This window comes from Panicum virgatum, chromosome 3K, assembly GCF_016808335.1.
Source record: "Panicum virgatum strain AP13 chromosome 3K, P.virgatum_v5, whole genome shotgun sequence".
NCBI lineage: Eukaryota > Viridiplantae > Streptophyta > Magnoliopsida > Poales > Poaceae > Panicum > Panicum virgatum.
Window position 1 is genome coordinate 12,943,676 of NC_053138.1, and position 121,703 is coordinate 13,065,378.

Consider the following 121,703-nt stretch of genomic DNA (forward strand, 5'->3'; position numbering starts at 1 on the left):
CAGGAACTGTATCATGTTTTATCAGTCAAGAAACGAAACGAAGGAAAAGAAGCCTAATTTTAACAATTGTAAGGAGTTGTGCTCCTACTTCTCTTTGGGCCTAAATCTAAACGAAACGGACTTGGGGTGGGGAAAAAACTTGAGTTTGTTCCTAATGCCAAAATAGACTAGGACGCTCCTCTATGGCGACCTCTATCACTCGTCTCTGCCTGTCTGTGCAACACATGTACAGGAGATGAGGGTGCCGCTTGCTAGAGCTTCAAGCCTAGAGGAACTGGAACCCCACGACCCCGGGCTCCTCGGCGGCGGCGCTACAGTCTCCGCGGCTGCAGCCGAAGTCCACGGGCGGCGTCGGCGGGCACGCGGCGGCGGGCACGGGCGTGAACAGTCCGAACCCGAGCGTGAGGTCGAGGCCCGGCTGCTGCTGCTGCTCTTGCTGGAGGTGGTCCTCCTCCTCTTCCGCCGCGGCGGGGGTCTGCTCGGCCTGGCTGACGTGGGAGGCGGCCTCGGCGTCCGTGTCGAGCGATGCCGCCGACGCCTCCTGGTGGTGGTGGTGGGTGTCGTCGTCGGACGACGCGTGGTCCGCCATCACCAGCTGGACGTGCTGTTCCTCGTCGTGATGGCTGCGGTCCGCCATCACCAGGTCGTCGTCGTCGTCGTCCGTGCCGGAAGGCTTGCTCCTCTTGGCGGTGTGCTTCTTCGACGACGGGGACGACGACGACGATGCGCGCTTGAAGCGCGTGCGGCCGGGCTTGGCGACCTTGTGGAGGGCGCTGCCGCCTTTGCTGCTCTGGGCGTCGTCGGCCGGAGCCGACGAGGCGGCCGGTGCGGCCGCAGCCGCGTCAGAAGCAGCAGCAGCAGCAGCAGGCGGCTTGGACGACTTGGGGGCGACGTGGCGGATGTCGTAGCACGAGGCGGCGGCGGCCTTGTGCAGGTGCGCGGGGCTGGCGGCGGCGGCGTCCTCGTCGGAGATCTGGACGATGGGCGCGCCCCTGAGGACGGCCTCGACGGCGGCCTGGCAGAGGTGCCACTTGCCCGACCAGAGCAGCCCGACGGAGCCGTAGACCGGGTTGACGATGCGGCCGCAGGCCTCGTAGAGCAGGGAGCGGAAGACGGCCGGGCGGAGCGCGGCGTCGGGCGCGGCGTCGATGAGGTTGAGCAGCCCCGCCCGGCCGTAGAACTTGGCGAGGAAGACGGTGGCGTTGGCCTGCGCGTCGGGGGCCTTGATCCACTGCAGGCACGGCCGGATGGTGCACGCGTCCGTGCACCCCTTGCGGAGCACGCGGCACCCGTTGCAGCTCAGCCTCATCTCTTCTTGTTGTTGCTGCTGCTGGCCTGCTGCCTGGAACAAACGAGGGAGTAGTAATCGAGTGCTGGAGGGTTCTTGTTGGTGCTGCTGCTGGCCTGCTGCCTGGAACAAACGAGGGAGTAGTAATCGAGTGCTGGAGGGTGCGTGGCGAACTGGCGATCGATGGGGGTGGGCAATGGAGGAGGGAGAGGGCGCTGGCTATGTATACGGTATACCCCCCTCCCTGGCGCTGGCAGCAGGAGGGGTGGTGGGTGCGCAGCGGGTTGGGTGGAGTGGGACGGCGCCACTGGTTTTGGGCGGGCTTCTCTCTCTCGCTGGTTTTCCTCGTGGGCCGGATGTACTATGGGCACATGCCGTTGGCGAGCTGGTTGTCTTTGTTTAATCCCATCCGCCGGGAGGGGAGGGTGCATGCACCTAGGGCTGGACGAAAAACTCGTAACTCGCTAGCTCGCTCGACTCGCTCGTTAATGGCTCGGCTCGAGCTCGACTCGTTTTATAATGAGCCAGCTCGTTTTATAACAAGCCAGCTCGTTTTATAACGAGCCAGCTCGAGCTGGCTCGCGAGCCATAACGAGCCAGTTAATTATGAAGCCAGCAAATTTAAATGGGTGCATTGTTAAAGACAAAAAATTCTAATGACTCATATTTGAAGAAAATGAGTGCTGCAATGTTAAACAAATTTGATAAATATTTGGAAGAGAAGAACAATGTCATGGTTATTGCTACAATCCTTGACCCTAAGTTCAAAATGATATATATTCAGTTCTATTTTAGTCAGCTTTATGACTCCTCAAGGTATGAACAAGAGGTTGCTTATATAAAAAATGAGTTAGAATAGTTGTATAAGAAGCAAGAATTGGAACAATACTAGAAAATGGGTAAGAAGAGCAGCATAAGAAGCAAGAATTGGAACGAGCCAAACGAGCTATAACGAGCCAAACGAGCCATACTCTGTGATGATATGTGTTCATATTGTCTCTCTACATTGGCTCGCGAGCCAAACGAGCTAGCTCGAGCTCGCTAACGAGCCGAGCCAAGCTAGCCTGCTGGCTCGTTAGTATAACGAGCCGAGCCGAGCCAATATGTTAACGAGCCGAGCTATAACGAGCCGAGCCATAACAAGCCGAGCTGGCTTGATATCCAGCCCTACATGCACCTCGCCAATACGGTGGGCGCCCGGCCCCCGCGGTTTTGGATCCCGCCACCCCGGTTTTCAACTGCTGGCGTGGTGTGTGGCCCAAGTAATGCCGGCCGCGTCACACGTTTAGGCATGATTAGTTCCAGAGAAAAATGTTTTCGTTGGAATCTTACTAGTTTGAAGTATTATATGAAGTCTATTTATAATTTTTTTTACAAAGATAGGTTGTAAATCGCGAGACGAATCTAATAATGCTAATTAATCCATAATTAATCAATAACTAGCAGATAGTTACTGTAGTATTACTGTTGCAAATCATAGATTGAGTAGGCTCATTAGATTCGTCTCGCGATTTACAGTCCATCTATACAAAAAATTTTATAAATAGATTTTATTTAGTACTCCATACATGTGTCAAAACATTTGATATGACAGTTTTTTTTCATTTACGGAATTTAGGATTTATGGGGTGATAATAAACAGGCCCTTACCCGCCGCCCGGGTTAGATTGGATACCGACGGCTAGCTGCTTGTTTGTTTATAATAGTCTCAGGGGGGGAATACCGACGGCTGTCTGTTGGTTTTCCTTGGCTGTGTTTAGATGAGATGAAAAGAGGGAGAAAAAATCACATCGGTCATTGTAGCACACTGTAACACTTTTTGTTTGTTTGTGGTAAATATTGTCCTGCCATGACCTAACTAGGCTCAAAAGATTCGTCTCGCAACGTACATCAAAACTATGCAATTAGTTTTTTTATTTAACTACATTTAGTACTCCATATATGGGTTATTTGTTATATTTAATGTTTCGATGTGATAAGAGATGTGATGGATGTGATAGAAAGTTTGGAAATTTGGTGGGAACTAAACACACCCCTTACCTTTAATTTTCTGCAAAATTGATTTAATTAACCCAGGGTGTCATCACCCGCTCGACTGCTGTTAGCCGCGATGTCTATCTACAGCTGTAACCAGGAGACTCGCAGCACCGTTTTCATTTTTTTTGGCAACCTTGTACGAGTTCGATCCGGTACGAAGTTCATGAGACCATTCGCTTGCTTTCCACAGAGGCATGCAACAAGCAGGACATCATTTTGTTGGGTTTTTTTATGAGACGTCATTTTGTTGGGTTTTTTTATGAGACGTCATTTTGTTGGTCTGGTTCAAAGACCATCGAGACACAAGAGTTGCGCAACTTTTTTTTCCAAAGAAAAAGAGAGACAACAGTAGTACTATGTGTACGTCAGCCGCAGTGAACTTAGTACCACGAGCCAGCAAGCATCCGGGGGCAGGCGGCAGATCGCCACGGAACTTGTTGGGAGCCCGGCCGGCCGGCCGACCGCGGCCGGAGGAATCCTCCTCCGCGTCCACCAATCCCAGCAGTGGGCGTGCCGGCTTTTCCAGCCCAGAACCCAGGAATCCCACCACCCATCAGCATGGATGATGGTTTCTTTCTTCTGGTTGGCTCCGCTCCCGGTTTTGCGGAAACCAGAAGCCCGGAGGCCTTTCTGGAGGCCTTTCTGGGTAGTGGTAGTGGTAGTGGTAGCAGTGTCCAATCATCCACCCTGGTATGCCCTGCCCCGGTTTCTGGGGAAACCAGACAAGGACCAACCAGTGCCTCTGTGGGCGGGGCTGCCAAAACCACGGCCGGTTTTGGCGTTGCTGACTCTGCCGTTGGTTTGGTCTTTCTCCACTCTTCTTCTGATCCCATCAGCAGCGGGCGCGGGCCCCCATTGCCCCCCAACCACCACGTTTCGCGTCCTCGCTTCTTGGACTCGGAACTCCTCCGATCCCTTCGCTTTCCTCCCTCTACCTGATCCAAGTATTTCTCTATCGTCCGTACCATCATGGATATGCCTGCCATGCCATCTCTCTCTCTGCTTCGTATTTGCTCCCAGGTCAGGTACTCAGGTCAATTGAAGGCCGCTCCTGGTCTCTTGCGTACTCACTAACGAGGTCAGCAATTGTTTGCGACACCGTGACAGTCGACTGCAACTGCATGGAGAATCCTATTTGAGCAGCTCCAGCGTTGATTATTTGAGTGTGCTCCGATGGAGGAAGAGTAACATAGTGTTTGGTTGGAGAGCGAAGTAAGAGAGAATAGCTCAGTTTCAAATTTTAGAGATGAGATTGTTCGATGCTATATGTTTGGTTGGAGACTTGATTGGAGATACGAGCTTATTACTCTATTAGCCACCGTTATGTTATGCGGACCCCATCTGTCAGTCACCCAATCCTTTTCTCCTTCTCTCTCCGCGGTTCCCTCTTCTTCCTCTCTCTCCCTGATTCCCTACACCGCCGGCCTCCATCTCTCGCGACGCCCAGCCTCGCCTTCCACGCGCCGAGTGGGGCGCTTGGCTCCGGGCCCAGTGTCGTCAGAGCATGAGATGCCTCGCCCGCGCTCTGCCTGAGCTCCGTCGACGACCGCGCTCCGCCTGAGAATTACGGGGAGAGGGACAGCACAAGGATGAAGTGCAGCAAAAAGTGACGGAGTTGAATGGGAGCGAACTCGTTCGGTGTTTTTTTGCGAAACGAGCTCATCCTGCATATTAAACGAATATTTGCTCACAGGGTTGGTCGCGTTCACACGTCAGCAAACCAAACGAAAGACGGAGAGGCTCCATCCCATTCGGCTCCCCATCCAAACACACCTTAAGATTCTCAGGATGATTCACGCTCGATCCAATGGTGCCGCGAAGCAACTCCCTAACAGTGGTGTTTGATTTTGCAGCGGGTGCTGCAAGTAAATTATTTTTCTGAACTTGTTTGTTGTATGTATAATGTATGCGGCCGCTTGGACAGGTGGGAGAGTGTGAGGGAAAAGTTGGATGATGATTTTTTTTATTTGGCTGGGTACCAGGCAAGAGGAAGCTTCACACTGGATAAAAAATGACCTCCGTGACACGGCAAGCTACTAATGGTTTGGATCAAAATCAGTCTTTGTAGTTTGTTTTTTTTCATTTGGATTGACATGGTTTGGTGGTAACTGGGTTGAGATGTGTAGCGGCCTGGTTCGGTTGAGATTCTAGAGTAGGTCCATCTGGTCTTGTCTGATTTGCTTGTGGCATCTCATGATATGCCACAAGCATGAGACGGCTCCGTTTTCTCTCTTCTTTCTCTCTGATCCAGCTCAGCTAAAATGATGGTGTACGCGGCATCAAATAGATGGCTCGTTAATTACTGTTGTACGTGCGCTAATGGTTCTGAAGAACGGTCTGACTTGATTTGGTTTTCGAGGAATTAGTAATTGGGTGGTGTGGGTGGCCGGACGTCTAATTGCAGGCCTAATTGCAAAATGGTATGGTTTGGATGCAGCTGCAGTTTCCGAACCATTAGCAGCTAGTGACGTGTCTGGACTCTGGCTGCTGCTGCTCTTCATGCGGTTAAGAACAACATTGTCACCGTTCTATTAGTCGCTTCATGTGATCTTCCGTCTCCTTATTGGCGGCGACCGTTGGTTGGATGTGGCTTTGCGAAGGGCTTTAATCAGGGTCGACAGCTCTCATGCCGGTGAATCATTGGGTTATCTTTTGCTTTGAATTTCATTCGACAAAACCGTGCGGCCCTCTAGCTAGGCCTAGGACACAGGAAGGAGGGAGGTGTTGTGGGGCTGTGACGGTTGGACCGTTGGAAGGCTAGCTAAAAGGAAACACCATGGAGACAACTAGGATGGCAGGCGCGCTGCCGCCGCGCCAGTAGAGCGGTCGCGCATACCAGTAGAGCGGTTGCACTTATCTTGTTATATGTCTGCAAGTACAAACCTGTAGTTAACCAACAACACCATCTTTGTGGACTACAAAATACAGAAATAAACTTAAAGTTTCCACCGACAATACGGGGTTGGAAGAATGGAGGATCAACATTATGCAAGTGTAACACATATACTTTTGTCTGTCTTAACAAAGAATACGAATTGATTACAATAATCTTATCTACCTGAATGTCCGAAGCAAGGATAGTTAAAGATTATACATGTAGTATACTGTTGATCCTAATATCCCAATTTCAGAGCCTACTTTGGATGGCAAACAGCTCCAACTCATGACCAAAGTTCATCAGCACAAAAGCACCTCAAAAACGATTCAACCATACTGATGACCTTCCATGTGCTTCCATTTGTCTTGTACACAATCACATACATTTTAAACAAATGAAAATATGCTATGAACATATTAGTTTTGACAAAGAGGTGCACATTCTAAACGCATAAATTTGGCAGCTAAAAAGCAGATGGAAATGGATATCTGAACTTATGTCTGTTGTCCACTTGTCCTTGATGTGGCCACATAATTCGAAGAGGCGGGTGTCTTGCTCCAAGTTCCTACAATTGCATCACTCCACCCATCAGGGATCATATTGTGCTTTCAAGCACAATATAAGTTCCCCACAAATAAAAATCTTTTTAAGATGAACAAAACTGATATTGTACTTTCAAGATTCGGTAATTTATACAGAAAATATAACCGATTCTTCTATTAAAAAATGCCACTCAAGGCAAGGCTTCTGTACCTTTTACAACCTAGAATCCAAATTCGACCAAAAAAAATATTACCAAAGGAGGTAGTGTCGGTACCTTGTAGCAGAGATACTCACTCCTACTGCAGCAATGCAGGACTCGCGTAGTCATCCGTAACTACGCCATAAGGGGTGGAGCAGCCGGGCCCCACGAGTCAGGCTCTTACCTCACTGGGCCAACGGCCCCAGACCCGCTCCCGCTCTGGGACGGGTCCGGTGACGCCACGTGTCCCTGAGGAGGGAAAGCTCCGTGCCAACAGCCGAGGGCTCGGACCCCCCATAGGGGTCCGAGACCTCCCCGCGCCCGTCCGGACCTCCCACGCGTGTAGAACCAATACACCGCTGGAAGACTCGCCCACCCATCGCATTCAATGCGGGTGGTTGAGGCGTGCTCTGCCGCCGCAACACGCGGGGCAGCCTTTGTCAGGCCCCACTGTAGACCGCATATTACCGAGGTACACAGTGCAGCCGCATGCGCCGCATCCGCACAGAGCCCGTCTGCCGCATTAAATGGATATGACGGCACGACACCTTTTCATCATACCACCTACGCCGCAAGCTACACGGCCCGTTCAGCTACGCTGCAGGCAACGCCGCAAGCTACACCCTGGCGCCGTTTCGACAAGACAGGGCATGGCTATGCCGGACGAAGGACTCCCACGGGCAGAGCAACGAAATCCGGGAATGAGATCTCCGTCGCCTGCAATGCCATAATGTCTGTACAGTATGTCATTTTATACTACATCGTTGGGCCCACCTATCGGGGACTCAACGGCCATGTACGCGCCTCCCTTGAGATATAAAAGGGAGGCGCTCGCTGCACACTAAAGGACAGGCGAAAACTCACACAACACAAACTCGGTTTCACGCCGAACAACCCTGCTCTCAACCTCTTGAGGGCACAAGCAATACAACACACAGTGGACGTAGGGTATTACGCTCCGGCGGCCCGGACCACTCTAAACTGTTGTGTTCATCGTGTTCTTCCAGCGAGATTGAGCTAATCCTAGCTAACCCCCGAGTACTCACCCTCAGGATTTAGGCGGGTGCACTACGCCACCCGGCTGTGGGTTTGCACACCACGACAGGTAGTATGTTAAAAGAGAGAAATTCTAAGTTTTGGTACCGGATACTTTCCTCTCCCCCATTTTGGTAGCAAAGGTCAAACTTATTTTGTGTTGAGTCCCACCTAACCACGTTCATGGACAGAAGCCTTAGATGAAACGAAAAAAAATACAACTTCAGATTGTCAGGGAGTAAACTTGCAAGTGATCTTGTTTACATATGACACTAAAGGTATCACATAGTCCATATGCAATTTGAATTTTGAATAGGCATTCACATTTAGTATCATTGTTTGGCCATGTTTTAAATAGCGGGCTATAGGATTTAGCGGCAGGGTCCTCAAAACGCTATTCGCGCCGCTATAGCCCGCTATAGCGCGCTATTTTGTACTGCAGTGATCATAGCGGCAGCTCCGTGAAAACCGCTATAGCACCACTATAGCACCGCTATAGCCCGCTATTTAAAACAATGCTGTTTGGTGAAGAAATCCAAAGAGTGAGCGCAAGAATATATATCATGTACCTATACCTCTGTTTGCCAAGTTATGCGCAAATCTAGAAGAAAAACTCTACCTCAGTTTGACAACCTTTGAGCTAATCAAGAAAACATAACACAAAGACTGAAAAAATTGAAGACAACCGAGAAGACTATTTGAACAGTAGGTTTATCAAAATGGCTTCCTCTATAACTGAACAGAGCTGAAGGACTAAGCTAATTATTGATATTGAATAATCTAAAAGGTTGCATAAATTCCAAGCTACCTTTTTATAACATGGAGTTTTTTTGCAATGGATCTTTGTTTATTGAATGGTGAGAAACAATATTTCGAAATAGAAAACAAAGCAACTCAGAGCTGAGGCTTCTCTACCTTCTAACAAACTATAATCCCAAATCAGCAAACAATCTTACCAAGAGAATTGATCCAAGCGCAGGTGACCATAGAGGAATCCCGGCGAGAGGAAAGAGGAGGACAACACAGCGGCGCAGAAGGGAGAGACGGGACGTTGAGATGGTAACTGCGAGTTCGTGACGAACCGCCGAAGGAGCGGTGCGGCCGCAGGGATCGATTTGGAGGAATAATGGGCAGGATTCGCTGGAAGAACATGGGTTGTGAAAAATATTCGCGGGGCAAGGACGACGCTTGAGCCGGTTGAGGAAAACGCGACCAACCACCTACGACAGTCAAGGGCAGCTCTACCTGGAGGTGCCTCCTGCTTCCGCGTGGGTTGACGTTGCGTTGAGCCGACGCAATAGTGACCGCGCATATAAGAGCCGGATGCTCAGCCATGACAGCGTGTAAGATACGCGGCGAGCGAGGAAGAAGTTAAACGCAGAGGCGCCACATGTTCTCCCTTTCTTCCAGCGATATGGATTTACATATAGCGATAGCCCCCGGTCCCGGATGGCATCAGCAGTGGTCCATGATGGAATAGAGAGAGCAGGATCATGTGAACCGCGTTTTTTTATTTTTTTTATTTTTCAAAATTATTTTCTACAGAAATATATTTTCGATTTTATAATTTACAGTTTTGTACCCTACCGCCGGGCTGCGGGGCGGCCGGCCCCCTGCCGGGCGGTAGGGACTTCAATGTAAATAAAATTTATATTTAATCGTATTTTAGCTCTTGGGGGAGCCTGCCGCCCCCTGCTGGGGAACAGGTACCTGCTGCCCACTGGCGGGACGCCACGTTGTGATGGTTTGGAGTTTGAACTTGGGCCTAGCCTAGCACGCAGATGAGCGAGATGGGCCACCATTGTTTTAATTTCCTAGGCCAGGCTCTGCAGATCGAGCCGCGGTGGACGTCTTCCTGCCGTAGTGGGCCTCTCTCTCTCTCTCTCTTTGAGAGGCAGACAAACAGGGAGCAGCATGCATGGGACGCACGCAGCGCAACACAGGCAGCTGGCTCGGCATCTGCTACGTTTGTCGTCCACGCGCGCCGTGTCGGAGGGATCTCCCTCCGGCCGGCTGCTGCTTCCTTCCTCTCATCATGTGCTCGCTTGTTCCTAATGATGACTTCACTAATATCTAACCGCCGGCGCACTGCATGGCGAGGAGAGCAGCCGCGGCCAATGCATGCACTCGCAACTGCAAATCGGCACCAGTCTAATATTACCCCCGGCGCCTGCAATGCCTCCCTTCCGTCCTTCCGCCCAACACCAGTATAGGCGATCGAGCAGCGATGGAGTGGCTAGCTGGGAAAGAAGAAGCATCAATGGCGCTAGCGATGCTAGCGCCCTGCAACGCGGTGGAGGCATGGAGCTGCACGCTTCGTAGCTAGCTGACCCTGGGCAGAGGCCAGCAGGAAACCTCGAGCTGCAAGCAGGGATCAGGTGATCTGTGTGATTCAGTACCCTGCTCATTCATTCCCCGTACATATAAGCTGGATCATATCGTCGCGATGCATGCCCTGTTGCATCAGAATTATATTGGGCGAGCTTTATTTTCTGCATAGTTTTCACGGAGAGGTTGTTTTGCATCTGATATGTTCCCTTCTAAATCTGCTGCCAACTACATATGACATCTCCATGCGTGCATGCATTATCTGCTTCTTAACCTGTTTGCCCATGTACGTATACTTCAGCTCCTGAGTCGATCAGTAAGCTAATCAGGGGGGGGGGGGGGGGCAGAATGAACTAACAGCTGAAGATTATACCTGCATGTTATGCAGAGACTGAACAAGGCATCTATATGCAGTGGCTTCTGCTTCATCTGCAGACGGGCTGGGACTGGGAGAGGGGGAGCAACCCTGCTAGCCTCTAATGAAACAATTTCACCTATCTGAAGTTCTTCTCTAGTTCCTGCAAAATTTGAGTTTATTTCCCAGTTTTTATGTCTGCACTAACAACTTGGGTTTGTTCCGAGATCTTGACAAATGCAGGGCAATGCTGATGAGCTCAGTTAAAATCTGGTTCCCCAAGTTAACACTACGTTCAACTGCTAGCAAATTACAGCTGTTTTTACATCTCATTGACCGTGCGTACGTGGTAATATGCAATAAATTCACGCACCTTCCTCTTGTCTGCTGCTGGAGTTACAGGCCACGGTGTGGTGTCGCCGACGCAACTTGCTGTAAACCTGTAACCTTAATGGTATGGTACGTGAGCAGCAGCAGATCGAGCAGAAATATTCGCCGCGGGCAGGTGACCAAGCAGTGCATCTCCTGTGCGATTCGCGGAGCCCTCGTGCCGAAGCCTGATGCGAATGTGGCCGGCAGGGGCCACGCGAGGCTTGGTGTCCCTGCAACGCCGCGACGCGTTGCCACATGCCCCTCTCTGTCAGCAGAGTGATGACTGAAACATGCGAGGAAGGAGGAGCCGCCGGACAGACCTTGATTAAACTACAGCAATCTTCTCATCGGAGTCGGAGGCAGCGACGACGACTGAGCAGCAGCTCGCATGGCATGATCAGCACATGAGAGGTTGGTTGGTTGATGATGAGGACAACGACAAGAGGAATCGTAGCCATGGAGACAGGAAGTAAAGATAATATATATACAAAGAGAAGCGCTAGTTTTCACTGCCATGTCTGATGGTGAAGCGGCAAGCAGGCGTGGGATGCCAGTGATGCCACGATGATCCTGCAAGTGGCTGATGACTGCATCGTGCAGCTAATCTTTTTTTGCTGGGAACCTTATCTCTCCGATCTGCATCTGCTCAAACCAAAGCTAGCTATATAAAGGCCATCGGAAGCAGCAAGCCAGTCGCGCCCCAATTACAAGAAGCGCAACAACACGCGAACACAGCTAGCAGCTGCTGTGTTCTCCAGTTCTTGTAGAGCCCTCCATTGTTGCGACTTACAGCAGAGTCAGCGAGGAAGGAAGCTGAGAATGAAGACGAAGGTTGGGATGCGGCGGCAGAGAGGAGGGCAGGCGGCAGCGGCGCCTGGAGGGTTCAGCAGGTCCCTCAAGGAGCAGAGGTCCAAGGTGTACATCGCCATGCGATGCGTCGTGATGCTTCTCAGGTGGCATGACTGAAGATCCATCGGCTCGGCGGTCGCCATTCAGCACCAACTGACCAAGATTTTGAAAGTTCACTGTTTTTTTTCTTGGGAGGGAGGAGTGTTCTCTCGACTGTCTTTTTTCTTAATTTTTTTTTGTTCCGATTGCCAGAATGGTAGCGGGCAAGGTAGACGATGCATGTACATAGAGAGTTCCATATAGAGAGGTGGATACTAATCAGACACATACAACTTTAACTGTGGTACATCCTGATTGGAAGAAGATTGTTTTCATGTTACTTTCTCCAATAAGCCCAACATTTTCTCCCTCCGCTTGGTTGAGCAGTAAACCACCAAGCGATGAACCGCAACCCCCCCCCCCCTCCCCCCTCTTTCATTCTGTACAGACTTAGCTACTGACATCGTGTACACAATGCACAGAGCCTGTAGCATGTACTATGATTTTTCGGGCACAGCCGACGACAGGCCGTCGGACCCGTCGTACTTGCTCTGTGCGGGCGTTGTCCTCCTGGAATGCCGCTTGGTCGGCACGATCACCTCCTCCTCCATCCACCCATCGTCGTCCGCCACCGAGTACCTGTCATCATCGTGGTCGCCGGCCTTGAACACTGGGTGCAGGTACGAGTTGGCCAGGTACGTCCTCAGGTCGAAGTTGGGCTCCCGGGCGCGTTCCAGGGTGTCCTTCCGCATCGCCTCCTGCGTTCCATTTCAGTTTGAGTTTATTCAGTATTGTTCACTTGATCAGAAACGAGGCACACGCACCCCCGATGCAGTATATGCTGTTATGGGGAGAGGAATACCTGCAGCGGGTTCCTCACGAACGCCGGCTCGTAGCGGTTCCTGCAGTACTTGTGGAACCAAAAGGTCAGCACAGGAAGAACAAGGAGCGCAGGCGTCGACTCCTCGAAATCTTTTGTGCTCAGCAGCCCCAGGAGCAGCAGTTGCGATACGATCAACGCCGTGATTATACGCCCGTGAACACTTGGCCAGAACTGCGCCCCGCTCTCGTATTGCTGATTGTACACATTTATTATCTGACAACAGATTGCAACAAGAGAAGCGGACAAAGAAACAAACAAAATCATTTAAATATCCCTCAGCGGGTTTCGCAATCAATTGTACTCTTTTTATGAGTCTCATACCTGGTGACGGTAGACAACATAAGCGAACCCAAAGAATACCAATATAAAAGGAAGGATGAATGGTGTCACCGCAGCGTAAACAAGGCCAAGCAAGAAGTATAGCTGTATTCTAGGTTCACATGAGTCAAAGCAGATACTGCCAGGATCCATTGCCTCTTCTCTGTCCTTTTCAGTTTTGACCAAGAAGAAGTTCTTCAGATGGTAGAATATTAGTGGTTTCAATCTCAATATTTCACCAGCTACACCAGTCCAACCATCAACCATTACATATGTTATGAAAAAGGTTGCTTTCATTGGAATGGATACACCAACCATCCTTGGTATCCTGCAGAATAAGCAATATTGTCACATTCCTGAAACCATGACCACCATTTACTTTCAGTAAGAGAATGTAAGGACGTTGGAACAAGGTAATGAAAACAAACATAAGTTGACACTTCAACATTAACATGTTGAGAAGTTGGGTTTTGATGCCAAATGTACTGAGTACTCCCTCCATATGTAAGGTGTTTTATATAAACTAGCTTGATCAAAGTTGGACAAAACTAAAACACCTTATATTTTGGAACGGAGGCATCACGCCAGCACCAAACAATCAGCTTGCCTCCTATATCAAGTTTTACTATCACATTGACCGACGAAAGGCCTAACCTTTATTTCTTTTCTTTTACTTATTTCTTTCTCTTTTCTTCCTTTTTTTTTTGCTAGAATGGACAGTGTTTCTATTAGCCTAGACTCATGAATTGCTTCATTCCTTTAGAAGGCACCGCTGCTACTCTGATATTTTTTCCCAACATCAATCAATGGAATATAATTATATCAATGTACAAAATAGCCCGCTAATAGCCCACTATTGTCCGCTATTAGCTTTTTAGTAGACCTACCGCTACGCTATACAACATTTATCCGCTATGTCCGCTAAAAGGGGTTTTACAGGATTTAGCGGTAATAAATGTCCGCTAAAGATTTATTTAAAAGAAATTGATGGAGAGAATAATGGCTTGTATTCCTCCAAACCCTAAAAGGGTGGGATATATAGATCCTATACATGAGCCTCTAGATGCGCCTCTATACATGGGCGCACATATACACCAACAGAAATAAAGAATCAATATAACTAGAGTGGATCATAGACAAAGCAGTAGAGGCATAGTTGGACAGTCAAGATATGTGTTGAGACTATTTTTAGAATGTTAGACCAATGATTCTTCTAAATTTGTATGTAATTATTGATTATTTTATTATTCCGCTAAATGATTTAGCTTTCGCTATAGCTCTTTTAGCTTTTTGGAAGGGTTTTCGCTAAATATCTTAGCCCGCTATTTCTTAACTTAAATTATATTGATCAAAATAATATAGACCATATTCCTAGCAGACAACCAAATCTACCTCTATAAACAAAGGGACAACTCTATTGTGTAATGGGAGTTTGTAGCCATATGACGCAGCTATGTCTAAGCAGTTTGAGTACATAAGTAGATGTGGAGGCACAGGATGGCAGAACACCAGAACATACTCATTTGCTGACATATGAAGGTAGGCTTTAAGCTGCTCCAAAGCAGATCCTGTAATTACGCTCCCTAAAAACACATTGAAGAACAAGAATATATAGTACTTTGATGCAGATCGCCGCTCCAGAGAAGACTGTGATATCAGTCCTTCAAACTTGGACATAAACATCAGTATAGTGGGAAGCACTATAAGGAAGATCTTCAAAGCAATTCCAGGAAGAAACCCTTGGATGAATGATTTAATCATTGGTCTGCATAATAGATCACAAGCAGAAATCAGGGAATGTTATCCAAAGAGCATGCAAAGTATTACCATATAAAATATCAAACTACGGCCATGCTGAAAAGTTAAGAAACTGACACAAGTTTGTTGAATAATCAACCTGTGGAACTTACAATTCAACCAAGGGCTTTAGAAACGGAAGGGCCTTCTCTATTCCTTCAAGGTTTGCAAGAGACTGTACGAATGCTATTGGAATAACATAAAAGAAGTTAAGGAAGAAGAATGCCACAGCAATTATCAACCTCCTGACTGTGAGGGAAACAAATGGGATGGATAGATTATTCCAGTAAACATCACGAGGTTCTGGAGCCCATTCAGTCAACCAGACTGTTGGATTGCTGGTTTGTTGGGTCTGAGCACAAACTGCTGCACCCCAACGGGAGCGAAATGAAACAAATGCTGCTGGCACAACTGAATTTGGATCCTTCATGACCTTTATACGCTCTTCAGCTTCCTGTGTATCAAGAACTATCAAAATCTAATGCACTAAAAAAGAATCCAGAACTAGCACTGATATAAATCCAGTCAAATAAGAAGATCCATTAAGGAGTCTACTGCTAATTAGCTAAAGCATAGGTGGAAGGGCTAATAATCTAGTCAATGAGGTCAGAACATTTAGTGGAATGTGAAATGGTCCAATGATTCTATTAGCATAGACAGTACAACTTAATTCCTTATCTTCTCAACTTTGAAGTCATGTTAACTGTAAACAAAATTTAACACACAGAAGAAATATCCAAAACTTGGAAACACAATATATATTCTACATTTCTACCAAAATAAGAAGGTATGTAAAGTATCTAAAGCATATATACAAGGGCTAATAATCTAGTCAAGGGTCAATTCAACACTTTGACACAGGAGAATGGTACAATGATCATGTTAGGACAGAGGCTACAACTTACTTCCTTCACTATCTTCTCAATCTCTGATTTGTAGTAGTCAATAGCATCGACCTTGGAGCCAAAGCATCCAAGAAAACTAGTCTGCAACAAAGCTCAGGTAAATGGCACTGAGTTAAAACTAAAGATACTAATGCAAGATTCTACTATAAAGATTAAGAAATCAAGATTGACAAGGAAAATAAAGAATAAATGGCCATCTAATTATTCTTGCAGACTAACCTTGGTGGTAGGCCTCTCTGATGGATTTCTTTCATACTTGAGTCGATAATAATCAAGCCAATTTTGCATCTTCTTCTTCTTTTCAACCAGATCAGCAAGCTTATTTGCATTGTAAACCACCTACAGAGAAATATATTAATATTTCCCTAATATAAACCATTATTAATTAAGAGGAGGCTCTACTACTAATTATGGGATGAAAAGAAAATACATAACCTGTGAAGCAGCGAAAGAAAACTGTCTAGTGGATATGACATTCTACATCAGTTCTACTCAATCTCATAAGATGGCATACTTTTCCACATCATATGATCTTTTTTTCATCAGTTCCTTTTCAGATCACTAGTAACTCGCATAAACAAGAATCCTAACAAAAATAGGAGTTATGCTAATAGAAGATTTCTCTTTTCAATCACTTCTTATTTGCACAAACAAGGATTTCTAGGAAAAAAGAGCAACTATATTACAAAGCTACTAAGCATGTTGATAATGGGCTGAAAGAAATTACAAAGAGCAAAGCCGTAGCAATGCATAGGCCAGTAACCATATCAGCAGTTTAGTAAAGGTACCTGGTGTCTTAGATAATGATCAGGATGATTGACAAGGAAGAAATGTTCCACAAGCTCACTAATTGATTCATCAGGGTCTTGTGGTATATTCCGCACAAGGACCTAAAACACATCGACAAATTAGTAACTTACATTAGCAAACTCAAACGCACATCAACTTATCATGACAATTCTCTAAAGATAGCTCTGATCTGAATTTTTTTTATTTTGAGAATGGGATCTAAAGAAATGTGTGGAATTTGCATCCGGTCTCATGCTATATATCTAGAACGCGCAAAGAAACGTTTGTCTTAGACCCATGTAACAAAAGGATCTGAAAACGAATTTGGTTTGTTCGATGATGACGGAGAACTCCAAGTTTGCACGTGCAGAGTTGGCAGAATTATTAACTTGAAATTTATAGAGTGTATCTACTTGTTCAATTATTCAATGTAATATGCAAAAGTAAACATATGGATCCAAACCTACTAAACAGGAAAAGAGCAGCAGAGTTAAAAGATCATACAGTGAACTGATCTGGCCGGCGTTTCTCTGAAGCAAGAAAGCGCAACCTCATGTTGGCGATAATTTGATACTCCCGCCGCAATACATAGCAGGTCCAAAATGTGATCGCATAAGCCATGGCCAAGTGAGCTATAAACCTGTACAAAACATGAAAAATATTAAATTTGCGGCCAGGTCTCTGCCTCTGGAGATATGTGCAAAGCCTTAAAAAAATAAGTAGTGTACGATCTGTTGCTCACCTCTTCGACCCAGTAGGTATATTGGATATCGAGAGTTTATCAATATAACTGTGGACTAAGGTCATGCCTTCTAGGGTATCATTGGTCCAATTCACTGGGACCAGAACAACAAAAGCCAGAACCGTAATTGGAACAAATATCTTGAGCCTGCAGTGATTAGTAAAAATTCTATTAGCGCAGAGACATTGAAAGACAGGAACAATAGTGATGAAGGACATTAAGCATTACTACCTCCATCCCAGGATATAAGGCGTGATCAAACTTGGCATGGTCTTCAATAAATAATATTTGACTCTTAAGATCTCCTATAATATAATGTTTGTAGCAACAAAATTATAGTTATATGAAACTACTTTTAAATATGAATACAATGATATGATTGTTATAAGACAAAGTTTTTATTATATAAGATTAATCGTAGGTCAAAGTTTTTAAAGTTTGAATATTGAATTATGTGCGTGCCTTATATCCTGGGACAAAGGGAGTAAATTATAACCCAGTCCAAGTCACCCAGCTATATGTTTCGCACATAGCGCTAAATGATTAAAAGGGCAGCCAACATACCCTGTTAGGTATATCCGTAGATATACCACAGAATCAAGACCTGCATGGTTAATCAGCTCATCCTGGGGCATCTTGAGAGCAGCTGGCATCCAATTTAAAAATTTCAAGTACGATCTCGCGTCTAAATTGACAAACTTCTGCACAGCTGCACCAGAGGTGATTGGGTTGTCTCTCATGCCCCTGAGGTACCATTTTGGAAAGTAGACCCTGTCGTTGATGGGCTGCAACCGTAAGAATGCAAATGCCAGCAAGAAAGCAATGGCAGTCAGTACGTTGACAGCTGCAGAGAAGCCTATGTCATTGATTGTAGCCATGGTTGCCTTTTAACTCCTGCACACATAAACATTGTACAGTGTAAGGATGGCATGAACCATGTGCCGCGGGTGCAACATAATGCCCCAAACTCCCAAGAGAAAGCATATTTGTGAGAAAAACATTGAATCACAGCCACATGAATTTGTGCTTGCTTAGACACCCACATTCAGTTGAAACATGAACAATTATGCCAAATTATGAGCACGTGGCACGAGAATCTGCTGCCCAAGTCTATGACACTATGCATTAGCTGATTGGCATTTGATAATCAATCAAATGTACTTGATGATGTTGACACGGTGTTGAGTGCAACAGAGGAGAAGGTGACAGCAATCAATGAATGCATGGTGATGGCGATTGCAATCCTACTTATGACTCAACAACAGCACATGGAAAGGAACTGATAACGGAAGTGTGAGTCCAGGCCCCAGGCCGGCCGCGAACAAGGCATGTGAACGGAGGAAAGCTGGTTGCTTTACCCATATTCCGGCCATCCCGAAGCGTCGGAGCCGCGGATCTGACCGAAGGGAAAGATTTGCCGACATACTTGTAATAAGAGATAATAAGTAGTAAAGCTTAAATTATTGAGCTGGATGAAGTTGTGGTGGAATGCAAAAGAAGAGCTTTTCTTTTTGAGCCCATATAGAAAGGGATGTTTTAAAAGGGGAGTAACTTAACAACTAAGTTTTGGCGAACTGCACATGCAAGACAGCGGATTTATGCGAATCGGAGGCCTCCGCATCGGGCTTTTCAGTTGGGAAGAGCGGAGCAGTTAAGGTAAAGTTGAGAGCTGAACAAATCATGAACAAAAATGTTTCCATCTTTGGGTATAAGCAGGAAAGAAGGAAGGGAAAGACGCGCTCATCCGATCCAAAACCAAATGGGGAAATCTCGTGTCAATGGGGGGAGAAACAGGGAAGAAAAGACAGTATGTGCATCCATAGACTCCGCAAGGACGAGACGATTTGCGGGGGCGGAACGGAGCTGGTAGTGAACGGCAGAGCAAGCGGCATGGGGTGGATGGATGCAGCATCGAAGAGAAGGGAGGGGAGGATGGAGGAAGAGAAGTGTACATCACCTGCTCTGTGCTGCGCTGCTGCCCGCGGTGGCGGCGCCGGATCGATTGGGCTGGAGATGATCCTCTTAGTCACGGCGGGGAGAAGGAAACCCCGCCGGCAGCTTGCCTTGCCTTGCAACCTGCTAGCTTGGCCGCTTGGGCTTGGTAGGAAGGAGAAGGAGCCCGCGGCGGAAGGAATCCCGCGCCGCGCCTGATGAGCACGCCTCCGCCGGCCCGCTGCCTTGCTGAGCTGATCTTGACGCCAATTGCCTTGCTCTCTCGGGGATCGACGGGATTATTCGTGGGAGGAATTAAAAAGAGGGGCGGTGAGTCGGGAGGCGCAACGGTCACCTGGACCAGGGGCAACAAGGAAACAAGCGCTGCTCGTGTGGCTTCGCTGCTCCCGGCTCCCGAGCCCTCCTGGCCAGTGGCCACCACCACAAGAAAGCCACAGCGACGCCACGCACTCGCAGCGGCAACGCTAGGCGCACAGGGGTGGAAGCGGAAGGGAGGGAAGGAAGGGGATGGGAGCAGACGGGCACTTGACGGACGGCGGCCGAAGAGTCCACAAGCTTCCAGGTTCCAGGCGCCGCGCCGCGCGAGGGGGGGGGGGGGGGGGGGGGGGGCTGGCTGCCGTGGGCCCGGCCTGTCTCTCTCTCTCTCCGTGTGGGGTCCGCGGTCGGTCGGCACGAGCAAGTCCAGCAGGAGTCCACTAGCGGATGGATGAAAACGACCCGGACCCGGGCATGGGCACGTGGAGGATTTATCTTGTGCTAGATAGCGCACGCGTCCGGCCGCCCGTTCGTCCGCGTCATTTGTGTCAAGAGCAAAGGATCCCGCACTTTCGCTGTGCTGTGGCTGATGACTGGTGCTGATTTATTATGAGAGAAAAATACTACTAACTGGTGCTAGTTTGTGTGTGAGAAAAACACTGTTGGTTGGATGCAACGACGACAGCACCCGCTCTGTTTCCATCAAGGGAAAATAAAACAAAAATAAAAAAGTCCCCGTCAAAGTGGAAATCTTATGGATCAAACAATTCAGGTCATGAACACTCAACTCGGTTTTTGTTAAATAAATAACCTGTTCAAATCTTGTGGTTATAAATTAAACCGTGAACGAGAGTGAGCAGAGGCAGAGCAGGCTTTTGTATGACCGATCGGATCACGATTCAGGCAGAAGAGCACGTGAGTCCGGACAAGTCAAGATCACGGCTCCGAGAAAACTTATTAATAATATGCTAGTTTTTCAAAAAAAAAAGGTGGAAACTTATAATAAATCAATCGATCGCCCATCACCAATCGATGAGGGAAGGGCAGATGATGGATCCATCCAGTGCCCGTTGTCACTAGTCTATTAGTGAATGACGCGCGCTATCGCGCGCGCTCATACATCTAACGTATCAATGCTGTTGTTAAAGATTTGCTGGCGTGGTACTGCCTTGTTTTGACTGTTTTTATATTTCTCTGAGCTTAATGATATTGTATGATAATGAACTGGGAGAGAAAAATATATGCAGAGGACCTAGGCCGGCTAATTTTTAAAAGCAAACCCAACAGGTCTTATACTATGGGCCGTTAAAAGGATGGCCACTGCGCGCGTTCAAACGGGTTTTGTATTGGTTTTTTTTCAACTTTTCTTGCTAATGTTAGCTGCAGGAAGTTGTGTAAACGAGGTTAAGTTGGAAATTCAAAGCTAGTAACAATGAGATGAAGGCGTGATTAGGCATTCCAATAGACAGCGGCATATTTATGTTCTGCATTACAAATGCATTGTCCATACTCCATAGCATTACAGATGTGTAAGGCACAATCATGAAGGTTGAACGAACATAATGCTAAGCTGTTTGATACATAAGCAATGTACTAAGATGCTCCGTTACTAATCCTGATCTATAGAGCATGGTTACTGTTGGTATTGGATGCTTCACAAAATTGGTTCAATTGTATACCATCCCAGCTCAATTCCATTGAGAAAATAGATCACTGACGGTGTCATAAGGTCCACAAGAGGAAAGGTTTTGATCCGGATTTGCATTGTGTCCTTTGTGTTTGGTATGAGACTCCAAAATAGAAGAATCCAAACAAACATCCCTGATGCAATTGTGATGCTCAAGATATTATAAATAGAAGGAAAATAGAAGTGTGTACGAACCTGATGCGATGTGCACCCATATCGGTGCAGCTTGACAGCCTCTTGTCTTTTGTTTCTAGCGTTCAGACAAGATCTGCCAGGGAAAAGAGACAAAGAAGTCAAAAATAGAGGCTGGTAGCGTCAGGTTCTGATGTACAGTGTGTAGTTTCTAACCATAGTAGCGCAGCAGGCTTTTTTGGATCTGCATGCATTCACATGATAGCAGGGTAGTAACAAGGAGCTGCTATGTTTTAATTTATATAGAGGTGTAGTTTGGCTACCTGCGCTGGCAGCTAGCATGTTTGGTTGATCGGGGGGTTGGAAATTATAGTCATTTACTAATAGTCCATTGTTCTGAAAGGTAAAAAGTAACTGAAGATGGATTTAGAAAGTTTCAATATATATATTGAGTAGGTTAGAATAAAAGTGTGCACAAACAGTAGGTATCTGAATAGGATTGTAAGCCAAAAAAACTCATAAAAATTCAGGCAAACAGCATATTAAAGAATGGAATGCAGCTGTTTTTCCTAAGTGTTCTTTCGGTAACCTAATTCTTAAACTTTCATTGACTAATTCGAGACCATGTTACTGTTTTCAATCTTGTTGGCCAGAAAACTAACCTAAATCATTATGGTGAGCATCTCACTTTAAAAGACTTTCAGAACTAATTTTCAATAAAATTCAGTTGAGCTCAGGTGCTTTCTCTCAGAGACAATTTATAAATATTAAGATTGTCAAGGGGTGCATACATGTTGCTTGGTTTGTCCACTGCTTGCAATGGATGCATGCTTGACTTTGCGTAGACCTACAAATATAATCAATTGGTGAACCTTACTTAGGGCGTGTTTGGGACGGCGTTGGCGCTGCGTTTCCGCAGAAAACGCAGAAAAAACCCGCCAAACACCTTGCGTCCGTCGCGCGTTGGGGCATCGCCAGCCACGCGATAATCGAGTGAATGAACGTGGGTGGGGAAAAAAGCGAGAAGCGAGCCGTCGGCCGCTTACCGCTTAAACGCGGCATGCGTTTTGAGGACTCGGTCCCAAACAGGACCTTACTATTCTCTAAAGCTTAAGAGAAACAGAGGAAACTTAATGGCACGAGTCAGGGCCGGTGAATTTGCTTATATATAGTTAAACTATCATTGTATTGCTAGGTATGGTATGCAATTAGCGTTCCTACGGAGCGACCTCCAAATTGGCGTTGATGTGTAAGAACATAGCTGTTGTTGCACCATAACATATGGTTCCTCGTGAACTCTATTAGAATTCAGAAGCAAATTTAGCAAATGTAATGGCCAAAAAAAACCCCATCTTATGCCAGAAGTAAAAGAAAGATGCCCCTTCTGCTTCCTTCAAAAATAGAAGTAAACGAAACGAAAAAGAAAAGGAGGTCATAGGTTTGTTACTGGAAATGATATCTGTAAAAGAAGAATAGGCAAAAGTTACCCAGTCAAGGGGAATTTGTCTTGCAAAAATCGAAATGCAAAGACAAACGGATCTAGATAACACTGAGTAGTACGCAGATCATTCAAACATCTATTCTTATCTTTAATCTATACATTTATTGGTGGATGGGGAAAAAACACCAGGAAGGAGCTTGGGAATCAAATGCAGGGTGTTAATTTCAATAGGTAACCCAAAATGTGAAAAATCGAAAACGCAAATGTAAACAATTCCTTGCAGAGCGAATCGAGATTTAGGGTGGAGCTAGAAAATTAATTTGGACGATGCCATACTACTGCAGATTAATGCTCAGTTGCTTTACCTCTGCTCTGTTCCCCTGAGTGTGCGGTGGCGGAGATGCCAAGCTCAAGGCGGACCGTTAGCCGCCGCGGCGTAGGAGGCGATGCGAGGGCAGGTGACCCGCGGGGCTGCGCGGCGTTCCAGCTCCGCGGGCGACGCAGCAGCGCGGGGTCGGGGCGTCGGGCAGGTCGTTGTGGCCGGGTTCGCCGACGACGAGCAGGTCCCAGACGGCGACGTATGGAAAGGTGATGGGAGAAGGCGCGGTCGGCTTCGTAGCGGAGCCAGTATGCGCGCTCGCAGCCTGGAGCCGGCGGCGGCGTCTGCGCGTCCGCATCCTTTAGGGCTGGCTCGGCGGTGTCCGCGCGCCCGCGGCCGGGGCGGCGGCGGCTGCGCCCCGCGAGCCGGTGGCCGGGCCAGGGGCCGCGCCATTCCGGTGGCCGAGGCCGCGCCGCGGCGTACCGGGGACCGCGTCCGCACCGGCCGCTGAGACGGCAACAGCGGGGCTGCTATGCCCGCAAGCCTGCGGCCAGAGCGGTGGCGCAGGCCGGGATCGATCCGCGCGCTGCCTGCCGGTGGAGGCCGTGCTTCGGCTTCGAGACGGCGGCGGCGGCGGCTGCGCCGCGGCCAAGGCGGCGCTAGGCCTGTGGCCCCGCCGCGCGCCAACGTCTAGCGGCCGGTGACCATGACGGGTCGGGGGACTGCCTGCGCCGCCAACTGGGGGCCAAGCCGCGCTGCACCGCATTGGCGGTCTTCTCGACGGCGGCGATTCGGCTCATGGGTGGAGGAAAGGACGAGCAACGCGGCGAGGCCGGAGAGGAGGAGCAAGCACTGCTGAGGAAAACCATGATGCTTGAGAGGAGATATTTTCCCGTGAGCAATCCATTTTTGACGCGGGGTAGAAAGAAGGAGCTCGGAGCTGTGCGGAACGCGTGCGGCGTGTGAACGCTAGGAATCACGTTGGGTTGCACAAACACTGCTGCATTTGAACACTTTGAAACTTGAGCCAGTCAACCATGGATACATCAACTGTGCAGCATGGAGGAGAGATGAGAAAACTCTAGAGTTTGAGATATTTTTTGCAACAGTAAAAGAGGTTGGAGGAGCATGTACCGTTGATTTTCGATCGGACGGTTGAAATATTTTGAGACGACGTGGATAGGCTAGCTGTCCGCCGCGGGAACGAACTTTCATCTATAGAAATTAGTATCAGTCTGTCTATCCAAAAGAAGAAGCTGCCGAACCCAACGGAACGGAACGGAGATCATGCATGCGCAGCGGTCACGGGGCTTCCGCGCATGTCGACTCGGCCAACTAGAAGGCCTGGCCCATACTTATAGTGGGCCGCATCAGCTGCACGCAACCACCCCGCGTTCCTCCGTAGCAATGGTGGGAACGGCTTCCGGCCGGGGGCTCGGCGGCTCGGCCGCCGAGTTCGTCCTCCCTCCGCCCCCCACTCCGTCGCCGCCCTTCTCTTTCCTCCTCTGTCTCCGGCGCGCTGATGCCCCGCGCGCTGCCGGAGAAGTGGGGCTGTCGAGGAAGGCGCGACCGCCCGGTTAGCCGCCGCCGCCGCCTGAACATGTTTTCTCTTCAACTACCTCCGATTCCAGATCAGTGGTTTGGGACGATACAGCGCCGCGGTAGCTAAGCTACCTAGAGCGCGCACGGACCCATCAGATTTCAAGCGGCCTTGGGGTCGTCCACTACTCCAGGTACAGGATCAGAGATCATCCTGCTTTCATCCATCACAGTCCCTTGTTTAACTCATTGACTATGTATTGACGGAATCGGCTAGGGTACTGTGTATTGACGGGCTCGGCTACTCATCCGTTTACTGAGTGTTGACTGACTCGGCTAGGTCCTGACGAATGCCTTGACTCCGCATCAAGGGCAGCCACTCAGTTTCAGAATTTTAAGGTCTCTTAAGATTTCAGAGTAGGAGGGTTAACTAAGTTAACAGATCCACTTATGCCTTGGCAGCCGTCGAGTTGTCACTGTGCGATCCAGCAACCGATCGAGGCTGTAAACTTGCTGCAAGCGGTTGGCTTGTCTCATTAGCCTGCATTGCCTGATCGTCATTTGACCATTTCAACTTCTTTTCTTATTATGCAGCACTTCATTCTGATTTCGGGCCAAGCTTTGTAGATATTATCGGTGGATGGTCACACAAACGTCAGGCAACAATTTAATCCATGTTTGGTAAGATGGCCAACTCAACTTTCCTTTTCTGCAATAAAGTTTTGAACCATGTGTGAGTTGACTCGGTTTGTGCCCAGCTTCTGCATGACAGTCACATGACTTGGATCTACATGACTTGTTGAGAACATTGTTTTATGATCCTTGATCATTAAGATTGGTCCTACTGTACATAGCAAAATTCCTTGTTCAAAGAGCCTGCTTGTCACCAGATTGTAATTATATCACCTGGAAAATACACAAACCCTGTTCCCTGATAGAGCTGTCACTGTTTTAAAACATCCGAAGTTCACAATGTATTTTGATGGTCACACTTGAGGACTTAAAGTGCTCCATAAAATCGGACCTTTCCTCTTGCTTTCCCTTTTTTTTTCTTTCACTAAATTCATACTTTCGACTAGGACCAGGCCAACCTGTTTCTTTTCATGTGCCGGTCACTATCGTGATTTATAAATCAGCATCATCTTTAGTGCTGCAACTTCTCCTTTGAGCACCAGTCAGTTCATCTTGCAGAGCCCAAGAAACAATACTCCTCTGCCCCCCGAAAATGCCCCCTTCTATTCTTTGTATGTCTCTGGTTCTGTTCGCCATCCATGCTATTCCTGCCAAGGCTGCTCTTCCCGCCAACGAGACTGAAATTTCTTTGGGATCCAAAATCGATGCGGGCGGTGTGCAAAGTTGGGTCTCACCTTCAGGGCGCTTTGCTTTTGGCTTCTATCCTGATGATGAAGGCTTCTCCATCGGAGTCTGGCTTATAATCGGCGAATCCAGAAATATTGTGTGGACTGCCAACCGGGATGATCCCCCGGTTTCTGGTGGCTCAATTCAGTTAACCTATGGTGGTCTTCAATGGATTCCAGCTAATGCTGGCAGCCAAGGGAAGTTCATATTCGCCACCTCTACTCAGCCTGCCTCTGCTGCGATGATGGACACTGGCAACTTTGTGTTGTACGACATCAAAAAACAGGTCCTTTTGTCCACCTTTGCTTCTCCGACGGACACCTTAATACCAGGACAGAACCTAGTTCCTGGTAGCCAGCTGTTCTCAAGTGTATCTGACACTAACCATGCCATGGGGAAATATCGCCTTTCCAACCAGCTAGATGGCAACCTTGTGATGTATCTTGTTGACGCAGCTGACCCTGATAACTCATACTGGAATACTGGCACTTATGGCAATTCCTACCTCTTTACAGTTTTCTTGGATCCCAATGGCACACTATGGATGTTCGACCAAAATACAACATATACGAAAGTGTTGTTCCTCACAAACCAATCTTCTAACACTTCCTCAGACACAGATGTCTACTTTCGTCTGACATTGGACGCGGATGGTATATTGCGACTCTACTCCCATGTGTTCTTTGGGCAGGGGAGAGCACCCATGACAGAAATCATATGGCTGCAGCCTAGCAGTGATCCCTGCGATGTGAAAGGTGTTTGTGGTCCAAATAGCTTCTGTCATATGAGTTCTAATGGGAAAAGTAGCTGCTCTTGCCTCCCTGGTTTTGAATTCTCAAGTCCTAACCAAAGCATGCAAGGTTGCTGGAGGGTGCGGACTGGTGGTTGCACAGGGAATAGCTCTACTGATGATATCAGACTGATAGCTACGATGTTTGAGTTGAAGAACACTAGCTGGTCAGATAAGTCATATGCTGTTCTACCTCCAACGACAAGCATTGAAGCTTGCAAGGATCTTTGTCTCTCTGACTGCGCTTGTGAGATCGCAAGGTTTGATTCCTACTGCTCAAAGCAGATGCTTCCTATGAGGTATGGCAAGATGGTTTCTGGTAGCAACACTACAATATTTGTGAAGGTCTACACCTATGAATCCAGAGGCTTCCTCAGAAAGACAAGGTCTGGCCCAGTCGCCATATTGATATCAGGTGCTGCATTGGCTGTTTTCTCACTTCTTGTGTTCTTTGCATCCATACTACTCTGCAAGCATCAGCTGCCATTGCGGTACATGAGGGCTCCACAACAGCAGCACTCAGAATTTGATGACGAGAGCATAGCTATTCGATCCTATTCTTTCCAGGATCTGGAGTTGTCCACAGATGGATTTGCTGAAGAGCTAGGAAGGGGTGCTTATGGTACGGTGTTCAAAGGTTTCTTCACCAATAGTAACAAGGACATTGCAGTGAAGAGGCTTGAGAGGATGGCGGAAAATGGGGAGAGAGAGTTCCAGCGGGAAGTGCGTGCAATTGCACAAACGCACCACCGTAACCTTGTGCGATTGCTCGGATTCTGCAACGAAGGCATGCACCGCTTGCTTGTGTACGAGTATTTGCCAAATGGGTCCCTTGCAGACCTCCTCTTCAGGTCAGATGCAGTGCCTAGTTGGAGCAACAGGGTTGCAATTGTGCTGGATGTTGCAAGGGGGTTACAATACCTCCATGAAGAGATAGATGGCCCTATAATTCACTGTGATATTAAGCCAGAGAACATACTCATTGACAGCAGGGGGGTGGCGAAGATAGCAGACTTTGGCCTGGCAAAGTTGCTAATAGGGAACCAGACACAGACCTTCACTGGTGTGCGAGGCACACGTGGATATCTTGCACCAGAATGGAGCAAGAACACGGCAATCACTGTGAAGGTGGATGTTTACAGCTATGGTGTCATGCTCCTTGAGACAATAAGCTGCAAGAAGAGCATGGAGCTGAAGCTGGACGGTGACGAATGCAACATTTCTGAGTGGGCCTACGAGTATGTGATATCAGGTGATTTCAAGAATGTGGCAGCTGGGGAATGTGTCGATGAGGTGGAGCTGGAAAGGATGGTGAGGATCGGCATTTGGTGCACGCAGAATCAGCCAGTGACACGGCCTACGATGAAGAGCGTTGTTCAGATGATGGAAGGAAGCGCTGAAGTTCGGCGGCCTCCACCGCCTGCATCATTTTCGCAGTCACTGATGCGATCTGGAAGCAGCTGATACCCCAGGTTGCCATTGCGAAGATAAGCTTGCTGTCTGGCAAACGGCAATTACTCAAGGACGCAGTTACTGGAGGCAGTCCTGATTATGTAGTACGGAGATGGATCATTTGGTAAGTTACATTACAAAGCGGTATGTATCCGAACCACTATCCAGCAGGTGGTTCTTTGGTTATATAATAAGCAGCCTGCTATTTTAGTTTCCTGCTTACACTATATATTACACTGACTAGTACGTTGTGCGTAGCTTAGTTTCTGAGAGGTAAATAGAGAGGGGTGTTTTGGTGCAATAATATACACTGACTAGTGTTTTGGTGCGGGGTAATATACAGTACATATTTTTCTGCTGGGCCTATGTTTGTCTATGATGCCAATCTTTTCTGGTAGTGGCAGTATAAATAATTCTAGCTGCCCACCCCGTGAAGAAATTATTGATGAGTTGCTGAAAAGATGTGGACTGAAAATGTTTAGTGGGACTGGGTGTGGTAGCGATGACCGATGATGACACTTTGTCTCGTGGTGTAGTTAGGGGTGGTACTGGCAGGGTTTTTCTAACCGACTGCAACCAGTCCGGTTACCGCGGTAACTGGTCAAACCGGTCCGGACCGGTTCCGGTACCGGGCGGTTACAAATCGACCCAAATTTAAAATTCAAATTTGAATTCAAAAAAATGAAAAAAAATCCAAAAAAATCCTAAAAATACTTCAAGTTGTGACGAATCTAATGGTATCAAATTTTTTAAATATTCGTTCATTTAGTATATTTTACGGGCATTTGAAGTTAAATAAAAAAAACGTGCATACAAAAGTATACAAATACAATGTAAATCATGTTATACATTGTATTAATGTAAAAGTAGTACAAAAGAGGGTTGGAGGGTTTATTTAGGCTAAAACATGTTATACAAACATTCAAATTTTGAACTAAAGTCGTTTTTTTGTTCAACAGACCGGTTACCGGTCAAACTGGACCGCTTTACCGGTCAAACCGGACCGCTTTACCGAACAAACCGGTCGGTTTACCAGCAGAAACCGTTTGAACTGGCGTCTTGGTTTGAAATTTGAATTTGTCCAGTTTCAATCGGTAACCGGTCAAATCGGTCCGATAAACTGAAACCGGAGGGCGGCGGTTTGGTCGGACTGGTAGGTAAAAAAACCCTGGGTACTGGACCATAGCTCTAGTGGTCACTTCGCAGTCCATTTTGACCTTTAAATTTTTTAGCTCAAAATTATATAAGATTGAAGCCCAATCCTTAGATTATCTAGACCAAATTTGACAACCTGTTACACCTAGGTGTAGTGTGATGGTGGCCGCTCCGATTGCCTCGAAAACCTGGAGGAGCAAGGTTACCCGTTCCAGTCCACATATACACCCCCCCCCCCCCCCCCCCCCCCCCCGCGCGCGCTTACATGAATCCTGTTCGATCGGGGTCAGGCAGTTTTTGGCATTATATTCTGTTTAGATCATCATGTTGGTGCAAGATGCCAGCAGTTTTCGTGTGGCCGTCCAGCATCACGCCACGTGGCTACTCTTTTCTTTTCTTTTCTTTTCTTTTTTGAAATGTAACCATGTGAATACTCTATGGCTGCAGGCCTGCAGCAATAGTGGCAGTAGAAATGTAAATTTTTTTGGCAATATAGCAGTATAAATGTCGGCATTGTTGCATCGATAGAAATAGAATAGGTGAATAGTTGTTGGCACGGCATCAGTGTGAGCGAAGGACATAAAAATGGAGCTGACCTGCAGTGTGGCGGCGGGTTGTGCTCGTGCATGTGCATTCATGTCACTCACTGTCCAGAGCCAGCAACAGGGGAAGCAGGACTGCAGGAACAGCTCAGCTCAGATTTTGATTCCCATTACATTTTATCTTTTTTCAAAAATATATATATGTTTTGCTGAAAGAAGATGCACAGGGCCTACAGGCCCCAGCTAGTGTTCTGGGTACCATTTGGCCTACTGTTTGCTGTGGTGAAAAGTATAGGTGCGATTGACTGGGCAAGTAGCACAAAGCACATGACAGCAGCCGTAACCCAGACTGTACGAATGGCTGTGTGGTCACATACGCTACTCGTCGATGATGCCAGTCTACAACAACCGGTCAGAGTTTCTTTCAACCTGGCCTTGATGACATCAGGCTGCACAAGGGAAGGCAGAAGGGGGTATGCAATGCTATCCTGAAACAATGGCTGAGCAGAGAGCGGATCCCAAGATTTTCGAACTGGGAATGGATCCGCAGCCGCAGCTCAATCATTCGTGTGGGATGCGATCACCACACACACACACACATCGTGGAGATTTGTCCGGGAAATGGTAGCTCCTCCATTCAGGTTGTTCTCTTGCTCTTGTTCGCAAGGGATCTGATGGCCAATCGATGGTGAAAGCAGCAAGGGATCGCAAGGGAGAGCGCGGATGAGAGAAAGCAGCGAGGGGAGACGAAGACGAGAGAGCGCGACGGACCGGTCATAAGGGTTTACAAAAACGGTGGGAACCGGTCCGGTTCCGGTTTGGGCCGGTACCAAACCGGCCCAAATTTAAAATTCAAATTTGAATTCAAAAAAATGAAAAATTCTTAAAAAATTTCTAAAAATACTTCAAGGTGCGACGAATCTAATTGTGTCAAATTTTCTCAAAAATTCGTTCGTTTAACATACTTTTCGGGCATTTAAAGTTAAACCAAAAAAAGAAAAGGAAAAAAATGAGACGGCCCATTAAGGCCCATTTGATAAACCGGTCAAACCGACCGGTATACCGTTCCAAACCGGTTACACATGCGATTTTAAATTTAGATTTGAATTCAAACCGACCGGTATACCGGTACGAACCGGTTGAACTGAGTTTTTTGAATTCAAATTTGAATTTGACCGGTTTCCGACCAAACCGGTCCGGTATACCGGTCCCGGACCCCGCCGGTTTGACCGGTCCGGTCGGTTAATTAAACCCTGCCGGTCATAGGCGCAGCAGCAGAAACGACCAAATTGAGGGGAGCCGAGGGGGACAGTTTGGCTGCTCCAGACCTCCAGTCCTCGTAGGCATCATCGTCATCCCCCCCCCCCCCCGCCCCCCCCCCCCCCCCCCCCCAGTCCGGCGCCGAGGCGAGACCACAGCCAGCCAAGCTCACCACATGCCATTGCCGTCGCCACTCTGCTCCTGCTCCCTCCCCTTGCCCTCTTCTTCCTCCCGCACTTACACTGCCGTTTAACCTTTCACCCGAGCCACCTACCTACCTAACCCACCTGCCTCTTGGACCTCCATTGCTCACTGCTCTGGTGGTTCCTCGGGCCAGGGCGAGCCCAAGCAAGCACGAGCACACATGCGGCGCGCACGGCTGCTCTGCCGCATGGCATTCACTCCGCTGCCCCGGGGTCTGCGTCCTCCCTGCCAGCGCATTCACTCTATCTGCTAGCAGCAAGCGGCACTGTGCTAGCTGCTGCTGCCCTGTGCCCCCCTCACCATCCTGCAGGCTGCAGCACCAGTGCTAGTCCTAGCCCTCTCCTCCGACTAGCCAGCAGCTGGGTGGTGGTACATAACGAGAAGGGGAAGGACAGGCAGATGGTGTGGAAGAGCTGGGGCGGCGGCGCCCTGCTGCTGCTGCTGCCCGCCATTGCGGCCCTCCTCCTCCTCGCCGCGGCGCCGCCGCTCTGCTCCGCGGCCGACGACGACGTCGCCGTCAGCTTCTCCGCCGCCCCGCGCCGCGTCTCCAGGTCGCCGTCCGCCGCCTTCGCCTTCCTGGTCACGCTGGCCGGCGCCGGCGGGGGCGGCGGCCCGTGTGGCGACTGCACCGTCACCTGCCAGGTCAGTCGTCACATGCATGCTCGAATTTGACCTTCTCCAAATGCATATACTTGCATGCCATGACACCACATTTGCAAATTCTACCTTGGCCACGGCCATGGCTGCTGTTCCTCGCAGCAGTGGGACTAGATCGATTGATCGAACCACTGACAACATTGCGCTACGTTTAATCTGCATGCGAGCTTTTGCAGGGCACCGTGATTCATCTTGTCTTTCTGAAACACTATACGCTCAAAAAAGACAAAGTGTAGTCTGATGTGATTTTGAGTCAAGTCTGGTCCCCTGAAAACTGAAAAGACCGATTAATTAGCCAATAATGCATGCATCTTAACTACTCTCGGTGGGAGAAGGATGCTGACTTGCTGAGACATGGGAACATTTCCCGGCCTTGTAAAAATTTATCCCATGTGTCGTACTACCTCGTTCCCGTTCCTCGTTGCTGGATCCTGTCGTTCCGGGAACTCGGCGACCAGCTGAAATTGATGTTTGCGGTTTGCATGGCGTGCAGTTGGACGGCGGAAGGGCGTCGGCCTGCGGGAACGCCGGCGGCAACGGGACGGCGACGGCGAGCTATGCAGGGCTCCATGACGGGAACCACACCTTGGTAGTGTGCGCCAGCAGACGCGGAGGAGGGAAGAGCCCGACCTGCGCCACCTACGCCTGGACTGTTGGTTAAGTAACAGCATCCCCTCCCTCCTCCCCATTGCCAAGTGAAAATCATCCCCACTGATGCTTCTCCTTGTTTAATCAAATCACTACGTTCCTTAAAAAAACAAAAAAATCACTACGTGATCTAGCAACTCTAATCACTTCCTTCTCCACACATTTACTGCTTAACACGACATGCTTGCATCCGAAGCATATTCCAACACCGCCACAAAAAGTACTTTCAGTTCTTGACTCTTCAGACACGTACTACAGAGTAGTTACTAGTAGTAGCAAAGATTTTTTTTTAAAAAAAAGAAATTTGCTCGAGGGAATGGCTGTGGGCATGACATGACTCGATGTGTACCTGCACCGTGCAGACACTGTGCCCCCGACGGCGTCCGTCTCGGCGGGGCCGGCGTTCACGAGCGCGCCCAGCGTGTCGGCGCTCGTCTCCTTCACCGAGCCCTGCCCCGGAGGCGGTGGATTCGTCTGCAACCACACCTACTGCAATGTCCGCCTCCTGCTGCTGATAAGAGATTCTTTTGCCTAGATTAGATTCCTCCCTGAAACTAACCGCACGTGCGTTCCCTGCAGCTCATCGTGTACGGCCCCGGCCGCGTGGAGCCGTCCACCCTCCGGGAGCTCCGCCCCGGCCTGCTCTACTCCGTCGCCGTCGCCATCTCGCCGGCCGCGCAGTACGGCCGGATCATCCTCCTCATGGGCAGGGGCTTCTGCACGGACGCCGCCGGCCACCCGTTCATCAGGACGGCCAACTCCACCTTCACCCTGCGCTTCGGTACGCGGCGCCCATGGGGACTCGTTGTTGTTGGCATGCTATGCTATGGCCTATGCCTATACGTACTGGGAGTTGTAGTGTGAGGGCTCTGATAGCCTGATGGCGTTCTCCTCCGGCTACTCGCTGGAGCATTTCAGATCGAAGGGATGACGCTATGAACATCACCGCCACCGTCCCTGAAAAGAGGCTCGAGATACAGGGCGTCACGAGGCTGGTCCAGGCTACCAACGATGACAAGGACCTGAGGATATACCTCTCCTTCGCTCAACCGGTGCTCAATTCGTCTGAAGAAATTCTGAGTGTTCTTAAGGCAACCGATGCCGTACTGACGCCCACCGACAGAAGCACCCTGGGGAATCACCGGTTCGGCTATGTTGTGAGTTCAGATTCTTCAGCCACACAGCTGCTTCAGTTCTTCATGTGATCCATATTTTTCGACTAGTGACTGAATAAAAATTTATCCAACTCGCTATGATATATCTAGGTGAACAAGATATCAGACACCGCTGTTGTGACTCTTACCTGCGATACAAGTTCTATAATCAGCAGGCAAGGGACCCCGGTTAATTCAGCAGAGCCGTTCACGTTTCTTTATGGTTAGCCACTATCTTTTCGGTTCAATATACTACACAGCTAGGATTCACAGATGCTGTCTAACTGCAAAACGTAGAATGAGATTTGGACCTCAGGGTAAATACTTACATACCAACGTTTTTTTCCCTGCTCGGCGCCCTTGATAGATACACAGAGACCTTCGGTTAAACTCGGCACATCAACTTGGAGGACTAGTTCTCGCAATATTCCGGTGTTGATAAAATTTGCAGAGCCTGTGTTCAACTTCAGTTCCTCAGCAGTGCAAGTTTCTGGGGGCGATGTGTTGAGGCAAGATATCCCGAATCCCAATAGAATCTTAAATGAATGGCTCTCTTATTCGCCTTGAAGATTAATGTCTCGTTGCTCATTTTGCTTTCAGCTTTCATGAAGCTAGTAAGAGCATATACACACTACAGATACAGGCGGTCGATAGGCTGGTGTCCGTTCAGATTGCTGAAAGTGCAGCCCAGGACGTGGCTGGAAACCCCAGCCTAGCATCAGACCGTCTTGAAGTGAGGCACTGTATGAACATTCACTTCACGCCGTAGTTAATTATGATGCATTCAACTATGAATCTTGATTTACAGACTCAATAGCCAGTACAATTGGTACCATGTATCTGCAGATTCTGTGCCCGCATCATCGTCATCGATTGCAGGCATCACCACAATCATCTTTGTATCAACTGCTGTTGTCGCCACGCTCCTCACCGTCTCGACATCATCGCTCCTCGCCTCAGGAGCTATTCCAAGACCCTCCTCCCATTTGATCTCAGAGCCATCAAGAAATCTCTTGGTACGTACGCCATCGGCACGAGCTTTCCATGGTCACAGCAAATGCAGCAGTATGATGGACCATCTGATGTTCTGAAAATTTCAGAGAATGGCGTGCCACATCCAAATCTTTGCTCTGTCTAGATGGCTGTCGGTTAACTTGCCAATTGAGTACTACGAGTTTGCGAAGGGGATAGAATGGAGCATCCCGTACATGCGCCTTCCATGGGAAGGCCCAGGTGCAGACCCATTCCTGGGCTACTCGACAATGCCTGCCATTGCATTGTCAGAGCTGCTCGACAGGAGCACCGTAGGAGCTGCTGACATCTCCTATCCTCGAGCACAAGGTCAGCCGGTGATGGAGACGGCTCAAATCCCGTCAGACCCGATATTACCAACGGAACTCCCGGGAGATGGGACTCCGATAACGCCGATGCAAACTCCGGCAGGCGGGACGCCTGTGATGCCAATGCAAGTCCCGTTGGACGGGAAGCCACTGACTGCAATGGAGTACCGGTCCTTCTTTGAGGTTGGTTGTTCTGGTGTTGTTGCTGTGGTTTCATCACTTCCATTACCTGTAAGCTCTGATGAAGGCTGAATAAAGGAAAACATTGCAGAACCCGGACATGAAGCCTGAAGCACAGATTATCATGAAGCTGCAAGATTTGGATGGGTATGTGATGCTGCATTGCCGACGCTTAGCATGCTCAACGGCGTAAACATCCCCTTGTAATTCTGTGTCTGGGAACACATACGTATATGCAGATGGAAGTACTTCGGCAGGAACATGTTCTGGCTGGCCGTGATCGGAGGCGGCCTCATCCTCCTGCACCTCCTGACCCTCGTCTACTTCAAGCTGAAGTACAGGGGCAGGGAAGTGCGGCATGGCCACGGGGCGCTGGTGCTCCCCAGGCTGGAGATCATGGTCGCCATCCTCGCGACGCCGTGCCTCGCCCAGGCGGCCACGGCGGTCATCAGGGCCGGCACCACGGGCGGCATGGCGGTGGGGATCGCGCTGGCCGGCGCCCTGACGGCGCTCCTGGTGGGCCTGCTGCTGGTCCTGTCGCTGGGCATCGCCATGGGCAAGCTGCTGCTGTACAGGGAGGTGCGCCAGGAGGGGCGGGGAGAGCACCGCTGGTTCCAGGAGCTCGTCCGCCGCACGCTGGGCCCCGGCATGCGCGGGCAGTGGGCGTGGACGGACCCGCGGCGCGCCGCCTGCCTCGTCAAGCTCGGCCCGCTCTTCGAGGACCTGCGCGGCCCGCCCAAGTACATGCTGACGCAGATCGGCACGGGCGGCAAGCGCGGCGCCGCCGCCGGCGCGGGAGGCGGGGAGCGGATCATGGCGTCGGAGGACGAGACCGTGGACGCGGAGGCGCCCTTCGTCCAGAAGGTCCTCGGCGTGCTCCGCGTCTGCTTCACGCTGCTGGAGTGGGCGAAGCGCGTGGCGGTGGGCGTCGCGGCCGGCGCGCACGCGTCGTCGGGGCGGCCGCCGCGCGCGCACGCCGCTGCGGTGCTGTCGATCGCGTCGCTCCAGCTCCTCCTCATGGTTCTCAGCAAGCCCTTCGTCAGGAAGCGCGTGCAGCTGGTGGAGACCCTGTCGGTGGCCGGCGAGGTTTCCGTGTTCGCAGCGTGCCTGGCGCTGGCGCTCGCCGACCGGGGCCGGCCGCCCGATCACGGCGAGGCCCGCGGCGTGGGGCTGGCGATGCTGGGCGCCTTCGCGCTGGGGTTCACGGCGCAGGCGTGCAACGAGTGGAACGCGCTGCTCCGGCAGGTGCGGCTGCTGGGCGCGGGCCGGGGCTCGCTCCTGGACGGCGCCAAGACGGCGTGCCTGGGCCTGCTGCTGCTGGTGCTGCCGTCGTCGGTCCTCGGCGACCGGGTGGCGGCGCCGGCGAGCCACCAGCAGGGCCCGTCGCCCCCCAACGGTGGAGCCGGGGAGAGCGCGGCGGCGGCGTCGACCCCGACCCCGGGCGAGGCGGGCAGGGGCGGGAGCGAGGGTTCCAGGGGCTCCAACGAGCGGTGGTGGCTCGGGCAGCTGCGGGAGATGGCCAAGGCGAGCTTCAGCAAGGAGGGCGGGGAGGAGGCGGCGTCGACGAGCGGCACCACCACCAAGGCGAGGAGTGTGGAGTGGAAGTCCAAGGCGAGGGGCCTCTACAACGAGCTGGAGGCCATCTTCTCCAGCAGCACCAGGTGAGCCTGGCAGTCTGGTTAGGCCAAGCAACTCCAACGTCGCAGCGCTGGCGAGCGCGGGAAGATTCGACATGAATGTTCTCTGTTTACCGCGTTCAGTGGATGCTTTATTAGGAAGAAAGGACGGCGTAATTTGTTTATTTTTTCCCCTGTGACGATATGTGAAGTAAATTCGCGCCTCCTGCATATATCAGTCAGCAGTCAGCACCGCCATTGTTGCCGGCAAGGAAGCTGGAAAGGGTCAGGAGAAGGAGGGTGTTCGTGGTCCTCAGCGACCTTGAACTCGGCTGGAGAGCCGGCGAAAGGCGGTGGCGAGATGCCAATGGCAGCGCCAGGCAATAAATAAAATGGAGCGCGATTGTACTACGACAGGAGCACGAGGGATGGGGTGGCAGTTCAATCTCAGTAGGAGTGTCGTAAGAGTGTTATGGACATTAAATTTGTTAACATGTGAAATGTGAGAGGAGTGTTATCACCATGACACTCCACTGACATAGTTTTTAAGATTTCAGTCTAAATAACTGTGTCGATGACACTCCCACTGAGACTGGTGTGAGAAGACGGAGACTCGGAGTTGGGCGCTGCAATTCTTGGTGACAAAAGAAAGGATAGAGGATGTAGTGCAAGGGGTCGGGTCCTGAAATATCCAAGGATTTTGATCTCCGGAGCCCTCCAACAATGCAGATCATAGAAGAGCAGAAGGGGTAAGCAGCTAACAATCCCCTCTGGTAGATAACAAAGTTGGGCTTCATTTCGAGACGAGAGCGTGTCTGTGCGCGCGCGCCTTCACACAAAGTTGGACCCCGGCCCGTGGCAATAACAAATGAGAACGAGCTGTATCAGATCTTGGCAAAAAAAAAAAAGCCCGGCCGGCCTTCACGCACAGAACGATTTCTGGGCCTTGACGGCACGAATAAAGCAGGCTGCAACTACTGGATCGGATCTTCTTTCGACGAACAAATTTTTTTTGCACGAACAACCGGATCCGATCTTGCGAAGGGTTAGTTACATGAGTCATAGCATGAAGTTCTGCGTTTGACTCCCTATAAAAATAAATATTTTAAAATTTAATAGCGTTGTGCATTCAGTAGTAGGCGACATTTTCGTCGACAGTAAGACGCCTGTAGTGATTTTTGTCAATCTGAATAGAGTTTGCGTACATGTATTTATAGGGTATAAGTATTTATAGGGTATAAGTGTGCGTGCGTTATGAGTATCTTAATTATACTGTGTAATTAAAAAAATCTGAATCCGATCTTAAGGCAAAGCCGACGGGGGGATCATCCATTGCTGCTTGCATCATCCGGCTCTCTCTCAAAAAAAAAAAAGGAAAAAGAGCACGACGCGAACACGACGACCTCCCCTCATGTCATGATCACCTGCTGAAGTGCACCATGTGCATGGCGCTCTCTCTCTCTCTCTCGCGTCCGATCCCTTCATCATCATCATCTTTATCTTGCCACATCGCCATTGCTCTGAGCATCCAATTCCACACCACGACGTTCCGGTCCGACCCGGCGGCTCTCTTTCTACGGCGCGAGGCGTGCCGGTAGGCAATTGCGGTGTGGACGTGTACGAGGAGGAAGGGGGCTCGCTGGCTGACTGACGGGGGAGGCCCACCGTCAGCGCAGCCCCAGCCGCCGAGTCCAGCCAACTGGCCAAGCCAAAGCCAGGCGACGCCCCCAACATGCCCGCTGGAGCGGCGCACACAAACTCCAGCGCCCCCGGCCCCCCGCTGCCTTGCCGTGGCGGAGCCGCCGTCGGGAGGGAGGAGCAGAGGCGGCGCTGGCTTACCGGCATGGACGACCCCGCCGCCACGGCCGCCGCTTCCGCGGGGCTCCTCGAGCCCGGCGCCAAGGAGATCGCCGCCCGCCACCTCGGCCGCACGGCCCACAACATGTCCTCCTCCTCGCTCCGCAAGAAGTCCGACCTCGCCCTCCTCCGCAAGGTCCCCTGCGCGCCGCTGCGGCGGCTCCTCGACAACCTCCAGGAGGTCCTGCTCGGCACCAAGCTCGTCCTCCTCTTCCCCGCCGTCATCCTCGCGCTCGCCGCGCGCATCTTCCACTTCGGACAGGCAAGTTGTACTTGGCTACCGCCTTCTGTTCCCCCTCCTCCTGTGATTGCATTTGGTTTTTGGCTTCAATTTCGCGCTCCTTCCTTCAATCTCAACCATTTCAGAGCATCAGTTCCTCAATTTCGCCGTCTCCTTCGATCCATGCCCTCACCAAGTGACCATCACCCAACAGGAACATAAAGAGAAACCGCGATACGAATAAAAGTTGCGTTTCGATCACGCGAGCCAGCCAGGCCCAGGAGACAAGATTGCGTCACTTCATGTGCCGCCTTCATTGACTGCCAGCTCTCTCTCAATTCTTCCTTTTACTGGAAATCTCTGCTTGCCAGCCACTTCTCAATCACATAGCCTTCATGTCAACAGTAAAAAATTGAAAGCCCAACGCTTTGTTGCATAAAGTACCCATACAACAGGACAACGCGTGAAGGGAGCACAGCACTCCGGTGATGATTAGATTTCTAGTAAGGATTGACATGTGACCATGTGCGCTAGCTTGTTCCTGTTAAATTCTATTCAATCTCAAACAGATGGAATCATGGAAGGGAATAGCACCAACTAGACTAATACGACAATCACATGCATGCTTTCCCCACGTCCTGCACACATCTAACAACCTGCTTACATTCCTCCATCACACAATGTTCTCCTTTGCCATAATTTGAGCTCACTAAATGGCCACTAGTTTCTTTGCGTTGACCATGTAAGTGTTGGCAACACATCACGGAGTCTTACCTCCAGCTCAGCAGATTTAAACTTTCACTAGGTACGGCGATATATAGTTCCTCCAGCGAAAGTAGAATTTTGAGAAGAGGGGGCTTTATTGTCTTTTACCACGGTCCTGTTCGACATGTGTGGTAGCTTTGCATACAATGTTCTTGTCTGTCCTCGTCCAAAAACATGTCATGCAGACAAGATCTTGCACATCAGTGAATGCTTGTTGCGCACGAGGCTCGATTATTTTGTTCCATAGCCATTTGGCGATTATGTCCTTAGTTTTAACATGAGAAGAGGAAACTCCTGGATTACACCTCAGTATTGCATTTCATCAAAATTAAATCTGAAGGAAGGAAGTAATTATTGGCAGCCAATGTATGATTATGCCTTCTCCAATTTCTAAACATATGCTTTGTTCTTGAAATTTAACAGGAGTGGGTATTTGTTCTTAGCTTAATTGGTCTAGTTCCTCTTGCTGAGCGACTAAGCTTCCTGACGGAGTAAGTTTCGTTCAGACTATTGTTTCATCTTTTGTCGTGTTATTATCTGTGTTTTGATAAACATCTCTGTTAATGTGTTGCAGGCAGGTTGCATTTTACACAGGACCTACTGGTAACAAATTTGACATCAGATCTTGTAATCTAGCCCACAGCCTTTATATTTAGTTTAACCTACCTAAGTATATTGCAGTGGGTGGTCTGTTGAATGCAACATTTGGGAATGTAACAGAGGTCATAATCGCAATCTTTGCCCTGTACGAAGGCAAGGTAGTGGTGGTGAAATGCTCCCTGCTTGGTTCCATCTTGTCCAACTTGTTGCTTGTGCTTGGAACCTCCCTTTTCCTCGGTGGTCTGGCTAACCTTGGAACCGAGCAGCCTTACGACAGAGTAACTAACTCAGCTACTTCCCACCTATTAGGCTATTCTTGGAAACACAAAAGTTTTCTGGTATCTTACTAAAAGGAGCGTCTGGTTTTGTTATGTAACAGATGCAGGCAGATGTGAGCACAGGACTTCTGATTCTCGGTGTGCTTTGTCATTCTCTGCCACTGATGCTGAGGTATGCTGAGAGCTCCGGGAAGCATGCAGTGGTCTCTTGGGATGCAGGATTGGAGCTATCCCGAGCATGCAGCGTTGTCATGCTCCTAGCTTATGTTGCCTACCTTTTCTTCCAATTGAAGACCCATCGCCAACTTTTTGAGCCCCAAGAGGTGTGTACTGTACATTGCTAATTAGTAGCAAGCAGGAGCTGCTAGCATAACACCAATTGGTTAACAAAAGTACATGATCCAACCAAATGGATAGGTCGAAGATGATGGTGATGATTCAGTCTCCCAAGATGAGGCCGTCTTGGGATTTCCTAGTGCAATGATCTGGCTTGGAGTCGTGACTCTGATGACAGCGGTATTGTCAGAGTTTGTTGTGAGCACAATTGAGGTATGTACATGTTTGTATTCCCATTTTCAATCAGCACAGATATACTGTTTTAAGTTATAGTACAGCTTGCAATATACTAATAGGTAGTTGTATTAACAGGCGGCATCAAAATCATGGGAACTATCTGTGAGCTTCATTAGCATCATCTTGATTCCAATAGTTGGTAACGCGGCAGAGCATGCTGGTGCAGTCATATTTGCTTTTAAGAACAAGCTGGTAGGCAACTTCAGGAGCCCTTGCTCACTTTTTGCAATTTTGAGGTAGTAACCCAACTAACAGAAAATTGCTGATTGTAACAGGACATCACCCTCGGAGTATCTTTGGGTTCTGCCACGCAGATTTCCATGTTTGTGGTGGGTATTATTTACTAAATCTCTAAATGTAGTTCCGTGTGATGTTTGTACTAACCTTTGAATCTTGGAATCGAAATGTCCTAGGTTCCATTGAGTGTCCTTGTAGGCTGGATCATGGGAGTCCCAATGGATCTTGATTTCAACTTGCTCGAGACTGGTTCTTTGTTTCTTGCTATATTTGTAACCACCTTTACCCTCCAGGTAATGTTTATTTCCTTCTTTTGCACGTCTTTTGACCCTGATAGCATGAATCATGGGCGGTTAGTTATATGCACTTCTTATCTAATTATCCTGGGAAAAATAAGGTACTTTACAAAGTTCCTTTAAGCAGAACACTCATGGCATCATGGGCCATGAGCAGTAGTTGAAATGATTATGCTGTAGGTTTCTTTGTAGGGAAGGGATACAGCAAACCTTTTCCTCCAGCAATCAAGAGTGCTACTATCGGTACCACGGTAACAGCACTAAAAGGCAACATCTTTGTGTTATTTTGCAGGACGGATCATCACATTATCTGAAGGGACTGCTGCTTCTGTTTTGCTACGTTGTCATTGCCATATGCTTTTTTGTTTTGAGACAGTGCGCAAGTATGTATTTCTAGTCTCAGCAATTTCGATCATAATGCACAACTGTTTGATGTTTTGTTAAGTAATTTTCATAATATATCATGATGATAGATGGCGGCAACGACGGTGTCAATCCGGGTGTAGCAAGCAACACGTGGAGGATTTAGGGCGCCTGAGCTGACAAGTCGGACTGCGTTTCCCAGTGAGTTGTTTTGGAGTGAATGGTGTGGCCTTCATTTGCAATTTTGCATGGAGCACTGGAGGGAGCCCTGGGTGGGAGGTCCAACCGAAGTAGGCTACATGTGTATGAAAGGAAGATGATGCTTTCTGATAATTAATGTGACAAAAGAAGAAGAAAAAAGGACACCGCAATAGCAGTTAATCGAATCATTAGGTATATATATTATAGCTTAAGTTCAGATGTACTATATTGTAGATGCGAGTGTACATTGTTGGTGTTCCAACCAAGGTAAATGTGTCGTTCTGTGCATTAATTAACTTATTAGGACTTGAGCAGAGAGGCAATCAAGCAAAACTGGATGTTCGTATCAAGTAGTACTACTAAGTTGTTCGTGAATGAAGGGTGCCATGTGTGTATACTGTCTGAAGAAAAGCATGCAGTTTTAATTAATCAGTTGCAACGCGAGCCCAACTGGATGCTAGCTGCTGCATTTATGGGTGGGCAACGTACAGCACGATCTTGCGTTGACTCGTAACATTCAGTGGCTGACTGCTGAAAGTGCAGAGTGATTGGAGGCGTTGCTCAGTCAGCAATGCGTGCAGGGGCGGCGGCAAATCGGACCAGCCTGCCCTGCTGGGCCCCTTGCACCTAACTGGGCTTTCAACGGTTGGTAAACGGCCCGGCCTAGCCTCTTCTTCTCCCGACGACTGAATTTTGAAGCAAAGCTCTCGCCGATTTTAACCTGATGATGACTTGGGGACGGGTTCCAAGTCAGAAGTCACACAGTACACGTCCGTCCTCGACTTCCTTGTGCCCTAGGGCATGGGCATGGGCTCCAGTCAGTAGCGACGGCTGGCCTTCGCTTCTAGAAAGCCTACGGGATAATAGTAGTAATAGTTGTTGCCGGGCAATGGGCATGCCGAGAGCTCCTTTTCAAAGCTGTGTGGTGTGGGAAAGAAAGATAAACGGAGTGGAGTGCATGTGTGCAGTGACCTGGTGGTGTCTCGGCGTGAAATTGTCAACTTTGCGCCCGTAAGCGTAGCCTGCACGTACTAGCTAGCTTGCTCGGTCAGAGTCATGAACTACCAACCTGAGTCGCAGATATTGTGTTGTCTGTTCGTTCCAAATTATAGGTTTTTTGGCAATAATTCTTTTTACTGTGTATCTAGACATGGTGTTTATCTAGGTGCATAGACAATTTGGAATAGAAGTACTACTTAAGTGCGGTTTTAGGTCTCGACAATCAAAGCAGTTTTTTTTGTTTTTGAAAAAAGATGGCATGTATTTGTGATTAGAGAGAATCAAAAGATAGGGCTAATAATAATCATAAGGACGGCAGAAAACAATAAAAATCGGATCCTTAGGCAAGGTGCCCACGATGTGGAATGTGAAAAAAAAAGATATGGAGACAGATGATCGCTAGTGACCTCTATGGCTCTAATCGCTCTATGAGCCCGTTTAGTTACCAAAAATTTTCACCTCCTCTTTGAACACATGTATGAAGCACTAAATATAATTAAATAATAAAATTAATTACACAGTTTGGATGTACACGACGAGACGAATTTTTTGAGCCTAATTAGTACATGATTAGCCATAAGTGTTACAGTAACCCGCATGTGCTAATGATGCAGTCAAAGGCCTCAAAAGATTCGTCTCGCGGTTTCCAAGTGAGTTCTGAAATTAGTTTTTTAATTAGTGTTCGAAAAACACTCCCGATATCTGGTCAAATATTGACGTCACACCCAAAATTTTTCACTTTTGGGAACTAAACGCCCCCTGTGTGAGATATACTAGTTTTTAGACGTGCCCCCTGGTATACGAACGGTGAGATGGATAGATTCTTTTACTTATTTTTGTATCGTTGCTATTGAGCTGTCAACACATTATGGCGGACCTACACGATGGGCCACGGCATACCCTAAGAAAAGTCAGGTCCATTAAAAAAATCCAAGCTCACTAGCCCATGCGACTCGTCTACTCCTCTGAAAAAAAACGAGAACTCTCTCTCCCTCTCCGACCTCACGGCTCACGCACACTCGCGAAATCCCCCGTCGTCCCCATTGCCGTTCGCTCAATCACCCCCAGCCCCCCCCCCCCCCACCCAAATCCGGCGCCCCCCAGGCCCCAACAGGTGGTGGAGACCGCAGGGCGGCGACCGGCGAGCCGGCGATGCGGCGTCCCTTGCCGGAGTCGCCGCCGCCGAGGCGCCGACTAGCGCCGCATGCCGCTTGCCGGCCGGATGCCCAGACCTGCGGCCTGCACGGCTCCTTCCCCAGTTCCCTGAATCCCCTCGGCTAGAATCCGGCAATCCATCCCTTTCGTCCTCAGCGGCTCATCCTCAGCGCAGCGCAGGGCGACAGCCTCCGTTGATAGCGTATTTTCAGCTCTGAGTTTAGTCAAAACCAAGAAGAGGAATAAAACTGGTGATATTGTTTTGGATTGTCTTGTCGCATTAATTGAGCGGGATATTTTTTTGAAATGCATGAAGATGATATAATGGAGATTTTCATGGCCATTAGACATCGTAGGCCAGATAAGCATAACTAGTATTGTAATCTTCTTTAGACTGCTTTTAACTGTTGAATTCAAGATAATATATTATTTTTAACTTGTATTTCAAAATACTTGGTGAATTTTTACTGTCCTTTGTCGAATTGAAAAAAATAGATCATACCATTTCATATGTGAAAATTTTGGCGTGGCATACCCTATATCAAAAACCTAGGTCCGCCAGAGATGTTCAAATGTATATATATGCTGGATGCTGGGTGGGTGGTGATCTGCCATCCGTCGCAACACATACAACACTACTAATCTTAATTGTATCTTCCCCACTAAGCAAAGCAAAGCATAAAGTAACCTAGCTAGCTCGCTTGCTTGTCTCATCTGCCATGTGCGGATGTCCCTGTCAAGCTAACACTCTTTCCCTGTGCCGATCGACGTGTCACCAGGATAGCTAGTCCGTTCGTTGCTGCTCGATCGATTGGCCGCCGTGGCCATCACGGGTTGAGTTCGCGATTCATGAACACAATAATGCATTGCATGCACATCCACATCAGATGCTGCTGCACAACTTGTATATTGATGAAGCGACCTAGTACCTTTGATTAGCACTAGCAACTAGCAAGATAACAAAAAGTTTTAGTCTACTCCCTTTTGTTGGCTAGGCAACAAGGGGAATAAGCGGCCGGTATGAAGTACCGGCAAGGCAATACAGCTAGCACTGCGTCCACGATTAATTAGGTTGGTTGTCTACGACGACGCCTAGAATACGTGACTGGTGTACAAGAGGACAAGATCACTAAATATATGGAAAGTGTGGGCAGTGTGCGGATAGCCAAAATACTCTACATGAGAGAGAGAGAACAAATACTACGAAGCTACGTAAGGAAGAGAATGAACGAAAGAGGAATCGTAAGGTAAGGGAAAAGGAGTTGTACGTTCGACATGGAGGGTTGACTGAGTCGCTTGTCCGGTGAATCAATCCTCCACCACTCATCACTTGCAGCCCTGCAGTCAAACCAAAACTAAAGAAGCAACTAAGAGGTTGATCGGCTGATCAAATGAATAGTATTCGACTAGTAGAATAAATAATATTATGTAAGAGAAAATAAATCGAGACAAATCGAGATTTTATCAGCCGAACAGCCTTAAAAAAAAAAGCTGAGCCGAGGGATCGAGAAGGGAAATTGGTCGCAGCGCAGGGGTCACAGTCTGCCAGTCTGCTGGTTGTGGGTTGCTTGATCCTTCTAGACGCGGGCCGACGACGCGTTCCGAGCCCAGCCCGGCCCGGCCCGGCCCCGTAGTATCCAAACCTTTCCATCTTCCAGGAAATTTCCTAGAGCCGGGGCCAGTTACTTGGTCACAAAGCACCGAGTAGTGGGCGTGGCCCACCAGCAGCCGCCCAACCACGTCCAACCGCGTGTCCCCGTCCCCGTCCCACCCACCATCCCAGCACCCATCCAAGACGTTCATAATTTCCATATAAAATGCTCCAGCACCCGCTCCCCGATTTCTTCCATTTCCAATTCATCATCGCATCCCCCATCATCATCACCCTCGTCGGCCATCAGATCCGGCCAGCCTCCTCCCCCCTCCCTCGCCGGGGATCCGCTGCCATGGAGGGCTACGACCGCGAGTTCTGGCAGTTCAGCGACCAGCTGCGGCTGCAGAACAACTTCTCCAACCTCTCCATCGCCGACTCCATCTGGTCATCCTCCACCTCCCCCAATAGCCCCTTGCCCGACCAGAGCCTCAACAACGCCTCCTCGTGGAAGCCGGCCACCGCCAACGCCCCCGGCCTCATCGGCTCCGGCAGCAAGCTCGCCTTCGGCAACGCCACCACCACCAACGCCGACCGCTACAACTACTTCCCCGCCGCCGGCGCCCCCGACGCCAAGAGCAACACCAACAACTCCGGCGGCCTCGCCTTCATCAAGGGCGTCAACGGCCCCGCCGCGGGCCTCGGAAACGACTACTACTTCAGCAAGAGTGTCGGCGCTCTGAACGCCAACACCAACGCCGGCGGCGACGTTATCAAGAGCTACTTCAACAAGTCCGTCGGCAGGGCGGCCAGCAACAACAACAGCAATAGCAACAGCGGCTTCGGCGCCGGCAAGAAGAACGCCGCCGCCCACGACAAGAAGAAGAGTGCCGGCAGCGGCAACGGCAACGGCGCCAGCGTCGACAGGAGGTTCAAGAGCCTGCCGGCGTCGGAGGCGCTGCCCAGGGGCGAGGCCATCGGTGGGTACATCTTCGTCTGCAACAACGACACCATGGAGGAGAACCTCAAGAGGCAGCTCTTCGGTACGCCGTCGTCCCACTTGCGTGCACGGATTCGATTGGATTGGATTGATTCCAGCATCCAACGCTCAATTGAACCCAAGAACAAATTCAAGCTTGGGATTTTATTGTTCGATTCTATCGGAATATTGAATTGATGGATTGCTTTGATCGCAGGGCTGCCGTCGAGGTACAGAGACTCGGTGAGGGCCATCAGGCCAGGCTTACCCCTCTTCCTCTACAACTATTCCACCCATCAGCTCCACGGCATCTTTGAGGTTCAATACTTTTTTTCTTAGCAGCATAGCCATCAGGGCATATTTTCACTGCTTCAGGATTACTGAAATTTGATCGCACGCAGGCCGCAAGCTTCGGAGGATCCAACATCGATCCAACAGCTTGGGAGGACAAGAAGTGCCCCGGAGAGTCCCGTTTCCCCGCTCAGGTATCAATCAAAATTCAAAATCATCCTCAATAATTGAAAATAGCAAGATTCAAGGATGTTGTTCATCCTTTTTTTAGCGATAGCCTGTACTAGAAAAGGAGTAACTCTTATTCCTCAGAAACAGATTAGTTCATCCAAAAAAGAGAGATTAGATTGGTTGGTTGAAGTGATCCTGTCAAGCTGGCCTAATTTGTCAAAAGCAAAGAAGAGGGTCACTAGTTTAGCTTAGACGCACAGAAAAGTAATACGCCTAATTGTCAAGGTGGTTGGCCGACCTTATCGATCAATCAAGTTGGATCGGTTGGTTGTTTGAACGTGACCTTGTCAAGCTTTTGCCTTACTGGCCTAGTCTTGTCATGCACACACGCACAAAAGCCAAACAGCATAAAGAAAAAAGCAGTGCCTTGAGCTGTCCGTCATCTGTTTGTCCGTCTCCATCTCGATCTGATTACCATGTGCAATCAGTCTAATACTATAACCTAATCTAATCCGTTTGTGGATCTCAACAGGTGAAGGTCGCAACGAGGAAGATCTGCGACCCGCTGGAGGAGGACGCATTCCGCCCCATCCTCCACCACTACGACGGCCCCAAGTTCAGGCTGGAGCTCAGTGTCCCTGAGGTTAGCTGCTCTCACTTTACCAAATTAAAAAAAAACTTTGCAGGAACAGAAATTACAGTGGGTGAGAAAACAAGGGCTAATTCTTTTTTTTTATGTGGATGCAGGCGCTATCGCTGCTCGATATCTTCGCGGAGAAAGTTTTTGCCTGAGTATGATGAGCTGACCATGTATGGCGAGGCGAGTCCAGCATACATATATGCCCCTTATGTATGCATCTGCTTCTTGTGGATTGCAGAGGGAAATGAATAAGATCTGTGCCAGCCCAAAACAATAATAATTATGTGTATAATGTTAGCACAATGCTGGTTAGCAGCATCTGATTGTCTAGTATAAGTTATACTAGAGCATTGCCCGCTGGACTTGCCTCTTGAGGAGCAATGTGCCCTTGTATTGTATCAGAAAAAAGTATAGAGCGGTGATAACATGCCGCCACTCACTGTAATATACATACAAAAACGAACTAGATCTCTTGTTCGGAAACCATGGCATTTTCCATCCTGCGTATTTCAACTGATACTGTAAAACACACAGCACAACAAAAAGAAACGCATACGAGCAATAAAATCAAGCAGCAAAACAGATCGGAAGAATCTTCAGCAATAAAATCTTCTTTTATTTGCAACTCCTATTCATCCAGAATACATCTGATCAGATCATAGGAACAATCTTCAGCAACATTTAGCGGCTAGCTAAGATAAACAATATATCTGTTATCAAGGGAAGGATGGACAATACATCAGAAAGGAACTATCGCGGGAAAATCCATTCAGCTAAAGCAGAGCAGGAAGTTCAACCTCCTATGATGGAACAACACCCTCGAGACAAATCAACTCAAAACACGATGCAACACAGGAAACAGCTCACTCATACATCAAGGCAATTACTTTAGGCAAAAGCAAAATCCTAACATAACATAACAGCACAAGATAGATCCGCATACAAACACCAAAATGGAAAGTAGTCTTAAGGTACAGATCAGCATCAAGACTGCCGTTTAAAGTACAGGAGGCAACACAAATTCCTCCATAATGCATTAGTCCCAGAAGTGTCACAGCAGTGACAACCTCGAGCCTGCGCACTCCCCTCTCCTGCTAAATTCTCCACCATTGAAGCACGGAGAGAATGCGTGGCAGCAGCAACTTGGCCGCTTATGATGGCACTGGCAATCACAACACAAGATCCATATCAGGACACATTATATAACCCACAGTCAAAGGCACAGGCTATTAGTATCTCAACATCAAGGTAGCACCACTTACTGTATGTGGAGGTGTCAATTTGCTCAGGCAGTTCCTTTATGTCCACCTCGAACCTTTCTTGCACCTATCAAACATAAGAAAACATTGTTAGGACAAACTCAATGATGTGGGCGGCAACCAAACTAATAGCAGGCAGGCACATACTTGGTTAAGAACATCAGAATCCGAGGCCGAGGAAACAAAGGTAATTGCAAGCCCCTTTGTGCCAAAACGACCAGCCCTTCCAACCTGCAACAGGTATCAAGGAATCATCAGCAACAGAATATATTAGGGAACCTAGCATTACACCAATCGAAGGTTACCCTGTGCAAATATGTATCAGCAGAGTCAGGCATGTCATAGTTTATAACGATGTTCACACGCTCAATATCAATGCCCCTGCCAACTAAATCAGTAGCCACCAGAATTCTCTTGTGGCCTTCCTTGAAGTTCTTGTACCGGGTTAATCTGCCAAAAGAAAACATGTTCACAAAGGCCGGAAAGAATGTGTTGTGGCAAGTACCCAACTAGCAATTCATATACTTAATAACAACGAAACAAAGCCTAGTGATTGCAAGCGCTTCTCCGAGATACATAGAATAAACGGTACAAACTAACAAAAAAGAGATGATATAATGAAGCCTACGAGGAAGGAATGTCGTACGGAAGGAAAACAATGCAAAATGAGTTCACTAAAATACAACGATGAACTAGGTGCCTAACAACCAATTGCTCACACCTAAGCAACAAACTAGACCATTCTCGAGACACTAATAACTGTATGGAGGGCAAAGTGAACACACCTTTCTTCCTGGGTCATCCCAGAATGGATGCAGATTGAAGGGAAGTTGCACTCGCAAAGCAACTTATTCAGTTCTGCAGCTCTGCTAACACTCTTCACGAATATCACAACTTGGTTGAAATCAAGAGCATCCAACAGATCGTTCAGTTTCCTGTTCTTCTCTGCCTCGCTAAGTTTTATGTAGTGCTGCAAAAAAATGAATAGAATTATCTAGATATGCCAAATACATAAAAACATGTGCATTCTCACAAAGAGCAAATAATTCTATTCTTACCTGTACAAGCCCATGGAGGGTCAATTTTGCCTCATCATCGACATAAATTTCCATTGGCTGTAAGGGAAGAAATCATAGATAGAAGAAATTAGCATTCCAGCATCAATCTTGCAGTATATACCAAAAGAATGGTATATTAATCCCTCTGTCAGAATATGCAGCCTCCATATAGAAGTTGACTTATGCACTGTTCCTCACTAGAACCTCTTCAAAACTGCTTTACATTTTGCAACAGTGCTTCTCAAAATTCAATCCCAGCAAAAGAAAGCTTCTTTATCCACCAGCCCAAGAGAGATGGAGAACCAGAACCAGCAGTCAAGTCCAATGGAGTAAAACCAAGTGAACATGGAGTGTGCAGCAAATTGGAGAGATGTTGACCAGGAGCATGTGATTGCATCTTCAGAACAGGAGGCAACCTCCTTTATCTGCCCCCAGTTGCCAACACATTGCCAAAAATTCAAAAGTTTGGACTCTCTACCTCTCCACCTTCTACAGCACCGGTGGTTTTCGATTAAAAAGGAAAGGAGAAAACAACTGACTACATACTACACATTGTGACACTAGAAACCGGAATGCCTTCACCTAGAGGCAGCAGATGACACAATGGCAACTCTGATGCCAGTAAATGAGTAGCAGCTACAAGACGACCACTGGAGCAATGGAATTAAATACGATCAACTGTGGAAGGGAGAGCTGGGGAAGGCTGCAGAACATTACATCTTGCATAAACTTCTTGCATACAGGACGTATCTCCTTGCTGAGTGTTGCAGAAAACATCATGACTTGCTTATCATGAGGAGTCATTTTGAAGATCTCCTGGACATCTCTCCGCATATCTGCATATATACATACTTGTAAGGGACATCGTGGGGGGAAAGGGGGGCCAATCATAATTAAATGGGTTGACAACGGTAGATGCAAAATTACCAAGTGACTCGAGCATCTTGTCACATTCATCAAGGATGAAATGCCGCACATTCTTGAGTGAGAGATCCTTCTCTCTGGCAAGAGCAAGTATCCTTCCAGGTGTGCCAACAACAATATGAGGGCACTCATTCTTCAGCAAATCTTTATGCTTCCTGATGTGAACTCCTCCGTAGAAGACAGCAACTTTAACTTCAGGCAGATATTTGCTGAACCTCTCAAACTCATGGCAGATCTGAAGATATGAGCAGAAAATAATTAAGTCGAATGCAGATCTGTGAAGAAAACTAGCAAATACTTAATCTGCAGCTACAAACCTGGTAGGCCAGTTCCCTTGTGTGGCACAACACAAGTGCTGCTACTTGACCCGCAACAGGGTCAATCTGTTGGAGAGATGAAAGGACAAAAACTGCAGTCTTCCCCATCCCAGATTTTGCTTGGCATATGACATCCATCCCAAGAATTGCTTGAGGGATGCACTCGTGTTGCACTGATGTGGAACCAAAAGAAATTGGAGCAGCACCCCAGTGAGTAAAAGTGTCTTGGTCCATGATAATGGAAAGTGTTACCATATGTCCATATTCTGCTCCAACATGGAGTATCAGAAGAAACTGTACCTGCAAACAGACAAGAGAATGTTACAAACTACTCCGTGATAAAGAATGATGCAAATAGACTCCACACAGCAGTGAAGCATGCAACAGCACACGCAACCGAAACCCAAAATCTAGAACTTGTTTACATATATGACCATGGGAGATAGTCAAGGCAGCATGCTTTATTCCAACACCTCCTTAAGAAGTGGATTCATAACATCATGGCATAGGGTAGAAGAGCTAATTTACTGCTATCTTTCACCTCATAGTTGTAAACCACAGCAGAACTAATAGGATATGGCTCTATAAAAAATTCCAATTATTAATCTTCTCAAAATTGAAGTCACTGCCTAACTAACAGTAACAAGCGAATCTGCTAGAAAACCCATGGGCCACACATCAAGTTTCTGCACCCAATTCTGGTTCTCCAGCAGGACAACGAGATATGGCACTAGCAGGTAAGTCAACGGTTAAAACAATAGACGGGACAGTAAAGGAGAAGCTTGCCTTCGGATGGATGCTCAAAACCGCAGTCCTGGATAGCACGAAGCAGCTCTGGCTTGAGAAGGAAGTCTCTGAACCCGGAACTGTGGATGCCGACGTAGCCCCTGGTTGTTCGAACGGAACAACAGGTGTGAGTACAGTTCAGATCAGGCCCCATCTCAAAGCAGCAAAATTAAATGAAAACAGAGTTAAAGCTATTATAGTAGAGGTGTAAGAGAGAGCGTACTTCTTCGCGACCTCTCCGGTGGGCTTGGCGGCGGAGCCATCGACTGTCTTGTCGTCGTCCTCCTCGTAGTCCAGGAGCTCCTCCTCGTAGACGTCGTTCTCCTTTGCCTCTCCCATCCTGAGCACAAGCGAAAACCTTCCATGAATCAGCGCCGAAACCCAAGACTCGCAGATCTCGCGATTCGCACGCACCCAGAAGGTCAAATTCAAACGCCCCGGACACACACACGAAAAGAGAGAGAGAGAGAGAGAATCTACTACTCACATGTATGGATCTAGCGAGCGGAGCTGGGGAAGTAAGGGGGGATTGGAGCGGCGGCGACTGCAAAGAAAGAATCGGATTAGAGGGGGTTCTGGGTTTTTGGGTGGGGGAAGGAGCCGAGGCCTCGACGAGAGGATAGGGTTGAGTACCAGCTGCTGCTGCTGCTGCGGTATGATGAGAGATTTGGGGGCTAGGGTTTCCTCGATTTGGGAGGGGCAAATGGTTTCGACGACGACGCGATGGAATCTCACCCGGACAGCGCGATTTATATATTCCCCTCGGATCGAGGGTTGTAATGGGCCTTGCTTTGCTGGACCCGATCGGCCCAATGTTTGCTGGTGGGCTCTGATGGCCCATATTTGTGCAGCCCATGTCAAGGGGGTTCCGTCCAGTCCGGTCCATTTCCGTCGCACACCTGCCCTGCCTTTCCTTCCTTAGTCACTACTCTTTCTCCCACCTAGCCTCCTCTTCCCCTACCCGACTCCACCCCACTGCTCCACCTCGCCTCTTGCTGCCACCACCGGGGCCGGTGGCATCTGCCTCCGCCCCGCCGCGGCCGCGGCCGCACTTCCGCCGCGGCGCGGCACGGCCTCCCCTGCTCGGCTGTCGGCCGCGGCGCGGGGAGATCAGATTGCCGGAGAGGAGGGCGGATAGGAGCGCGAGCGCAGATGGGGGCGCTGCCCATGGAGGAGGATGCCTCCGAGCCGGAGTTGTCTCCAGCGGTCGATGTCTCCGCGGAGGGGACCCTGGTGTGGCTGCGCCGCCCCAACGGCACCTGGTGGCCCAGCATCGTCATCTCGCCGCAGGACGTTCCCAGCAACTGCGCCACTCTGCCGCGCTGCGCCGCCACCCCCATCATGCTCCTCGGACGCCGCCGCGACGGGCAAACCTACGTGTATGCTCTCCTCTATCCTCTTCCTACTCCCCCCGACCTAGTTAGGGTACTAGTGTGTCAGTCCTCGCCTTGCCACTTCCAGTGAAATTAACAAGGGGATAATTCGTTGCCACAGCGACTGGTGTAACCTCGACCGGTGCAAGCGCGTCAAGCCCTTCCGCTGTGGGGAGCCCGTGTTCGAAGAGCGCATCACCAACGTCCTCGCGGCAACCGGCAACAAGACCAGCTGGAACTCCAACAAGGGCAGGTACGCTCGCATGGAGGACGCCATTCTCCAGGCCCTCGACATTGAGAGGGAGCGCAAACTGGAGCCAACAAGCAAGACCTACCTTCATGGTGGTACCTGCTCGCCCGACCCCAAAATTGAAATCCCCAACGGACAAGTCAAAGATGCTGCAGCAAGTGATCCTTCTACTGACAACCAGCCGCCGCCGCCACTGCCTCCGCCCAAGACCAAGAGGAAGCGCAAGACGCCCTATGACTCCGAGGACGATGTGCCCAAAGGAGGGTCCCGCCGTATGAGGGACCTCAGGGATATTGGATCCAAAACTGTTCCCCCAACGGACTTCCCCCATGCCCGCACAATCTCTGCTCCCAAGTATGATGATCTGCCTAATGTTGACCGGGTGGAAACAAGTATGCTGTCTCCTGCCTCCACAAAGAGGAAGCATGCAGCTGTGCATCAGGACCAGCCCTGTGGAATCCCCAGGAAGAAGGATAGGTCCCGACCTCTATCAGAGCTTTGCAATGGAGACATTTGGGATGGTTCCAGATCAAATGGCCACAATGCCAATGAAAATTTCTTGAGTGTGCCTACTTGTTCAAGCACCTCTTCTGGCACTTCGACCTTGGATTCTTCGTTGGACCTGACCAGCTGCCATCGCCATGCCGCATTCAAAACAGATCAAGCAAAGGGCACTGAGACATCCTGCATGACCAGGTTACTCACTGATGATTTCCATCATGGGGGTGATTTAGTCGAAACTCCACTTGCTGGACGAAGTATCTTGGAACCAGGTAAACCTGCTTTGCTAACAGCAGCAATTGTCTTTTAGGTTGTCCAAGTAGATGTATGACCATAGGTGACCGCTTGTTTAATTTCAATAGTTTCTGGAAGATACACACAGCACTTGTATTAGATAGTTACACTGCTAATTTGATATCCCTGCTGCTGTTACCTCTAGCCTGTGTGTTTTGTTGATGGGTCATGTTTACCATATGGCAATTTTCTTGTGTCCAAAGTCCCACTGAGCTAAGTATAGTAACAGGGACACCATCTGGCCTGCCTGCAGTTGCCCTTTTAAATATTGCTGATCAGAATCATACTACTCTCTGCTGATCATAGTATGTTGACATTGTATAAAACTGATTCAACATTTTTTTTGTGGAATAGATAGATTATTGATTGCTCAGTATACAATATTTGATTTATTGTTATGCCTTATTTGTTCTTACTTAGATGCACTGTGGTATCTTGACACCTAATCTTCTGAATAGCTGGCATGTGCAATTTTTTCTTCCTGTTTCTGAACTTCTAAAGAATGCAATACTTATCAACTGAATTTTCACCAGATCATTTGCAGAAATATCAACTTTGTGGGTCGGCAAAGCACCCTACCTGGAAACATAATAAGCAAGCTGATGACTGCAGCAAAGCTGTGAAATGCGACCGCAAAAATATTAAGATGAGAACCATAAGCTCTGTTGATCAGGAGGTCAACAACAGGACAAGAGACTCTGATAAGCACGAACACCACAAAGCAAAGACAGTAAAACACAAAGCACCAAGAGATGAGGCTGTCCTTTTGGAGAAAAGGCTGGACAAGCATTCTTTGAACAAGACCTCTGGTGCTGATGGTAAACTACATCTTGCTGTGATTCCTACAGATTTAGATTGTATTGGTGCAGTTGAGCAGCAACGTTCTAAAAGCAAGCATGATCCTGAAGAGTCATCAGAAACCATGAGCAATCGTTCGAATTGTGATAGTGGTTCAATAACATCTCTGATGTTTGAGCTGCCGCTACAGGTACTGCCACCCCAAAAGAAAGCATGGGATCTTGAAAGATGCCATGCCGTGAAGCCAATCAAGACACTGCATTTGAATCCCATCCTTTATGATGTGGAGTTGAGTGTCCTGGGGAGCAGCAACATGGGGCGTCGGGTGCCCCTCGTTTCTCTTATGAGTAAATGGAACCGTAAGCCCGTTGTGGGGTATCCAGTCTCTGTGGAGGTCTGCTATGATGTGTTTGACCATCCTTTATCAAGTAGAGATGACCAGCATCCAGTGACAAGCAGTGTGGATGGAATGATACTGAAGAGGGACGAAACGGAGGGCCTGCAGTACCTTGTGCCACCACCGCCACAGGCATGCCGGGCAAAATCCAAAAACCGCAGCAGAAAGACCTCAAAGAAAGAAGTGGACAAGTTATGGCAGCCGCATACGAAAAAGCCAGCATCCTCATCAAGAAAGATGCGGAGGCTTTCCTCTTTTGCTTCGGGTCAAAGAGATGGCGGCGACAGGAAGTCGGCAGTGGGGAATGTCTCGGGAGCAACTGTCGCATGCATCCCTCTCCGAGTTGTTTTCAGTAGGATTAATGAAGCCCTAAGCTTCCCAGTTAAATGAGGATGCCCAGGCTGAGTGGGCTGCCTGGGGGAGTCGAGGGGGCCTCTGGTCCTAGGTGTTGCTGTTGTGGCCTTAGCGTTGGGAAAATGCTAGTATGGCCTAGTATAGTATGGTGATGGATGTATCATGTGGATGTGTTTTGAGCCACATCACATTAGATGTTGTAGATGGGCTTGTGCTGCGGCGCCCTTGCCAGCAACAATATTTGATGATGGGCACATGATCTGACGGTGGAAGCAGATAACTAGTGTAGTGTTTTGAAATCTGCTTTTAGTGTTTTGGTGATGCAACGCTGTGCTGTACTTATTGGAACAGTTGCTCTGACCTCTGAGCCTTCCTGTGCCGTAATGCCGTTGCAGCCAAGCTGCACTGTTTGGGAAATCGTGCTGGTGATCTTTATTTTGTTTATTATTATGTCCTTCCCGATGGAGGTTTTATAAGAGTTTCATGTAGTTAAATAAGGTGCTATGTTACCATTTTAGATAATGTGATATTGGATTAATGAGAAGAGAGATGAAATTATGTATGCAAGGTTACAAACCCTTGTAAAGTCTTAGAATCAAATATGATGAGAGTCTATGAAATAACAAAGTGAAACAATGGATTGTGGAGTGAGAGCCCGTTTGGGAAAGAGCTCCGAGATGCTCTGGATTTAGGCACTGTAGCGCTATTGCAGCACCCTGGAGCCGGTGCCCGGTGGAGCTATATTTTCGAGCTCCATTGGCTCCACCTCTTTCTCATTTCATTTGGGGCCTCGTCTTGTGTTCGGGCTTCTTGCTACGGTGAAAAATAGTGTCACTAAAGTACTCTTTACTGTAGTGTGGAACTGGCGAAGCTCTCTCAAATGGGCTCTAAGTTTCATCTATGGGTGGTTTTTTTTTTAAACATATATGGGTGGTTTTATTTTTGTTGACACGGTACTCTTACAAACAACAAAATAAAATCATCCGTTACGAATAACCTTAGTGCCCGTGTGATGGTATCATTTTGATTTCTCCCGTCCTCTATGTTGGGCTGCACCCAACAGCCCCAAAAAAATTATCAGCCGAGAAGAACGACATGGCAGCCGGCACGAGCACGCTCCGCGACTGTGTGGCATGAAGAGAATCGATCGGTCTGGAAAAAAAAAATCCGGGATTCCTTCCTTCCTTGCGTGCAGACGAGGGAGGCGGCAAAAGTAAAAGCAAAGCCAAGTTAGGAGAGAGCGGCGCTTACTTAAATCCCAATGCAAGTGCAACGAAACGAGCGACTCGTTTACATTTTCCACTGACGCCGACCCTCCAACCGACTGATGCCTGATCGCAGCAGCGCCGTGTGATTAGTCCTGCAGGAGTATTATTCGGTATGCTTAGAGATGAACAGCAGGTAGCTTGCGTCTAAGCATGCACAATGGATCTCGATGTGGGCGGCCATGGCGCTCACTGTCACTAGCTCGGAAAGATCACACTATACTGCACGCCAGGCGATTGAGTTGATTTGGTTTCCACGCTGCACGCAACAGCGACCAGACTGCCTGCCTGCTAAACAAAAACGAAAGATCGTCTGTTTCAGTTGGTCTCCCGCCCCTTCCCTCTTCAGCTCAATAATTTGCTTAGTCATTGTATGTGTATTGTGTACTCCTACTGGCCTTCGGTTGAGATTCGTACTGCCTTCGATTCAAAATGTATGCCGTTTATTTATGACAACGGCAGGTCAGCTTTGACCAATAATTTGCACGGAAATATAATACTACTTCCAATAATGGTAAAGTATTTTTCAACTATGAAACCGATAAACCCGCAAAAAAAAAATGAAACCGATAACATCTAGGAGTAGTATCTTTGTACATTATTATAGTCTGTAAAGAAATGTTATATCAATGGTGAAAGTTTTAAAAAATGATCGGCAAAAATCGTGTAGTAGGTTCTAGTCGTAACTGCGGGTTAACCAAAGACGGTTGCATTGTATTACGGCACGACAAAAGGAAATAGTTGCGTATACAATAACACAGAAGGCACGTACGGTACGATGGTACGTATAAAAGGAGGAAGAGCTCGGGCGTTGTACAAATACAACTCCCGGGCTTGGCTTGGCTTGCGCACATCAAACTCAACCGCCCGCGCGTTGCCTTCCCTGCTCTGCTTCCTTCCTGATTCTCGCAGCAGGCGGCAGCCAGCCATGGCGGCGACGACTCGCCTCCGCTGCCTCCTCTTCCCCTTCCTCGTGCAGCTCCTCCTGCTGCTCTCGGCGGCCGCCGGTACCCGGTGGCAGGACTTCCTCCGCCTGCCGTCGGAGGGCGATGGCGCCGCCGGGACCAGGTGGGCGATCCTCATCGCCGGCTCCAACGGGTACTACAACTACCGCCACCAGGCAAGTTTATCTGCCGGTTCCTGGCTTCCTGCTACTTAGCTGTATATAGGGATATGCAATCATATAGAGGGATTGCTCTGCGATAATCTGTTCCGTATTCAATCTTCACGGTTCGATCCGTTGCACATGCGATCCTTGTGTGGTGGTTAACCGCAAGCGCGGTTGCGTGTGGGCGCAAGCGAATTGAAATTGACCTGCATCCCCGTGCTCGATGACGAACGTGCAGGCGGACGTGTGCCACGCGTACCAGATCATGAAGAAGGGCGGGCTCAAGGACGAGAACATCGTCGTCTTCATGTACGACGACATCGCCGGCAGCCCCGACAACCCCAGGCCGGGCGTCATCATCAACCACCCGGCCGGCGGCGACGTCTACGCCGGGGTGCCCAAGGACTACACGGGCGAGGACGTCACCGTCGGCAATTTCCTCGCCGCGCTGGTCGGGAACAGGTCCGCCGTCACGGGCGGCAGCGGCAAGGTCGTCACCAGCGGACCCGACGACCACGTCTTCGTCTTCTACAGCGACCACGGCGGGCCCGGGGTCCTGGGCATGCCCTCCGACGACTACCTCTACGCCAAGGACCTGGTGCGCGCGCTCAAGCAGAAGCGCGCCGCCGGCGGGTTCAAGAGCCTGGTCTTCTACCTGGAGGCGTGCGAGTCCGGGAGCATCTTCGAGGGCCTCCTGCCCAAGGACATCGGCGTCTACGCCACCACGGCGGCCAACGCCGAGGAGAGCAGCTGGGGCACCTACTGCCCCGGCGACAACCCCGGCCCGCCCCCCGAGTTCGACACCTGCCTGGGCGACCTCTACAGCGTCGCCTGGATGGAGGACAGGTAGTGTTCAATTCGTTCTCAGAACTCTCTGTCGACATTGTCCATGTCCAGCGTACGACCTGCATCTCTGAATTAATCTACTACTGAGCTGCTGCTGGCTTGCTTTGCAGCGATGTGCACAACCTCCGAACCGAGTCCCTGAAGCAGCAGTACGAGGTGGTGAAGGACCGGACGTCGGCGCACGGCACCTACAGCCTGGGCTCCCACGTCATGCAGTACGGCGACCAGCGCCTCGGCACCCAGAGCCTGGCCCAGTTCATCGGCACCAACCCCGCCAACGACAACGCCACGTTCGGCCGGGACAACCCGCTGCGCCGCTTCTCCGGCGCCGTCAACCAGCGCGACGCCGACCTCATCTACTTCTGGCAGAAGGTTCTCTGTGATCGATCAGATGGATGCAGCTCTCTTTCCTTTTGCATGATCTCTTTGAATTCTTCATAGATTTTCTGACGAACTGACACTGTGATTTTCTTTCTGACGAGGCCAGTACAAGAAATCGGCGGAGGGGACGCCGGAGAAGGCGGAGGCCCGGAAGCGGCTGCTGGAGGTGATGTCCCGGCGGTCCCGCGTGGACAGCAGCATGGAGCTCATCGGCGCCCTCCTGTTCGGCTCCGAGGAAGGCTCCAGGGTGCTCGGCGCCGTCCGGCCGGCGGGGCAGCCGCTGGCCGACGACTGGGACTGCCTCAAGGCCATGGTGCGCGCGTACAAGGCGCACTGCGGCCCGCTGGCGCAGTACGGGATGAAGCACATGCGCTCTTTCGCCAACATCTGCAACGCCGGCGTCGGGGAGGAGGCCGTGGCCAAGGTGGCGTCGCAGGCCTGCGCCGTCGCCCGTTGACCACCACGTATATATGTGTTGCATTGCAGACATCTCGATCCGCATGTGCTGCAACAAGATGTGGATATACGGATGTGGTTTGCCAATTTCAATTATGTGCAGTCACTGTAAATAATTCATTCACAATGAACGAAAGGTGTTCAGTGATTCTCAGCTTCAATTTTAGTTTCCTTTCCTTTCTCAGAAAAGAGAGCAGTAATTCTTTGCTCCTCCCTTTCGGGTATACAAACGACTAGTCAAGTCATCAGAACTTTTAGGCGAATTTTGCCCTTTTCTTCCCTTTTTGCCCTTGCTAAATATAAATGCTATGACTGTTACGAATTAAAAAGAATCCGAGAGAGTATTCGATTTACTGCGTTTTGAGAAACGACTGCAAACTCTGCCGAAGCTCCTCGATCGGCCCATACGAGTTGGGCCAAAACATTCAGTGAAGACAGATGGTAGCAGTTCCACAATTTTCCTTCCCCTACAGAAAAAGGATTGGCACAGCGAGTTCATCTCAATCGAAAGATAAACAGCACCAAATAAAGAGCGTGGCAACTCCAAGACCCCAGATAGCGACGATGAGACAATCACGTGGCATGGCAAATAATCCTTACTGTTCTCTCTGCTCCAAATATCTAGGTTTGATTCGATGCATACATGTAAATTGTAATAGATTGGCAGGTCAACATACCATCTCTGTTAAACACAGAACAAAGAGAGGAAGAAATCCTTTTCAAGGATACAAAATTAAAGTTCCCGTCTTAAGCATTGTACCAACATGTATTTAGCTACAGATGTACTATTACAACAAGGCCATCATTCTGACAGACACCTGAGTGCACGTATTTACAATGAACAAAACATCAGGTCAGCCAATTTAGGGCAATTATATATAACTAGAATAACCGGTCAAAAAAATACAGCAGCTAGCACTAATTGTCTAGACTCTCAGCTAAACATGTATATAACTCTACCAATCAAGAAACATACAGCATACAATTGAGTCACGAGTCATTTTGTTGCCTCTCCCTCTGTATCGACTTGAAAATTCGCGCTGCTGATTCTGAAGCAGTACGTGAAGTGTGTGGAACAACCCTAATGACTCGGCCAGGATTCTCCCTGATCCCGGTTGAAGGTTGAGGTTGAACATTTCCAGCTGAAGATGAAGGGAAGGGTGGCGCAGGACCCCTTCCTTCACCTTGCTGTCTATCAAAAGGACTGCTTGCACTGCTCCCTTGCAGCTCACTGCCCTTTGATGCATGGAATCTCCAAATGCCAGCTGACAGTGCTTCGCTTCTCAAGTTAGACATGTTACAAGAGCTCCGTGAATGCTGCTCTACGTGTCCATTAGGCCGTGATGCTGCAACATGACTCACTTGCTGTGAGGCTGACACTGCTGTGTTCATCACCGGCATGCTAAAGGGCGGGAAGTACATCGGCGGCATGGGTGGCGGACCAGGAACACCCATGTGTTGTGGTTGATTAGGCATAGGAATACCATAGGGTGAACTCATGAAATCTCCAGCTGTGGAAGGGAGGCTTACTGGAGCACAGCTGGCATAAAATGGGGCCAAGAAGCTTCCTGCTGGAGGGCAGTGCCCGGTATAAGGTTTGTAGACAAGTCCTTCGGATGGAGACATGACAGGAACTAGCCACTGATTCGGAGGTGGAGGAGGAACGCACCAACTGTTCTGCCTGTTGTCAGGAGTAGGAATCGTGGGAGGATTACTGGTAACAGCACCATTTGCTGCAGCTTGATTGTTATGTTGGACCCCAACCACATCATCTTGAGTTGGTGAAGGCTGGTTTGCTTCGGTGTTATCTTTTGTGTGCTCTAGCTGCTGCAGAGTTGGTTGCACGTCATCCTTGTTTTTAGCAGATTGAAGCTGCTTTTCAGCATCTTCTCCAGGCAGCTTTTTCTTGCTCGTCACCAAGGATTTGCCAAGGCATGGGTCGCCTTCAATAAGTAGATGTGGAGATGCCGCAATCAACTTCTGCACCTGCTTGCAAATCAACACAAGCAATGGTTAAATCAAATTTTAAACTCAAAATTACACGTAAGTTCACCTGCCCATAAGCATGAGCCAGCAGAAGTTCATTTATTTGCCGCGGACTCACTTTGATCAATCTATGCAGCTCGAATACTTGGACAGCAAAAACCCTCTGCTGACTGTATAGAGTTTAAAGAGAAGCGAGTGTAAACATCGAGAAAAAGGAATTTGTAAAGTGATTAAACTTAATATTTGAAGCACACATCTGACAAAGAAGGAAAGGCAGTCATTATACAACATCGCACAAGGACAAGGTGCACCAATTTGCATCTCTTTTCTTGTCTACCTATATATCCGTTAAGTTCCTAATTCATGTGTTGAGAGTGAATTTGAAACGAAACAGTATTTAGAAGAAGGGTATGTTGTTCTAATCCATATAGCTCCATTTGTGGTTAGCAGGAACAAAGCTTGAAAACAGAGATAAATTGTTCGATGGTAAAGTAGAAGAATCCAGATTCAGAGAAGATATGATGGACACAAACTGTTTAGCCCAGTCAGTCAGACACTAACTCATGCAATGGTCACCAACACAGTATGTGCTCACAGACCATTTAATATTACTGAAACAGTAAAAGCATGGTTTTGATTTTTTTTCAATACTTACTTGACAATAGCTCTTCTGGCTTTCCAAAAATGATTTGGGCCAATAGCACCGACGACATCATTTGGAGAAATCTCCATTTCAGGTAGAGATTCCACCGAGGAATCAGACAAATCATCGTTTTGATCCACACCATGAGGTGACCTTTTCCTCTTCTCACCTGTCTCTCTTAAGCCATGCTCCAACATATTAGAATTACCATTCTGTTCCATATCAGCATATGGCTTAGATGATGGTGCCATTTTAGCTTTTGGAGGGTTCTGAGGCTCAACAGCATTCTCCTTCCTGCTCTTACTATGGTAACTCTCGATTTCAGAATTTTTCGTATCAACAACATTATATTTGTTCAGCCTGTCCCTGAATGAAGATACTTTTGGGTCTTGTCTCCCCAACTTCTCTTTTGATTTTTGAAATGATGAAGTCCTCTCTTCGATTTCCAAGTCTATCCTCACTTGTGCTGACTCTTTCTCCTTAATTCCAGGAGACTCCCTTGATTTCGCATCAGAAACTTTCATTCCTTCTAAGTGTCTCTTGTCAGTGTTAGAATATTTTGTAGACGATTTAGATATTGCAGCCACATTATTATATGGACTTGTGGTAGGGAAGGGGGTGACCTTTTCTTGAGTGGAATGTGGAGGCATCACAGAATACAACACCGAAGGAACTGTAAAATCATCATCATTAGTCAATTTCTTCCCCGAAGAAGTCCTATTGATGTTCTCTCTATGTTTTGAACTACAATCTGCAGTTGGTCCTGCAGCATTGGTATCCTTGTTCTTAAAATGTGTTGATTGCCTCCCAGATTCTGCTCTTGTTGCATTGCCATTGGAGTTGGCATTCATATGATCTGATGAACGAACAGGTTCAGTTGAAGCCACACAAAATGATGGGAAGAGTGGTCTATCGCTCCCGCCAGCCTAGAAGAAAAGGTTCAGGTCAGCATGTCATAATTTATAATGGTATGAATATAAATATCAGGTCATATGCCAGATGAACCCCCTCCACACAAACACCAATAATTATCCAAAGAAGCAATTGCGACCAAAAAGGGAAAAAAGAGAACCATAATACTGTTATAGGTAAGGTGTATACTGTATCATATTTCTGCCACCATCTAGTCCTACATACCAAGTGTGGATAAGCACACAGCAAGAAAGACAACAAAGCACCTTTAAAGGAAAGCTCAGGACAGTAACTGGAGTAGTCTTTATTCATTCCATGATCCTCTTTCTATGAATGGAAGTTGGTATTGTTTAAACTCAGCATTAGGGATGAACTAAATTGGGTCATTGGGTCGACCCAAAATTTGCTAACATGAACTAAAATGGCATGCCACATAATTAATTTAGGGGGGGGGGTGAGAAATGAACTAAAATGGCATGAGCATGATACGTAATTAATTACCTGACCCCTACAAACACCACTAGGTATCCACTTACATCCCCATTCAACAAGGAAAGTAACCAAGGAAGTATCTAAAATTACTTTAAATTTATTGATCTTGTAAATTTATGCTTTACACTCTCGCATCCTTAATCACTTAAAGCGTGATCCAATTATAGCCCCTGCCAAATGTTTACTTACTATGCTATACCCTCCGTTCCAAAATGTAAGCTGTTTCAGTTTGTCCTAAGTCAAAACAATTTGACCCAAGTTTATAGAAAAATACACCAATATCTAAAACATCAAATCAATTTCGTTAAATCCACCATGAAATGTCTTGCAGTGCTCTTACTTGGTATTGTATGTGTTAATACATTTTTCTACGAACTTGGTCGAAGTAAGAGATGTTTGGCTTAGAACAAAACTAAAACGACCTACATTATGGAACGGAGGGTGTACTAATCATATCAGAGAAAACAGCTGGTGCCTACGCAGCTCTAGAGCATAAATACATTCTTTTCACTAGTAATAGGCCTTGGTTTTTGGTGTGTAAAGGTAATCCTATCTAAATGATTGAATACTATCCTTTTTCACTTGCCTCAGGTCATCTCTGTCACACCTCACTGGTGGGGTTAACAGTACATAGGCATCAGGCAACATTTCATAGAAATTGATAAAGGGAGACAATCTTGTGAGGATAGGCATAGTATTCAGCCAGAGATTTCATTTGTGAAACGTTTCATGATTCAGTCAGGCGGGGAATATCATCGACCGTTTCAATAAAATAGTTACTAATCCTAAGTGGGTACAACAGGTTCAACATTTGCTGTGACAACTTCCGCATTTCTCATTTCTGACGAGCTGGGATATCCCTGATGGAAACTGTGCAAAGTAATGGTGTATGTATACCAGATAACTCACTTCTCTTCGGGCCAAACTACTCTCCCAAGCATACTGTATACCATACTGTACTGTACTCCCTAATTCATCATGGCATATAGTCGGTGCTACCATCTAACAATCGACCTAACAAGCAAGCTAAAGCTGGACTGGTAGAGACAGGCATGCGACACACGCAGACTGAGATGGAGCCATGTAACGAAACGGGGCTGACCTGGGTGGCCGACGTTGATGGCGCGCCGGAGGTTGCCGCGCCGGCAGCGGGCCGGTGCGCGTGCCACGGCGGCGCGGGCGCGGGTGCTGGCGCGGCGGCGCTCAAGCGGTGGGAGGGGACGCTGAACTGCTCGTAGAGCGCCATCTTGTTCCTGGGCGGCGCGCGGGGCCCGCCCTTGACGGTGTCGTTGACGTGGAGGCGCGGGAAGAGCGGGCCCATGACCTTGTCCGGCGCCTCATCCTTGCCGAGCCCCCGCCTCATGGCAGCTCCGCCGGCGGGCCTAGTAGCAGCGAAGCAGCAGCGCGGCACCGGGCGCCGCGGCCACGGCCATGAGTTTACAAGACGAGGGAGGGAGGGGGAGGCGCTGATGATCCTCCGCGCGCGCGCACGCCTCGCGGGCGAGAAGATCCACCACCAATCCCGATCGAGGCAGAAATCGGCGAGGCTTGCGGGAGGAATCCGATCTCCGCGCGGCAAGCGGGGGGTCCAGGGAGCGGTGGGCGAGACAGGCGGGGGCTGGAATCGGGGACCGGCGCCAAGGAAAGGTGGAGAAATATCTGGGCGCAGCAGCTGCCGCGGGCCGCGGGGGTGGAAGGGGAAGGGGAAAGGAGGCGGACGACGACGACGGGGAGACGACGACGGTGTGGTGTGGAGGATCTTTTTTGTTTTGTTTTGTTTCGGGAGGATATTAATTAATTTTGCTGCTGCGGAGTGTGGAGGGGTGGGGCTGGGGTTGCCACATGGGATCCTCATCCATACGGCTCCATGTCCATGTAAGAAAAATAGAAAAATGGAAGCAAAGCAGGAGGGAGACGCGGGACCGACCGCGACCGCTCTTTTTTCTCCCGACCGCTCCGGCCGCCTCCCGTGTAGTGTACCCAGATTCTGCCTTCGTCTTGGATCGTCTCGTCTAGCACCACATGGCTATTTTTGTTGCTCCATTTTATCCTCTTCTCTACGGGAATATTTCTAGTGCAAACCATAACTTCATTAAAACTCGTGCAAATTACGGCAAAAAGATAATTTAAATTCATAAAAAATCACACATCTAGATGATATGATGGTACACAACTTTGTAAAATATTTTGTCCAAACTCGACTTCGTCTGTGAGATATAAAAAGAACAAATTTCAAGCCAGAAAGTTGTCCAAATGATTTGTTAAAAATTTATTATTTTTATATCTAACAAACGAAGTCGAGTTTGGACAACATATTTTATAAAGTTGTGTAACATCATATCATCTACATGTGTGATTTTTTTGGTGAATTTAGACGACCTTTTTGCCATGGTTCACACGAATTTTCACGAAGTTGTGGTTTGCACTGGATATATTCCCCTTCTCTAGACATCTCTCTCACCAGCCCCTCTTCCCCCCAGATTTTATAATTACTAAACAGAATCGGCCGTGTTTAGATGCCAAAAAAATTTGAAAAAGAAATATCACATCACATATTTGGTCATATGCATGGAGTATTAAATGAAGTCTATTTCAAAACTTTTTACACGAATAGATTGTAAATCGTGAGACGAATCTAATGAGCCTACTTAATCTATAAATCGCAACAGTGATGCTACAGTAACCATCCACTAATCATGGATTAATTAGACTCGTTAGATTCGTCTTGCGATTTACAATCCATCCATGCCAAAAGTTTTATAATAAAAATTCATTTAGTATTCCAAAATAATAAGATTCTCTTTCAAAAATTTTACCCCTAAACATCTCAACACTGACTCATTTTGTTTGGCAGAGCATGAGCTTGATTAAAAAAACTTTTACACAGTTAACTTACCTTAAACTTCGTATATCTGAAATAGGAGGTATGTATGAACACAATCAACTGTAGATAGAAATGGTAGTGGATCCTAGTCCTAATACTCTTTCTACAGTCCAAGTTATTAGCTATTAATCATCCTTAGCTTAGTAAATATAAATTATTAGCACATCTCTTTTTGAATCTACTAGTTCTTAAAATTTCTAGACTATATTTTTAGATCTTATCATCCATAGTTGCGCGCACTAGTAAAATCATACACCATATACTGTAAAAAAAATCACGAGCATCAGTACCTTTATGTGTATCTCAGACCTCATACACTGCTGACTTGCAACTTTTGAGCTTCGAGCCAGTGCTACCCCATCTTTGGAGCATGAAACAAAAAAAAAAACAGTGCTTTGCTAGCTAGGCTGGGGTCTGGGGACGTCTTGCATTTTAGGATGCAAGAAAAGGCTCCTAAATTTAAGCTGGTCCCACATAGTATTCTTTTTGTGAACTTTTTCTTCTCTCTATCTACTAGTATAATAAATAATATTTTTTGTGAACTTTTTCATCTCTTTACTAGTATAATAGTGTTAGGCCGGTTTGTGGCTAAAATAGAAGATATCCGAGGGTCCGAAAGGCCCACGTTGGAAGGAAGCATCTCCATCTGGCCAATCACCATCACCTATGGTTAGCGAGTGGGCTCAAGTGCCCAACACCGCGGTGGTGGAGCCCCCCAACCACACACACGGGCACACAGCATTGAGGCTCTCCGCACTCATCACTCTTCAAATTCACTCTCTAAAAAGAATATTCTTGCCTGGTCATCGAGATTTTCTTCTCTATATTCAGTTTCTCCGCGTTCATTCACTCTCTATATCTACTCTCGATACCAACTACCAGCCGTGGGACCCACACGTCAGATTTTTTTATCTCTTTCTTTTAACCTTTTCACTTCTCTCTCCTCCTCCCATTCTCTCTCTCCCCGCATCTGGACCTCGGCGCCCCCGGCGACCTCGCGGCGGAGCAGGGGCCCCTGCCCCCCCCCCCCCGCGGCGCCCGCCCTGCCCCCCGGCCAGGGCTCTCGCCGCGGGGCGCCCCTCCCCTAGCAAGCAGGCGGGCGGCGCGGCCGGCCGAGCGGGCCCTCCCCTGCGAGCGGCGCCCGCGTCTGCCCCCTCCCCGACGGCATTCCCTTCCTCCCCCTCCCTCGCCAGCTCTTCTCCCTCCTCCCTCGTGGTGGCCATGGCGGCGCGGCGGCAGTGCCCCGCGTGTTGGCCATGGCGGACACGCGACGGGCCGGGGCGGAACGCCTCCTCGCCCGGCGGGCCGGCTCGTGCACGCCACCGCCTCGCGGGTCCCTCGCCTCGACGCGCTTCCTCGCGGGGACCGCGCACACCTCTGCCGTGAGCTCGGCGGCGTCGCGCTCGCTGGCCTCGACCTCCGGCCGCGCCATGGTGGAGCTCCTCGCGCTGCGGCCCTCCTCACAGAGCCCCCTCGCCGCGGCAGCCCTCCTCGCGGTGCTCCTCGAGCTCGCCTCGCCGCGGCCCTGCTGCTCCTCGAGCTCACCGGGGCGGCACCCCGTCGGCGTCCTCTCTCCCTCCCCACTCTCTCTCTCTCTCGTTCTCCTCCCCTGCTCCCCCCGCCGGCGTGTCGCCCCCTCCTGCTCCCTTCTCCTCCCTCCCTCCCACTCGACTCCGCGCCCCTCTCCGCGCGGCAGGAGCCCGCGCCGGCCAGATCCCACGGCGGGGCGGGGCGGCGGCCTCCGGTCTCCCCTGCGCGGCGGCCCGCGCGGCGGGGGCGACACGGCCTGCAGCGTGCGCGCGACACGGCCTGCAGCGCCGCCGCGAGGGAGCAGGGGATCCGCCCGAGCTTCGCCCGCTCGAGCTCCGCGCACGCGGCGGTGAACGGCGCCGGCGCTCCGGGATGCGGGAGCAGAGGGATGGCGGCAGCCATGGCGGCGGCGGCGCGCGGCGAGGCGGGCCGCGGCGGCACGCAGCGGAGGTGGCGGGTCCATGGCGCACGCGGCCGGATCCCGCCGGCCTTCCTCCCTCGCCGCTTGGGTCCATGGCGGCGGCGGCCCTCCGCCCTCCTCCCTCGCCGCGCGGGTCCATGGCGAGCTGGGGGCGGCCGCTCCCTCGCTGGAGCGAGGCGTCCGCGGATTCTTGGCGGCGGCGGGACCCCGAGCCACTCCCTCGCCGGCGCCCCTTTTCCTCCTCCCTCCCTCCCACTCCCTCTCCCGCGGTGAGCAGGGGTGTGCCGCCGTGCTGCCTAGCAGAGGAGGCCCGGTGCTCGGCCCCATGGCGGAGGAGGCCTCGGCCACGAGCCCCGCGGGGGCGCAGGCGGAGCAGAGCCACGGCGGGGCAGCGGGCCTCGCCAGACCGGAGCTCGGCGGGCCTCGACCGCGCGACACCCCTTCTCCTCTCTCCCTCGCTCGGCGGGCCTCGACTGCGCGAGGCTATTGGGCGGCGCGGGACCCCTTCTCCTCTCTCCCGCGCCTCGACCGCGCGACACCCCTTCTCCTCTCTCCCGCGCCACGGTGGCGGCGTAGCGAGCGGCCGCTACCTGCGCTCGATTTGCCGCGCCGCTCCGCGTCCGCAAGCATAGCGCGAGCGATACAGACCCCCGCTGCATCGTTTTTTTGCGGTAAAACGAACTTCATAAGATGTACCGTTTGGTCTACAGATCCCAGTGCGGGGCAGCCTGAAGCCTCCAGCTATCAGATTTGCTTGCTGTTCTACGCTCCAAGCAAGGGGAATATGCTTTCCCCGTTTTGCCCAAACATTACTAGTTGCTGAAAAAAATTTCTCTCCTTATCTGTGTAACAGATCGAGTAGAGTTGAGCTACCTACGTGACTGGCTTTTTGCAATGGATGTCACCTTGGATTGCAAATAATGCAAGGTCACACTCGTCCCTATTTTAGGGCATGTACTGGTTTGCTTTATTTTTTTTGCGTCTGAAATGACAAGCTCTATCTGTTTTATGCTGTGCTTGGAAAGGGGAAGAAAAGAGGAATCTCTACCAAAGTTGAGCAGAGTAGTTCGGGATAGAGATCCATCTACGGTTTCCTTTTTCTTTCCTTTTTCTATTTGAGTTGTACTTCGCTTGATTCTGGCAGCAGAAGAAAACGAGTCCAAGTCCCAAACACAATGCGCACCAGGCCAGTGCAAGCAGCCAGTGACGCATAAAAAAAACGAACGGAGCTCGAATGCGAGATTATCACTAGCAGAAAACGAGAAAAAGAAGATTCAAACCCCGAACGGACCACAAAGAAAAAAAAGGAAAACATTATAGATTTGACATCTTTTTAGGACAGCGTTACAGATTTGACTTCGTAGAGCAAAGCAAATCGACGGGAACGAGTAGAACATGTACGAGCTGCAGGGCAAAAGGATTTTGTAGGTTTTCTTTTTGTATGGCCACTGAACAAGCCACGTCGTACGTGCTCCTGCACGCTCGATCACTGGGGACCTCTTTGGAGGGCTAGCTCCGGTTTCTGCACTGTTCATCTACTGTTGACTACTATTTACTGGAGCGGGGGAGTCAAACTACAGTGTCTCGAACAGTGCGAAACAGTGCCAAGGAGCCGGAGCCCTCCAAAGGGGGCCTATTACTCACTCCTTGCTCACTGCCTCACTTGCTACTTTTCTTCTTCTAAGTGCAGGTCATGTCCCATCCCATTAAAATTTAGAGGATAATTAAATTCCTAGATTATAAAATTGGTGCTTTTGAATTTAATTATCTATAGAGCAAGATGAGGACACGAGGTGAGAAGCTGGGTATGTGAATGATATATAGCCAAATAGGGATGATGATTTTCACTAAAATACCATGCATGGATATGTCTGTCCTTTTTGGAGTCAACCGCCCGCTAAAAGCTACATAGACTGTGTAATTGATGCAATATAGGTTTGTGGATTGTAAATTCTAGATCAAACTTAATCTAAAAAAATACTAGATCAAACACTAGGTGTGTTTGGTAAGTTGGATTTGATGATCTTGTTAGGGTATATCGTTATGTGCTGTTACTAGGGTATATTGTGTTAAGAAAAGAAAAACTAGATAAGAGGCTAGAGCGGGTATAAGGGACAGATATGGCCATTGAAGAAATAAACAGAACACCAATGGTTGGTATAAGCTACCTAGCAAAGGACAAGCCATGGGATGAATGTGCCTAGAGCGGTTTGATTGTCAAGATCAGGCTACCAGGCCTGTTCATCCCATCTAGCGATCCTCCACTTGTACTTCTCATCAATCCTCCACATGCTGTGCTACTTATGGGCCGTCTGGCATAGCTTATACCAAAACAACTTCATCAGAAACAAAAAACAAAAAAAATTGGCTTCGTCTAGCTTCTAATTTTTTTAGCATGAGCATATAAAATGAATTCACATTATAATGTCTCGATTTACATTAAATAGGTGAAATCGAAGAAAAATAAACCATGCCAAATGGCCAGACAACCATAAATTATACCGGGTCATTGTCAGACCCGAGGCAGCAGGACTGCTCACGGGCGTGAAATATTCTAGAGTCTGCATGGGTACGCCATACTTCTACTGTAACTACTCGTACAGTAGTAGAATTATCCTAAGTACAAGGAAACTACCCGACCCACTCGGAGTAGGGCTCTAAATGTACTCGGCTAGGACTTTCCATATAACTCTGTTCCCTCAGACTATATAAGGGCGGACGGGGACCCCTCCAAAACATCGAACAATATCAGAGGGAATACAAACCACCATACAGGACGTAGGATATTACGCTCCGGCGGCCCGAACCTGTCTAAATCCTTGTGTTCCTTGCACCATTGCGTCCTGATCTTGGCGAGTCCCTACTCATAACCACTCTCCTCGGGATACCCCTCGGAGAACTCGACGGTAAAACTCCGACAGCTGGCGCCCACCGTGGGGCCTCTCGCCAAAGATCATCAGAAGAATTCGATGGCATCCTTCGCCTTCGGCTTTCCGGCGATCGACGCCGGAACCTCCTTCATCTTCGGATCATGGGTCTGCGTTGCCAACGGATCAGGAGGCTTCTCTAGCCATCTTATCAACCCCACAAATACGAGGGCTCCCCAGCAAGAACAATTCGACGGAACCACTTCCGCCGAGATCCTTCTTCCCGGAATCGCCAAGGAAATCAAGAACTTGTCCTTGTCGGACTCGACACCTACTCATTTTCCTTTCGGACTGAAGAATTCGGCCATGTCATATTCAACACTTTCCCGCCAATGGAACTGGACTGGGACTCGGACTCTTCCCCTGTTCGGCTCCTACCCGGACTCAGACGATGACTTCGACTCCAACTCAAATTCGCTCAACTGCCAGAATCTGACCATCCTGGCTACAACACAAAGCCGAGTCGTCTTCTGGAAGAACTCCGAATCCGCCAATGACATCAACAATGCCCGGCTGGTGGCTTGCCTACGGGACTTACCTTACCAGCCAGGCAGACCTCTTTCTCCAGTCAGAGGAGAAGAGATTGGCGACACTGCTCTGGTCGATTACAGCACGACTCACTCGACCCCGGACAGACAGGTGTACGTCTCGCTTCACGGAGAAGAAAGCGCACACGGCTCTCGGGCTGATCGGTACGCCAACGAGACTCTGGACCAAATTTCAGACGACGAGCTGTCAGTCAACGCTCCTCAAGACGAGTCCCAACAAGATAAAGAAAGCCGGCGACAACGCAACCACCGCCGCGCCATTCGCAGAAAGAACGCAACTGCTCGAGCTCAGCGCGCTCCAGCTCCACACGAACCGCGAAACCTGCAGCAAGACCTGGACGAAGCAGCCGACAATGCTTTCGACAGTCCTCTGATCAACCTGGCCGAGGCAGCTATATTGATGCAAGTCCTGCCGGACACTCCTCGAATTTGTGAAATTCAGTGCTTGACCAGAGATGCCTTGCGACAGATTGGGAGGCAGAACCCGGCTCCATTTATTTCCCACAACAGCCGGACCCCTGCTAAACAGAAGGGCCACCGGGAAGCGAATCAAGGCAACCAATCGTGTGGCCAACCCCGGCCTAGGTATCAAGACGAGAGCTACCATGCTGGTCCTTCAAGAAGTTACGGCCGCTATCCTAATGACGCACGGGACTTCATCAACGCCAAACGTCATGGACGGTTTGCGGATGAAACTGACCGATTCCCGGCCTTTAGCCAGAATATAAATTACGCCGAGTACCCGACCGGTTTCAACCCAGTGAACATGCAGAACCTAAAGAAGTACTATGGCAAGCATGATCCTAGACAATGGCTGCGAATCTACTCGACCGCTATCGAAGTAGTAGGAGACACAAACTCTACTAAAGTCATATATTTCCCAATGGCTCTGGAATCCGCTCCCTTAACATGGCTCGAGAGCTTAAGACATGACTCGATCCACTCGTGGGAGGGCTTGAAAAAGATCTTCATCGACAACTTCCAAGGCTCCATTCATCGCCCAGCCACTCGCCATGACTTAAGGTTGTGCAAACAGGAGCGAGGCGAAGCCCTGAGATCATACATAAATAGATTTTTTGACACCCGAGCTACCATTGCCAACATAGCAGATGACGATGTGATCGACTACTGGCCTCGCCGCACATTAACTGTACCGAGACTTCAGAAGAAACAGACCTCGCTCGGTTGTAGCATTGCGGGATATGATGCTCGCATGGGCCGACCATGAAGAACAAGAACGCGACCGCTTCCCCCGCCGCGAGGATAACAATCAGAAACGTAACGGAGACTCGCGATCGGATAAAAGCCAACGCAACTTCGACTAGAAGCGAAAGCCGGAGGCTACAGTGGCCACAATGGAACGGGGACAAAAAGGCAAGAAGGTAAATCAACAGGACGATTTCCAAAAACTACTCAAAAGACCTTGCCCTTTGCACCCTATAGGAAAGCACATGATCCTCGAATGCGCCAACCTTAGCAAGTCTCTCCAACAACGTCAATTGGATGAAGACAAAAAGAAGAAAGATAAACAAGATGATGAAGATGGCGACAAAGAGGAACCATGGGATTCCAGTAACCCGCCAATAGGGTCAACATGATCTACGGAGGAGATTCTTCCTTCAACAAGAGAAACCAAAAACTGGTCTGGCGTGAAATACTGAAGATGGAACCAGTCGTCTAGAAGCCACTAAAGCACAGTAAAACATCCATAACCTTCTCAAGGGAAGATCAATGGACCAGCTTCTCCAAACCTGGAAAATTCCCACTCGTCCTAGACCCAGTAGTAGCAGGTTCCATCCTCACTCGGGTACTAATCGACGGAGGCAGTGGCCTAAACCTCATTTTCATGAGTACAATCACCAAGATGGGACTCGACATATCCGACAAATTGAAACCAAGCAAAGCACCCTTCTACGGCATTGTCCTAGGAAATGCTTCTTCCCCAGTTGGGACTGTGGTGCTCCCAGTCACTTTCGGTACACCAGACAATTACCGAACGGAACTCATCAAGTTTGAAGTAGCAGACTTCGAGTCCTCATATCATGCCATTCTCGGACGGCCAGCCTTGGCCAAATTCATGGCAGTCCCCCACTACGTCTACCTTCTGCTGAAGATGTCAGGAAAAACAGGAGTCCTCACCTTCCGCGGAGATCTTCAAAGGTCCTTTGAATGTGAAAAGGAAGCTATAACCTACGCTTCCACCAATCGACTCTCGGATACCGCAGGAGAAGTACTAGCAGCAGCCCAGCAGTACTTGGCATCGGGATCAGAGATCCCTACAAAAAAGACAAACCGCTCTACTCCAAAGCCACCTGACAACATTAGAGTCAAAGCAATTCAGCTGCAAGAAGATGACCCGTCAAAGACAGCCTTGATCGGGACATGGCTTACTGACAAATAGGAAAGCACGCTCATCAACTTCCTTAGGGCCAACCGCGACGTATTTGCATGGAAACCAGCTGATATGCCCGGTGTCCCAAAGGAGTTGATCGAGCACTCCCTGAATGTCAACCCTACCACCACCCCAAAGAAGCAAAGGCTATGAAGATTCTGAACAGAGAAAAGAGAAGCCATCAAAAAAGAACTCGCCAAACTACTCGCAGCTGGCTTCATCAAAGAAGTTTACCACCCTGAGTGGCTGGCAAACCCAGTACTCATTCTGAAAAAGAACAACAACGAGTGGGGGATGTGCGTCGACTACACAGACCTAAACAAGCACTGCCCGAAGGATCCCTTCGGACTCTCCCGCATCGACCAAGTCATCGACTCGACGGCCGGATGCGTACTACTATCCTTCCTAGACTGCTATTCGGGCTATCATCAAATAGCCCTCAAGGAAGAAGACCAGATCAAAATGGCATTCATCACTCCATTTGGCGCATACGCTTACAAGACCATGTCCTTCGGACTGAAGAACGCTGGGGCGACTTATCAGCGCGCTATACAGTTATGCTTCACCAACCAGCTCCATCGCAATGTGGAAGCCTACGACGACGACGTGGTCGTGAAAACAAAGGAATTCGATTCCTTTATCCCCGATCTAGAAGAAACCTTCAACAGCTTGCGAAGCTTCAGGTGGAAGTTGAACCCAACTAAATGTGTTTTCGGTGTACCGTCCGGAAAACTACTCGGCTTTATCGTCAGCCACAGAGAAATTGAAGCAAATCCAGAAAAGATCAACGCCATCATGAACATGGAAGCTCCGACCTCTATCAAAGACATTCAGAAGCTCACCGGATGCATGGCTGCTTTGAACAGATTTCTATCGAGACTCGGCGAAAGAGGACTCCCTTACTTCAAACTACTGAAGAAACAAGACAAATTCAAATGGTCCCAAGAAGCAGCCGATGCACTCGAAGACCCGAAAGAGCACCTCCAATCACCTCCCATCTTAACGGCTCCAATGCCGGGAGAAGAGATGCTCCTTTACATCGCAGCTACCACACACGTTGTCAGCACAACAATCGTGGTAGAACGAAAAGAAGAAGGCCACGCCTACGACGTCCAAAGACCAGTTTACTTCATAAGTGAAGTACTTTCTGAATCAAAGGTGAGATACCCACCAATTCAGAAACTACTCTATGCAATACTGATCACATCAAGGAAGCTGCGACACTACTTCGACGAGTACAAGATATCAGTCGTCACGGACTTCCCACTGGGAGATATTTTACACAACCGAGACGTGACTGGTCGCATCTCAAAGTGGGCATTCGAACTAGGGGCACTTGAGCTGAAATTCACGCCAAGAACAACAATCAAGTCCCAGGCTCTAGTCGACTTCCTGGCTGAATGGAGAGAAAATCAAGTACCTACCCCACCATCCATATCAAATCACTGGACCATGTACTTCGATGGCTCACTGAAATTGGGTGGAGGAGGAGCAGGTGTACTCTTCATCTCTCCAAAAGGCGAGCAATTCAAGTATGTTTTCCAAATTCTCTTCGAAGTATCGAACAACGAAGCAGAATATGAAGCTCTCCTACACAGCCTCCAAATGGCCATCTCACTCGGCATCAAGCGACTACTCGTCTACAGAGACTCCCTCCTTGGGGTCCAACAAGTAAACAAGGAGTGGGACATCAACAAAGAAACCATGGATGCCTACGTTGCAGAAATCAGAAAACTTGAAAACAAGTTTTCGGGATTGGAAATCCACCACGTCGTCCGCGACAAAAATGTGGCAGCAGACGTCTTCTCAAAACATGGCTCTGACCGAGCAGAAGTCCCTCCAGGAATCTTCGTCCATGAGCTTCATCACACCTCAATCAATATTTCCACCCAAATGGAAGTCGACCCGGTTCCCCAAGAAACCAGTCGAGAGGTAATGATTATCAAAGCTGATTGGCGCACTACGTTTATCGACTACATCAAGGACAAAGTACTCCCCCCGGGAATCAAAAAAGACGACACAAAAGCAATACGCATCTTGCGTCGCAGCAAGAACTATGTCCTCGTCGACAACAAACTTTACAAACGAGGTGCAGGATCCGGAATCCTCATGAAATGCATCAGAACATAAGAAGGAAAAGATATCCTACAAGAAGCTCATGAGGACACATGCGGAAACCACGCAGCTTCACGCACCCTAGTTGGCAAAGTCTTCAGATCAGGATTCTACTGGCCAACAGCATTATCAGACGCAGAACTACTCGTCAAACGATGTCCAGAATGCCAGTACTTTGCTAAACAAAGTCACTTGCCTGCTCACAACCTAATCACCATACCTCCATCTTGGCCTTTCGCTTGTTGGAGCCTTGACATGATAGGACCACTACCAACAGCACCCGGAGGTTTCACACATGCATTGGTGGCAGTCGACAAATGTTGTGGGATTTCTAGGGTACCCACAGCCGGGTGGCGGAACGCACCCGCCTATTCCCAGAGAGGGAGTGCTCGGGGAGGTACGAGGCGATGGGGCTGATCTAGCTCTGAGATAAGCACACAAGAACACACGATCTAGAGTGGTTCGAGCCGCCGGAGCGTAATACCCTACGTCCACTGGGAGAAGTTTTGATCTCTGTTGAATCTATCCTCTGCCGGGCCTTGGCTCTCACCCAGCCTGAGTTTCCTTCTAGCGGGCGCCCCCTTTTATAGACCAAGGGGGCGGATACATAGGGCGTTGGGGCCCCGACAAGTGGGCCCAACGTGACTGCGCAGCATACTACGCAGAGTATTTAGATGGGTACAATGGTTACGAATCTTTCCTCCGATACGCTCCCACGCCCTGCTAGCGCTACAGTGGTCTTCTCTTGTCCCGTCACCAAGGTGTCCGTTGGGGGAGCGTAGCTTACGGCGTAGCCTGTGGAGGCTATTATGTAGGCGTCATAATGGGTGAAGCCAAGCCGTCGTATCCATCTGTTATGGCAGACTTGGCAGGCGCGGCGTGGGCGGCGCCAGCAGCTCCACTACCTTGGTAATACGCGATCAATAGTGTCCCCTGGTCAAAGTATCGCCTCGGCTTCTGCTACATTAATGCGGACGTTCCCCTGTCGTAATGAATGCAGTGGTGGGTGAGGCTTAGTATGGAGACCAAGCAGCCTTGTACATGTGTCCGTGCTTGTAGACACGTGTCGGCTCCGGACCACCCCGAGGCATAGCATCGACTTCTTCCCTTAGCGAGGGGTCCGGTTACCATACTGGGGGTCCGGGACCCCATGAGGGGTCCGGGACTTCCGCGGGGTCCGGACCCCTCGGGAGGTCCGGAGCCCCGGCTGTTCGGGCTGCCCGCCTCTTCCGGGACACGCGTCGTTCCCGGATCTTTCCCAGTCGTGAGGCAGGTCCGGAACCGTTGCCGAGAGATCAGGACTCCGGACCACAGGGGTCCGGCTGTTTGGTCGTAGTCATGGATAACTACAAGGCCCTTGCCTAGACATAGCAAGAAGGGGTACCCCATTCCTGGGGTACCGACAGTGGCCCCCGGGCCCACCTTGGGAGAGGTACGAACCCGCGGGTGGGGCCACTATCGTGATGTGTTTCTACGCAACTTGATTACGTTGGTGTGCTCATACAAAGAGCGGGTGCTCCGGACCCCTGAGGCCGGTACACCGGTTGCCAGGTTCAGGCTCTAGAGTGCTCTCCACAGGGCGACGAAGGTGTAGGCTTAGGGTGCGGAACCAAGCTAAGCGGCTACACTGACCTCGGATCGCTCAGGGAGCAAGCACCACTTCCCGGACCTGGCTCTAGGCGACCGTGGCGAGCGGTCTCCGCCGGAGCGGGCCACCGGAGTGGACTTGAGTCGACCGTGGCGAGCGGTCTCCGCTGGAGCGGGCCACCGGAGTGGACTTGAGTCGACCGTGGCGAGCGGTCTCCGCCGGAGCGGGCCGCCGGAGCGGGCCACCGGAGTGGACTTGAGGCGACCGTGGCGAGCGGTCTCCGCCGGAGCGGGCCACCGGAGTGGACTTGAGGCGACCGTGGCGAGCGGTCTCCGCCGGAGCGGGCCACCGGAGTGGACTTGAGGCGACCGTGGCGAGCGGTCTCCGCCGGAGCGGGCCACCGGAGTGGACTTGAGTCGACCGTGGCGAGCGGTCTCCGCCGGAGCGGGCCACCGGAGTGGACTTGAGTCGTTGCTGACGATCCGATGAAATATACCACCGGATCTGAGTAGTAAGGTGCGAGAAACCAAGCCTTATACTAGAAGGGAGCTCGGGACCTTTAAAGACAGCAGTTCTCGGATACTAGAGTACTTGTAACAGGGTAGTGGAGTACGTAAACTTAGGGTACATTACCAGGCTAAGCTACGCGGAGCTTCTCTACCCCAGGATACGGGTACTACTTCTCCGGACCAGGTCCTTAGGGGTCCGAGTTGCCTTCCAGCTTGAAGGGGTGTCCCCACCTGGCCACAAGCCAGCAACTTATCTTGAATTGTTAGTAATAATAGGAAGGTTCCGTTTCTGTGGAAAGAATAGATAAACCAAGGCGAATAAATGTAATCAATGGTGGTGCCTAGATAAAACTGAGAAAGAAAATCTCCTTTATTATTGTGGTTGTCACGGTATACATCAGAGGTCGGGATTACGAGGTCAGACCTCTACCGCTCCGGACCGTAGCTTGCCTGTTTGTGCGATAGGGCCAGAGGTCGGGTTTACAAGGTCGGACCTTGACCGCTCTGGACTCACACATAGGCGCCACGCTATTACAAAGGAGGAATTTTCTTTCCCTTAGGAGCAACCTACGGCTGCATGCTATACAGCGTGTCCTTCTCCGGTTGGAAGTGGCACGGCCACTCCTAAATTCTTCATAGTCGTCGGAGGCGAAGGCGTTCTAGATGTGCCTGAACTGCATCATCCAGTATCACCTCGGGAGCCCGGGGGGCCACTCCTTGCCTAAGAGATGTCATATGCTTAGGTAGCATGAGACAAATTCTTTGGCTTTGAATGGGAGAGGCCCCCTGCCGCCGCCGTCGTCTGCCGATGGAAGCCAGACGCCCTTGCGCAGCAGAAGGACCGGTGCGAAGCGCGGAGAGGTGCGGTCGTTCGCCGGCTTGTCCTTGGTGCTAGCGCCAGGGCCCCCCGCGCCTGGCGGTGGGGCCTTGTCTGCAGCAGCACCAAGCTACGCTGAGGTGGATCTCCGGTGCTGGCGACGGCAGGACGACACGGCCAACTTCCTCCGGGATGGCCGTCGGCTCCAGGCTCCATGTTGAGAGAAAGCCTTGAACCGATGCCATGCCGCTGGAGAGGAAGCATGGCCGTTGCTTGAGAGAAAACCTTGAGCCGACACTGGGATGGCACGGGGTGGCACGCAACAGGCGTCGCCCCCGCGCACCACCGTGCCGGCTCTGAGGCGTTGCAGTGGCGACGCACAGCAGGCGCCGCTGCCGTGCACCATCGCACCGAGGGCGCTGGTGCCACAGCGTAGTAACATGCGGCGTAGGTGCCACCATGCCACTCTTCATCTTCTTGTTCATCGTTGCAGAGGATGAACACGGCCCCAGGAGCCTGAAGATCCAGCCAGCGCCTGATCCTCCCCACGGACGGCGCCAAATATCGTGGGATTTCTAGGGTACCCACAGCCGGGTGGCGGAACGCACCCGCCTATTCCCAGAGAGGGAGTGCTCGGGGAGGTACGAGGCGATGGGGCTGATCTAGCTCTGAGATAAGCACACAAGAACACACGATCTAGAGTGGTTCGGGCCGCCGGAGCGTAATACCCTACGTCCACTGGGAGAAGTTTTGATCTCTGTTGAATCTATCCTCTGCCGGGCCTTGGCTCTCACCCAGCCTGAGTTTCCTTCTAGCGGGCGCCCCCTTTTATAGACCAAGGGGGCGGATACATAGGGCGTTGGGGCCCCGACAAGTGGGCCCAACGTGACTGCGCAGCATACTACACAGAGTATTTAGATGGGTACAGTGGTTACGAATCTTTCCTCCGATACGCTCCCACGCCCTGCTAGCGCTACAGTGGTCTTCTCTTGTCCCGTCACCAAGGTGTCCGTTGGGGGAGCGTAGCTTGCGGCGTAGCCTGTGGAGGCTATTATGTAGGCGTCATAATGGGTGAAGCCGAGCCGTCGTATCCATCTGTTATGGCAGACTTGGCAGGCGCGGCGTGGGCGGCGCCAGCAGCTCCACTACCTTGGTAATACGCGATCAATAGTGTCCCCTGGTCAAAGTATCGCCTCGGCTTCTGCTACATTAATGCGGACGTTCCCCTGTCGTAATGAATGCAGTGGTGGGTGAGGTTTAGTATGGAGACCAAGCAGCCTTGTACATGTGTCCGTGCTTGTAGACACGTGTCGGCTCCGGACCACCCCGAGGCATAGCGTCGACTTCTTCCCTTAGCGAGGGGTCCGGTTACCATACTGGGGGTCCGGGACCCCATGAGGGGTTCGGGACTTCCGCGGGGTCCGGACCCCTCGGGAGGTCCGGAGCCCCGGCTGTTCGGGCTGCCCGCCTCTTCCGGGACACGCGTCGTTCCCGGATCTTTCCCAGTCGTGAGGCAGGTCTGGAACCGTTGCCGAGAGATCAGGACTCCGGACCACAGGGGTCCGGCTGTTTGGTCGTAGTCATGGATAACTACAAGGCCCTTGCCTAGACATAGCAAGAAGGGGTACCCCATTCCTGGGGTACCGACAGACAAGTTCACTAAATGGATTGAAGTCAAGCCAATCAAGAAATTATCATCAGATCGGGTAGTCGAATTTATAAGTGAAATACTCCACAGATTTGGCTTTTCAAACACGATCATAACCGATCTTGGATCAAACTTCACTTCGCAAGAATTATGGGATTTCTGCGAGAACTCCAGCATTGAGATCAAGTACGTATCTGTTGCACACCCAAGAGCCAACGGCCAAGTGGAACGCATCAACGGACTGATAATTGATGGCTCGAAGAAAAGAATCTTCGATTCTACAAGTAAGAAGGGAGGTAAATGGCTAGCAGAACTACCAATGGTAATCTAGGGGCTACGCACCCAACCTAGCAAGGCCACAGGTCAAACACCTTTCTTCCTGGTATATGGCTTCGAAGCAATACTGCCGGCAGACATCATGTGGAAGTCACCTCGACTAGAGATGTATGACTCAACAGAAGCCGACGGAAGCCGACAGCTCGAACTGGACTCACTCGATGAGATGAGATGCAATGCACTGCTACGATCAACCCGATACCTTCAAAACATGCGAAGATATCACGATCGCAACATCCAGACAATATCTTTCAATGTCGGAGACATGGTCCTCCGCAGAATCCAAGATGAGACAGGCCTTCACAAACTCAACTCAAGATGGGAAGGACCTTTCATCATCACCAAAGTCACGGGACCAGGATCCTATCGACTGATCTACGCGGACGGACTAGAAGTCCCCAACTCTTGGAACATCGAGCATCTTCGGAAGTTCTACCCATAAGCTGTTAAGAGGCAACCTCCCGGATTTCAAACTCCAATAAAGAAACATGGTCCTTCAGAGTTCAATTCAAGCACTCAATACAGCTTCAGGAGTTGTAACTCCATCGGCTACCTCGAATACCAACCTTTCTTTGTTCACTCAAAGTCAAAGGCACGGCGAATCGAGTAGTTGGGGCTAAAGGCCATGAGTCTTGCGGCCCTAGAGACAAGTTATCTACCCTCTTCAGGAGTCATAACTCCATCGACTACTTCGAATACCAACCTTTCTTTATTCACTCAAAGTCAAAGGCATGGCGAATCGAGTAGTCGGGGCTAAGGGCCATGAGCCTTGTGGCCCTAGAGACAAGTTCTCTACCTTCTTCAAGAAGATTGCATCTCCATCAACTTGTCAACTACTCCGGTATTCGACTTTTTGGACGGGGCAAGTTCCCTATCTCCCAAAAGGATTACATTGTCCATGAGACAACAATAATCGACTACCCCGGTACTCGAACTTTGGACGGGACAGGTTCCCTATCTCTCAAGAAGAATTTTTGTGTCCATGATGTGACACCCGATCGACTACTCCGGTACTCGACCATCAGATGGGACAAGCTCCCTATATCTCAAAAGAAAATTATCATCCATGATACAACACCTCGTCCACGAGATGTCAATTAATCGACTACTATGGTACTCGACCTGAAAAGATACAACATCTCAAGACGAGCTACCCATCCACAAGATGGAAGCCAAGAAAGAGACACGATCTCCACATCCACACAAGATAGTCAATCAAGAAAAGTTCTTACAAAAAGAACTCGCCAACTCATTGACCAAAAAAGTCATATCTACATGGCAAAGAGAAGATACAGTACACCCTACTGGTCTATCAACTTTACAATTTGATCGGCCATAGGCTACGCCTCCTCTACAAACTTGACAAACTGGTCATGGTCACAAGTCGAACACATGCCATCGCCAAGGACACCTATCTTGGCCCAAGGCTAGTATTATTTGACAAGACCAAGAGCCTGCGTTACACAATTCCTAGAAGCTTCAGCCAAGTACTCGGCAAACTTCTGAGGAACCTTCTGCAGCCGATCAGCCAAACTGCCATCAGACTCATCGGCGGAATCTACAAACTCGACCACAGTGCGAGCTGTCACCCGAAGTTCCTGCAAGTCCTTCTGGTGCTCCTCAGTACTGCCTGCAGCGACAACAAAAGGGGTGTAAGCACCCGTATGACCAATAAGAAAAACCTCAGAACACAGATCAAGAGGTTACCTCGGTTCTTCTGGATCACATCCTTCAGCATCCTGACCTTCTGCTCGAGCGCGGCTTTGTCCTTCTTCAAAGCAGCATTTTCCGCCTCCAGCAGAGCGACCTTCTGGCGATCCACCTCAGTCGCTTTCAGCTTCTGAGACTTCAAATACGACCGATTGGCCATTCGCTGCAATAACACGGTCAGCCTAAAGAAAAGTTCCCACAAAAGGAAAAAAGTACTCGACAATAATACTCACCATAGAAAACTTGGTGAATTCCCGGACAATAGCCTGGAATTTCTTCATGTTCCCAGCCGTTAGCTGTGGATCATCCTCAAGCTGCTCACCATGATAATACTCAAAAGGAGGAGGAGATGCCGTAATCTCCTCCAAGAGGCTATCACTCGACTCCTCGTCAACTCCTGGCGAAGCACCTGCTATCCTATCCTCGTGAAGCAGTCGAGCAAATGGAAGAGCCTTCGAACCGTTGTAAGGAGGAATGATGGGCTCACCGACAGGGACCTCCTCCGAAGTCTGCGATTCCGCCCCACCAGCCCTCCTCGAAGACTCCGCCATATCAGAAGGAACGACAGCAACTGGAGCCCTCTCCTCAACCACTTGCCTCTTCTTAGGCGCAGGACCAGGACTACAACCAAAGACAAAGATGTCAGAAAGCAAAACTTAGAAATGACATAGAAACCACTTGTCAGGTTACCTGACTTCACTGCTGATTCTCCTCTTCCGCACAGTTGTCCTCAGCTTCTTGGGACAACTTGTGCCGACTTCGGGTCCCGGACTCCCCTCACGAGCCAAAGGTTCGACTCCTCCCGTCTTACCCTTCATCAGGTCTGCAAGGGTAGCATGATCATCAGAGTTAGAACTCGACAGAGTTTTCGAAGCAGTTGGATCCAAATCTGGCCGATAATCACGAGGCTGCAAATGAGCGCTAGGCGTCATATGGCTCGGCCGATGAACCTCTGGCAACGGAGGATCACTCCGGTAGATCAACAAGTCATCCTACAAAAAGACTCAATATCAGCTACAAAAGCATAAGAGCAACCCAGAAAAGTACTCGATAACACATAGTCCTACCAGATTCGGAGAATTATTCACATGGAATAATTGCGGAAGGACAGGAATGGTGCTGACACCCTCAAAGAGGTTATAAAGAAGCACCATAGCCTCATCCCGACTAGTCTTCTCCGATGAAAATCAAGAGGGATCATACAATCCCGTATACTCGAACCCAGAGTGGATACGGCTCTGCAAGGGCTGGACTTGTCTCCTGAGCCAAGACGACACAATTGTAGCACCAGTCACTCCCTCCCTTTGCCTCTTAGCAATCCGCTCGAGAAGCTCTTCCACCTGATCAGCATTACCAGCAGGCACACACCACTCGTGATGCGGCTTTGGAGGTCCAGGAGTCCTCTCCGGAAGAGCAGGACCATGGTTATCGATATAAAACCACTCCGCTTTCCAATCCCCAATCTGACGGCGCAGATAATACGGAATATACTTCTCCGCCATGCCAGGGCGAAACTGAAGATCAGCACCCCCACCCTCGCAATATTCCTAAGATTGGGGTACGAATTCAAGGAAAAGAGACTTTTGAAAAGATCAAAATGAGGGTGAATCCCAAGAAACACCTCACATAGCTGGATAAAAATAGCTATATTCAGGAACGAGTCAGGGGTTAAGTGATGAAGCTAAACACCCCAGAAGAAAAGAAGACCCTGCAAAAAGTCGCAAGCAGGAATGGCAAGGCCACGCTCAACAAAGGCTTTGAAGAGAACAATTTCAGAAGTTTTCTCAAATGGCCTCCCATGACCCTCGGCCGACTGCCACTGAATCAAAGCTCTGGATTGCAAAAGATGGCGACTAACAAGAGATGAGATCGCAGCTTCAGACAACTTACTCTTCTTCCACCCATCAGCTATCGTCGCCTCCTTCTCGGACATTTGGCGCTTAGATTTCTTCGGCGCCATCCAGAAGGTCACGAGCCTCTTCTCACGCATAAGCTCGGGGGCTAATAAATCAAAGGAAGATAGAAGACGAAGCGTAACACAGAACGTTAAAGAAATGGCCGCAGGCAAGAGAAGATGAAAACTCAGATCGGATCTCCGCCATTAAATAAACAGAACAATGGCATTTCTGGGAATACCAAGAAAACCAAAGGTCACAAAGAACGCCTCAGTTTGGGAACCTTAACCCTAAATCGAGGGATTTCAAGTCAAGCCTCGGGGGCTGCGAGACAAGTGTCATAAACGGCGAACTTTTTTCAAAAACAGACCCGAAGACAGAAATGACCCTTAGCCTGATCCATCGGTTCAACCTAAGGCTCGGCGGCTACTCCATATGGAGCACGAGTACATTGCGCACCATATCAGAAGAAGAAATTCGGGGCTTGTCGGTGTTTACCGCCAAGCCTGCTTAGGGATACCCTTAGCAGTAGGGTTTGTAGGTATGGATCGACTACTCTAGAACTCGATGGTACAAGGAACACAAAGATTTAGACAGGTTTGTGCTGCGAGTTTGCGTAATATCCTACATCCTATGTGGTTTGTATTGCCTTAGGTGTTGATGATTGTTTGGAGGGGGTCCCTGCCCGCCCTTATATATCCGGGGAGACAGGGTTACATGGAAAGTCCTAGCTGAGTACAGTTGGAGTCCTACTACAATACAATCGGGTAGTTTTCTTTGTACTGCAGTTAGTTCTACGCCTATTCTAGTAGTTACAAAAGAGGTAAGGTACATCCATGAGCTATTCCTTACTCTAGAACATTCTATGCCTATAAGCAGTCCCGCTGCCCCAGGTCTGACAAGCCCCCGAGCTCTTCGTAGCTGAGTTCTGCAGGCGTCGAGTACTTGGCAGGGCATCTTCGAGTTCTTCAAATAATCAGAACCTCCTCCTGGTTGCTTCTGGTCCTTCCTTCAGATACATCGAGTAGTCCTTCAAGTACTTCCGTTTGCTTCGAGGCTGTGAGGTGCTCAAGCCCCGAAATCTTGATCATATATGGTGCGCGAAGTACTCGTGCTCCATATGGAGTAGCCCCGGAGCCTTAGGTTGAATCGCAGAATCAGGCTGAGGTTCACTTTAGTCTATTTTCCAAAAAAATTGAAAAATAAATCTCTGATGCCTATATCCAGCAGCCCCCGAGCCTTAAATCAAAATCCCTTTTGCTACGAGTAGCCCCCGAGCGTAGATTTGGAATTAAGGATTTAAGTCGTGGCATCAAATTTTATCCTTCAGATTATTTGCAGGATTCATCAGATCCGGAATTCGAAAAGATCTCTTTTTCGGGTAAAGTCTCAGAAAAATGATACAATTGGATCCGCCACACTGATTGCACCCGAAATAACCTCAGGAATAAAACCCGGGATGTACGGGTCTTTATTCAATGCTCACGTTGGACGTTACTGTTTGGAGAATCTGCATTATTGCAACTTTGACTGCGTCCATGAATGCGTCCGTGAAACGTGCACTGTTGGTTCATGGGTTCTCCTCAGTAAGCCCCTTTGTGGCTATAAAAGTCAGGGGAGAGGCCTTTGCCAGAAGCACCAAAGTGTAGCGACTATGACTTTTCCTTGGTGTTCTTGCTCTCGCCCTCCTGAGATTTGTGTACTTCCTTCCAACAAAAGATGCTAGAAGAGAACTTGCGAGTGACAAGAGAAGTTTCCGCTGCCTCCTCCTGCATCCCTAATGCCCTTGTCGGATCCATGCTGGACATCATGTCCTTGCATCTTCTAATGAGGCAGTTTTGGGGTCGATGGGTTGAGTCTTGTTGTGTCACATCCTTGGGGTTGCCTGTTTTTAGGTGCCCAAGAACTGACATCTCTGGCGGGGAAGCTTGATCTTGCCACAAAGTGTTTAGGGAGAAAGAGAAATTTCTCTGCAAGATGCTACAAGAGGACTTGCGAGGTGATTATTGTAATCTGCCTCCATACTCTTGTAGCTTATCTCCCTGAATACGAATATCTTTATTCCCGAAATGGAAATAATAAGTTTATACTTTGACACGGCCTCGGGCTGATCTAGCTGCAGCAGGCATCGACTAGAAGCTCCAAGAGATCCAGGCAATGGGTATGCAGATTCGAGTCATTGTAAAGTTTAGTTAGGAGAAGGTACTCGAATTGTAATGTCGAGTACTTATCCTTGTGTTGGAATGTAATCCCAGTTAAGAAAATGGGTGTCGAGTAGTCGACTAGGGATGTGAGTGTTTTCTTTTCCAGAATGTAATCTCGGAGAAAGAAATGTCTCTTTTAAATCCCGTTATTTTCGTGATTTGCAGCGGACTGTTGGCCTGTTGGGTGTTTTCACTATGTTGCCACCGCCATTATAAAATGAAGCGGTAACTCAAGTTTTACCCCACCGGCCGCCACTTGATTTTATTGCTTTAGATCTATCTTTCTGCTTTCGAGCTCCCAGATCCAAAGTTCTTTCTTCATTGGTTCCCCACTTTCACCCTAGGGTTTTCGCCAGTATATGCGTGTGAAGCTATCCGTAGATTTCCGGATGGCCCCCAAGAAAGTGACCAAAGGAAAGGGTGTGGCTGCAGAGCCAACCCATGATGAGGGTTGGAACACAAGTAAGTGTTCTCAATCTGACTTAGATTCTCTGGTGTCGCAGGGTCTTTTGGTTCCCAGATCTATTATCCAATGGTGTTCTGCCTTGGGTTCAGATCATCCATATGAAAATATAGGAGAAATCGTTGCTTTCACCTCATACTTGGAACGAGGATTGGGGTTTTCTTGCTCTTCTTTCTTTTCTAGACTCCTGCGCTACTACAGGATCCAATTGCATCATCTGACCCCAAATTCCTTTGTCCATATTTCTATCTTCGTGCATTTATGCGAAGCTTTTCTGGGCATCAAGCCCCATTTTGAGCTCTTTCGCTTTCTTTTTCATTTGAAACCGCAGCCCAACAGATTCGTCTTAGATGTAGTAGGGGGCGCGGGTCTCTAACTTAGGCAAAAAAGAGATAGAGTATATATCCCTTATGACCTTAGTAATAAAGTAATCAAATGGAAGCCCAAGTGGTTCTATGTCAAGAACCAGTCGTGAAGTTTTCCAATCATTACTCCCGGACCTCCAATCCAATGGCCTGAGTGGAATAAAAAACCAGTCGATGAGAGTCAAATCTCTGAATTACTCGATCGGATTGCCATTTTGAGACAAAATATGTTGACTGGGGAGACCGTCATGTTTGATTGGATGAAGCGAAGAATCCAGCCATTGCAAGCTCGGGAATCGTTCGGATTCTAGTATCAGGGAACAACTGATCCGTCAAGATTCTCGGAGGAAGAGATCTCGGATGATGTAGTTTTTAGTCGAGTAAAATGACTTCTGAAGGATGTAAAGAAAATCCCAGTTGTTCTTGGTACATTTTCTGCTGCAAATCCGCCGAAGCAGGTACTTGATAAGAGTAGTCGATACGTATAAATCGAGTACTTTATCATAGTGTAAATCTGATAGGATTTGCTTTCTGTAGGAGGACGTGGATCACTTTAAGAGTAGTCCTTTGCTACCAGGCATTTATTGGCCCTTTTGTTCTTCCAATTTCCTCGATCTGTTAATCAAATCTTAGTATGCTCATATGAGATTTCATATAAGCAGTACTGATGTCCAGACTTGATTGTGTAGATGAGGCAGCATCTGGAGAAAGGAGTGATGGGGAGCACAGCCCCACTCCAAGTGCTGATGCCCAGACCGAGCGCCTGAGGAGTAGTCGGTCAGTGGCGAGGAAGCGTAGCAGCTCCTCCAAAACTACTAGCGACAGGTGAGTAACTAGTTATATTTGCAATCGAGTACTTTCTAGTTGTCGATTTGCAAGTTTTGATTTGTGTTTTTGCTTTTCTCAGTCTGGCGGCTAAGATGCCACGGACCTTATCATCTGGGGATGATACTACGGTGGTACAAACTGTCCCCTCCACCACAGTGGACCCGTCAAGTGGGATCGGGGCTACTCCTTCAGCTAGTAGTTCCGATATAAATAAGACCGTCGATGTGGGTAAGCTGGCCGTGATCACGAAGCCTGCCCGCAAATTTAGCGTCAATGGGTTTTCCCTCATAAGAGCTCCTGCGTAAGTTCTTTAGAACTTGTATATGTAGGATCTATTTTGAATTTAGTAGTTTGTAACTACTTTGTCTTTGCAGAGATGCAGTCCTGGGAGAGGACGTGAGGACTGAGAGCCACTCGACTTCTCAGCTGGAGCTGGGGAAGCCCCTGAGTACTCCCGATATGAGTGCTCGTGATGCGGAGGCTATGGTTGACTCCATACTTCTGGATTCTCCTTTACCCCATTCTGAGAGGGTCAACGAGGAGACCCCGGAAGGTGGTGGAAGCGGCAAGCTTCCGGAAGAAGGAGAAGACGAGAAGCTTCCTGAGGGAGGCGATAATAAACAGCCTGCGGAGACCCCTGTAGATAAGCTTGTAGTGCCTTGTAGGAAAAGTATCCTTTTATTTGCCCTTATTGTAATTTAAGTAGCATGTTCTTCCTTTAGATTCCCAAGTCACAGGGAATATTGTAGGAAAAATTGAAGAAGTGCCCAAGTGGGCTGTTACAGAGGTGGTGGCGAGTGCTTCCCAGGTCACATTGGGAAGTAATTTGCCAAGAGAGAATGTGGAGCTAGCTGCCAAGCTGCTAGAAGTAAGTAGTCGAATACGTCGAGTACTTTTGGAGTAGATCGAGCAGTATTCTGATCTTTTTGTTTTACAGGAAGCACTGGGACGAATGAGTGTCCAATCTCCAGATGAGATAGAGCTAAATGCTCTCAAAGAGAGGGTTAAAACACACTCGTCTGAGAAGACTGCTCTTGAGGGGAAGCTGAAGAAGCTTTCCCAATCTAAAAAAGGTTAGTCTTTGGCATTTAATATGCACTCGACTAGTAGATCTGTTTAGTGTTTATAAGATTTTCTTTCTATCAAGTACACAGCTTGTGCCCAATCTTTAGAGATTCAGGAAAGCTTGGTACTGGATTTAAAGATTCTTATGTACCGCAACAGAGATGAAATAGAGAGGCTTAAGAAGATCAAGGAGGACTCTGACCGTGAGGCAGCAACGGTGCTGCAACAACTCAAGACTTTGTCAGAGTCTCGAGAGTCGATGCAGCAAGAACTCGTGGAGCTGAGAGAAGTCAGAGATGCCGCCCTGGAGGTAGTGGAGGCCATGGATATCCCACAGGAGGATGGAGACGGATTGCTCACGCTAGCTGGGAGGCTTCGCAGGGTTCCTGGAGCCTTCGAGAGGTTTGTCTCCGACACCACCCATCAGTACGTAGGTTACATGCTTGGGCTGGTGAAGTCTTATTGGCCAACCACTCGTCTGGACGTCCTTGGACAAGGTGCCAAGGCTGACTGTATGGAAGATCAGTTCCGTGAGTATTTGGCGGAAACCTCCGGGGTGGCTGATCAGATTGTAGAAGCCTTGAGTAGGGCAAAGTCTCCTTAAGCTTGTCTTGTAATTGAATTGGCGTGTGAGGCAGAAGTACTTTAAACAAATATTGAATATTTGTGTAATGTTAAGTACTTGGAGGTAGGATTATGGAGTCCTTTGTTGTGTCGAGTAACTGCACTCGAGGGTTCTGAGTGTAGGCGGCATCGCGCCCATTCGGTTATAACAGTAGATACGATGCATTGTATCCGTAAGTGCCTCGGGAGGCATTCTCGAATAGAATCGAATCTGTATGGTTCTGAGACCATGGTGCTAACCGGTTAGGATTGAATCCCTCGGGATTAATCAAGTGGGAATAGCACTATGGGGGTGTTCAAAGCCGTAGCTGAAGCGTCCCCTCATAAGAGAAGACTTAAATGTGATACAAAACACCAGTCCCAGGAGGCTGATGCCACATTTATTACATCAGATGGTTCAAAACCGTACAAACCTTGGAGGACACTCGATACAGATGATAATAATAATTAACCAGGCTACGACATAACACCAGACCGCGAACCACATAGGGTCTACTACGGGCTCAGAGGACTGCGACAGCGGAGGCATCTCAACAGGGCCGGTTCCACAGGCAAGGTTGGGTGTAGAACGATAACCCTACTCGGCGTCGTCTGGTACGAAGTCCGGGTCTTCTTCTGTAAAAAGTAAGAGTGGGGTGAGTACAAATGTACTCAGCAAGTCCAACCACACCCACGGAGGGGGTTATAACAGAATAATATGCATAGGTAAATCAAGGATAAGGTTATGGTTTAATTTGAAGAAAAACGACATTTTATGCAGGGGTTTATTTTACGAAAAACCTTTTAGAAATCAGTTTTTGCAGTAACACAGAGTTCAGGTTTTAAAACTGCTACCGGACTCCCCGTCCGTCGTAGCACACGGCACAACTGCCGGAACCAATTCCAAAACAACTCACACCAGCCCATCCCAAAGAAACACTAGTTATGTGACCACACCATAACTCGCCCAATACCGTGGGCACGGACTATTCGAATAGATTCTTAACTCTGCAGAGGTGTGCAACTTTACCCACAAGTAGGATACCACAACTCGAACACCGTCGTGTCGGTGTAGATCCCAACATAGCCATTACCCACCATAGCTAAGCCTGACTAGCCATCACGGGATGCACCAAGGGGTCATTGACCATTCACTTAGGTATAACCGGGCATATGCCACTCGGTGCTTATCCCTTTTCCTTAGTTACCCGTTGCTCTCAGCTCTCCTGATGGCTACCACACCAACTAGTGGGATTTATGCTACGCCGTTGCCCATTCAACGGTCGAGTGGTTTGCACGATAGTGGAGTTAGGTGAGATGACACACCAACTCGGTCCTTAGACACGACAAGATGGATATCTCCCTTCTTTGCCCTGCCACACAGGCATAAGCACACCAGTCGGCAATTCACACAGAAATGCCGTCCATCCCGTCCATACTCATCTTTCGAAAATCCACGTTTTATCCCTTCCCACACGCACACATTTTCTTTATCAAATAAATTATGTTATGAGTAAAGTCCTAAGCGTTCTAATATCGATTAACGTCCAAGCAAAATCAGACATTAATCTAGGTGGTCAAGGAATGGTCATCACAAATCAAGGGGTGGCTATCCAACCGTGTTTTCATGCAAGTAAAACATATGCAACTTTTTAAAACAGGCCATTGGGTTGCGTTTATAGAAAACTAGGACAGAAACATGCATCAAAGGATGGGATTGAACTTGCCGTCTTCGTAGCCTTCGGGGAAGTCCTGTCCTTCGGGCTCGGGGTCGCGGAACTGGTCCTCGTTCTCCTGCTCACAGTACGGCTCGTTGACGGGTTCTCCTTCGTTCACTCCGTGGTCTACAGCGCACACAAACAAGCACACAATCAAAATAAAAATTTGTCATCGAGCTCGAAACGGGGACACATGAAATATAGAGTATAGAGTATTATTTTTGAATGGTTTCTGAATGGTATGGCCAAAACTGAGTTAAGAGGGGCGTGGTAAAATTTTAGGTTAATCCGAGGTCGTTTGGCGCATGAGATGATAGGTTAAACAAAGGATTAGGGGTTAAACAAAGGATTAGGGGTTAAACAATGGTCCAGGGACTTAGCTGTAATTAATGAAAAAGCTTATTTAGAATTTCTGGAAAGGTTTGGGTTATTCGGGAAGAGGATAGGGTCTTATTTCTAATCAAAGTTACATAGTGGAGTCATTATTTGTGATTACCATAAAGGACAGGGTTTTATTTGAAAGAAAACAAAGGGTGGGAGGGCTCTTAAATAAATAGAAATGAATGGAGGGGGGTTATGGGCAAAAACGCCCTTTCTTCCTCTTCCTCCCCCGCGCTGGAAACAGGGGAGGGGGCCGGCGGCTCGCCAGCGTTGCCGAATCCGGCGGCCAAGGGCTCGAGGCGGCTCTGGGGTAAGGGGAAAAGGGCCAAGGAAGCTCGCGGGGTTGATTCCCGGCCGCGGCTTGGCCCGAGGCGGCCTGAGGCGGCCTAGCCATGGCGGCCGGCGGCAACGGGCGGCGGTGGCATTCGGCTGGCGGCCCTAGGCCACGATAGCGGACGGGAAGGGGGAGAAAAGGAGCAGGGAGGTGCGGGGGTCCGATCCCCGGCCTCACCTTGAGTTGGGGCGGCGGGCAGGAGCGGGTCGACGGGAGCGGCGGCGGGTGGAGGAGCTATGGCGACGGTGGCGGTGCTGGGGTTCAGGAGGAGGCGGCACGGGGTTGCGAGCTTGCTGAGGAGCTCGGGGGTGCCCCTCGGCCCTATTTATGGGCGGCTAAGGCGGTGGATGGGGTGAGAGCGGGGCGGCGGCCGGCGAGGCGGCCCTGAGCGGCGTTAATGGTGTGGGGGCGGCGAGGCTCTGTGCGGGCGTCAACGGGGGCAGGCGCGTACGGCGATGGGACACGACGCTGCGGCCGCGGCCGGGCGGCGACCAGCGCAGGCGACGCTGTGCCGAAGTCGCCGTCGCTGTGCAGCGTCAACGGCAGTCGCTTCGTGTCGCGGCGTCGCGTCGCGGCGTGCCGTGCGCGCGCACGCGGGAACAAGGGGGGGCAGCAGGCGGCCGGCTGGGCACGCTTGCACGCGTTAGCGTGGGCCGGTGTGGCGGTGGCCGAGCAAAGCGTGCGCGCGTGCGGGGCAGGCGAGCATGCGGAGCAGCGCGGCCGGGAGCAGGGGGAGGTGGCGCGGCCCGGCGCATCGTGTGCGCGTGTGCGCGTGCTGCGAGCACGGGCGGGCCGAGGGTAGCGCGCGCGGCCTGGGCAGGCGAGGTTGTAGCGAGCGGCTTGCACCGTAGGGGAGGGCAGGCGTGGTGGCGAGCTGGGGCAAGCCGGGCCGAGCGGCGTGCGGGAGGAGGGCGGGGTCGGCCCTGGGTGCGCGCGGCAGGGGAAGAGAGAAAGAGGGAAGGGAAAAAGGAAGAAAAGAAAAAGAAAATAGAAAAAGAGAAAGAGAGAGAAAAGAGAGAGGGAGAAAGCGGATTCGCGCCGTGATCGCGGCGCCCGGTCGGCCACGCGCAGCGCCCGGGCGCGCGTGAGCGCGACGCGCGGGTCGAGGGGAAAACAGGGTGCGGGGATACGGGTGTCGGGTCTTTGGGGAATCGGAAGATCTGGCGGAACAGGGGAGTTCCCGAAAAGCTGGGGTTAGGGTTTTAAGGAGGGATCGAGCTCAACGACGAGAAACAATTTAGCGCACGATTTAATTTGGCGAGTTTTCGGGACGTTACAGTAGCTTAGTTTGGGTTCCTTTTCAAAGGAAATGCTTTATTAGCGCGTAGCTATTGTGGACTTTGTTGTCCAAATCGGGGGGAGATCTCATTTAGAGTATCTAGGAGGTATAAGGGGTTTCTTGATAGATAAGAGGACAGGAAGCTCTCGACAAGTACTTAGATTACTAAGGGAGAATAGGAGTTCTTTTTGTATCTCAAGCAAGCGAGTAGTACCCGTCAAGTACTCGAGGTAAAAAGATTCTGTAACGGAGATTCCCATAGTGAACTAAGTAAGCGGGAAACTTGTGTCAACTTATTTTAGAGTATCAAGAACTTATCTGTACTCCTTGAGGGGTTTTCATAGTTGACCATTTAGGATAGACCTTGTTTGGTTACCCAGATAGTATGCAGCTATTTACGAAAATGGCCCAAACTACTCGATCGTATCGAGTAGTATGTCCTATTAATGAACTGTATTGGTTTCTGGAATAAGACTGTTAGGATTGAACTCCATCGAGTTAACCAAGACGTGAATATTCTAGAAACATCCCAAACTTACTCGAGCAGAGCGAGTAAGGTGTCCTACCTGAGGACTGGAGTAACTCTTAGGCAAGTCTGTTAGGTACTAACCCCGTCGAGTTGTCCAAGACGAAGGTGACGAAAGAGTATCCAAAACCTACTCGAGCCAGCGAGTAGGGTGTCCTTTAACCAAGGACTGGAGTAATCCTTCAGACAGAACTGTTAGGTACGAACCCCGTCGGGTTGCCCAAGACGTAAATGTCGAAAGGATATCCAAAACCTACTCGAGCGAGGCAAGTAGGGTGTCCCTTTAACTAGGAACTGGAGTAATCTTTAAGACAGAAATGTTAGGTACGAACCCCGTCGGGTTGCCCAAGACGTAAATGTCATAAAGATATCCAAAACCTACTCGAGTGAGGCAAGTAGGGTGTCCCTTTAACTAGGAACTGGAGCAATCTTTCTGCCAGAACTGTTAGGTACGAACCCCGTCGGGTTGCCCAGGACGTAAATGTCAGAAAGATATCCAAAACCTACTCGAGCGAGGCAAGTAGGGTGTCCTTTTAACCAAGGACTGGAGTAACTCTTAGGGCAAGTCTGTTAGGTACTAACCCCGTGGGGTTGCCCAAGATGAAGGTGCCAAAAGAGTATCCAAAACCTACTCGAGCGGGGCGAATAGGGTGTCCTACCAGAGGACTAGAGTGTCTTTTAGGACAGAACTGTTAGGTACGAACCCCATCGGGTTGCCCAAGACGTAAATGCCCAAAAAGCACTCAAGTATGAACCATAAAAACCGCTCGATAGCTGCTCGAGCCGAGCAAGGCTTTCGAGATGGGGTACTGGTCGTGTGAGCGAGAGCCAAGTAGTCGATATATGAAAAATCAACTTTGTTTAGATTTGTCGAAATTACGATAGTTGTAAAGTGACAGACTCTGACTCTTAAGACCTACCCCTTGCTCGTTAGACATGAGCAATGATTTACATGACTAGATAAAATTTATTCGAAGAAGGAATTTAGTCGATATGATAGTCGACTAAATTCGAGGTAGAACTAGTCGATGCAGAGGTCGACTAGATTTATCGGTGGTGTCTCCTTCAGGAGAGGTGCCCCAAGGGCCTTGCGGAGTGAGTCACACTGGAAGATCGTGTGAGAGCTCTTTGGGTGGATAAAGCACTTGCGTAGTAGTACTTTGTTGATCCTGATTCCGCTCTGAGACGATTCACCTTGATGTTGGGTGCGTGGTTTACCCTGAGGGCGGGTACTGATGGTTGCCGGCTTGTGCTTCTTGAAGGGAGCAGAAGCCTTTGGCGGGATGCGGAAGTTAGAAGAAGAGCTGTATGCCTCGACTTCCTCCCGTTCCTTTCTTCTTGAGATGATGACATTGTGCGCATCGCGCCCAATGTTGATCACACCGCGGAGGTCGCAGTTGGAGTAGTCGTAGTTGTCGCCTTCTTGTTCTTGTAGGGTGTTAGCGAGGCGCTGACACCTGAACGCCCTCTTCTGGTTGAGCAGGCGACGACGTTCATAGAGATCTTCTGCTGGATACTGTTTGTCCAGTTGGACGGTGACGGTCACCGCTGGGGGAGGAGGAGGAGCAGGTAGATCCTCCTTGGTAGTGACTTGGGCTTCTGTGATTGTAGGAGGAGTGGTTTCCATGCTATCGGAAAGGTACTCATTGAAATCATCAGAATTGTAGTCGTCGAGGTTGAGACGCTCCGTGGGGTCACCCTCAGGTTCTTCTGCAATACGAACCATGAGGATTTCACGACAAAGGTCTTGAATTTCTTGATCTTGTTTGCTTGAGGACGGGTCTAAAGGAGTGCTCTGTTGGTATGGCAGATCCGCTAGCTGTGAGGCAGAAGCGTTGGGATCTTATGCCTTCCTAAGGTGCACTGTCCGTTCTTGCGGTGTTGCATATATAATCAGGTTAGGAAGGGAGTCCTGATCGGACTTGAGGTTCTTAGCCGAGTTGGGCTCGACTTGTTTACTATACTGGATTAGGTCGTCCAGTTGTTCCTCCAGGTCGGAGGAGTACTCGGATTCGGAGTCGGTTATCCCACCGATTTTTGCGTATGTATGTTTTGGGTGAGCGAGAAGCGGTATGCCCATCTCTACACTGAGGGCATTCTCGTTCATCCAGTGTACCCATGATTGAGTAGGAGTTAGCCCCTCAGGCTCCTTAATCCAGGGTTTATCATAGATTGAGTCGCTGGATTGTTCTAGGGCCTTGTCTTTTCCTTTTTTAAGCTTGGCCAGTTCCCAAAGAGTGTCAGCATGCTCGGTTGGTTTGGCCATGGCATCCATGAACAGCTCGACATTGTCTAACAACTCTTCAAGATCGTCAAATGGTTCAAAGTTCTCGAGACCGTTCATGAAGCGATCAAAGTCCTAATCGAATTTGGACTCGACTGGTTTCAGAGTCCGAGTGTGAGCAGGTTTCGGTGAAGGGCTCTGAGGTATTCTGGAGATAGACGGTCCCATCCGAACAAGCCGGGGGTTTGTCTCAGCAGCTCCCCCGTAGATTTCTCCTCCTGATTTCTGCACTTTGTCTTGCAGAGTGCTTTCAGCCACCTTAATGCAGTTAGCAAGCTTTGAATTTACCCGATCAATCCCTGAGAGCATGTCGCCCGACCTCTTCTGCGGCGGGTTTAGTGCGTTAGGGTTCTGCTGTAGCACAGATGGGCTGAGAGCGGTTTCTGCAAGTTTGATGCAGCCCTCGATTGATCGTGAAACTCGATCTACTCCAGCGAGTAGTTCTGAGCTTTTAATCTTGGGGCGTTTGATTGTCTTCAGACGAGCCAGGTATTTTCCAAGAGTTTTGGAAAAGTAAGGCTTTTCGGAGTCAGAATTTGTGTCGAACTCGACCAAACCAAGAGTTTGGTTTTGGGTTGTCACGTTTCCTGGGTTGTCCGAGTCGAGCTCGGGTGGAACTCTTTTCTCGTCGAGATCCGCGGACTCGCAGATGCCGGCGAGTTGGGAGCGGGTTTTTGATTTAGGCGAGTTAGACGTGACAAGGTGGCTGGAAAAGCCTCCCGTTCCATCAGCTGTGCAAGTCCAGGAACCAAAAACGAAAGTCGTGCCCTCTGGCACGCTGTTGGCGTTGCTTGATCCGGCCATCGAATTCGTTGGTGAACTCGCCGAATCCCCTACTTGGCGTGCCAGCTGTCGGTGCTTACCGCCAAGCCTGCTCAGGGATACCCTTAGCATTAGGGTTTGTAGGTAGGGATCGACTGCTCTAGAACTCGATGGTACAAGGAACACAAAGATTTAGATAGGTTCGGGCCGCGAGTTTGCGTAATACCCTACGTCTTGTGTGGTTTGTATTGCCTTAGGTGTTGATGATTGTTTAGAGGGGGTCCCTGCCCGCCCTTAATATCCGGTGGGACAAGGTTACATGGAAAGTCCTAGCTGAATACAGTTGGAGTCCGACTACAACACAATCGGGTAGTTTCCTTTGTACTGCAGTTAGTTCTATGCCTATTCGAGTAGTTACAAAAGAGGTAAGGTACATCCATGAGCTATCCCTTACTCTAGAATATTCTATGCCTATAAGCAATCCCGCTGCCCGGGTCTGACAGGGCTAGAGCACCTCATAGCCTCGATGCAGCTAGGGAAGTACTCGGAAGACTACTCGAAGCGCTCGAAAGATTCCAAGCCTGAGCAACGGAATCAAGAGGCATCCGAAAGCACTCGATGATCGTCATCAGAAACACTCGACGCTTGCAGGACTCGACTACGAAGAGCTCGGGGGCTTGTCAGACCCGAGGCAGCAGGACTGCTTATGGGCATGGAATATTTTAGAGTAGGGAGTACTGCATGGGCACGCCCTACCTCTACTGTAACTACTCGTACAACAGTAGAACTAGCCTAAATACAAGGAAACTACCCGACCCACTCGGAGTAGGGCTCTAAACGTACTCGGCTAGGACTTTCCATATAACCTTGTTCTCCTAGACTATATAAGGGCGGACGGGGACCCCTCCAAAACATCGAACAATACCAGAGGGAATACAAACCACCACACATGACGTAGGGTATTACGCTCCGGCGGCCCGAACCTGTCTAAATTCTTGTGTTCCTTGCATCATCGCGTTCTGATCTCGGCGAGTCCCTACTCATAACCACTCTCCTCGGGATACCCCTCAGAGAATCCGACGGTAAAACACCGACAGTCATGGGATGAATTTCGTTACATGTAAATACTACCATCAGTATTGCCAATATATATACTTCAATTGTCAAAAACGTTATATTGATCTTCTAGTCTCTTTATCCCGAAATAAGTCCATTTCTAGCTATACGCATTTATATTGCTATGAAGGGTCTAGGAAATAAAGCGAGCACATAAAACTATTGTAATAAGGAATATTGTTTATATCATCAGGCTTCCCATCACTATTTTATAGTAAAAAAACATATGTGAAATCTAAAGAGAATTTAAAGCTACGGACATTACGAAGCAAGTAGTTGTACTAGGTAGAAGTGGAACGACTGGATGACAAATGTATGTTGCATTTGTTAACTAATTCTACTTGGAGCCTTGTATGTATTAGGTGTCACATGATATCTTGAGTTTTGCAATATGTCATATTTTGATAATTATGATATCATTATTAGAAATAATCTACGTATTCCGCTGGCTACACCCACCAAAAGAGACAACAACGCCATTGACAGCCACCTAGCCAGTTATCTTCCCCCTCTGTCTCTATACCTCTTCATATGGTTTAGTTTCTTGCCCTCCACTATTTTAGCGAGCCATTCTTTCACCATCTTCTCATCTCTTATCCTGACCATTCATGAACTATATTAAGGAGAAACTACTTGCTGAGCTCTGGAATATCATAGTAGTCTTCTTCAGGAAATTTCAATGGATAGTGTATGTACAAATGTACTGTTTCAACACATCTGAATTTTCACTTAATTACTCGAGTTGTCTACCACCAGCAGTAGTTTCCCAATTTAAGTATTGCAAACATAGGTCTGAACGGAACACAAGGGGTCGGTCAGATGCAAGTCAGGCGAGGCGGCTGGCTAGAGGGGAAAGGGGAAGGGGAACGGGAACAGGGAAACTAGGCGCACCAAACAGCAACGCCCATTCCGTTAGTATCTTTACTGTCGGACACCTCGATTTCTCAGTAATTTCTCCTTTTAGCCTAGCAGCCGCGGCCCCCGTGCAGGCCGTGCTCGAGAAAATAAGGACACCAGCAGCACGAAAGAGGAAAAAGGAGAGCGAAAATCCCCAATCCCCTCCACTCCGATCCACTCGAGCCCTAGCCCCGAATCCCCCGGAGCGTCAGACTGAATCCATTCGATTACCGCATGGCAGGCTCCGTCTGCATCTGCTGATTCCCGGGATCGTCTCCATCGACGCGCTTGCCGCAGCCATGGAGCCGCGCATCGGCAACAGGTTCCGCGTCGGCCGCAAGCTGGGGAGCGGCTCTTTCGGGGAGATCTTCCTCGGTTCGTGCACAATTACTCTCAAAGATCTTGTTTTGGTTCCAAAATCCCCGTCTTTACCAGCGGCTGATGAGTCCTTTTTCCCCACCGTCGGCCTGGGTCTCTCCGTGTGGATTTGCAGGTACCAACGTGCAGACCAACGAGGAGGTCGCAATAAAACTGGTGAGTTTCTTAGTATTTTTTTTCCTGATTTTGCAGTCTTGGGTGATTTGCGATTTTATCTTGGCAAATAAGAATAACTGATCTAGTGTAGTGTGCGCATGTTGAATTATATGTTCCATGTAGGAATTTTTTGCTTCGTGCTTGTGGAAATAGTTATTTCGTTTGATTCAACTAGCAGCTATTGCTCGACTAACTCACTTGTTAATGTATTTTGCTAATGCACATGGTTGGTAATACACACACATAACTAATAACCAGCTTGAGAATGTTGGTATGTTGGCCGGAAACTTCTGTTTAGCTGTTCGAGTTAAATTCTTATTGTCTTACTATGAGAATTAGAAACATGGGCCATATCAATGTTGCTGAAGAAAGAATTCATTGCTTAACTATGTAGATTTTGATTGTGGCAGTTATGGACTTTATATGGTGCCATGCTATGAAATATGTGTTAGGCTTTTTTTGGCATCTTTTTATTGTTTCCATCAGTCGGCTTCATGCATGGATGGATGACAACCTTGTTGTTTCTGATGTTTTATCCAGGAAAATGTCAAGACAAAACATCCTCAATTGCTTTACGAGTCAAAATTATACAGAATACTTCAAGGAGGAAGTAATATTAAAACGCACTTTGTTTTATTTTTATCATCACCTTATTCACTGTCTTTCTTTGGACATGGGTGTTGACTCTCATTTTCGATCTATGTGCAGTTGGAATTCCAAATGTTAAGTGGTTTGGTGTTGAGGGTGATTACAATGTTTTGGTTATGGATTTACTGGGACCAAGCCTCGAAGATCTTTTCAGTTTTTGTAACAGGAAGCTGTCCCTCAAAACTGTTTTGATGCTTGCTGATCAAATGGTATGCTTCATCATTAAGACATGACTAATTCTCTATTCTGTTTGCTTGCTTTCTATATTTTATGTTCAAGTTTCCATGAAGCATTAATGCTGTCCAACATAATCTCATCTGCTTTAATTTATTTGCTTGTAGTATTAACATACTCTATTTTCTTAGATCAACCGAGTTGAGTTTGTCCATTCCAAGTCATTCTTACATAGAGATATCAAGCCAGACAATTTTCTCATGGGCCTCGGAAAAAGGGCAAACCAGGTGATTAGTTATATCCCTGCGATCTGCTTTTACCCACGTTTTTAAAAGCAGGTGCATTTAATAAATTGCTTTTAATCTCTGTATAGGTTTACGTTATAGATTTTGGACTTGCAAAGAAGTACAGAGATACATCAACACACCAGCACATCCCATACAGGTAAACAAGCTATGACTTATTTACTCGAAACAGTCATATAAGTTTATATTTCTTTCCATTTTTGAGGTGTACCCACTCTACAATATCCTCAACAATATATTTTACTGCTGTAGTTCTGATTCTGCCACACTGGATCCCTAATTATTCTATCCTCATGTTTGAGATTTGTTCCATGTACCTCTCTAAATTCAAATAAATGAACATAATCTCTTTGATTTCGGAAATCAGCTCCATTTAAAATACATGAACCTTCAACCTTGTCTATTTAAATGCAGAGAGAACAAGAACTTAACTGGAACAGCAAGATATGCAAGTGTGAATACCCACCTTGGAATTGGTAGGTTTTATTTTAATGGTCAATACTGACTCCTTTATCCGGTGGTTCCTATTTCGAGGCATGCAGTTTCTGGATTCCTGGCAAATTTCTCTTGCCTTTCTGCATCCTTTCGTTTTGATACCACTATTGGTGTTTTGCTTCACATAGAACAAAGCCGGAGAGATGACATGGAATCTCTTGGATATGTACTGATGTACTTCTTGAGAGGAAGGTTGTTTAACAAAACCTGGTTCATTGTTTCATTTCTGACTTTGTGATGTATTAACACATGGTTTTATTACTGTCAGCCTTCCTTGGCAGGGTCTGAAAGCTGGGAACAAGAAACAAAAGTATGAAAAGATCAGCGAAAGAAAAATTGCTACTTCAACTGAGGTAAACCATTGTTCTCTAAAAGTAACTGTGTTTACCTTTGGCATATTGGTTTTTATTGTGTTCCCTCAATTGTTGCAGGCCCTCTGTCGTGGATATCCTACCGAATTTGCTTCTTACTTCCATTACTGCCGCTCACTACGCTTCGAAGATGCGCCAGACTATCAATATCTGAAGAGATTGTTCAGAGACCTTTTTATCCGAGAAGGTTGGTTTACTGTTTTAATTTTGTTAATACATTCAATATTTATCAAGGACGAAACAATGTTTAAGAGTTTCAGTGTTGCAAAATCCTAACCTGGAATTATATGTTTCCCATAATGCAGGCTTTCAGTTTGATTACGTTTTTGACTGGACAATCCTAAAGTACCAGCAGGCACAGATGACCAGTGCTCCTCCTCATGCAATTGTCAGTACATCAATTTCTCACCCTGTCACCTTTCTTCAACGCTGCAGTGCTGTACACATGGGTTTTTTGTATGACTATTTGCTCATAACCACTTATTAGGCTCCAGCGGTAGGACAAAGCTCTGGGATGGCTCCTGTGGCAAACAATAATAGGCATTCAGGTTTGATACTCATTAATTCTTATTTAAGCAGTCTATACCAAATACCACTCATACATAGTTGCAGGATCCGCCCCTTCATCTTGGATGTTAGAATTCGGAATTTCTGATGGTATCTTGCTACCTGTTTCTTTTGTGAAAAGATAAATTTCAAGCAACCTGTCATTAATTTACCGATTTTTTTTGGTTAGTAACATCCATGGAGTCAGATTAAATATCACTCTTTGGGAAACTTAGATATAGTTCTAAAAAGGCTTCCAGCTACAAAATTATTACAGTAGTGACATGATGGTAGAAACTAATTATATTGTGTGATCCTAGCTTCTTTAATTTTGTGTTGCATTACTCCAAGATCCTTATGATCTTAAAGCATTCAAGTGGTAATGAAATAATTGTTTTTGCTGGTCAGTGCCTATTCTACTCTATTACCAACCTAAGGAATTCTATGTAGTTTTGATTGTCTGATAACTTTATATAGGCACTGAAGAGGGAAGGAGAAGTGGGTGGTCAGACATGGACGCAACGCGTCGGCAGGTTCCACCACCGGCTATAAATGCTGGCAGCCTAGCCAAGCAGAAGTCCCCTGTTCAACATGAGCAATCGACATCGAAAGATGCTGTGGTGAGTTGTTAGACATTTTCATGTTTTTTGATATTGCTGTATGATGAGAAGCAGCGGAGGACTCTGGAGCGCTCGTGTAAGTTGCTATGTATTATCTGACCCTTAAATGACATGTAGTTCTCCAGTTCGACTTTTTTGGGACGTTCAAGCGGATCGTCAAGGCGGCCTGCTGTCTCTAGTAGCCGAGAACCAAGCACTGAAGCGGAGCAAACGCGTAGTCGTACTACTGACGCAAGCCCAGGGACATTCCAGAGGTCAGGAGCTCCACGGTGGAGCCCGCAGATGCCTGACTCCTCGGATGGCAGGCGCTCGTCATCTGGCAGGCGCCACTCATCTAACCTGAAGAACTACGAGTCCACTATCAGGGGCATGCAGGGCCTGAATTTCGACGGTGATGACAGGGTTCACTATTAGCCTCGTGTCTTGGGACCGGACAGGGTGCATCAACGGTGCGCTGCCCCCCATATGATGCCCCATTTACCACCGGCTGATGAGATGGAAGTACCGAGGGGTGGCTGGCTAATAAGAGGTTTGGGTGAGTGAGCCTAAGCGTGTTGGGTTGATGGCTGTTTGAAACTGTGTCGATGGCTATGCTTAGCCTCCGTTGTACAGTTTGGCATTTGTTTAATTGCGCGGAAGGGCGCTGAGTCCTGTGAACGATGGGGATTATTCTAAGATTTGTGCAGGTTCGCGTTTGATGCAATGTGCTGCTTTGGAATTCAATGTCCGCTTGGGAAAGCTTTGAACATTTTGGGAGAATTTATCACTTTTATGGCGCCGGCTCTGGTGCAATTCCTAGATTTCGGCAACTGCAATGCCTTGCCTCTTGAGATTTTTATGGTGCTTGTGACAGTTCTGAGATTGTTAGTGTGAATGTGTGATTTGGTCGTCGGTTAAAACTTGTGCTTTTTTGGAAGAACGAATGCTCTGAGGAAAATGTACATGTTTGTTTGACGGGATCGTACATCCATGGCTGACATGGTTGCTTTCGGTGTGGCCATTGGTTCTGTTGCTGCACTGCAGTAACCAGGAACTTTCCTGGAGCTTTGGTTGGCAATTTGTTGATTCATGCTGCTGCGTTGGCAATGACCGTGGCCAGCCAACCAAAGCCAAGCGGTGAAAAGGCCTGGGTCGGTCGGTAAGAAGTAGTAGCAGCCATGGAAATTCTGTGCTTGGCTAATGCCTGCGCGCGGCGTTGGCGTCACAGAATGACAACGCGAAGCGATTCTCAATGGTTTCGTACGGAGCCAAAAATCCAAAAGCGTTTGACCGCGGCGGCACGTGCCTTGAGTTTTTGCCTTCACTTTCTATGAAGCTGCATTGCTGGTCAAAAGAAAAGCTCAGTTTTGTTTTTTTTTTTCAAGTCGACTGCGGTCTTTGTCGTTCTCGAACTCACGGTACAGTTCAATTTTTAGTTAGGTTTGACGAGGATCAATCTGAAGTGACCTGCATGTAATGCAGGGGTGGTAAAGAGCTAAGATTTTGAACTAATCTAAAGGTCGGACTTTGGAAGGGTTGAGCTCTAATATAATATAATTTTGAACTAATAAAGTTTTATTGGACTGTGAAGAATCCACTAGGGCCATGATCCATTATCACCGCTACCTGCATGTCTGAGAGAAGGACGACGAACTGCGGTTCATTCCAATTCAGGCCGTGAAAAGCAGCTGAGCCAACTGATTTGGGAGGCGTTCCGTGCTGTCCTTGCTAATCTTGACTATAACCAGAGCAGACAATAGCAGATGACTCTCACTCTATTCGCTGTGCTGTGACTGGTGGCTGGTGTTGATTTGTTGTGAGAGAAAAGTACTGCTGGCTGGCTGGTGGCTGGTGACTGATGGCTGGTGCTGGTTTGGTGTGAGAGAAAAACACTATTGGCTGGTTGCAGCTAACAGAGTGTCTTTCTTCCTTTCAGATCAACAAAGCAATTAAGTCTCTGCAGGTCACAGCGTCTGTACACGCCGGGCGGCTGCATTGTGTGTGCAGCCATTTTCTTAATTACAGTTACAGGTCAGATCAAGAACAAAAGCAACAAAGATTACAAAAAACAAATTAGTGTCAAACTCTAGTTACCTACTGTACACCGCAGGATCCAAAAGAAGCAACGGTTAATCAATTCAGTGATGGATTAACTGTCGAGTTGCTGGCCTTGCTGCTCTTGCTGCTGGGCAGCGTGAGGCGCACCGTCAGCGGCCGGAGGCCCAGGCACTGCTGCTTCAGAGGCCGCGCGCCGGGGCTCGCGGCCATGCCCATGTACTGCACCCGCGGCGACAGCCTGATCCGCGGGCTCGGGCGCGGCGACGGGATCGGCCCCGGCTGCGCCGCCGCCGCTGCCGGCCTGTTGGGCGACAGGTTCACCTGCTCCAGCGCCCGGCTCTGCAGCTCCGCCGGGTAGTCCCGGACGCAGCCGATGCGCGCGCCGGCGCCGCTCGTCCACTTCACCTGCGCGCGGCCGCTGATCTCGCCGCTCACGGCGTCCGCTGCCTCCGCCGGAGCATCAGTTCCTTCCTCTATCACCGCCATCGCGGCCGGACCGGCCGTCTCTTTGGGTTCCTCTTCCTGCTGCGACGACGGCTCGGCGTCCGAGGCCTGCTTCCGCTTCAGCGACGGGTACTCGTCGTCGTCCACCGAGCATCTCTGAACGAAGCATCAGGCGACCATTCGTCGTCAGAACAGTGCAAGCAGAGTGTCCACCAGCAATTCCATCGTTATATTGACCATCAAGAATGATGAACAATAGATGGAGCATATAGATACCTTGACGTTGGTCAGGTCGACGTTGTGCTCCTGCAGGAAGCTGATGAACTCGTTGAAGTTCTCCTCGGTCGGGAGGTAATGGCCGCTGTACGGCCAGATGGCCTTGAGGACGCCGTCCTTGGCGACCAGCCTCCCGGCGGCCGACGTCGCGCCGCCGGCCAGGAAGCTGGAGTGCTGGAACTGGCCCTTCTTCTTCTGGCCCACGTAGAGCGACCGGCTGGTGCTGAGCACGAAGATCCACTTGGACTCGTCGGTGGTGTTGACGAGGAGGCCGCTCTGCAGGTACGTCAGCCTCCCGTCTTCCACGACCACTTCGTAGGCGGCGCGCTCGTTCTGAATTTTCATTGGATCGCGTTCACAATCGCAACAGGCTGGTTCAGTCAGTCAGCCACGAAAACAAACAAACAAACAAACTGACGCGACGACTTTGATGGATGGAACGAGGCAACGACGGCGACGTACGCACCATTCCCAGGTACATGACGAGCTGCGAGTTGAGCTTGGTCCTCGGGCAGCTCGGGTGATGGATCTCCCGTCCGGCTCCAATGTCAAGCCTGATCGGCAGGAATGCCCAATCAGTATTCGGTAATCAGGAGGAGAAGAAACGCATGGCATCAGATGAGCTATGCACACGCACCAGTAGAAGAATGGCTCGGTGCTGGAGGTCTGGAACCAGATGTCGTAGTAGAGATGCAGGTTGTGGCCGTAGCGATGCCGCGGGTCGATCTGTTGGTCGTTGCCATGAACAGGCACGGAGCATGAATCATACTGCTACGTATTGAAGTAGATGAGAGGGGCAATGGGAATTCAGGTTGCGCGTGGTTACCGCTTCGAGCCAATGGCGGAGCGCCAGCTGCTGCGCCTTGTCGTCCTTGCAGAGGCCCTTGCCGACCTTGGCGATGCGCTTGCCGGCCCTGACCCACCGCGACGCCGCCGTCTCCTGCTTGCCGCCGGCGAAGAAGGATACGGACTTGCGGTCCAGCGACGCCTGGTCGTAGAGCTTCCACCACAGCTCCTCCACCACGATGGCGCAGTCGGCGAGGCTCCGGCGCGTGCGGTGGCCCTTGAACATCTTCTGCACCGTGGTGGCGGCGGCCTCGTGCAGCGGCGAGCGCGCGCCCTGCTCCGGCGGCTGCCTCCGGGCGGCGGCGAGGGGGCTCTGGGGGCCGAGGGCCAGCCGCCCCGGCCTCGCGCCGTGGATGCGGCGCACGGGCGACGGCGGCGTCGGCGGCGCGGCATGGTCGTCGGCCGCCGGAGCACGGGCGGCGGCGCAAGCGGCGTCGGGCTCCCAGGTCTTGAAGCTGAGGATGGCCCGCTCCAGGCTGCTTGCCGCCGCTACCTTCTTGGAGGAGTTGCTCCTGAGCAGCTTGGGCGACCTCGCCGGCATGTCGTCCAGGAGCTTGGGCGACGCGGCATTCCGATCGGCTGCCCCCGGCGGCGACCGCAGAGGCATAGGTTCCTTTCCTCGATCGGCGCGCGCGCCTTGGAAGTTGGAACTGAGCTGGATTTGTTGGAGGCTTGGAATGGATGGATGCCTTGCTGTTCCGGCGGCTGGGCTAGCTAGCTGCTCCGTGATCTTGGGGCGATGGATCGGAGATGGAGACAAGACGAATGGTGCGTCTGCATATATAAGTGCGGCCCAGGCCGCTGCCGCGACGAGCCGACGAAGGCGACGGGCGCGGGGGGGGGGGGGGGGGGGGGGGGGGGGGGGGGACGAGTCCACGGAGCACCGCACGCACGCAGACGCAGCCACGCAGCGGCGAGGCGACGTGCGCGGGCGGGTGGTCGCGCGCCGCGGATCCGGTCGCACCCCCCGACCCCGACCGCCAGCCCAGCGCGCTCAGCTCTGCAGGCAGCTCGATCGCCCGGCCGCCGGTAAAACCGCGTCGGCGTCTGCGTGCACACGCACCTGCCCTGCCTCGCTCGTCTCGTCTTGGTTTCCACGGCATGGGTGGGCGGCATCCATCGGCGCATGCCATGGGGGCTCCATCGGTAGGAATAGGATGAAATTAAACCGGCCGCGTCGATGGGTTCTCGTCAAACGCACGCGCATTCCCTCCGGTCCAACCGACGATCGATCGCGCGCCCAGGGGGTCGGGTCCGGACTCTCGTCGCGGTCCAACAGCGACCGCTTGGGTGAATGTCTTCCCGGAAGAATCCACTGACCACTGCGTGTCTCCGGCCGATCCACTGACCGCTGCGTGTCGCGCCCTCGCCGGCACCGGCCGGCACGGCACGGATCGGAGTATACTTGGTGATTGAGGAGACGGAACAGAGATCGCGGGAAAGCTACTGCCTGTATTTTCTCGTCAGTCGTCACCCAACTTTCTCAGTCCGTGACGAGTTTGTAGGGTTCCACGGACGTGGGGGCAAGGAGGTGACGGCGCGGCCAGTTAGGCGAGGGTGTCAGGTGGTCAGGGCGGCTTTGTAGCGACGCTAGTTGAGCTGCTGCTAGGGACAAGGACGGGAGCAGGACGGCACCGGCCGGCGCGACGCGCCAGGGCGCCGTGCAAGATGGTTCTGGATCCTTTCGTAGCCAGAGGCGAGGAAGCGGCCGGGCCGGGGTGGAAGCACGCACCACAGCTCCGCCGAGGCTATATATCAATCGCGCTACAAACTCTTGATCAATCGCCTGAAGAGGTGCCGGTTGCCATTTCAGCCCGTGGCGGCCCAAGTACGGCTGCTCCTTCCTCCTCCGTCTTCCCGCCGTCGTGCTCACGCTGCACTCACCGTTGTTCGTTGCCGTGCTAGGTTAGGGTTTCAAGGTTCGGGCCTCGGGGGGGGGGGGGGGGGAGTCACCACCGCCCATAGAGGGAGGACTCGGGGTGGCGGCGGACCGGCGGTGGGGACGGGTTGTGGGAGGGGCGTAGCTAGTCACGGGTGGCGGAGGACATCCGGTGGAAAGGGCAGGCGGTGGGGGAGCGGCGCTTCTCGACTGAGGTTGTGTCGGACTTGTGACGGTCAGTGGTGGCGGATCCAGCGAAGAGAATGGGCGCGGACGGCGGGAACCGCCGGAGTCGAGGTGGATGGCGGGCGGCGCGGGGGGGAGAAGGACGGAGACACGTGAGGCGGGAACGGCTCCGGCGGCGCGGGACAATGGTGGGCGGCGCGTGAGAGGAGAAAGGGTGAGTGGCTTTTTTTTCATGGGCCGCGCACCGTCATCTTCAGGTGGTGGATTTGGTTTTCATCACCGGAAGCGATATCCAATTGGACCCCAGAGAGATGTAGGGGTGTTTGTGAGAGCTCTGCTCTACCAAAAACAGCTCCACTCCATGAAAAATCCAAACAGGTTAGCCAGCTCCGACCCACTCCACTCCATATTCTTTTTTTGGAGCTCCTCAAGAGGTGCTCCACCAAATAGTGGAGCTGGTTGAGTTGGGTAGAATTACCTACCACGCTACTGGTTATGTGCTTCCCGTACCCCTCCGGAGGAAAAACAAAAGGAAAAAATCAACTTTCTTTCCGCCTCATCCCCCGCCGGCGGCTCCTCCCACCTCTGCCGACACATCCCCCCTCCACCGCCTCCATCTCCCAATGAGGAGCTCGAGGAAGGCCGTGTAACAGCCCAAAAAATTTACCAAAACAAATCACGCGCTAAAAATATTTTCAAATCTCTTTTCATCATTGAGCTCAATCCATCCGAAAATCGTCCCCGCCCGATCTCCCAATCTCCCGAAAAACCTGTCCCGTCATCCGAATCCAATCGTCGTACCATCTCCCTGTTCTTCCTTGTTCCGCGCGTCACGCCCGACCGGCGCGCGTGCTCGTCTAATCGCGGTCGTCGCCGCGATCGGCGCCGGCGCGATCTCCCTCCCTCTTTCTCTCTATTTCTCCTTCCCCGTTTCTTTTTCTTTTTCATTTTCATTTTTCCTTTCTTTTCTCCCTCCTTCTCCCTTCTCCTCCATCCTTCTCTGCCCCCCGGCCACGCGCACGCGCGCGCCTGCCCAGCTTGGCGCCGTCCACGCACGCGCGCGCGTCTGCTCCCGGCCTCCCCTCCCCGGCGCCCTGCTCGCCTGCCCCGCACGCCGTACCCCCTTCCCAGCCCACGCGCGTGCCCCGGCCCACGCGCACCACGTGGCCGCGCCGCTCGCCGCGACGCCCGGCCGCATGCCCACGCGCTGCGCGCGCGCCCTGTGCGCAGCACGCGTTCCACGCGACCCCGGGGCTCGCCGCACCGCCACCGCCTCCCTGTGCCTCGCCTGGCCGCTTCGCTGCTCGCGCCGCCGAGCCGCACTGCAGAACAACAGCGCCGCCGCCTCGCCGCTCGAACCGCTCGGCGACAAGCACAGGGCCCGGGGCCCCTCCACGTGCATGCGCACCGCTAGGACCTGCCCGAGCCGTCGCGTCATCCTGGTGCCGCCGCGAATCGCGCCGCCGTCGTGCCGCGACACCGAGCGCCATTAAGGCTCGCCGCACCGCTCGCCGGCCTCCGCCGCACCCCGCCCGTTCCACCGCCTTATCCCGCCTATAAGTAGGCCTCCGCGTCGCTCCCGAGCTCCACAATGCCGACCGCCACCTCCAGCCCTCCTCCCTAGCTCTGCATCGCCGCCGCCGCAAGCTCCTCTGTCCACCGCCGTCGGCCCCCGTGGGCCGACCTCCTCGCTCCATCCCAGCCCTAGGTGAGAAGAGCAGCGGGGTACCCTCGCTCCCCTCGCCGTTTCCCCCTAGCCCTAGCCGCCACCGGGTCCCACAGCGCCTTCGCCACGCATGCCGGCCGCCCGCCGCCGTGGCGCCGCCACCCCTCAAATCGAGGAGGGGAGTCAATTCCCCGCGCTGCCCTGCCCCTTTTCCCCTCCTACCCGGCCGCCGCCGAGCCCCCAGGCTGCCGTACGCCGTCCCTCCCCCTCCCCTGTTTTGGTCGCGGGGGAGAGGAAGAAGGAGGGCGTTTTGCCCAACCCCCCCTGCCCTTTTTTCTATTCTCTAAAGGGCTCCCCCCTATATGTTCCTTTCAAAGAATGAAAGGATCTTGATCACGCGATGTCGTAGCCTAGAGGGGGGGTGAATAGGCATTTCTTCAAAATTTGGTGCTTAATCCCTGCTGGGACTGCCTGGACCGGTCAGATCAGTATACCAGACCGGTCAGACCGGTCTATGCAGGCAGACAGTCCAGTCAGCGGGAACAAGTCCCCTCTCGAGATTGAACCTATAACAAACTTGGGATATGTGTCTTGCAGAGTATTTCTAACAATAGAAACAAGTCCCTACACACAAGTAGAGCACACCCAAGTAGATCGAGCGGAAGCACAATTCAATCTCAAAACTGTAAATGCAAGGTAAGTAAATCAAACCGAAATAGAGATGATGCAATGAAGACACGGTGATTTGTTTGACCGAAGTTCGGATTCACCCCGTGCACCCACGTGTGAATCCTACTCTCCGTTGAGGAAGCTCGTAGTGACCCCAAGGTCAAGCTATCTCCTCTTCTCCACTATATGACCATGCGCCCTCTTGGCACATGATCGAAGCCGCAATAAACTTGCCGTTGCTCACCACAACCTTGGGAGCTAGCCGGCGACGCCTAGCCGTCTAGGAGCCGATGCTCCAAGAGTAACAAATGCTTCAATCGAGTTGGCCGACGCAACCTAAGTGCTCAAAGCTTGGGATGTTTCTCTCTTGCTCAAATGACTCTCAAGGAATGGATTCACTCAACCCAACTCAAATATTCACCTTGAATCAAGCAACTCTCACAAAAGAGAGGTTGGGGAGGACTCTCCAAGTGCTCACAAGGCTCTCAAGATGTTCTGAAATGTTCTAGCATCAGCACCCACAAATGGGTGAAGTCATGTGGTATAAATACCCCTTCTCACAAAACTAGCCGTTGCCCTGTCAGTGTTAGACCGGTCAGACCGGTCCCCTAGACCGGTCAGACTGGTCTATTTTGAAAACTAGCCGTTGGAGGCACACCCTGCTCAGACCGGTCAGACCGGTCCCTTAGACCGGTTAGACCGGTCCCTCTCTGTTTTCTGCAGTTAGCTCTCACTCCTTAGGCTAAACTCTCTAGGGACTGGTTTGAGCACTTTTGGTATTGTCTAACCTACTGATGTTGCATCCCTCTTAATAGTACGTCATACCTATACTCAAGTGCATAAAAGAAATATATAATTTCCACAATTACTTGAGCTTCTTCATAATATGATCATGCCGACTTTTCTTCGATCAATACCGTGAGGGCATCAACATCTTCTTTTTTTTTTAGCATACCCGCTTTGAGCTAGTGACTTTGAATCTTTATATTGCATAGGAATGAAATCCACCTTGATTCACAAGTCACCTTCTTTTCTTGAATAATGACACTCTTCAACATAGAGCTCTCCATGACTTTAGGATCTCCAGCCTTTGACCCGTATCGGTTTCTTTGCTCCCCCAAGCCATCGCTTGTGTAGCCTCTTGAAACACGCCTCTCGGTCCTCTACCTTTATCCTAGCCGTCCATCTTGAACTCATATTGATTTGTGTCATGCATGAAATCTTCATTGTCAATTCGAATTCTCAATTCAATCTTATATGCAAGCTTTCCAATTTGAGACATCATATATGCATCAACTCATGTCTCATTCTCTTTTGCCTTGCTTGCTTTTTAAGTTAACATCCATTTATCACATGTGACAAGATCTTCTATATTTGAGACTATGCATAAGCATATCACGTCTCATTCACAAAATCTTTACTTGTCACTTTGAATCCCATCATAGATCGAAACAAGCCTTCGCAAATATTGGAGCCTTCATGTCAATCATGAGTACCTTGCTCTCAAATTTCTTTTACAACTTTGCTTGCCACTTTGAGTCCCACATTAACTAACAAACTTCAACAATATATTAGAGCCTTTCATATCAAATATGAATACCTTGCTCTTCCATTTTTCTTTCTCATTCTAGCTTGTCACAAATAATGATTGCCAATGGGACATACACATTTGCTTGCAATACATGAGCTATATCATTCCACAAATTAAATACCTGCTCATAATCTCATGCCAACAAGTTAGTTCTTTAATCGTGTTGTCAATCAATACACCAAAACCCACTAGGGGCCTAGATGCTCTTTCAAAGAAAAGCCCTTCTCTTTTATTTATTTAGCGAACTAGTCCCTCCACCATATAAACAAAATTCCAAATATACCCCTGACCCTTTTTAATAGCCCGGTTATTTTCTAAAATTCCAATCAAGCCCTTGCCCTTTCAAAAAAATAATTACAAAGAGGCCCTTGAACCCAGGTTTAACCTCTAAACCCCTCTTCGACCTATCATTTCATGTGCCAAACATTCTCTATTTGACCTGAAACTTTACCACGCTATCCCTAACATAATTTCAGCCATGCTATTAGAAAACCGCACAAAAATATTACTCCTATCTCCATATCTTAATTGTTCCCGATTCAAGCTCAATGATAAAACCTTTATTTCTTTTTCTTGATTGTGTTCTTGCTTGTGTGCGTCGTAGATCACGGTGTGAACGAGAGAGAACCCGTCGACGAGCAGTACCGCGGAGCAAGTGAATGAGGACCAGTTCTGCGACCCCGAACCCGAAGGACAGTACCTCAATCAGGACTTCCCGGAAGGCTTCGAGAACGGCAAGTTCAATCTCATCCTTTGATGCATATTTGGTCCCAGTTTTATAAACACAACCTATTGGCCTGTTTTACAAAACTGCATATGTTTTGACTGTGAAAACATAGTTGGATAGCCACCCCTTGATTTGTTATATCCATTCCTTAACCACCTAGATTAATGTCTGAATATGAGTTATTCTGTTTGGATGTTAATCACTGCTAGAACGCTTAGGACCTCGAACCCGGTACAACTTGTTTTATAAAAGAAAAAATGTGTGAGTGTGTGGAAAGGGAAAATGTGAAATTTTTGAAAGATGGGTTAGATGGGATGGATGGCACTTCTGTGTGAATTGCCAAATGGTGTGCTCGTACCTGTGTGGTTAAGCAAGGAAGGAAGATATCCATCTTGTCACAATTAAGGACCGAATTGGTGTGTCATCTTGCCTAACTCCATCATCGTGCAAACCACTCGACCGTTGTATGGGCAACGGCTTAGCATAAACCCCACAAGTTGGTCTGATAGCCATTAGGAGTGCTGAGAGCAACGGGTGATCAAGGAGAAGGGATAAGATCGTGGTGATTTATGCCCCGGTTAAACCTCGGTGATAGGTCAATGACCCCCTTGGTGGATCCCGTGGTGGCTAGTCAGGTCTAGCTAAGGTGGGTAATGGCTTTGATGGGATCTGCACCGACACTAAGGTGATCGTGTTGTGGTACCCCGTTTGTGGGTAAAGTTGCACACATCTGCAGAGTATAAAATTTATTCGAATAGCCGTGGCCACGGTACTGGGCGAGTTACGGTTTGGTCACACAACTAGTGTTTCTTCTGGGAATGGTTGGGTTGGTGTGAGTTATTTTGGAAAAGTGTCCGGTAGTTGTGCCGTGTGCTACGGCAGATGAGGAGTCCGGTAGCAATTTAAAACTTGGATCCTGTGTGAATCAACCCTACGTGTTACTCAGTGCAAGATAATGGCTTTTGAAAACCCCTTTCTTTCAAATAAACCCATACATAAAAATTAGCTTTCCGCAAATTAAACCCTAGCCTTATCCTTGATTTACCCTATGCATTATAATCTGTTTATACCCTCTCCGTGGGTGTGGTTGGACTTGCTGAGTACGTTTGTACTCACCCCTTTCCTAATTTTTACAGAGGAAGATCCAGACTTCGTTCCCGAAGACGTTGAGTAGGGGTTCCATCCTGCACCCAACCTTGCCTGTGGATAGGTCACCCACAGGAACTCTGTATGGCGCAAGACTCTGATGACCTTTTCGTAGTTAATATCATTGTATGGGTTTTAGTTGTTATCCTCGCGATAGTGGCGCTTCACTGCCCATTACCGCATAGAGTTGTACGGTGATGTACCATCTGATGTAATAAATATGTTATCAGCCTCCTGGGACTGATATTTGTATCACATTTAAGTCTTCTCTTATGAGGGGACGCTTCAGGCCGCATCGCGCCTCCTCGTCGGATCCATCTCCAACGTGGTTCTACTCCTCATCGGCCCATCTCTCGCGCCGCGCTTCCTCCTCGCCGGTCCATCTCAGGCACGGTTCTACTCCCCGTCGGCCCATCTCCCGCGATGACCTCGAGGACAGGCGCGGCAGCCGCGGGACAGGAGGAGGGAAGGAGTGCTGCCCCGGCGGAGGGAGGAAGGGAGAACGGCGATGTCAGCGGTGCTTGGAGGACCTCCGCCTGCTAGATCTGCGAGCTCCCGGCGACGACGACCTCCTAGCAGCATGTGGCGATGACCAACAACCATCCTTCGCCGCCGCCTAGCTCGGCGTCTGATCCCCTGCCACCATCGCCTTGTCCTGCGATACCGCCGTAGTCACCGGTGAGCCCTCGCCTCGTCTTGTCCTCCCACGTCGCCGTTATCGCTGGACAGCCCTCCGCCGTGCCGCGCCCTCCGGCCAACCGGCCCTGCGCCGCTCAGGTGGGGATTGGAGATGAGCACGCGTGGGGAGGGGGAGGTGAGTAGGTCGCTGACATGTGGGGTCACTAACATGCTGCGGCCCTTGGGATGGACCCAGCCGCGTCACGCAGCAGCAACTAAGCGCGCCGACAGCGAGGGCGAGATGCAGCGTGGGTTGTGGATGGATAGAGGTAGAATACCCATTTGGAAGTGGGTGAGTAAAGATGGTACCAGTGAGTGAGAAAAGATAGGCCGAAGTGGGCCAACATGATTTGCGGAGTGGAGCTCTCCAAAATAGAATGGATTACAAGTGGTGGAGTGAAGTAAAGTTGGTGAAATAGAGTGACTGTTTTGAAAGTAGAATGCGCCCAAATAAACCTATAGTATCACACAATGGCGCGCGCATTTGGTGGCATCAGTTTCTCGCCATGGGCAGAAGAACGTTGGGCGTAGCCGCGGATGGACGAACGAATAGCCGCAGTGCACCTTCCACGGCTAAGAGCAACTCCAACAGCTTCTCTAAAAGAAGTTGGATAGCTAAAGATAGCCAAATAAGAGTAAAAATTGGATCCAACAGCTTCTTTATTTGCCAATGCTTGCTATCTGATTAGGTATCCCGCACCCCTCGTGAGCTATTTTACCTCAGTCCATCGCTTCACTATCTCTGTGGGCCCATCCTCTCTCTTTCCTCCCGACCGTGCCAGGCCGGCCCTGCCATGCACCGCCGCACCTAGCCGTGCCCGCTGCCAGCCTTGTCATGCCCTGCCGCACCCAGCCATGCCTGCCGCCAGCACCGCCATGCCCTCCGCTGGCCTCGACGCGCCTCGCCATGCTCGTCGCTGGCCCAAGCTCACACTCCGGCCGCGCCCCGCCGTGCGCGCCGCCGCACCCCCCACTATGCCAGCCGCCAGCCCGAGCTCGCACCCCAGTCGCCGCACCCGCCATGCGCGCCGCCGACCGGCTCCCTTTCACCAGCCATGACCCCCTCCCTCTCCGAGCCGCACGCCCCTCCACCGGCGGCGGAGCCGCCGCGGCGCACCCCTCCGTTAGCCGCTCCGGAGCCACGCACCCCTTGCCGGAGTGCCTCCGGGGGACAAACAAAGAAGGGAAAGAAGGAGGAGGGGGGATGACGAGTGGGTTCCACACATCTGATCAGATTTTTTTTTGGAGTGGAAGAGAGGGGTGGATGGAGAGGCTGTTGGATCTTCCAATGTTTGACTAACTTTTTATTCTTTTGCCTAATCAACTAGCTAGAAATTTTACTTAATCTCTTGGAGTTTCTACCACCGGAGCGAGCCCGGCCGGCCGGCCCCCTTGCTGTCCGCATCAGGGCGGCTGCTAGCGCGCTGGCGTTCTAGAATTTAGGTGCTGCTTCTTTAATTCCCAGCTGGTCTAGGCATTCACCAGATATCGTAGCAGATCGTGGTATAGTACAATAGCGGGTTGACCCCAATACGTGTAATAATTGTTGCAATTTGAATGTTGACTATTTTTTTCGTCCCGGCGAATGAACTGAAGCTGACCGGCATCTAGACCCTCCTGCAATTGTATTAATTATATCATCATATATACATTTTTACATATACTTCCCGCTGAGTTTTGTTTCTTTGTTCCAAGTGCAGCGCTTGCAACCTGCGACCGCACGTCCCGCAAGTGTCCGGCTGCGCTCGCTGCTGGTCAGGGTCGAATGCAATATGCTGATATGCATATCAGGGCTCTAAAGGCTTCTTCGGTTGCACATGATTTCATTTCGGGTTAAAAATGATAGAAATAATAAGAAATATAATAAAAAATTCCGATTTATTTCGGCTCGGAAACTACTTACAACAAAACAAGCTCATAATAGATACAACAAAAGACTCGGATTCATTCCCCATATCTAGACTCATGTATTGATTCCGGATCTCTTGTTGTATCTATTATGAGCTTATTTTATTACAAGTAGTTTCCGATCCGAAATAAATCCGGATTTCTTATTATATCTCTTATTGTTTCTATCATTCCGGGCCCGAAATGAAACCGTGTGCAACCGAACAAGCCCTAAATCTTCCCCAGCTTGTATATATGATCGAGGGACAAACAGTAGAACAAGTGGTAGCTGTTACCACGCGTGATCTCTCCACCAGTATTCTCCAGAATTTAATTTGGATGGGAAATGTAAATATATAATAATACAGCAGCCGTGAGTCCGTGACGGCGAAACTATTAATTTTTGGTAGGTAGTAGGACGTCGCAGCTTCCGTATATTCTTCTTGTTTATACTATAACACAAAAAAGGAAAAATAATACGGGAAATACATCTTGACTTTTTTTAGGGAAAAAGAAAACCTCGGCATGCATTGACTATAGACCGGAGGACAGATTAGATGACGGATAACGCAAGCTTTAGTTAAGTAATCAACTTAATTATAAACACATTTTCATTAATCGTGAATGGGAACCAGCCGTGGCAGCTGCAAAATTTAAATAATGGAAATATCTTAAAAAGCTACTTTACCTTCATCGTCTCAATATATATCATCAGCAGCAGCTTTAATCTAGTAAGTGACTAATCCTAGCTCAATTGGTCATGGATTCAGCCTGTTTGAGTTTCAGAGCGTTGTAGAAACTGTATCGAAATTTGGTCAAATTTGAAATATAAGCAAATTACATCAAGTTTTGCTTTCAAAATACTTTTGATATTGTCGAAATACTTATGTCAAAACAACCCAGAATCAAAAGGTTCATACTAAAATAGGAGCAAATATATATATATTTTTTCTACAACTAAAATGACACTGTTGAGTGTTATTAACGGTACAAGGGTATAATATCATTGTCTTCAGTTTGAAAAGCTGGGGACAAAATTATAAAAAAAAGTTTGAAAAATAGATAGTAAAATCACAACTGAAGTTGAGAGTAGAGGTAAGACCACATTTACCCATCATAATTTTCTGTTCAACTCTTAGCTAGTTACATTTTCTATGGCGAAACTTGTAAATCCAGGCTCGAATACCGAATTTAGCACGGTTAATTGTATCCCTATTGTCGTGGTGTGCAAATCCACAGCCGGGTGGCGTAGTGCACCCGCCTAAACCCAGAGGGTGAGTACTCAGGGGGTAGCTAGGATTAGTCCGATCTAGATGCAAGAACACGATGAACACAGCAGGTTTAGAATGGTTCGGGCCGCCGGAGCGTAATACCCTACGTCCACTATATGTTGTATTGCTTGTGCTCTCAAGAGGTTGAGAACGGGATTGTTCGGAGTGAATCTGAGCTTGTGTTGTGTCTGCCTTTCCTTTGGCCTGGCTTGGCTTTACGTACTCCTCCATTTATATCTCAAGGGGGGAGTGTACATAGCCGTTGGGTCCCCGACAGATGGGCCTAGCGATGTAGTATAAAATAACATATTGTACAAACGGGTAACCTTATTCCTAGATTTTCTTGCTTTGCCCGTGGGAATCTTCCGCCCGGCATAGTCATGCCCTGTCTTGCCGAAACGGCGCCAGGGCATAGCTTGTCGTAGCCTGCTGCGTAGCTGAACGGGCAGTGTAGCTTGCGGCGTAGACGGTATGATGAAAGAGTGCCGTGCCGTCGTATCCATTTAATGCGGCAGACGGGCTCTGCGCGAATGGGGCGCATGCGGCTGCACTGTGTACCTCGGTAATATGCGGTCTACAGTAAGGCCTGACAAAAGCTGCCCCGCGTGCCGCGGCGGCAAAGTACGCCTCAACCACCTGCATTGCATGCGGTTGGTGGGCGAGTCTTCCAGCGGAAGACTCGCGCCCGCGCCTGCGCCTGCGGGACACGTGGCGCCCCCGGACCCCGCCCCGGCGGTATATTGGTTCTACGCGCGTGGGAGGTCCGGACGGACGCGGGGAGGTCCCGGACCCATATGGGGGTCCGATCCCTCGGCTGTTGGCGCTGAGCTTCCCCTCCTCAGGGACACGTGGCGTCACCGGACCCGTTGGCCCGGTGAGGTAAGAGCCGGACCCCTGGGGCTCGGCTGCTCTGCCCCTTAAGGCGTAGTTATGGATGACTACGCGAGTCCTGCCTTGCTGCAGTATGAGTGGGTATCCTTGCTACAGGGTAACGACAGTGTGTTGGAAATATGCCCTAGAGGCAATCATATTTCCTTGTATTCATGGTTATGGTTAATAAAGTGATCCTTGAATATTCATGGATAACAACTTGCATTGATTAATGCTTATGTGAAGTATTTGTGAAACTCTTTACTTGTATGAATATTATAAAGTGTTCCTAGTCGGAGTTAATGTGAGGACACGCATGAATATTAGACTAGCACATGTATTAGTTGATTGACTACATTTCACAAGTCATGGACATGGTGATGTCAAACTAATAATGTGGGCTCATGTGAGACATGAGATTGAACTAACCCAACACGAGATTATGACTTTTCATTACACAATATGTACGCTGTGTCCTAAGACCTGAGATCGTCGTATGTACTCAAGATATGAACCGACTTACTTAGGAGCCATCAAACGCTGCACCGTAACAGGGTAGTCATAAAGGTGGCTTTCGGGTCTGTCAAGAAGCATGCTATGAGACATAGTCGGTCAAGATGAGATTTGACCCTCTCTACAAGAGAGAGATATCTCTGGGCCCCTCGAGTAATTTGGATCAGGAAATGCATGGCCATGCTGGGGTTAAGAGTTAACCAAGGATTCAGAATCACAGGATCGAGAAAGAGTGGTCGGCTTTAAGATATACCAAATATCATGTGGCAAAGAGAACAGCATGTATATGATATTGTGGCGGCTCGTCTAATATGATCTTTGTGTGTGTATAGGAGTTGACATGTCTTGCTAGAGGCCACTGTCTACTATTGGGCCGAGTAAGAGTACTTGGGCCATGCCTATTCGCATGTGAGCCCATAGGGTCACACACTTAAGGGAAAGAAGCCTGATAAGGATGAGATCCGAATTAAACTGGGCTTAAATGCACTAATGGGCCTTTTAGGCCCAAAAGGGGGCGCCCAAG

General features: G+C 49.5%; 12 protein-coding genes and 2 long non-coding RNA genes across 23 annotated transcripts in view; 8 read left to right on the forward strand and 6 right to left on the reverse strand.

Annotated features, from left to right (window-relative positions):
- Positions 1–1,632, reverse strand: part of LOC120700420 (LOB domain-containing protein 41-like) — a 1,691-nt gene extending 59 nt beyond the window's left edge. The window contains exons 1-2 of the mRNA XM_039984649.1: positions 1,412–1,632; positions 1–1,342 (exon numbers count right to left, since the gene is read on the reverse strand). The exon at positions 1–1,342 is cut by the window's left edge and continues 59 nt beyond it. Of these exons, the coding sequence (XP_039840583.1) occupies positions 266–1,309 (1,044 nt within the window). The 5' untranslated portion in view covers positions 1,310–1,342; positions 1,412–1,632 and the 3' untranslated portion in view covers positions 1–265. The remainder of the gene's footprint in view (positions 1,343–1,411) is intronic.
- An 8,415-nt stretch (positions 1,633–10,047) lies between these two features.
- On the forward strand, positions 10,048–12,256 carry LOC120700422. Its single transcript, XR_005685887.1, has 2 exons — positions 10,048–10,358; positions 10,697–12,256. It is a non-coding gene; the product is annotated as an uncharacterized LOC120700422 (long non-coding RNA).
- Positions 12,161–19,791, reverse strand: LOC120700421 (CSC1-like protein At3g21620). Of its 2 annotated transcripts, none has more exons than XM_039984652.1 (12): positions 18,716–18,734; positions 17,922–18,251; positions 17,358–17,504; positions 17,120–17,255; positions 16,615–16,716; positions 16,046–16,165; positions 15,827–15,907; positions 15,035–15,375; positions 14,644–14,889; positions 13,128–13,452; positions 12,786–13,019; positions 12,161–12,681 (listed from the first exon to the last, which is right to left on the reverse strand). In XM_039984652.1, exons 2-12 carry the CDS (start codon positions 18,233–18,235, stop codon positions 12,421–12,423), a joined length of 2,307 nt encoding a protein of 768 aa, XP_039840586.1. In that variant the 5' UTR covers positions 18,236–18,251; positions 18,716–18,734; the 3' UTR covers positions 12,161–12,420. The 2 variants fall into 2 exon arrangements, with proteins under 2 accessions (XP_039840586.1, XP_039840585.1); XM_039984651.1 differs by lacking the exon at positions 18,716–18,734 and adding an exon at positions 19,315–19,791 and having other exon boundaries at positions 12,185–12,681.
- Positions 19,792–21,351: 1,560 nt separating this feature from the next.
- On the reverse strand, positions 21,352–23,364 carry LOC120700423. The gene is made up of 3 exons (XR_005685888.1): positions 23,191–23,364; positions 22,176–22,231; positions 21,352–21,520 (listed from the first exon to the last, which is right to left on the reverse strand). It is a non-coding gene; the product is annotated as an uncharacterized LOC120700423 (long non-coding RNA).
- Positions 23,365–24,531: 1,167 nt separating this feature from the next.
- LOC120700425 (G-type lectin S-receptor-like serine/threonine-protein kinase LECRK1) lies at positions 24,532–28,648 on the forward strand. 4 transcript variants are annotated; one of them, XM_039984654.1, is made up of 4 exons: positions 24,532–24,877; positions 24,961–25,082; positions 25,278–25,364; positions 25,442–28,648. In XM_039984654.1, exon 4 carries the CDS (start codon positions 25,909–25,911, stop codon positions 28,294–28,296), a length of 2,388 nt encoding a protein of 795 aa, XP_039840588.1. In that variant the 5' UTR covers positions 24,532–24,877; positions 24,961–25,082; positions 25,278–25,364; positions 25,442–25,908; the 3' UTR covers positions 28,297–28,648. The 4 variants fall into 4 exon arrangements, with proteins under 4 accessions (XP_039840588.1, XP_039840590.1, XP_039840589.1 ...); XM_039984656.1 differs by having other exon boundaries at positions 25,875–28,648; XM_039984655.1 differs by lacking the exon at positions 24,961–25,082.
- A 2,726-nt stretch (positions 28,649–31,374) lies between these two features.
- Positions 31,375–37,311, forward strand: LOC120700424. The gene is made up of 12 exons (XM_039984653.1): positions 31,375–32,087; positions 32,596–32,758; positions 33,113–33,246; positions 33,330–33,531; positions 33,669–33,907; positions 34,016–34,127; positions 34,272–34,413; positions 34,505–34,647; positions 34,751–34,920; positions 35,005–35,427; positions 35,516–35,571; positions 35,664–37,311. Exons 1-12 carry the CDS (start codon positions 31,845–31,847, stop codon positions 37,087–37,089), a joined length of 3,453 nt encoding a protein of 1,150 aa, XP_039840587.1. The 5' UTR covers positions 31,375–31,844; the 3' UTR covers positions 37,090–37,311.
- Positions 37,312–38,755: 1,444 nt separating this feature from the next.
- On the forward strand, positions 38,756–42,825 carry LOC120700427 (vacuolar cation/proton exchanger 1b-like). The gene is made up of 11 exons (XM_039984661.1): positions 38,756–39,159; positions 40,306–40,373; positions 40,457–40,485; positions 40,564–40,760; positions 40,862–41,083; positions 41,178–41,309; positions 41,409–41,525; positions 41,609–41,662; positions 41,747–41,863; positions 42,159–42,249; positions 42,340–42,825. Exons 1-11 carry the CDS (start codon positions 38,773–38,775, stop codon positions 42,393–42,395), a joined length of 1,470 nt encoding a protein of 489 aa, XP_039840595.1. The 5' UTR covers positions 38,756–38,772; the 3' UTR covers positions 42,396–42,825.
- A 3,591-nt stretch (positions 42,826–46,416) lies between these two features.
- On the forward strand, positions 46,417–48,742 carry LOC120700429 (B2 protein-like). The gene is made up of 5 exons (XM_039984666.1): positions 46,417–47,218; positions 47,372–47,472; positions 47,556–47,639; positions 48,149–48,259; positions 48,364–48,742. Exons 1-5 carry the CDS (start codon positions 46,531–46,533, stop codon positions 48,406–48,408), a joined length of 1,029 nt encoding a protein of 342 aa, XP_039840600.1. The 5' UTR covers positions 46,417–46,530; the 3' UTR covers positions 48,409–48,742.
- A 255-nt stretch (positions 48,743–48,997) lies between these two features.
- On the reverse strand, positions 48,998–53,347 carry LOC120700428 (DEAD-box ATP-dependent RNA helicase 15-like). 4 transcript variants are annotated; one of them, XM_039984663.1, is made up of 13 exons: positions 53,234–53,347; positions 53,088–53,144; positions 52,824–52,940; positions 52,601–52,701; positions 51,815–52,114; positions 51,501–51,732; positions 51,291–51,409; positions 50,574–50,630; positions 50,301–50,485; positions 49,821–49,965; positions 49,663–49,746; positions 49,519–49,582; positions 48,999–49,418 (listed from the first exon to the last, which is right to left on the reverse strand). In XM_039984663.1, the coding sequence occupies exons 3-13, from the start codon at positions 52,861–52,863 to the stop codon at positions 49,408–49,410; spliced, it is 1,338 nt and encodes a 445-aa protein (XP_039840597.1). In that variant the 5' UTR covers positions 52,864–52,940; positions 53,088–53,144; positions 53,234–53,347; the 3' UTR covers positions 48,999–49,407. The 4 variants fall into 4 exon arrangements, with proteins under 4 accessions (XP_039840596.1, XP_039840597.1, XP_039840598.1 ...); XM_039984664.1 differs by having other exon boundaries at positions 51,815–51,987; positions 53,234–53,346; XM_039984662.1 differs by having other exon boundaries at positions 48,998–49,418; positions 53,088–53,325.
- Positions 53,348–53,517: 170 nt separating this feature from the next.
- LOC120700426 (uncharacterized protein At1g51745-like) lies at positions 53,518–56,984 on the forward strand. Of its 2 annotated transcripts, none has more exons than XM_039984660.1 (3): positions 53,518–53,979; positions 54,095–54,996; positions 55,563–55,796. In XM_039984660.1, exons 1-3 carry the CDS (start codon positions 53,753–53,755, stop codon positions 55,607–55,609), a joined length of 1,176 nt encoding a protein of 391 aa, XP_039840594.1. In that variant the 5' UTR covers positions 53,518–53,752; the 3' UTR covers positions 55,610–55,796. The 2 variants fall into 2 exon arrangements, with proteins under 2 accessions (XP_039840594.1, XP_039840593.1); XM_039984659.1 differs by having other exon boundaries at positions 53,522–53,979; positions 55,552–56,984.
- Positions 56,985–58,643: 1,659 nt separating this feature from the next.
- On the forward strand, positions 58,644–60,795 carry LOC120700431 (vacuolar-processing enzyme-like). Its single transcript, XM_039984667.1, has 4 exons — positions 58,644–58,952; positions 59,179–59,786; positions 59,897–60,158; positions 60,274–60,795. The coding sequence occupies exons 1-4, from the start codon at positions 58,761–58,763 to the stop codon at positions 60,622–60,624; spliced, it is 1,413 nt and encodes a 470-aa protein (XP_039840601.1). The 5' UTR covers positions 58,644–58,760; the 3' UTR covers positions 60,625–60,795.
- A 529-nt stretch (positions 60,796–61,324) lies between these two features.
- LOC120700432 (ELF3-like protein 2) lies at positions 61,325–66,415 on the reverse strand. Its single transcript, XM_039984668.1, has 4 exons — positions 65,759–66,415; positions 63,265–64,178; positions 62,728–62,779; positions 61,325–62,609 (listed from the first exon to the last, which is right to left on the reverse strand). Exons 1-4 carry the CDS (start codon positions 66,017–66,019, stop codon positions 61,614–61,616), a joined length of 2,223 nt encoding a protein of 740 aa, XP_039840602.1. The 5' UTR covers positions 66,020–66,415; the 3' UTR covers positions 61,325–61,613.
- A 34,377-nt stretch (positions 66,416–100,792) lies between these two features.
- On the forward strand, positions 100,793–105,292 carry LOC120700434 (casein kinase 1-like protein 2). Of its 2 annotated transcripts, none has more exons than XM_039984671.1 (14): positions 100,793–101,176; positions 101,295–101,335; positions 101,876–101,945; positions 102,044–102,192; positions 102,349–102,444; positions 102,531–102,601; positions 102,877–102,938; positions 103,086–103,149; positions 103,226–103,310; positions 103,389–103,515; positions 103,634–103,716; positions 103,816–103,876; positions 104,352–104,494; positions 104,612–105,292. In XM_039984671.1, the coding sequence occupies exons 1-14, from the start codon at positions 101,101–101,103 to the stop codon at positions 104,906–104,908; spliced, it is 1,425 nt and encodes a 474-aa protein (XP_039840605.1). In that variant the 5' UTR covers positions 100,793–101,100; the 3' UTR covers positions 104,909–105,292. The 2 variants fall into 2 exon arrangements, with proteins under 2 accessions (XP_039840605.1, XP_039840606.1); XM_039984672.1 differs by having other exon boundaries at positions 100,820–101,176; positions 104,620–105,253.
- Positions 105,293–106,381: 1,089 nt separating this feature from the next.
- LOC120700433 (IQ domain-containing protein IQM1-like) lies at positions 106,382–108,833 on the reverse strand. Its single transcript, XM_039984669.1, has 5 exons — positions 108,078–108,833; positions 107,889–107,977; positions 107,718–107,805; positions 107,252–107,584; positions 106,382–107,131 (listed from the first exon to the last, which is right to left on the reverse strand). Exons 1-5 carry the CDS (start codon positions 108,702–108,704, stop codon positions 106,607–106,609), a joined length of 1,662 nt encoding a protein of 553 aa, XP_039840603.1. The 5' UTR covers positions 108,705–108,833; the 3' UTR covers positions 106,382–106,606.
- Positions 108,834–121,703: the final 12,870 nt, after the last annotated feature.

What these genes read in the sequence shown, in the direction of transcription:
- LOC120700421 (XM_039984652.1), bottom strand. Translation starts at nt 18,235, where the DNA reads ATGGCTACAATCAATGACATAGGCTTCTCTGCAGCTGTCAACGTACTG. An exon ending in GCCGGCCAGATCAGTTCACT is followed by an intron (nt 16,717 to 17,119) that starts GTATGATCTTTT and finishes GATGTGTTTTAG; the next exon opens with GTCCTTGTGCGGAATATACC. An exon ending in CTTCATATGTCAGCAAATGA is followed by an intron (nt 13,453 to 14,643) that starts GTATGTTCTGGT and finishes CTTATTCTGCAG; the next exon opens with GATACCAAGGATGGTTGGTG.
- LOC120700425 (XM_039984654.1), top strand. Translation starts at nt 25,909, where the DNA reads ATGCCCCCTTCTATTCTTTGTATGTCTCTGGTTCTGTTCGCCATCCAT.
- LOC120700424 (XM_039984653.1), top strand. Translation starts at nt 31,845, where the DNA reads ATGGTGTGGAAGAGCTGGGGCGGCGGCGCCCTGCTGCTGCTGCTGCCC. An exon ending in ACTGCACCGTCACCTGCCAG is followed by an intron (nt 32,088 to 32,595) that starts GTCAGTCGTCAC and finishes CATGGCGTGCAG; the next exon opens with TTGGACGGCGGAAGGGCGTC. An exon ending in CACCTTCACCCTGCGCTTCG is followed by an intron (nt 33,532 to 33,668) that starts GTACGCGGCGCC and finishes GGAGCATTTCAG; the next exon opens with ATCGAAGGGATGACGCTATG.
- LOC120700427 (XM_039984661.1), top strand. Translation starts at nt 38,773, where the DNA reads ATGCCCGCTGGAGCGGCGCACACAAACTCCAGCGCCCCCGGCCCCCCG. An exon ending in CGACTAAGCTTCCTGACGGA is followed by an intron (nt 40,374 to 40,456) that starts GTAAGTTTCGTT and finishes AATGTGTTGCAG; the next exon opens with GCAGGTTGCATTTTACACAG. An exon ending in CCGAGCAGCCTTACGACAGA is followed by an intron (nt 40,761 to 40,861) that starts GTAACTAACTCA and finishes GTTATGTAACAG; the next exon opens with ATGCAGGCAGATGTGAGCAC.
- LOC120700429 (XM_039984666.1), top strand. Translation starts at nt 46,531, where the DNA reads ATGGAGGGCTACGACCGCGAGTTCTGGCAGTTCAGCGACCAGCTGCGG. An exon ending in CCTCAAGAGGCAGCTCTTCG is followed by an intron (nt 47,219 to 47,371) that starts GTACGCCGTCGT and finishes CTTTGATCGCAG; the next exon opens with GGCTGCCGTCGAGGTACAGA. An exon ending in AGCTCCACGGCATCTTTGAG is followed by an intron (nt 47,473 to 47,555) that starts GTTCAATACTTT and finishes GATCGCACGCAG; the next exon opens with GCCGCAAGCTTCGGAGGATC.
- LOC120700428 (XM_039984662.1), bottom strand. Translation starts at nt 52,863, where the DNA reads ATGGCTCCGCCGCCAAGCCCACCGGAGAGGTCGCGAAGAA. An exon ending in TTTTGAGCATCCATCCGAAG is followed by an intron (nt 52,115 to 52,600) that starts GCAAGCTTCTCC and finishes GTCTGTTTGCAG; the next exon opens with GTACAGTTTCTTCTGATACT. An exon ending in CAAGATGCTCGAGTCACTTG is followed by an intron (nt 51,410 to 51,500) that starts GTAATTTTGCAT and finishes GTATATATGCAG; the next exon opens with ATATGCGGAGAGATGTCCAG.
- LOC120700426 (XM_039984659.1), top strand. Translation starts at nt 53,753, where the DNA reads ATGGGGGCGCTGCCCATGGAGGAGGATGCCTCCGAGCCGGAGTTGTCT. An exon ending in CGCGACGGGCAAACCTACGT is followed by an intron (nt 53,980 to 54,094) that starts GTATGCTCTCCT and finishes TCGTTGCCACAG; the next exon opens with CGACTGGTGTAACCTCGACC. An exon ending in ACGAAGTATCTTGGAACCAG is followed by an intron (nt 54,997 to 55,551) that starts GTAAACCTGCTT and finishes AATTTTCACCAG; the next exon opens with ATCATTTGCAGAAATATCAA.
- LOC120700431 (XM_039984667.1), top strand. Translation starts at nt 58,761, where the DNA reads ATGGCGGCGACGACTCGCCTCCGCTGCCTCCTCTTCCCCTTCCTCGTG. An exon ending in ACTACAACTACCGCCACCAG is followed by an intron (nt 58,953 to 59,178) that starts GCAAGTTTATCT and finishes ACGAACGTGCAG; the next exon opens with GCGGACGTGTGCCACGCGTA. An exon ending in TCATCTACTTCTGGCAGAAG is followed by an intron (nt 60,159 to 60,273) that starts GTTCTCTGTGAT and finishes TGACGAGGCCAG; the next exon opens with TACAAGAAATCGGCGGAGGG.
- LOC120700432 (XM_039984668.1), bottom strand. Translation starts at nt 66,019, where the DNA reads ATGAGGCGGGGGCTCGGCAAGGATGAGGCGCCGGACAAGGTCATGGGC. An exon ending in CATCAACGTCGGCCACCCAG is followed by an intron (nt 64,179 to 65,758) that starts GTCAGCCCCGTT and finishes CTTTTCTTCTAG; the next exon opens with GCTGGCGGGAGCGATAGACC. An exon ending in AGCTGCATAGATTGATCAAA is followed by an intron (nt 62,610 to 62,727) that starts GTGAGTCCGCGG and finishes ATTTGCAAGCAG; the next exon opens with GTGCAGAAGTTGATTGCGGC.
- LOC120700434 (XM_039984671.1), top strand. Translation starts at nt 101,101, where the DNA reads ATGGAGCCGCGCATCGGCAACAGGTTCCGCGTCGGCCGCAAGCTGGGG. An exon ending in TGATGCTTGCTGATCAAATG is followed by an intron (nt 102,193 to 102,348) that starts GTATGCTTCATC and finishes CTATTTTCTTAG; the next exon opens with ATCAACCGAGTTGAGTTTGT. An exon ending in AAATTGCTACTTCAACTGAG is followed by an intron (nt 103,311 to 103,388) that starts GTAAACCATTGT and finishes CAATTGTTGCAG; the next exon opens with GCCCTCTGTCGTGGATATCC.
- LOC120700433 (XM_039984669.1), bottom strand. Translation starts at nt 108,704, where the DNA reads ATGCCTCTGCGGTCGCCGCCGGGGGCAGCCGATCGGAATGCCGCGTCG. An exon ending in TCGTCATGTACCTGGGAATG is followed by an intron (nt 107,585 to 107,717) that starts GTGCGTACGTCG and finishes ATGAAAATTCAG; the next exon opens with AACGAGCGCGCCGCCTACGA. An exon ending in TCGACCTGACCAACGTCAAG is followed by an intron (nt 107,132 to 107,251) that starts GTATCTATATGC and finishes TGCTTCGTTCAG; the next exon opens with AGATGCTCGGTGGACGACGA.